Below are 144,179 nucleotides of genomic sequence, written 5' to 3'. Positions count from 1 at the left end.
CCTAGGAATTATTAGAATAACACTCACCTTCATAGAAACAAGAAATTTATTTATAAAATAAGACATTTCTATTAGTGAATTTCTCTTTTACTATTTGTATGTAAGAACATTAGTTCTTATAAATAACTGTGCTATGGACTGGTGTTTAAAAATGTGGAACGTGTGTTTATCAATTCAATGATAGAAGAAATTAAGTAGACTTAATTAAGAAGTGAGGTTTTCTATGGATCTCTCACCTAGAACTAGCAGTATTGCATTTATGCTAATATTATATTTCTTATATAATTGTTTATCTCAAACATAATTATTTTTATCTGAAATCATGCAAATATAATAGTACAGAGACATAAAATAAAATTTCATAATTTAGATCATCACCCCACTAATTTTTCTTAATTTTTATAAAAATCAAAACTAAAGATATTTTAGAAAATTAAAGGGTTTTTTTTTCTATTTTTCTTTCTTTTTTTTTCCTTCTTTTTATAAAGTTTTTTCTTTTCCCTTTATCTGAAGTGTGGAATTAAACATATTTGTAAATTTTACTTATTTTAGGATGGCAGTATAACACATCAGATTTCTAGGCCTAATCCTCCAAATTTTGGTCCAGGCTTTGTCAGTAAGTATAAATCTAATAAGTCACATGTTTTCTGGGGTTGCTTGTTTGACTGTGTTTGTGCTGTTCTGAGCAGTTGGAGTTAGTTTAGGAGTGCTGCCTTCACCTGAGGTTCTCCTTTTTTTAACAGGCATCCCTCCCTATTAGGGTTATCTTCTGCAAGGCATGTATTTTCGTTGCTTTTTTTCACCGTGCATGAAGAATTAGAAATACGTATTTTAATACAGAAAAGTCATCTTCCCCATTCTCTTCAAAACTGTTGTTGCTGTTTTTGTTTGTAGATTGGGCACTTTACAGTCTGTAGAATTAGAACACCATTTGCTCTCATGACAGTCTACCTAAGTGACAGGGATGCTAACTGGGAAAGACAAAGGGCGTATGCTCAGAGAGAAGCTAGTTTGCAGCATGGTGTGAAGGTCAAGTAAGCAGGATGCCCCTGAGTCCTTTCTAGTTAACCTCAGGGGTCCCAAGGTGGTTCAGGATAGTATTTAAAAGTTCTGCCCAAACTGAACCTTTTGAAATCTTCAGACTGTTTAGCTAACTTTTTTCACCATTATCTTTCATTTTGCTCACCTCTGCTCTCCTGGTTCCAGAAACCAGAAAGGCTTTCCTTGCGGTAGGTCTCATTCTACCAGAAGCAGAACTTCTGAAACCTTGTGAAAAAGCCTGTTCTTGAAAAATGCCCTTCAAATTTTATAGACTAGATTTCAAGTTCATACATGTGCTGGAACTTCTGGGTTTAGGAACAAACCCAAAGTTTGACCTTTTGGAATTCCCCTGCACTAATTATGATTATAATTTGAATACATATTTGCATTAAAAACAACTCTGTAACCAACTGGCTTTTTCTGGCTTTATTGTGCCCATTGGCTTTGGTTGGATTCTTAATGTATGATGATATTGTTATCATTGATGTTATTTTCAGATGTCCTTCTAGGATTGTATTTCTTTCTTTGTCTTGCTGTGAGTCAAAGAGGTATACTCACAATTTTTCACTACATGAGATGACCCCCTACACTTTTTTGGGGGTGGGGTGGGGTTGGCATCAATGGAGTAAAGTGCCCTTAGAAAGTGAGGAGGGGAGTGTTGGTGCAAGAGGAAGAGAGAAGTGACTGGGGAGATACAGCTACAATCCTAGGAATAGAAAAGATTTTACTTGCTTAACTGTTCCCTCTCCTTATTTATAAAGATGTAAGTTACAAAATCAATAAAACAAATTACCAGTGTTTTCAATTTATGGATGTCCTTTATAAAAAGTAGGTTTCACATTGGTCCTTCACATTGGATCCAATATTATGAATCCCCCCGCCACCCCGGTTTTGTGTATTTTTTTCACTAGTAAGGAAGAGGGCAAGCTTTATAAATTAAGGGAAATTCAATGGGAAATGATTACCTGGTCCATTCTCTGGACCTTAATAGGACAGACTTACTTTGTCTCTTCAAAATTGGTAAAGTTGAATTCATAAACATATAACTTATTGTTTGACTTTTGGGTTAGATCATTTGATAGTCTTGTAGGTAGAAAGCATTTCATTTCTACGATTGTGTTTTGTAGTATTTATAAGTATTAACTTAACCAGTGTCCTAAGTATGTATAACTCTTCTACTTTATAATTACATAATAGTCTAATATTTAGAATACTGTTTTCAAATTTTCTATTAAATGATTATGATGAAACTGTATTTCCTTACAAAATAGATTTGTGTAACTCTTGATGATAATCTCGGGCCCTTTAGAAAATAAACACAGATGAATTTTTTATTTTTCCCTCAGATGACTCACAACGTAAACAGTATGAAGAATGGCTTCAGGAGACCCAGCAGCTTCTTCAGATGCAGCAGAAGTATCTTGAAGAACAAATTGGTGCACATAGAAAATCTAAGAAGGCCCTTTCAGCTAAACAGCGCACTGCCAAGAAGGCAGGGCGAGAATTCCCAGAAGAGGATGCAGAGCAGCTCAAGCACGTTACTGAGCAGCAAAGCATGGTTCAGAAGCAGCTGGAGCAGGTAACAGATAGGTTGTTGGATGGAAGCCCTCAGCACCAGAGTGATGTGTGATGTGTGGCTCACTGGGAGCACAGGGTCCTGGTTGGTATTAAATGTCATGTGTAAGTACATTGCCTGGGCATTGATTATTAACCACAGCCATAACAACCCCAGTCCTCTCCTGAGAGTGGCCATCCGAGCACATAGGTACCAACTGCCATGGAGAGATCAGTTTTCATAGTTCTGATTTAGAAGAACTATTTTTATATTTTTAGCAACCCTAGGATCTTCAAAGAAATTCCATTATTTCCTCTGCACTAAGAAATCACTCTACGCTCCTGTGTCATCTAAGAGTCTTTGGTGTGTGTGTTTGGTGGGGTTGTTGGTAGATATTTAACTCAAGGGTGCTTTACTACTGAGCTATACCTGCAGCCTTTCTTTATTTTTATTTTGAGACAGGTTCATGATAAGTTGCTGAGGCTGGCCTTGAACTTGGGATCCTCCTGCCTTGACTTCTCAGTTTCTGGGATCACAGGCTATGCCCTATTCCTGCTACAGCATGTGACTTTTTTGAGAACATGGTTCACAGGGAGATTCTAGATGGAAGTAGAATTAGGGATGAGAAGTATGCTTTCTGTAGGCGTTGACCTTTTTTTACTACCTGGGGTTCCTTGGTTTCCAGTGGAATTTCAGATACAACATTTGAATCGTTCTGGTGGTTCTTATGCTTTTTAAATTATTTTTTCTTAGTGTTTTGGTTTTAAAATACATTGGTATATCTTATGTAAATGACTCAGTTTTGAAAAATGAATCCTTTTTGCTGTTATCTTGCATTATACACCAGAAATTTCTTAAGATGTTAAAACTGAATAATTATACTGAAAAGGAAAATTCTCTTTAAAACAAAGTATTCACAGTGATTTTAGAGCACACACCTAGGTATTTACCCCAACCCCCCCATCCCCAAAAGAAAAACACCCTTAGGTTTGCGCAAAAACCTCTACATGAATATTTATATTCATTGAAAACTGGAATGATTGGCTGGTCACATTGGTACCTGTTTAGCTCCCACCACTCAGGTGGCTGAGGTAGGAGCATCTCTTGAGCCTATGAGTTCAAGACCAGTGTGGGCAACATAGAAAGACCCACATCTCAAAAAAATGACCCCCACCCCAAAGATGAAAGGTTAAAGTGTGGTACCCCCATACAGTGGAATCCACACAATGTTAACAGTTGAGCTTCTGATAGATGTAGTCAACTTGAATCTCAAGAGCATTATGCTGAGGAAATCCCAAAAGGTTTATGTACTGGTTCTAATTGCATTACTTTCTTGAAATTATAGAATTATAAAGATGAATAATAGCCGAACGATGGCCATGGGTGAGGGATGGAAGAGTATATGAATAAATAAGTGGCATAATGGAGTTTTCAGGAGTCATGGATTGCGTCTCCATCTTGATTGTGATGATGGTGATATTAATTCCATATGTGTTAAAGTTCTTAGATTTATACATCAAAGATTAAACTCTGCCTCTAATTTGTCAATCATAATGTTTACATTACAATTTTAAAGAAAGCCAGGTGTGTTAGTGCTAGAAGGGGGCAGAGTATACTGACTCAGCAGAGTTGGAATGCTGCTGTGTTAGGAGCACTTGGGAAATACCCTGCATCTAATCACGTTCAGCCCTGTTTTCTACTTCTGGAAATAATACTGGCACATTTTTCTGATGAGAACTGCTGAGTCAGTCCAGTTTCCGGTGATGTGTTACAGGTAGCTAACTATTTTTTTTTTTATGGCTTTGGACTCCAGTCTCCCCTGCAAGCCATAGCTACCAAAATAATATACCAGTGGCAGGTGATTATAATATTGCTATAGTTTAAAACTAGAACCATTATAAAATGAGAAGCTTCTTTTCTTTTTACATTTTAAACTTAAATATTTAGTGTGGGTAAATGTTCTTTTAAAAGTAGATAATTCCATAATTAAGTATATTTAGCACTTTTACTGACTTTGCTGTATCTGTATGAGATGTTTTTGTCAAGGGCCTAGTTTTTGCACATATCCCCATAGATCAGATCCTCTATAGAAGCTAATACTGCACTTAATTTGAAAAGTGAGACACATTGTTACAACATAGTTGCCTATGACCCAGCCTGATCTCAGAAACAAAGGTAACAAAGGTGGTTGATAGTAAAGTTTTTAAAGTAGTCAGAAATGCCAGAGGAAAGACATGTGTTTATGTGCATAGAAATCATCCTAGGGTAGATGCTGTTTCAGGTTCTGTGTACCTCACTGCCATCAGTGCAGTGCAGTGCCTCAGTTCTCACTGGTAAACTGGGTAGAAAAGACAAGGACAAGAAAGGAGAAGTCACACAGCTACTAGAGAAGAGACCAAACACCCTTACTTATAGAAGATGTTGGTCTGGCTGGGAAACATAAGAAATTAAAAGTTGAAAAACGACTGTTAGGGGCACTTGGGAAGCACCCTGGCATCTCATCCTGTTCAGCCTTGTTCAGTATATCAGTATAATATTTATTGAAAATCGAGTGATTTTGAAAGATACATGACAATATTTTGCATTCCTTCTTTCCCCACCTTCCTCATGGCAAGGTCCACAGAAAGATGGACTACTATTTGACTGATGTTTTGTCCTAGTACTTGGCTCATTGAGGCACAGACATTTTTGGAATGATTGAATTGACATTAGTCATTACTTAGAGCCTGATTAGAAACAATTGACAATATTATCTCAGAGCTTGTATAGGTTTCAAAAATTATGATTTTGAGTATGGTATCCATCAAATACAAAGAATGTTATAAATCTAGTTTCTGGATAGGGTATTGTTTGGAGGTTTTTTTAAAATTTTGTTTTATGTACAAAGAGCTAGCATGGTCTCTTTCATTGAGTGGCTGCTTTGAGCAGTCCACTCAAGGAAGATCACTTAGTCCAACTTAACGAGGCCTGTGCCCTTCATGTACAGACGGGAACATTGGTGCGCAGGTTGAGGCTGCATTTCTGGTGAGCAAACATGGCAATTGCAAGAACCCTGTCTGAATTTTCATATTATAATAGAACGTATTGATGACCTATTTTGCATTCAAGGGTCGAGGTAAAAGTAGAGAGCTAGGGCATGCCTACAGTCTTCCTACATCTCAGGGAGGAGCGTGGCATTTACATGCTAGTAGTTCATTTTGTTTAAAATGTACTATTTTGCATATTTAAGAAGCAAAATTTTAATGTTTAAAAAGTTAAAATTCGAGGTGCTGGGGTTGTGGCTCAGTGGTAGAGCACTCGCCTAGCACATGAAAGGCACTGAGTTTGATCCTCAGCACCACATAAAAATAAATAAATTAAAAGTATTATGTCCAACTACAACTAAAAAAATGTTTTAAAAATTTAAATTTGAGTTAAATCTCAGTTATTCTGACCTTATATATTTGTGTAATTTCTAAGGCCTTATAAATTAGCTGCTTCCTGTATAACTGTGTGCATTGTTTTATCTTTTCAATGGGTAGCTTAAATGATATATAACTTACTTAATACTTATTTCAGATTCGTAAACAACAGAAAGAGCATGCTGAGTTGATTGAAGATTATCGGATCAAACAGCAGCAGCAGCAGCAGTGTGCACTGGGACCCCCCATTCTAATGCCTGGTGTCCAGCCCCAACCACCCCTGGTTCCAGGTGCCACTCCACCCACCATGAGCCAACCTAACTTCCCCATAGTGCCGCAGCAGCTGCAGCACCAGCAGCACACAGCGGTCATCCCTGGCCATGTTAGCCCTGCTCGAATGCCCAGTCTACCTGGCTGGCAACCTACCAATGCTCCTGCTCACCTGCCCCTCAATCCTCCTCGGATTCAGCCCCCAATTGCCCAAATACCAATGAAACCTTGCACATCAGCCCCAGGTACAGTGTCCAATGCAAACCCACAGAGTGGGCCACCACCACGAGTCGAATTTGATGATAACAACCCTTTCAGTGAAAGTTTTCAAGAACGGGAGCGGAAGGAACGTTTACGAGAACAGCAGGAAAGACAAAGAATCCAGTTGATGCAAGAAGTAGACAGACAGAGAGCTTTGCAGCAGAGGATGGAAATGGAGCAGCATGGCCTGATGGGCTCTGAGCTGGCCTGCAGGACATCTGTGAACCAAGTTCCATTCTATGGTTCTGACCGTCCTTGCGATTTTATGCAGCCTCCACGACCCCTGCAGCAGTCTCCACAACACCAACAGCAGATGGGGCAGGTTTTACAGCAGCAGAATGTACAACACAGATCTGTTAATTCACCCCCCACCCAAAATTTTACTCAAACTAATGAACGAAGACAGGTGGTACCTCCCTCATTTGTTCCTGATTCACCATCTGTTCCTAGTGGAAGCCCCAGCTTCCATTCTGTTAAGCAGGGGCATGGAAGTCTTTCTGGAACCACCTTGCAGCAGTCCCCATTGAGGCCCCCATTCACCCCTGCTTTACCAGTAACACCTCCAGTAGCAAACAGCGGCCTCCCCTGTGGCCCAGACCCTACCATAACCCATGGACAGAGTTATCCGGGATCAACTCAGTCTCTCATTCAGTTGTACTCTGATATAATCCCAGAAGAAAAAGGGAAGAAGCGCAGAACAAGGAAGAAGAAGAAAGACGATGATGCAGAATCCACCAAAGCACCATCAACTCCTCACTCAGATACGACTGCTCCCCCAACACCAGGCATCTCAGAAACTGCCTCCACTCCCTCGGCAAGCACACCTGGTGAGCGTCCTCAGCAGGGAGAGGAGACAGGGCAGCCAGGTGGCCCTTCACCTGCCAGTGTGGCAGCAGCCCAGCCATGTGCAGAGTTGGAAAACAGACTTCCCAGTAATGATTTCTCACAAGGAGCTCCAAACCCACAGACTTATGCAAATTCAGAGGTGGATGAGCCCTCCATAGAAACCCCTGCCAAAAGTGAAGAAGTGAAACTGGAAAAAGCTGAATCAGAGCCATGCCCGGGTCAAGAGGACACTAAATTAGAGGAGCAAACTGGTAGCAAGGAAGCAGACACTGCAGCTGGTCCTGTCTCCTTGGTGCAGAGTCCTCCCCATTTGGCTGGAGTCCATGTTACCAAAGGAGAGTCAGGGAATGAACTTCTAAAACACTTGTTGAAAAATAAAAAATCTTCTTCCCTTTTAAGTCAGAGATCAGAGAGCAGTTTCTGTTCAGAAGACAACAGTGCAAAAGATAACAAACTGGTAGACACACAGAACCCAGTGGAAGGATTGGTAAGTGTGAATCATGAAAACTACTACTTTTTCTTTTGTTTTGTTTTAAATTATACCTATCCCAGATTCCAATGGCTTATCATTTTCAATATGGTTCTGCAACCTTTTAACTCTAAAGACCCACTGTGTATTTTGTTGTTTCTATCTCCATGGAATCTGTGTTTTTACTTAACCTATAAACAATAATAAGTAATATTTTGTTTACTATTTAAAAAAAAAAAAAAGACATGGCTTGCAGTTTCATGCATAACATGTCTTTCTGCTGGTTACCACACTGAGCTCATCTAACTAAAGAAAGGAGATAAATGTGCCTGGATTTTAAATAAGCATGTGATTTCCATTAACCTCTTTAAAATGTGGAAGATGGCTCTTGGAACCCTGTTAATGTCCTCAAATGCTCAGGGATCACCCACTCTGGAAACCATGTTGTCATCACTAATTAATATTGTACAGCTATAATCTTACATGTCGACAGTGTTTCATTGTGGTTTTCTCACTATCAGTATTCTACTTATTTGAAGTTATCAACATTGGATTTGCTTTTGTTTCTCATTTGTAAGAAAAGCTTAATTGCAAATATGACATGAAGCTCTGCAACTGGTTGTTTTCACCTTTGAGAATAATGCCTGAAAAAGAGGGAATTATATTTTCAGAAAACAGTCAAAACCTTTGGCACCACTATATGTCTTCCCTCCCTAGATTTTGGTACTGTGTTAGGAATAAGATCCATAGATTTGAACAGGTCGGGCATAAACTAAGACTCAAACGTGTTGATAGTTCACTTACTTTTAACTTTCCAATTACATTAGCAAACTTTGGGGGCTCAAATGCAAGGTGATTTTGGATGCGGCAACAACCAGTTGCCAAAAACAGATGGAGGAAGTGAAATCAAGAAACAGCGAAGCAAACGGACTCAGAGGACTGGGGAGAAGGCGGCACCTCGCTCAAAGAAAAGGAAAAAGGATGAAGAGGAGAAGCAGACCATGTACTCCAACTCCGACTCCTTCACCCACCTGAAACAGGTGAGTCTTTCAGAGCAGCCACCTTAAAACTTTCAGGAAGTGAGAGCGCAAGTGCTTTTCAGCCTGTGAAATCCAGCTTTCTCTTTATTTTGACGATTTCCAAATTAAAGTAGAGAGCTACAAGGATAAAGGACACCTGGACTAGAAACCCAGGAGATTTCCTCTTTCCAAGCAATATTGTACCTTATCGTCTTGGCCCCTGAAATTCACAGCACAGTAGACAGATCAGTTAAGCGATGGTCAGGAGCAGCCTTGGCACCAGGAAAAACTATCCTCACTTCTTGTGACTGCAGCCACAGGACTCTGCTCATCTAAACTCTACTCTTCCGCATCTATGGTGGTTACAGAGCAGGGAGATGGCTCCTGACTGCTGCTGGTGGTGCCTAGCCTCAGCTCAGGCCTGATTTCTTGCTGAGCAAAGGGGAGGAACCTGTATTTCTTGAGACACCTTGGTAACATCCTTTTAGGACAGATGAGAACAGAGCTTATTTTGGAGCTCATTATTTCTCTCTCCAACATTTTGATACTTCAAAATTTTAAGCCTCATTTTTCTCACGTCTTATTTGCCTAAATTGCTTCGGGTCTTAGGAAGTTGAGGAACACTCAGTTTTGCTTATCGTGTACATTACTCTTAAATGTGTTTTTTAATAGCAGCTCTCTCTGCTCCCTCTAATGGAACCGATCATTGGAGTGAACTTTGCGCACTTTCTTCCTTATGGCAGTGGCCAATTTAATAGTGGGAATCGACTTCTAGGAACTTTTGGCAGTGCCACCCTTGAAGGGGTTTCGGACTACTATTCTCAGTTGATCTACAAGGTATGTTTCTTCACCAGGGTGTTGCCTTGCTTCATCTTTGGATGCCTTATCACAGTTGGTGGAGTGTGTCTTGGTTTTGCACCTAGTTTACATCTAAGCTTCCAGGTATCCCAAAAACTTAAAAACAGCCAACAGATAAGAATTTTACCTGGTGAGGTAGTTCTCACACGAATACTTGAAAGTTTCTCCAGGGCTCACTGCCTCCTGTACCTTCCCATAAGAGACCTCTGAATCCCCTGAAGTTAGAGCTCTTGGAGCTAACTCCTTGGTCTTCTTTGGGGCCAGCTTTGAATGAACCAGATTCCTTCCCATCCCCAGCCCCCCAAAAAAGATATTTTCTGTAGGTAAGAATACAAATTTTAAAAGTTTCCATGGTAAGGGAAATACAGGTTCCTTATAACCTTTATTATATTATAAAATGAATTCAAATTCCTAGCAAATACTGGGATTTTTAAAAAGTGGTTAAGGTCAGGTTTGGTGGTACACACCTGCAATGCCAGCAACTCAGGAGGCTGAGGCGGGAGAATCACAAATTCAAGGCCAGCCTCAGCAGCTTAGTGAGACCCTAAGCACTTAGTAAAGCCCAGTCTCAAAAATAAAAAGGATTGGGGATATAGCTCAGTGGTAAAGCACCTATGGTTTCAATCCCTAGTACTTAATAAAAGGAAAAAAAAAAAAGGTTAGCCTTTTACCTTGAAAAATGAAATTAAAAAGTTCTAAATACATTTTATCTGATAATTTTGACACTAGTTGCTAGGCTATTAAAATACTATAAAACCAAATCAGTTTACCTTTTGGTATTACTTTTCTAACAGTTTCATAATGGCATCTCACACACACCTTCAATTCACATCTGACTTATTTAAAAAGATCATTTTTGCAAAGTGTTTGAGAGTATTTTCCTGAGGTCTTCTCTTCTGACTTTAATATTTGAAAACTTCTCTCATGCTCCCTCTTCTGTCCATGTGGGCTGTTCTTCAGTTACAAACCCTCTCAGTGCAAGATGTTTATCACCATTACTTCATGAACGTAATGAAATCCCATATCTTTGCAAGATTTATAATTCCACTCTACTTTTGATTTGCATGGCATTATGGTAGATTCCAACGTTCCTTGAGATGATAAACAATAAGTGGCAAGTTGGTGGAAAATATTAAACTGGGAGAGATGTTTGAAAAACCTGTTAATATATTTGGTCCTTATAGCACTTTGTTACTCCTTTTGCCTTTTTTTTTTTTACGAGATCTTGAACAATCAGATCTTAAGTTGCAATTAAAGTTTAGGATTACAAATTCTTCAGTTTTTCATAGAACTAGGGCGTATCTTTATGATAATTTAATAAAATAAATTTTTAGAACTTATTACAATTTAATAGAGTTTTAAAGCTGTCTTTTACTAATTGTTATAACCATGAAATCTGAAAAGGAGTAGCATATAATAGTCTCAGACCTAATGGAAATTTGCTTCTTCATTGCAAAGCTAAGTACTCAAGCTCCAGGTCCAATAAGCAAATGGATCATAATGTATCCACAAAATCATAAGTGGTAGTTCTGAAAAACCCCTTCTAGCTTTATATGTATATTTTTCTTCCTGGTGTGCATTTGGAAATGAAGATGCAACTTGAGTATATTTTTGTAGCCTTGCTTCTATTTGCTAAAAATTCACAGAACTAGGTATTAGCAAGCTCGTTGCATATTTGCTCAGTAGCATATAATTTAAAATTTTTTGGTCTCCTGCAGCAGAATAATTTAAGTAATCCTCCAACACCCCCTGCCTCTCTTCCTCCTACACCACCTCCTATGGCTTGTCAGAAGATGGCAAATGGTTTTGCAACAACTGAAGAACTTGCTGGAAAAGCTGGAGTGTTGGTGAGCCATGAAGGTACGATTGTGCCTCAACGTTTTATACCTATGATAAGTGAACCTTTACCAGCTGTGTCTGGTACAGTGACAGTAGTGCTGTCCAGTGCTGTCTGCTTATCAACTTTGACTAGATGTACTTATGGTTTTATATGTTGGCTTTTGCAGTTACCAAAGCTCTAGGACCGAAGCCGTTTCCACTGCCCTTCCGGCCCCAGGACGACTTGCTGGCCAGAGCTCTTGCTCAAGGCCCAAAGACAGTCGATGTTCCAGCATCTCTCCCAACACCACCTCACAATAATCAGGAAGAATTAAGGTACAAGTGAATTTTTTTTCTTAAATTGTTGATATTTCTTTTTCTTATGTATTTAGTATAATGTGTAAAGAAATAGTATATAAAAACATTGGATGGGTAAAATTTGAATATTATTCTTGAGCTTATTAATTTTATAAGACATTGTTACTACCAGATATATTATGTATTTTTAAAATCTTGCATAATTTAGAGAATTCAACAAATGATAATTGAACAGACATTAAAGCAATAAAGACCTTCATGGGAAGGATTTCAAAGATCCCCGTCATCCGCAGGCTGTGAGGGTCATGTGCTGGGTGCACTGATGCTCATGGATGTCTGAAGGAAAGATAAGCACCTGCAGATACTAGAGTGCTGCTGTGCAGAGAGCTTGTCACCAGTTTGTGTTAATTCTTTGGCTCCAGGATTGTGATTGGGGAGAATCAGGTTCCCATAGTAGTTAATCAGCACCCAGCTAGTTAGTTCCAAGGAGTTGAGATATACTTCAAGTTTTTATCTTTTCCTTGGAAAATCTGGCATAATAACTTCTATTTGATGAGACATCCACTGACTCTCAGTCTCTTACTTTACTAATGAGAAAACTGGACCAAAGAAAAGAGCAACTTGTCTGTTCAGAGTCCAGGTCTTCTTTCTCTTGTACCTCACTGCCGAGAGTAGGCATCATTGCTCTTTTCAGGGGCTGTGAACAGCGGCTTGCTGGGCATGGTGTTTGGTGACCCAGTATAGTGTCTGCTCCAACCCTGGACTTCATAGGATGCTGTCCAGAAGCCTTTCTCAGGTCTCCGTCAGCATGAGCGGGAGGCAGACAGCAGTCCCAGGAATAGTCCTCAGCTGTTAGTCTGGGACTTCACCATTTCCCTGGTGGACCCAGGTCCTGGACTAGACAGGAGGGACCACTTTCTTCTTTTTTCACCTTACTTTGTCAGTTAAGAAAAAGAAGTATCTGTGAAGCCACAGCACCCAGGTTTTCTCCCCTCTTGCCACGGTAAGCAACAGCAGCAAGATGGCTGTTTTCACAGCCCCTGGCTGTTGGCTTGCAGCTGTGATGCTGAATGTGTGCATGGACTGATCCTTCCTGTTCAAGTAACAGGAGGCTTCCTTAGTCTCAGTGACCTGGAGTTTTGCAGAGGTGTTAGTATTCATCTTCCTCTTTGGCAAGTCTTTAAACTTTGATACTGAAGCTTTGGTCAGAAGGAAACACAGCTATTTACACTATTTCATAGCTAAACCTGTTTATATTTTTCCCAAGAGAGTCCTTGTTTGACCTTGAGCTGATTGATTTGCTGCTTATGTTATTGCCATTGATCACTCAGAGAGCATCCTTGTTGTGGGATACATGGAGTTGGTTTGAGAAGGCCCTGTGGTGGGTTTGCACGCTATGATGTGTGTGTGCTCCTCTTCCAGGATACAGGATCACTGTGGTGATCGGGACACTCCTGAGAGCTTCGTTCCCTCGTCCTCTCCTGAGAGTGTGGTTGGAGTGGAAGTGAGCAGGTATCCAGATCTGTCACTGGTCAAGGAGGAGCCTCCAGAGCCAGTGCCATCCCCCATCATTCCGATTCTTCCTAGCACAACTGTGAAAAGTAAGACCACTTAGCCTCATTACCTCTTCATTTCCCGCTGGTTTACTATTATAATATTTTGACCTTGAAGAGTCATTAACGTGTCTTTCTCTCCCCTACCTCCACTCCTTTCAAGGTTCAGAATCAAGAAGGAATGACATCAAAACTGAGCCAGGCACTTTATTTTTTACATCACCTTTTGGTTCATCTCCAAATGGTCCCAGATCTGGTCTCATATCTGTAGCAATTACCCTGCATCCTACAGCTGCTGAGGTAAAGATGAAATGACTTCTTAATGCCATGGAGTATGTCCCATTATTGAAGATATTGGTGGCTGACATAAATTGCCGTCACCGAGAACAAAAGATAAAGTTGAGGGTAGGGTGAATGGGCATTTAGACCTCTAGGCTGCTTTTGAGCACTGGCATTAGCAGGAGATTGATCTTAACCAAAGACAAGGCAGAAAGGGATGTTGGAGTCCACATGTTCCTATTAAAAGATACGTACATTTAGAGAGGCACCTTTTTAAAACTTAAGGCTGCAGAAAATTAACCATCAATAAAGAATGTTATCAGCAATAAAAGTTTTGCAGAAGTAGTAGAAAAGTCTTTTTTAGGTAGCAGCTGCTATGTCAAATACTAGTGAGTTGCTGAGGATTTTTAAATCTTTATAAACTGAATTCTGCAGAGACATTTTATTGGAGACCAAGCTCATAATGCTGTATCACAATATTTTGGTCGTTAACAGAATAGCATTCTTGTGGACTGTTTCACACTTTTGGCCAGAGCTGACTGGTTACCCTGTGATGTGAGCTTGCTCTGAAAACTTTTGGAAAAGGTCAGCTTATCCCTTATGCTCAGGTCTTTATACCTTTCAGGTATTAAGAGAGCTAAATGGCTTAATGTGCTCCCAAGTTGCTCGTGTTAGTTGAAATCTCCTCCTGAGGGTCTTTGTTGATGAAGACTTCACTTGTATATTGGTCCATTAAAACATGTCCCATCACCTCCCCAAGACTCTCAAGTCTAAATAAAAAATGTTGGATTTCCTTGCCCTTTACGCACCAGGCAGACAGCATCCACCCTAAGTGTGTTTCTCTTCAGAGTGGTGGTGCGCTGTGGCCTTCTGGGTGACTAACACAGGCTTTGCGTTTTGTTTTAGAACATTAGCAGTGTTGTGGCTGCATTTTCCGACCTTCTTCACGTCCGAATTCCTAACAGCTATGAGGTTAGTAATGCTCCAGATGTTCCATCCATGGGTTTGGTCAATAGCCACAGAATAAACCCAGGTTTGGAGTATCGACAGCATTTACTTCTTCGTGGGCCTCCACCAGGATCTGCACACCCTCCCAGATTAGCCAGCTCTTACCGGCTGAAGCAGCCTAATGTACCATTTCCTCCAACAAGCAATGGTGAGCTAGTGAGCTTTTTGTTAATCCCAAATCCATTCTTGACTCAAAATTAAGCTTATTCTTTTTAAAGTCTCAATTTAATTTTCAACAAGTAACAGGCACCGTGCTGGTGTGAGTCCTTGGTTAATTAGCCTTGCTGGGCGGTCAGTTTTCTGTAGTGTGGTGCAGCCACTTGTGCTGTGGTGTGTGGTGTCTTGCTGTCAACCAGGGAGTGTTGAGTGTAGCTGTCTGCAGGCTGTTGGAAGAAGCCTCTGACTTGCTCACCCTTAAGCAGCTTCTGTTCTTCATGTCCCTGAAACCTGTGCCACTGACGGCCTTCTCCAAGTGGTGCTGATAAGGCTGCCGGTCTGACATGTGTTGCTTGTCTTCTCCACCTTCCTTCTCTCTTCCCCTTGTCTGCATCTACACTGCCCTTGCAGGGCCACCCTCTTCCCAGAGGGACATCCCTGCCCATCACTGAAAAACCACACTCCTGCCTCAGGCCATGCTGGGACCAGCCTACTTTGTCATGTCTCCCTGCTCGCCAGTTTCCTTGGGATCTTTTTTCTGTCGTTACCCTTCTAGAATCTAGTAGCTCCTCAGTTCTCATCTTTAAAGTCTTTTTGAGAGCATCCATGCTGCAGTTTGGAACTCTTAGCTGGGAGCTGCTTCTGTCACCCGTGTTTTTCCTGGTTCTTTCTGTCATCTCCCATCCACCTCCCCCATCCCAGAGATGTTCTGAATAGACTCCAAATCCTGAACTTATATTTTAACTTGGTCTTGGGTCTTTGCTTTCTTTCTTTCTGATGCTCCAAGTCATGCTTATTTAAATTTCCTCTGCACATTTCTCTTTATTGTTCATGAAATGTTTTAGTGGCACCTTAACCTCAAACGACAGAAATCTCTCTTCCTCCTCCACTCACTGAGTGCCTTGATTGAATACTAATATATCTTGGTGACTTAGTTTTGTTATTGTTTCATGCTAGCGTTGTTTCCCCAGTTGTTTGAGAATAAACATGTTTCTTTATTTGTACTCCAGTCACATTATTTTTTATCAAAGAATATAAAGTAAGTTGAACCAAGGTCAGTACAGTGTAATCTGATGTCTTATGTCACCGGTCAGTTTTAATTACTAACAAAAGTTGATTGCCTCTAGGTCTGTCTGGATATAAAGACTCTGGTCGTGGTATTGCAGAAAGCACGGCACTCAGACCACAGTGGTGCTGTCACTGCAAAGTGGTTATCCTTGGAAGTGGTGTGCGGAAATCTTTCAAAGACGCAGCCTTCCTGAACAAGGTACTGTGCCTTCTATTCCACCCCCAACCCCCACCCCTGGAGGTGTCAGTGGCACTGACTGCTCTTCCACCTGGGAGGGGCCCCGTCCCACTGTACGGTGGGACACGTTCCTGGGGTGACATGAGTATGTTGTCCTCAGGGCTTCAAGCCAGGCAGCTCCAGCAAACTGCCAAGTTGTTTGTGATAAGGACCACAGTTCTGAATAGTGAAATAGGGACGATATAGTTTGCACATTTCTAGGAGAATATAATTATATGCTAAAGATTGGGAGATGGTCACCTTATTTTTAAGATCAAGAAACTTTTTAACATAATGTAAAAATCACAGTCAACATATAGAGCCTCTTTTATATGTATATTTTTAGTTGTAGATGGACACAACAACTTTATTTTATTTTTATGTGGTGCTGAGGATCTAAGCCACTACCTCTCACATGTGAGGCGAGCGCTCTACCACTGAGTTATGCCCCAGCCCTATGTCCTCTTTTTATTAAGAGGATTTTATTAAGTTTTGACTTGTTAAGACGCCCCCCCACACACACACACACACATTTCTCTCTACTTTTCAGGACTCTCGAGATAGCACCAAGAGAATGGAGAAGGACATCGTCTTTTGTAGTAATAATTGCTTTGTTCTTTATTCATCAACTGCACAAGCAAAAAACTCAGAAAACAAGGTAATGTTAGTGCAATCTCTGCTAAACAATATGTAGTGAGTGGTTTTGTGTGTTCCAAGTATATAATAGTGAGTAGAACAGATGTGTCCCTGCCTTGCAGAGCTCTGAGGGAGGGTCCTGGTGGCCGCTCACTGACTTGATGAGGGAAAGCGGCAGCCTTGCCTTTTTTCCTCTTCCATGTGCAGTGAGGGAGTGGGCAGATGAGTCTACGTTCTCAAAGTTCAGAACTAAGTAGAACACTAATACGGAAATCTTGATCCTTACAAATTATGAATCTCTGCAAATTACAGATTTTTAAGTCTTAATTAACATTTAAAAATACTTTTATTAATATTACTTCAATAGGAAAATTTGTTCAAAAATAAAACTTAAGTCTATTCATGTACTGTGAGAGAAAGCATTTGGCTCATGCCAAGTTGTTTTACTTGATGTAAGTAGTCTGGGTATGTAGTTGATGCAAGTGATATTGTTAATTATATGTTTTGAAAGAAATTTTATCCCGTAAGCAAGACTGCTAGTCATGGCTTTCACAGGAGAACGTGCTGAAGAGGCTTCTTGCTAACAGGCAATAGCCCTCACTGTAATAAAATCCAAGCCATCTGACAAGTAAATTTGGACTTTAAATTTAAATACCCCAGCCTAGGTGAGGAGGTTGTCACCAGGTAGTTTCTTAGGCTGGTGTGCAGTAGCTGCCCACTTTGGGATCCTGGATGAGGCCTGGCTCTTTTCAGTTACCGTTTAGGATGTGGCATGTGAGCAGAAGGACTGTGTGGTTTTGGTGTTCATTACTTTGTGGCAGCCTGGCCCAGCTCTGAGCAGCTGGTCCAAGTGAGGAGCCTAGACACCTGGGCAGGATCTGCTCTTTGGCAGAGAGCCTCTTCCCCGTTAATTCCACCTGAGGATAGTGGACAGGAATGGAGTTAAACTCTTGCCAAATGACGTTGCCACATGACACTGTTCTGTTGTACAAATTAAATTAGCTAGAACTTCTGATGGCACTGATTTGTCCAGCTTTTTATAACAGGGAAGGGGAATGTCCAAGAGGGCTTAAGGGGTGAGCATTCTATAAATGACAACTGTGAAAAAGGCATAGATAGAACCACCCTGGCTGGCCTGCCCTTCTCCATTTCTCCAGTAGGACTCGGCCAGCTTCCACTAAGCCCGAAACCTCATGTACCCCACCTTCTCATCAAGTCAGACCCCTGTTAAACCAGCTGCTTGGCTTCTTGCTGAAGTAGAACTACTTTTAGGGCATGTGAGTCACTCTCTTCTTTTTCCTCCATGGCTGCTGCTTACGGCCAGGAATCCACTCCTTCGTTGCCACAGTCACCCACGAGAACGATGCCATCCAGAGTGTTTCACCAGTACAGCAACAACATCTCCACACTGGGTGTGCACTGCCTCCCTCAGCTCCAAGAAGAAACTTCCCCCCCTCCCTCACCGCCCATCACCTTCCCTCCGGCCTTTGAAGCAGCCAAAGTAGAAGCCAAACCCGATGAGCTTAAGGTGACAGTCAAGCTGAAACCTCGGCTCAGGACTGTTCATGGTGGGTTTGAAGACTGTAGGCCACTGAACAAAAAGTGGAGAGGAATGAAATGGAAGAAATGGAGCATTCATATTGTCATCCCCAAGGGGACATTTAAACCACCATGTGAGGATGAGATAGATGAGTTTCTGAAGGAATTAGGCACTTCTCTTAAACCTGACCCTGTGCCCAGAGACTGTCGGAAGTGTTGCTTCTGCCACGGAGAAGGGGATGGGCTGACAGACGGGCCTGCGAGGCTGCTCAACCTTGACTTGGACCTGTGGGTCCACTTGAATTGTGCCCTGTGGTCCACAGAGGTCTATGAGACGCAGGCTGGTGCCTTAATAAATGTGGAGCTAGCTCTGAGGAGAGGCCTACAGATGAAATGTGTCTTCTGTCACAAGACAGGCGCCACCAGTGGATGTCACAGATTTCGATGCACCAACATTTATCACTTCACATGCGCCATTAAAGCACAATGCATGTTTTTTAAGGACAAAACTATGCTTTGCCCCATGCACAAACCAAAGGGAATCCATGAGCAAGAATTAAGTTACTTTGCAGTCTTCAGGAGGGTCTACGTTCAACGCGACGAGGTGCGGCAGATTGCCAGCATCGTGCAGCGGGGAGAGCGGGACCACACCTTTCGTGTTGGGAGCCTCATCTTCCACACGATTGGTCAGCTGCTTCCCCAGCAGATGCAGGCGTTCCACTCGGCTAAGGCTCTCTTCCCCGTGGGCTACGAGGCCAGCCGCTTGTACTGGAGCACGCGCTATGCCAACAGGCGCTGCCGCTACCTCTGCTCCATTGAGGAGAAGGACGGGCGCCCAGAGTTCGTCATCAGGATTGTGGAGCAAGGCCATGAGGACCTCGTCCTGAGTGACACATCACCGAAAGGTCAGGCCTGCCACCTACATGCTCTGCAGAGCCAGGGGCTCGATGTTAGGCTGATGAATGCTTTTTACATCAACATTTTTTGTGGGGTGGGGTGGGGTGGGATACCAGGGATTGAACTCAGGCACTCAACCACTGGGCCACATCCCCTGCCCTATTTTGTATCCTCACGTTCAGTTCATGTAACGGCAGATGAGTAGTTTTCATTTACAGATGCGGATCTTGGCCTCCTTGTATTATACCTTGCTAGTTGCTATACAGTTTTCTAAGCACTTTTGTAGTCAACATGTATTTGAGCATGAAAGTTGGTAAAATAAATCTGAGAATAATTTGTAGGTAAAGGTTACCTGCCATTTACCTTGGGGTGCGGGGGGTCCTCTTCCTTCTTTCTTTTAAGTACTGGGTATTTTTAAAGTCCTGGTGCTCACTGAGCCACATCCCCAGTCCTTTTTATGTTTTATTTTGAGACAGGGTCTCATTAAGTTGCTTAGGCTGACCTTGAACTTGCAATCCTCCTGCCTTGGCCTCCTAAGTTGCTGGGATTGCAGGTGTGTACCGCTGTGTCCCATTGGGGACCTTCTTAGTGTCAGTTTCTAAAAGGCAGCAACCATATATGAAGTGAACTGTGTATGTTTTCTCAACATCACAGAAGCATCAGATATCATACAAGTTCAGAGGTGGGAACTAGACACTTAATTTTGACTCCAGGGTAAGTCTGATAAGTCATTGTTATTGATGCAGAAAGCACTGGACAGCTGCATTTTAAAAATTGACCATTTTATTAAAAATGTATGAAATGCTCTAAAGATATTCCTAAGAAAATTGTCAATTTCACATTTTAATTTAGATTTGAGGGGAAAGGAACATATATCTACAGATATTATGTATTGGACTAATCATTTTGAAACTAGTATGTTGTTTAATCAGTAAGAAAGTGGATTAGCTAGTTGCATGAATCTCAGTTATCTTAAAGTAACCTTTTTACTTTTACTCTTTATCCATAATGTAACGTTATTTTCCCCCCAATTTCATAAAGTCTTTAAATTGCTGTCACTTAGTAAACAGGTCTGTTAGATTGCTGTGTGTGAGGGGCTGGGCTTCATTCTCTGGGTTTGTGCTTCCCTTGCTTTTCTCCCTGCTTAGCTAAGAGTGGGGTTGTCATAGAAATCGCCTTCCTGTCTGCATGTAGGTGTCTGGGATAAGATCTTGGAGCCTGTGGCCAGTGTGAGGAAGACCTCTGAGATGCTCCAGCTCTTCCCTGCCTACTTGAAAGGAGAAGACCTGTTTGGCCTGACTGTCTCCGCAGTGGCACGGATAGCAGAATCAGTGAGTACCTAACTCACGGTCCAGAACAGGAACTGCCTTCTAATTCAGTGGAGCCAGCTGACCACACCATGGCAGGATTTGTGCTTTGCAGAGCAGGATTTTGCCTGTGGGTTGACCCCTGTATCTGGAGGAAAACAGGCCCTCAGTGCAGTATTTCCCTTTTCTCAAAGAAGCTCTGGTCAGTCCTCAGGGTCTCTTCCAGCCAGAGGCTAGCCAGGGTGGAGGACGCCAGCTGTCATGTCTTCGCTGTCTACATGGATGGGGAGACCCTCTTCCCTGGCCTTCCGAGGTTCTGCACTTGAGAATGTTGGGTTCCCTTTTCCTGGCTCTGCATATTTGTGGCCACTCTCCTGGCCTCTTCCTGGGGTCAGTCTCCAGAGGGCAGCAGGCTGTAGCAGCGCTTGGTAGAAGGCTCCTCTGACTCTGTTCAAAAGATAACAAGTGAGTTTGGCAGTGACACTGTCTGAACCATGGGTACATAATACTTCTGGAAAATCACATGTTGATAAGGCATTGTATATTTTGGGGGGTATCAGGGATTAAACACAGGGGTGCTTAACCACTGGACTACATCCCAGCCTTTTTTATTTTGAGACAGGACCTTGCTAAGTTGCTCAGGGCATTGCTAAGTTGCTGAGACTGGCTTTGAACTTAAATCTTTCTACCTCAGCCTCCTGAGCTGCTGGGGTTATAGGTGTGCACCACCACACCCAGCTAAGGCATTGTTTTCAAGAATAAAAATTCACTGGTGTGTTACCTTAGTTGCAGGCCTGATTGCCTCCTTTGGAATACCCCTGCCTATGATGTCTGTCTTCTATGACTACAGAGAAAAATGTTTCACAAGAAATATGTTCTAGAAAAGACCCTTAATGAATACACCTTTAGTTAGTTGCCACTACACTCCTAGGACATCGCGGATGATACCATGTCATATAGTCATGTTTTAAAGAAGAAATATATGATCAAGAAAGCAAGTCATGTAAAAAAAAATCTTAGCAGCTCTTAGTTTTAAAATTCAGATGGAAGAACTGTGTTTTGGTTGTTGGTCTTGGAACCTGCGGCACGCACATGTGTGCTTGGTTGTATGGGGTTCTGTGGCTTTGACCTTTCTCTTCAGAGAGCACTTGTCAGGGTTTGCTGAGTTCTGCTTTGAAACTGAGCCGACAAGCTCATGCTCAAATAGATCTGAGTGCAGGCTGATTATGTTTAATAGGTCAAAAGACCATTTTGTTACCTGGAAAAATGTTTGAGTGGTTTTTGTGGTCCCAGTCACATGGTTATCTTTTTGTGTATTTTGCTTCTTTTCAGCTACCTGGGGTTGAGGCTTGTGAAAACTACACCTTCCGCTATGGCCGGAATCCACTCATGGAACTCCCCCTTGCCGTTAACCCCACAGGTTGTGCCCGTTCTGAACCTAAAATGAGTGCCCATGTCAAGAGGTTTGTGTTAAGGTATTTTGTTTTAACTTCACATAGTACAGCCCAGGGTTTCTAGGCATATTAGCGGTTTTTGTGCTTTATTTGTCTGCTGCTTACAAACCCTGCTGTCTCTGGCTGTGTATGTGCCTGATTACCTCAGAGGACGCCGTGTGTCTCTGCTAGGCAGCTTTCCGTGTGTTTCTGTTAGTAAGACTTTGAATCAGTCTGGCTTTGGGCATCATTCAGAGGCGTCTTCAGTTTTTCTTTTGTTTCCTGTTGGTACGCCATCATCTGCAGGCCGCACACCCTGAACAGCACCAGCACCTCAAAGTCCTTTCAGAGCACAGTTACTGGGGAGCTGAATGCGCCTTACAGTAAGCAGTTTGTCCACTCCAAGTCATCGCAGTACCGGAGAATGAAGACTGAGTGGAAATCCAATGTGTATCTGGCCCGGTCTCGCATCCAGGTGAGGACTGTGTTCAGAGTCACAGGTGGTGTCTGGCAATAGGAGACATAATAGGATGTGGAAAGCTGTTTGACGTGACTGTAGGGACGATAGAGTCTGGTGCGCTAGGGCCTCAGGCTTGCTCTAGTAAGCATTCTACCACTGAGCCACAGCTGCATCCCAAGAATCATATTTTGAAGTCCTATTCAGTTTTGTCAGTTTATAACACTAGTAATTTCAAACAGAAGCTGACGTTGGGGATGCACATCTTTGCATCTCAGTGCATGCTCTTTGGAACTCTTGGGAAAAAAATATTGCTATATTTCTGCACACACTAGATTTTTTTGGAAAGCTCAGTAGGGCTGTTGTTTTTTTTTTGTTTTTGTTTTTTTTTTTAATGTACCAGGGATTGAACCCAGGGGTCTTAACCACCTATACATATTCCCAGCCCTTTTTTTTTTTTTTAATATATACCTTTATTTTGTTTCCTTATTTTTATGTGGTGCTAAGAATCGAACCCAGGGCCTCGCACAAGTAGGTGACCATGCCACCACTGAGCCACAACCCAGCCCCACCAGCCCTTTTTAATTCATTTTTATTTTAAGACATGGTCTCACTAAGTTGCTGAGGCTGGCTTTGAATTCGCGATCATCCTGCCTCAGCCTCCTGAACCACTGGGATTACAAGCGTAATGACAGCCACCCACATGGCTCAGTTGGGCTGTTTTAAGCATCTTATGAAAAATGAAAATGTTTTCAAAAGGTGCTCCAATTTTGGAAGTCACCTTATTTTTTGTATGCCGTCTTTCTATGAAGTCACCACACATGTCTAGGTCGTGAGATGTCTTTAGGTAAGGCCATTTAGGCTGAGCAATCAGAATCCTAGTTCGGCTCCTCCCTGAAGACCTCAGTGTTGCAGTCAGTGTCCAGCATCTCTCCTCTGTGTCCCAGGGGCAGCTGCAGAGCTCCTCTTGCCAGGCTTGGCCTTCCTGACGGTGCTGTGGGCCCTAGTGCTGCTGGGCAGCACTGCCGCTTCCACTGGCATCGGTGCGGCCTCTGTTCACCCCCTCCCCCATCCCGTGTCGGGCCCAGCCCCTTCATGGCCACCCTGTCATGGCTCCAGGGAGTCCATGGGCTTCATTGAGAACGTGAACGGGAGCCCTGATCTGTGTGGACGCTCTCAGGTTCTTTTTTGGGGGGCATCTTTTTCCTCCTCACTGCAAGGTTCCGGATCCTCTCTTTCTTCTTGACATTTGTACCCAGACTGAGGCCTTTCTTGATGGACTACTTTTCTCACTTGATGAGCCCTTCCACCCTGGAGGACTGTGGCCTCAATCTGGGAAACGCTTGCTGCACACTGTTTTGCAAGTCCCTCTTCTGCTTTATCTCTGTAGACCAGCACCGCACCCCTGAGGTCTCAGATCTCAAAGCATGGCCCCCAGACTCGTGGAGGAACTTGTTAGGACTGACAGTCCAGTGACCCAGAGGAGGGGCTGTCTCCTCCCCAGCTCTGTTTTCCCAGCTCTCTGCCCGAGACTAGCTCTGCCTATTCTGCTGCTCTTCCTCGTGTGTCAGCTGAGAGCCCAGGTCCTCCTGACACTTCCACCCCTGTGTGTAGGTCATGGATGGACCTTCTTCCTACTGCTGAGCCCCCAGACTCTACAGGAGTGAGCACCCTGTCCCTGCCCCTTGTAGTGGGGCTTTATTCACGCTCTGGATGTCTCGGGACCGTGCCTTTGTGCTGGAGGAGGGTTTCAGTGGTGTCTTTGCTGTGTGCTCCACGGGTCGCCATCAGCCTGAAGCGTTCTTGAGCTCTCGTAGTTTCCTCCTCCTCCCATCGGTCCGCCTCTCTCCCTCTCCCTCCCAGTCCTCGTGGCACTGACAGCAGGCTCCTGTGATTTCGTGCACCTGCCATGGAAATACATGCACGTGTGTGCACTCAGGTGAACCCGGAGTCACTAGCCTCTCCCACTCCCTCTCTCACTGACCCCAGCCCCCAGATGGCACGGTGCTGTGGCGAGCTGCCCTCAGCCACTCCCTAGGGAGTGTGCCATCCCATCCTGAACACAGTCTCCTGGGTGTAGCCCCCCGCATGGAGGCTGAGCCCACAGTAAGGCATTTGTTCACTGTGCTTGCTTTTCCTCGCAGCCGATGGTGCTGGGTTCTGAGCAGGCAGCGCTGCGCATTCCTCCCTGTGGGGTAGGAGACTGTTCTTCTTCTTGTCCCATTTTTGGTAGGTGTTACCATTCCTCATGCTTTTGCCACTCTTTCAGTGTGGAGTGGCATTGTGACCTTTGTGACCTTAATTGAAGTTCCCACCCATTGACAAATGGGTGCCTTTCTTGTCTCCTGCTTGGATTCACCTTGGGGAATCGAGTGTTCACGTCTTTTGACCACTTTTCAGTTTCTAACAACTGTTAGTTCTCCTGTGAAACATTCTCTGTCTATGAGGAAATATGGTCTCTCTTTCTTCTTATGAAGGTTTAAACAGTTAAGTTTCTGTGACTCTAGCCTTGGTCAAGTCCATATTCTTCATATGCACTCTCAGGTACTTTCCTCTTGTGATACGAGACAGCTTTACTTACTCCCTTTGGGCGACCAGTTGTGACTCATTCACGTCCAGCTGAGTTTTCACACTCCTGTAATCACTGCACAGGAAGTTGCCGTAGGCAGAGAAAGGTCTGGATGCTGTTTCCCTTGTCTTCCTGTCTGTTCTGAACTGCTGGGCTCCCCAGGGTTCTCCGTTGCTGCCTTCTGCTCAGAACTGAAGGCAGAGACCTAAATCAGGTTTAGGAAATGCAGATACTGATGAGATTTTGACATATTTTTCAGTATGTTGTTTTTCTACAATTTGTAGTGATACAAACTTGATTTTATTTATTTGTTTGTTGATTTCTGTGCTGGGGATTGAACCCAGAGGTGGTTAACCACTGAGCCCCATCCCCAGCCCTTTTTATATTGTATTTTGAAACAGAGTCTTGCAGAGTTGGTTAGGGCCTTGCTGAGTTGCTGAGGCTTTAAACTTGCGATCCTCCTGCCTCAACCTCTGAGCCACTGATATCACAGGTGTGGGTCACTACACCCAGCATGATGAAGACTTCACAGCACTGCATGTAGTATGTAATTTCAGGGCTCTCACAGATATCCTAAGCTGCCCCGGGAGAGATGGGCTGCCGCGGTTCAGCCTGTTCAAGTTGCAGTACATTCTTGCCCAGAATTTTTTATTAGAGCAAAGATAATGCCTTCCTTAAGAGTTTCGTTTGTGGGCTGGGGATGTGGCTCAAGCGGTAGCGCGCTCGCCTGGCATGCGTGCGGCCCGGGTTCGATCCTCAGCACCACATACAAAGAAAGATGTTGTGTCCACTGAAAACTAAAATATATATATATAAAAAAAAGAGTTTTGTTTGTTTTCAACTTTCCTGATAATTACAGCAGAGTCATGTTTTTGCTTCTTCTCTTTGCCTTCTAGGAAATTCAGCCAAACCTAAAACCTGTTCATAGTAATAATTCCTCATAGTTATCTGTTTCTGTTTTACTAAATTGATTGTCATGTCAAGTCCTTCTTGAAACAGTAGCAGGAGAACATACCCACCAGAAGCTGTTCCTGCCTTGGTGGGTGGAGCTCACCCAGTGCTCTGTGAGAACAGGGCCTGCTGGGTGGTGTGTACACAGTCTGCAGCGTTCCTTTACAGATGGCCTTGGTCTGCTATGTGCTGCCATGACAGGACATCATACGGTAGCAGCTCCCAGATCACAGAACTTGACTTGGCTCACCATTTTGGAGTGTGGGAAGGCCAAGATGCACCACTTGGTGAGGGTCAGATGCACCACTTGGTGAGGGCCTTCTTGCCATATCTTCCTGGGTAGAAGGCCAAACAGCAAGTGCAGCAGGGAAGTAGACCTAGTCCACCTGTCAAGACCAGTCACTCCCAGGATGACTAGCCCATTTTCAAAATATCAGCACCAACCATGCACAGGAGCAAAGAGAGCCCCCCGGCCCGAACCCCTGAAGCCCCACCTGTCAACCCTATTGCACAGGCAGCGAGTTTCCCACTGTGGACTTGGGGCACATTCACAACAATACAGCTGTGCTCTTAAGAATTTAGTATAAAGACATAGGAACCAAGTAGCAATGGCACAGCCCTAGGTGGCAAGCTTTTCAGAAACTAAGATATTCAGTGAAAAAGATCGCTTGGGTCAAGGTGAAAACCTTAAGTGTGGCTTTTGATAGCTCCAGGATAGCACCGTTGTGTCTGTTAACCAGAGTGTGATGTGTGCTCCTGCTTTCTCCCAGGGCCTCGGCCTGTATGCTGCCCGGGACATAGAGAAGCACACCATGGTCATCGAGTACATCGGGACTATCATTCGAAATGAAGTGGCCAACAGGAAAGAGAAGCTGTACGAGTCCCAGGTAGGCTCTGGTCCCTGTGATGCATAGACTGGACACAATCCCTCATCTCTGTCCCTGTGCCTTCCAAACACCTGACAGGCTGGGCCACATCCGTGTACTGTGTTTGGTCTCGAACCAACACTGTGTCTGCATACCTTTGCATTGTTCTGTGGTCTCGTGCCTTCGGTTTTGTTTATCGGTGGTGGTATTGTGAAGGTGTAGCTGTAGATTATTGGGCCTGGCTGCGTTGGACCCATGGCTCCATGCTTGCTGTTGGTCCCATGCAGATGCACCTGCTGCAGTTGGCCCAGTGGCCCTAGGGAGTGCGGTCAGGGTGCATTCGATGGGGCAGCTGGGCCTGCTGCTGAGGGTCTAGGTGGAAGAGTTTGGGTTGTGCACTGAGTCGCCTGCTTTCTCTGTAGAACCGCGGTGTGTACATGTTCCGTATGGACAGTGACCACGTGATCGACGCAACACTCACTGGAGGGCCTGCAAGGTGAGGCGAAAAGGACCCAGGGAACAGGGTTCTGCAGGGGCTTGGTGCAGAGGGGAGGCGGCCAAAGCAGGGGAAGAGCTCTCACTGCGGCCAGCACAGATTACAGACGTGGGCTACTGAGTTTTAAGAAGCATTTTTATTTAGAAATTTGTCTTGTTAACGGGTTAATAGAAATATAATGATTTAAAAGTTTGCCCTGTGAATGGAAGTTGTAAAGAGTTCCTCCAGTTGTGTTACAATCAAAAGTTTCTGACATGGTGGCTTGCAGATACATCAACCATTCGTGTGCGCCTAATTGTGTGGCCGAAGTGGTGACTTTTGAGAGAGGACACAAAATCATCATCAGCTCCAATCGGCGAATCCAGAAAGGAGAAGAGGTGAGGGCAGGGGTGTGCCGCTGTCTGTGCCTGGTGGGAGCACGCCCTCCTGCCCACAGCGCCTGCTCGGATGTTTCCTGACTGGGAGGAAAGTCCTGGGGAGGTGACCTTGCCCCCGCGGGTCACCCACAGCCAGCGCCCCCTCCCACCACACAGCAGCCTCCCGCTCCCTGCCCTTCCCTTCCACACAGCGGCACCCTCAGGTGTCTCAGGGTCCTTCCTGTCCTCTGACCCTGTGCCGTCTGGCAGATCCTCTCTGGAGGTGGACGTCACTGATCGCTGTGTGCAGAACACAGACTTGGTGCTCTTTGTCTCTGGGCACGCGATGGTGTGGGCACTGGTGTTAGGAGGGCCATAGGTGCAAATCTGGGGAGCCATGTGCTCCAGATAGCTCGTCTTCACACTCAGTCAATATAAGCTTGCAGATTTTTCACATCAACAGATTTTCCAATAATTTTAGGTATTTTGTGGGTTTTGTCTTCAAAATGCTGAATGCTACACTTGACATGAGTCCCCTTGGTCTCATAAGATCACTTGGCCTAGGGTTTCACCTTGTAAGATTGTTGAGTTGACTGCCTCGTTTTGATTTCTCCACTTTGTCTGTCACATGTGATCAGCATCTTGCTCTCGGTGCCCTGGGTCGAGAGCTGTGTTTCTTGGGAAGCGAGGAGCCCGAGGGGCTGTGGTGGACCCAGCCTTTCTGAGCACAGTTGGGATCCCACCTGTGTGTCTGGTCATGCTTTTGGAATCCACTTTTCTAATCAAGAATAAGGGAATGACTAGACCCAAGGCCCTTTGACATCTCAGAGTGACCTGAGGGAAGGGGACAGGACATAGAGCACCAGTAGGGCGCTGTGAAGGCTGGGCGGAGCCTGCTGAGCCTGGCTCAGCTGTCCTTCTGTTGAGTCTTGAGTAAGTCCTTTAGCCTCTCTAATCCTCTATTATGTTCTGTAAAGTAGTGAAAATAATTTCCTTATGAAGCTCCTATAAAAACCTAATAGAAGGCAGTAGTGTGTTTACTAAGAGTAGCTGCTCAGTAAACACTTCCTTTCTATGTAGTAAGTCTTGCAAATAACGTTCTAGGACGTTGGAGTTGAAAGAGACCCAGGAAGTTACTGGCCCCTTTGATTTGGCTGTGGGATTACCCAGGGTTAGAGGTAGAGGGGACAGCTGGAGGCTGAGGGTGTGGCTTGTCCCGCCATCTCCCACCACCTCCCACCACCTCCCACCACCTCGCCAGCTGCTGGGTCTGAGATGGTGGTAATATTTGGCGAGCCCTAAAGAACAGCACCCTTAGTTTCTTCTCTTCAAGGTCCCCACCTGGAGGACCGGGGAGCCTCAGCTGATCAGGTCCTCCTGGAGAGTGTGCCTGTTGGGCGGCTGGTTGGCGGAGCCCGTGAGGGAGGCAGAGCCTCGCTTCCTCGCCTGGGTTTTGGCTGACGCTGTGTCTTTGCTCCGGGCAGCTCTGCTATGACTACAAGTTTGACTTTGAAGATGACCAGCACAAGATCCCGTGTCACTGTGGAGCGGTAAACTGCCGGAAGTGGATGAACTGAATGCATTCCTTGCCATCTCAGCGGGCGGCTTGTCCCTAGGAAGAGGCGACTCAACACACCATTGGAATTTTGCAGACAGAAAGATATTTTTGTTTTCTGTTTTTTATGACTTTTGAAAAATAGCTTCTGGGATTCTGGTTTCCTCGGTCCTTGAGGTTAAGGAGGTGCAGGAGGAAGGGTGAGGGTTGAACAGAGGCACAGATGGTCCAGCACTTTTGCTTGTTTTTCTTTTTTCCTTTCTTTTCCTTCCTCTTTGTTTCCCTGTGGGTGGGTTTTGTTTTGTTTTGTTTTGTTTTTTGTTGTGTTTCCTTAATCTCACTAAGGAGAAACTTACTGGGGCAAAGAGCCGATGGCCACCCTGCCCCAGGGCAGGGGCCTCCTATGAATGTAAGACTGCAATCACCAGCCAGGGCGTCCAGAGTGCTGGCCACGCCCCCTGCGGCAGGCCTCTGGTCGAGTGAAGTGGACACCACTGAACAGGAATGTACTGAGATGACTTCCTTAGGGATAGAGCTAAGGGATAATAACTTGCACTAAATACATTTAAATACTTGATTCCATGAGTCAGTTTATTGTAGTTTTTGATTTCTGTAAAATAAGAGAAACTTTTTGTATTTATTATTGAATAAGTGAATGAAGCTATTTTTAAATAAAAGTTAGAAGAAAGCCAAGCTGCTGCTGTTCCCTGCAGACTAACGGACCCTGTCACTTTGTACAAACATGTAAATATTTTGAGAAAAAAATACAGTATAAAAATAGTTATTGACCAAATGCTACCAGGCTCTGCAGCAGCTCGGTGCTTATAAAATGTCATAGGGATGTCACAATATAATTTTGTCTTATTAAATATGCCATTATAATTACATAACAACCAAAATTTCAACCTGGAGTGTTTGGGCTTTTTTTGAAACTGCGGTCTATTAGTACTTGTTTTATACACCTAACTTCTGACTGAACAGAGTGTATGCTATGACTACAACTTTTATAGCGGTTTTGGTAATTTTAACTTTTTTTCACATTATATTGTTGCATCCCTACTTCTTCAGTCAGGTTTTTTGTGCTTACGATTTGTGATAACTGTGAATAACTGCTCACAAATACATCCAAATGGAGGCTGGACTTTTTCTTCAGCAAAAGTAGTTTTGATTAGAAGTTTGTTTCAGATCACAGAGAATCATGTACACATAATAGAATCATGTAGCAGGAACTTAACCTAACTTTAGCTTTCTATTTAACACAAAAATTTGAAAAAGAAAAAAAAAAGAGAGAGATGATCATGCTCGCATCTGCAGGACTCCGGCAATAGGGTTTTTCGAAGATGTAATTTTAAAATGTGTTTGTATGAACTGTTTACATTTCTTTAATAAAAACACACACTGTTTTGTGTTTGCTTGTAGAACCTTAATCAGCATTTTGACCCAGGTAGCTTCTTGCTGTGTACCTCGGGTTCTGGTACTGACACTTCACAGCGTGGAGGATGACGTCTGTGCACAGTTGCGTGGGCTGAGCTGTGCGCGCCAGTGCTGCGGGCCTCACCTGTCATGTATATGGCATGATGTATTTTTATCTTACAGAATAAATCAATTGTATATATTTTTCTCTTGATAAATAGCTGTATGAAATTTGTTTCTTGAATATTTTTCTTCTATTGTACAAAATTCTGACATCCTACCAGTATTTGTCCTACCGGGTTTTTGTTGTTTTCTGTTATGTATAATAGTATCTGATGTTGGCAAAAATTGAATTTTTTGAAGTATACAGAGTGTTATGGGTTTTGGAATTTGTGGACACAGATTTAGAAGATCACCATTTACAAATAAAATATTTTACATCTATAACAGCAGCCTGTGTTCTCTGCTCATCCCTCTCACTCTGGGCTGAGGCTCTTCTGCTGATGGCTGTTGGAATGCGTGGACCTCTGACTCGTCCGTCAGTCTCTAGCCTTGATGCCGTCACCTCGCTTCTCCTCCTTCACCAGTGACTTGACCCTCAAGCCCACTGTCGTAGCTGGTGTGCTCCTCGTGCAACGGAGGCGGATGGTGCTGGTGCCTCCTGTGTTTGCAGTCACGCTTATGATCCCAGCTCGGGAGGCTGAGGCAGGAGGACTGCAAGTTCAAAGCCAGCCTTGGCAACTTAATGAGGCCCTAACTAATTTAGTGAGACCCTGTCTCAAAACAATATAAAGCGCTGGGGATGTGGCTCAGTGTTTGGTAGCCCCTGGGTTCAATCCCTGATTTAGCATCTGTGCTGCCCAGACTGGCATCATTTTCTCGGGCTGCTCCTGCCTCAGCCTCCCACGTATCAGCACTGCCGCGCCTGGCTGGAATTTTTTCTCCTAATGGCTTTCCAGGCTTAGCCTGCGCGACAGGGCCTTTGTTTCTATCATCAGCCTATTTAATGCAATTGATTTAAAGGGCTGCTAAAAATTGAAAATACCCAAGATCTATTTTTACGTGTTGCTGAGGATTGAACCCAGGGCCTTGCACGTGCGAGGTGAGCACCCCAGCCCTTTTTAAATGTTTTTATGGGGGGTTGTTGATGAACCTTATTTTATTCATTTATTTTATGTGTTGTTAGCTCCTGCTTCCTATACACGGAAGTGGTAAATTCTTGTGTTGCCTTTACTGTGAACTCGGAGTACCTGAAAACAGTGTTTAAATGTTCTCCATGGGAGGCATCTGCTGGCTGGGGGGTGGTACCAGCAGTTTCAGTGTTTTGTTTTGTTTTTTAAACCTGCGCGCTGTACCCCAGAGCTGCACCCCTAGCCCTGAGCTGATGTCTCTGAGCTCTGGCTTGGTGCAGTCCTCCCCCTCTGCTTTCAGACTTGACCACCAGTGATCGCACAGAGAAGGGGACACCTTGGGCTGTTTGAGTGGATGCCTTTCCCTGTCTTCCTATGGTGGCCAGGAAAGACAAGAAAGATGGTTCTGGTCATCAGCTTCACTCCCCTAATTACAGTCTCACGGGAAGCAGGGAGGGGAGCAGGAATACAGGAGGTTATAACCCTGTGGAGAGAAACCCCACAGGGCTAAGGGTCAGATTCGGTGACCAGTGCCACCTGGGTCCAGCCAACCCAGAGTCCCCTGCAGTGAGTCCTGGGCATATGTGTGGGGACTGTAAGAAGACCTTGCCTCCCCCGGGCAGACTTTACTAATTTGGCCACCTCCACTGGTGGCCTGAATTGAGCGGTGTGCAGAACACATGTCCTAAGTGCCCGAAGGCCCAAGCACACAGTAATGTGGCACCTGTGGGAAATGGAGACATTGAGGTTGCAGAGGTCGCCAGAGCCAGACCCGCCTTCCCTGGGGCAGGACCCTTCAGTCCTCCCCAGTGCTCTTGACCGGTCTTTAGAATTCTCTCTGTCCATGGAAATTAAAATTAGGGTTCTCATCCTTGAGGACAGCTTTCTGGGACCCCAGGGGTTCTTGTAACCCAGTCTCTATTCCAGCTATGGAAACAGGTGTCTCGTGCTTTCCTTGATGGCAACCTCTGCGCGCTGTGCTTCCTCCAGAGACCAGGTAAGCAGGGAGCGCACAGGACAGGCTGTGGACTGCTCTTAGGATCTGCACCCAGGTCCCTTCCTCCCTCCCACCCAGCCTGCCACCTGCCCAGGCCTGGCACAACCTCTTCTGCCTTTCAAGTGTCAGCACACCCCGAGCTTCTTTCCTGACCTTATCCAAATGGTGACAATTTTCCCAGCCCCCCCCCCACCCGTTTCTGCAACAGATGCACCTGGGAGTCCCGTTGTCTCCACCGTACTTCCCACCTCAGGGTGGAAATCTGGGGCTCACCTTTTGTCTCTGGAGCACTGAGGACACTCATTGTGACCGGGAGTCTGAACAACTGCCGCCTGCGTGTGAGGCCTGGCCTGCTGCCAGGAGGTGGTGGAAACTGCAGAGGTGGGGCCTGGTGGCAGTCTGGGGTCCCTGGGGAAGTGCCCTTGAGGGGACCCAGCCTTTCACTTGCCGGCCATGAGGTAAGTGGTCGGTTCCACCCTGTGCTTCCACCGTGCGCCAACTGTGCAGACACCTCACTCTCCCCAAGTGGTCGTCTCCAGTGTCCCCAGGAGGAGCGGGAGCACATTCTCCCAGGGGAGCCGCCCAGACCCTCCTGCTCATCTGTGCAGAAGCAGATTTTTTGTTGTTGTTTAAAAACATTTCCTCTTTGCCGGATTGTTTCCTTAAAGGCACTATTTGTCGTTTCTTCACCCCACGTCCTTGCTCTCCTTCCGCGTGCGTGGCAGGGGTGCTCAGGACTGAACCCCACCGCTGAGCCACCTCCCCAGCCCTGTTGGTTTTTGAGATGGGTCTTTCTAATTGGCCAACTTGCCCTTGGACTTGCGCCTCCTGAGGTTCTGAGGTCACGGCGTGTGCCACCACACCTGGCATTTTATATTATACTTGTATTAGGTATCTCATCCATTTTTAAGTTTAGGGTTTTTGTTGAATTTTAAGCACTGTTTATGAACCAGATACAGGTTTACAGCTGACTTCATTCCCTCATGGTCATGTCTTGATAAACAATCCCATTAATCCCAATCCCATTAATGTTTTATGGCTAGTTCAAGACTCCCCTACGTTTTCCTCTGAAGCTAACAGTGTTGTGTTTGGCTCTATGATGCGCCTGGAAATGGTCTGAGCCTAAGATGGGGTGTGAGGCCTCCAGCAAACGTGGCCTGGTTCCTCTCCCCTCGGGGTGGGCCAGCTCCTTGCTGATGGTTGGCTGGCCGGGCACGTGTGGGTCTTCCTGTTCTAATCAGCTCCTTGTCCTTCAGTCAGTAGCATGGTCTTGAGTTGGAACATTCCTACAAATTTTTTTTAAATACTTATTTTTTAATTGTAGGTGGACATAATGTCCTTATTTTACTTTCCGAGGTGCTGAGGATTGAACCCAGGGCCTTACCCATGCTAGGCCAGCGCGCTACCACTGAGCCCCAGCCCCAGCCCCAGCCCCTCCAAAATTCTTTTCAAATGACTCTGGCCACTCTCTGGTGTATACACTTCCATCTATTTTTAAATCACATACACTACCGTCTCTACAGGAGCTACTGACTCTGACCCAAGGTATGTCACCTGACACCGCCTCCCACCCACGGCCGCAGTAGCTGCGTCCCAATAAATCCCAAGCTGAAAGTGCTTTTGATACGCCTGGCCTGCCAAAATGCCCTCGCTTAGCCTCGCTTCTGTTAAATGTGCCAAGGCACTTAAATTAGCCCAAGTTCAGCAAAACCATCTAACAGTCTGTTTAACAGTAATGTGCTCAATGTGTCTGGCTGGCTGTCCTCCTGCGCCCACCACCGTGGGGTTGAAAAATGAGTCAGGGACCGTCCATGGTGGTATTTCTGTTTTTGTTTTTTTTTTTGGTGTGTGTGTGTGGGGGGGTGTTGGCACCAGGGATTGAACCCAGGACTTAGGTATTTCTGAACACTCCTGATTTTCTGTAAATTGGCAATGTCCTGCGGTGAGGACGCTCTAGCCCTTCCTTTCTCCTGTGTCCTGCTGGCCTTCAGCAGGGGCAGAGGAGAGAACAGGCAGCCTAGTCTTGCCCCATCACTTATTTTTTGGTATGGGAGATTGAACCCAGGGGAGCTTGACTACTGAGCCACATCCTCAGCCCTTTTTTTTTTTCTCAATACTTTTTTAAGGCTGGCTTTGAATTCATGATCCTCCTGCCTCACCTCCCGAGCTGCTGGGATTACAGGTGTGTGCCACCGCACCCAGCCCTGGTCACTTTTTACCTGAAACATGGTTGCCTGGAGTTTCCAGAGGCCAGTTATCTGGTTAAGGATTTTCCTTCCATCTGCGCCCCCTCCGTCCATGGGGGTATGTTGAGGTAAGCACTGGTGTTGCCGTCACCTGAACTCACACGTGGTCAGGTCAGTCCCATCCACAGCTACGCGCCAAGAGTGCGAGCACAGCACTGCCCTGGAACACTGGGCTCAGAGCGGGACTGGCACACACCAAGCTGGGGGGAGCCTCGGGGCCGTGGAGGTTCTGCGTCTTGGCTGCCTTCACCATGGGCACTGGTTGACCCTCCTGACGGCCAGTGGACCTGAAGAGACTGTGCTCTGCTCCTGGTGGGCCGGTGTCCAGTAGGGCTGCTCTTCAGTTTGAGGTCACTGTGTGATGCTCCTGGGGGTGCTGCTGGGAGCCAAGTCCTCATCTTGCCTCCTTGCCTTTCAATGTACACCCTGCATCAAATGTGGCCCTGAGGCGGCTTTGTGGCTTGGCACTGAATTCTGTGTCTCCTCTGGGATGTGAGGGAAATGTCACCTTTTATCTTGGCCTTACAGTATAATTGAGAAGACCCTTCTGTACCCAGCTGCCTGTTTAAGGACTTCACAGGCAAATGGATTAAAAGTACCCAAACTCATAGCTAAAAAACCATGAAGCTTCCCCTCGAGTTGGGGTGCTCCCCAGCTGACAGCTCATCTGAATCCAAAAGTACTTCGTATCACACCCGAGGCCTCACAAGACCAAAACAAAACAAAAAACAAAATCTGCATTAAATAACCAAAAAGATCCTTTATTTTAAATGTGGATAGTGTCATAAGTCATCAAAATAATTTATAATAGTTGACTGCCTCTTAAATATTATAAATGCCTTCCAAAGTTAAAAATCATTGTGGATTCAACCAACTTCTTCAAATGATTTAAAACATATTAAATGATAACAGAATGAGGTCCTGTAAGACAGGAAATCATAAGTTCCATCACCAAGGGGCGAGAGAAGCACAAACCAACAGGAACAGAATGTCACCTGCCGGGCTCAGCCCTGTGTGCCCTCCATGTGCAACAAATTCCTTGAGAGCGGCTCAGAGGGGCCGCGACGTCTCAGTGGAGACTCCTGGTTGCCTGCAGATGGCCGCCCTCTCCAGGATCCCCACCAGCCGGACCCCAGGGCTGGGCTGGCAGACTGGGTGGCACCCCTCACCCTTCCAGGTGCCACTGCTGTGAGGAGGAGCCATCACAGATGGCCATGGCTACGGAGCCCTTGGGACCCAGGGTGTCCACCACACTCAGGCACTGTCCGACGGACACCTGGTACAGCCAGTTATTTTTCTGAAAAAGGCAACGGGGATTGTTTGTTTTACTGAACACAGTAAAGATAGGAGAGCCCAACGGAGCCGTGGAACATGCACGAATGATTAAAAGCATCCCCGGGTCGAGTGCTCATTGGCCACCCTTCTCACACACTCACCCCAAAGGTCCACTGCTGGGATCCACCCGACCCGTGGCACTTCATGAGCCGAGGCGGGTCTGAGGAGCGGGTCTCGGACATGTCTAGACAAAGGAGGTTATTTAAAACCAACTCGTGCTCTTCATTGTAAATCCAGATCTAGAGGAAATCGGGAACACTGGGAATCAGAGCTGGAAAACGCTTCTCGTGTTCGTGGAAGAAAACAGACTTATTCGTGTGCTAGACCCACATGGAAGCAGAGCGTGAGGGACCGGCCGTGCTCACCAGAGGCCCGTGTGGTGAATGGGCGGTCCTCAGCTTGGTGCTAATAGGACTCGGTGGAAACTGTACCCAGGGCACCTGCTGTGAGGCGAGGGCTTGTCTCTTAACGACCCTTGTCACCACTCAGGGACAGGAACCTCCAACACTGAGCCAACTAGACCACTCCTTTCTCAGGCGCTGTGTTCCAGCAACGCAGAGCTGACGGTGCCATGCTGGGAGGACCCTGCGTGGTGCTTGAATTTGGTTGACTTGATCACACAATCATAAATCTCACAATTATCTAATTCTCTTAACTCACAGACTATGTAGGGCTTAAGAGGGGCCAAGGATGGCTGGGGCTGTAGCGGAGAGGTAGAGCACTTGCCTGGCATGCGTGAGGCACTGGGCTCGATCCTCAGCACCACATATAAATAAAACTAAGATATTGTGTCCGCCTAAAACTAGAAAAAAAAAGAGGGGCCAAGGAGCTGCCAGTGTGCCCTGTGTGGGTAGAACCATGGACACCTATTGTCAACCGTCTCATCTGCTGGGGCAGGGGCTGGAACGGGAAGTGCAGGGAGGAGCCTTCCCCGCAGGCACCAGCAGGACCTTCAGAAGGTGAGCACCTTCCTCCATTCAGCCTGTTTTACTCATGGCTGCTTCTACCTGTAAAAAGGGACGTGTGAAGCCTCCATCTGAAGGGGAGACTCTGTGGAAAAACAGAACATTCCAGAAAGCTATAATGTTTCACAGCCTCTTTGTCCCCTGACCTCCTGAAATGTGACGGAGGGACCAGACATTCGTTTTATTTAACAGCCACGTGGCTACAGGATTAGGATAGTAAACTCCTTCTCCACCTAGAATAACTTCAGCATCTAAGCCCACGGGACCTGTCCCCATTCTAGCAGTGTCTACAATACTGCCACCTCTCCTACCAGGAATAGTCCAAAAGTGCTCATCACCTTAGGTAAGAGTACATTCACCATGTACCAGAAAGGCCGAGTGGTCTATTTTTCATTCTTGCATGACACCAAGGCACCACGAGACATGGAAATGGAAATTCCGTAGGCCTGGTCTTGACCACACATCGGAGTGCCAAACCGAACGCCCATGTGGCCAGAACAGTGCGGAGGGACAGAAGGGCGACAGCAGGGGTGTCTGCGGTGCTCTCTAGGGCCACTCCCAGTGGAAAGTGTGACTGAGATCAGAACCTCAGGCACCGCGGTCCTGGGCCCAAGCCCACCTCCCAGCACTGCCTTCCTTGGAGGCCTCACTCACCTGCGTCGGGTCCCGGTAGTCGCAGGCCTTCAGCACGACCAGGCTGCCCTTCTGGCTGGGGCGGCCCTGGGCCACCAGACATTTATTGGTCTGGAAGTGGTAGAGCTGTAAGAGAGGAGAGCGCTGTGACAACTCGGCATACAGGACAGACGTCGTCAAGGTGCCTGCTCAGGAGGTTGGGGAACTGAGTCCCAAGCATGAGTGTCCAGGGACTGCAAGGCCATTAGCAGTCTCAGCATGGACAGGCAGTGGCACGGGGGAATCTCTCTGTGGACGAGCTCACCTCTGTGGGGGCAGGGAAGTACACACTATCTCCACCCTGAAGTTCCAAAATGAGACCAAGGAAATAAGCACCAAGGCACAAAAAGACCCCATTAACTGGACCGTCCCTGCTGACTGCGGGTGAGCACCGGAGGCTGCCCAAGGAGATGTACTTCAAGCAGCGGTGCTGGCAGGGCCTGCGGTCAGGGGCACTCGTCGTCCTCCCACCTCATGAGCTTCTGACGGGGTTCATCAAATAGAACCCAAAGGGGGACAGTGCTAGGCCTGGCCCTGAAGGACGCTGGCCTGGCAGCACACGTCAGCAGTGTCAAAGGGAAAAATGGGAAATGGCAGCGTCCACCCATCACTCTCAAAATGCCAGGTTTGGTTTTATTGTTGTTTTGTTTGGCAGGACTGGGGATCAAACCCAGGGCTACTGAGCTATGTCCCCAGCCTTGAGACAGGGCCTTGCTGTGCTGCCCAGGATGGCCCTCCCAAGGAGCTTGGATTCTATGTGTACACCACGGTGCTAGCCAGAAAGCCAGTTCTAAGAAACGATTCAGAAATGGGGTTAATCCCATTTCTTCTGTAATCCCAGCGGCTCACGAGGCTGAGACAAGAGGGTTGCAAGTTCAAAGTCAGCCTCATCAACTGAGCGAGACCTGGTCTCAAAATAAAAAGGGCTGGGGATGTAGCTCAGAAATTAAGGGGGAATGTTGATGGAGGACTGCGTGGGACATCGGGTGTGAAAAGCCCACTCTGTGCCACCTTCACTCCATCCAAGGCGGTCTCCAGAGCCACTCTGCTCCTGTTTTCTTCAAGCATCTACTGACCCACAGTGCCTTTCCCCACAGCTGTGGGCACCGCAGGGCGCAGCACAGGTCTGCCTGGAAGTGAGCCTCCCTCAGGCAGCAGGGAAGGACCTGGCGACAGCTAGGCTCTCACGAGGAAGCTGGGAAGGGGTCACACCTCTAGTGAAGCACCTGCCAAAGACGGCCGCCTCACCCTGCCACGCTGCAGGACCCGGGGCCGCTTGGGTCCTCTGTTGATGAAAATGGGCTGCTGGGGCCTGGCGTTGGGCCCAGGTATCTGCATCTCTGGGTAGACATGATCCAAGTACCACCTGAACGACTGACAGCCCAGCCTCTTCCTCAGCTCAACCCGCTCACTGATATTTCCATAGCTTTTGGTCTTCAGATCAGGCCTCAAGGAGAAATACTGCTCCTGAATTAGAAAAAGAATGGAACTTTGTTTGTGAAAATAAGTATCAGACAATTATATTTGAAGTTTGAATTTTTCATTCCAGTGTTTTCTTGATGTTGCCAGATGTTACCAATGGAAATTTTCACACCATTTGAAAAAAAAAGGACATACCTTAAACTGTAAGACATGCTGTCCCAATTTCAGAAATGGCGAAACATGTAAATGGTACATCTCTGCATCCATGAAACAGGTTAAGCCTGAGAATAGTTCTCAAGTTCTGTGGTCTTAGGACTCAATATTTTTAAAAGCTACTGAAGACCCTTTGTTTGCATGGGCTATACTATTGATTATTTAAAGCAAATATAAAAATATTTATTCATTAAAATAAACCATTTTCAAATCAAACTTTAGTGAGAACCATGGCATTTGCTTTGTTTTTTGTAAAAATTTTTGAAAAATTTTTGAAAAATACAACTTCATGAAAATATTGTTGAAAACAAGGGAAAAATGGGTACCGAGTAGTTGTTAAGATAATTACTACACCAAACTCAGTAACTTTCTAAAGTGTAATTATAGCTGGGTATGGTACATATGCTCCCAGCTACTGGCAGGCTGAGGCAGAAGGATCTCAAGTTCAAGGCCAGCCATGTATGCAATTTAGCAAGATTACAGGCATGTGCCATCCACCCAGCTTATTTTTCATTTTAAAACGGTGCGGTGGCACATGCCTGGAATCTCAGCAATTCAGGAGGCTGAGTTAGGAGGATGGTAAGTTGAAAGCCAGCCTCAGCAACTGGCAAGGACCTAACTCCAAATAATACTAAAATAAAAAGGACTGGAGAAACAGTTCAGTAATAGTTCCTGAGTTCAATTCCTAGTACAAAAAAAGGAAAAAGTTTAATTATAATGTAGAACAAAATACTGTTGAGATTTTTCATACTTTTGCATTAAAATCTTCTTGCTCTTTTACTCATGAAAGATTTTATACCATGATGCCTTTAGTCAATTGGAAAATACTGACTGGCCCACTGAGTTATGCAGTTCTTCCAAAATTTAACTATACAATATTTAAATTCATAAATATCACTGATCTGGTTCATTTTTGAGAAAGTGTCTTGTCAAACACCAGAGGTCTGAACCACCACACGGTCAGGCGTCCTGGGAACAGGGGACGACGCGGATCAGGGCAGCATGCTCCCTCCCACAAGCTGCACTGTCCAGCCTGCAGTGGGAGTGCTTTCCACACAGGCACGCACACTTACTAGGGTGTGTTGAGATTTTTACTATTTCATGAATGACATTCTTAAATTAAACTGGCTTTTTCTGTGAAATGCTTTATAGGTATACAAGTTTGTGTGTCAGTAACACATGCCTTGAATATAATCTGCACCATGTCCAGTCCAGAGCCGCCTCCTTCCTTCTCCTCCTTCCCTCCCAGGTTCCTTCTCTTTAATTGGTGGTCCTTCTGCTTTTTTAAAATTGGTACTTTATAGAATACTTTATAGAATATCTCAGGAGGCTGAGGCAGGAGGACTGCAAGTTCAGTGCTAGCCCGGCAAATTAGTGAAGCCCTGTCTCTGAATAAAATATATTTTTTAAAAAGCGCTAGGGATGTGGCTCAGTTGATCACCCCTAGGTTCAGTCCCCAGTACCAATTAAAAAAAAAAAAAAATTCACTGTGGCATAGTCACATAGGTTCCTATTGTAATTTTACCAAGTTAATTCTGCATTTCCTCCCTTTTCCCATCCCTCCTCCCTCCCCAAATCCACTCATCTTCCCTTTTTGTGGGATCTGCCCTCTCCCTTTCCTCCTTAATTTTACCTTGCACATATGAGAGAAAATGTGGCTTATTTCACTTAGCACAACAGTCTCCAGTTCCATCCACTTATCGGCAAATACCATCATCTTATTCCTCTTTATGGCTGAGTGACACACTTGTGTACATGTGCCAGATTTTTTGATCTACTCATCTGTTCATGGGCACTAAGCTATAGTGAACTGCCCCATGTATCACCGTGGTGTGCCGATTGAGTTCTTTAGGAATGGCACCACTACATGTATTTATCCTAGTCTTTTGAGGACTCACCATTCTGCTTTCCAAAGTGGTCGTACTAATGTGCAGTCCCACCAACGATGCAGGAATGTACCTCTTCTCCCACGTCCCTGGATTTTGGTTTTCACTTCTGAGTATGAGTTGGTGCCAACATCTGATTGATTCTCGGGCACCTGCCATTTTACCCCTGTGCTTCTGGCCATCAGTGCCACGCCAACATGGCAAGCATGACAAAGGCTGTACCAATCTGACCAGGCAAACAGCTTTGACCCGGCAGATCACACTGTGGGATGTGTCAGGTAAAGATGGCTCCAAATGAGCACAAAGTTGAATCTCAAGGAGCTCACAGTCTGGCAGAGGAGAGGAGAGGAGCAAGCAATACTGAGGAGCTGCTCAGGGTCCCTGCTTCTGCTCCCAAACACTGCCTCCACCTGCATTCATCTCCTGTTGGAAATCACTCACACTCCCTTATTCACCTTTTATCCCTGTGCCTGAGAAAGTCTGGCACACAGTAGGTGCTCAATAAAAGAGTAAAAATGTACACATTCACAGCAGCATTTTTCATAATTGTCAAAAATAGAAACAACCTCAATGTCTTTCAGCTGAATGAATGGAAAAGTACTATGTGGTATATTTACACAACAGAATATTAGTATTTTGTCCCTTATTATTCAATAAAAAGGGACAAAAGAGACAAAATACTAATACGTGGTACAACATGGATGAATCTGAAAACATTAAGGCCCAGTAAAAGGCAGAGAGAAAACAAATCACGGACAGCTTCATTTGTGTGAAATGTCCGAGACAGACGGGTTAACTACAAAGTCATGCCTGGTGACAAAGGGAGTGACAGATGAGGGGCAGGGTGCTAGCTTCTGAGGAGATAAAAAATGCTCCAAAATTGATATGTGAACACATTCAAAAATATCACAAAGAAAATACCAAAAGTAGGGCTGGGGATGTGGCTCAAGCGGTAGCGCGCTTGCCTGGCATGCGTGCGGCCCGGGTTCGACCCTCAGCACCACATACAAACAACGATGTTGTGTCCGCCCAGAACTAAAAAAAATAAAATATTAAAAAAAAAAAAAAAAAAAAAAGAAAGAAAATACCAAAAGTTGGGTGAGACAGAAGAAAAGTCGGAAAGGAATCCCGGGGGGTGGAGCCTAACAAGGGAACATGAGGCCCAAAGCCAACTCGGGCAGTCCAGGGGGCAGAACTAACCCAGGCAGGCCGGCACTGCCTCTGACAGCACAGCCACTGTCCAACTCAGAGGGGCGAGATCCGACGCTGAGTAAGAGACTCAAGAGAAGACTTGGGGACGAGGCGGTGCTGGGCGAGGAGAGAAGCCCCTGCCCACGCAGTGCCTCTGCCCTGGGCTCCCACTGTGCCCTCAGGCCTCACCTTGTACTCGTCCAGCCAGACGTGTGCCAGCCGCAGAGAGTTGTGTGTCATGGTGTCCTGGCCTTCAGGAGACCCGTAGGGCCGCCTTTTTCGGAAAATGTGTCCTACTCTGGAGCAAGGGATGATGAAGAGCTTACCGCCACACATCCAGATCTGGCCAGAAGCAAATTGTGCGTTAAACGCTGCTCAGTGCTGCAGAACCACTGTACGAGTGTTCATACAATACATCTTCATTAAATAGGTCTATAACTTTGCAAGCTGCTTCATCTTAATAGAAATATTCAAAGAAAACAATCAGAGGGACATTTTAAAAAAAATCACACCTTTCTAAAATGCACTAAAAGTGTACTAAAAATGCTAAAGCAATGTAATAATATTTTTGCTGTATATGAAAGATGCTCACCAGACTTTGCTGCTTTTACCAGGTCAAAGAACTTGATCTCAGAAACTTAGGGACCAGGAATGCTGATTAACTGGTCTTCCAACTTCTTAGGTACTTTATTATAAACATATATGTTTTAAAAGAAATCCTATGGATTAAGAGTCAAAAGACCTTAGTTCTGGTCTAAATTTTGCCCCTGATTATGTGAATTATTTAGTTACTATTTAAAAAAAAATAAGTTGCTACTAATGATAACCTATATGCCTTTGCCTTTAATCTTAAAATTTTAAAATTATGGAGGAAAAAACTCTAAAAAAAACATGCAGTCAATATATCTGCAAAAATACAAAATGATGCACTCATCCATACAGTGAGTGGTTTATCCTCCAGGGCTCTGCTGACTGCACCAGGAGATGGGAGGCCTCAGTTCTCCCTCCATCCCCCTTCCTGTCCCCACAACAGTCTTACCACAAGGTCCCCCAGGCCATAGACCCAGCCACACCGTGCCCTTTCAGAAGAGAATGTGGAATTTCCCCTCAGGTGGGAGGACTCCAGCTAGAGGTGATGGCAGGTCCAGCTATGGACACAGTGAGATGGGAGCCTCGAACCTTCAGAAGGGACGGGACCCCCCCACCACATGTGCCTGGCAGCAACAGTGACATGCAAGCTGATGAAGAGTGGAACTCCAGTCCCCAGGAGGCTCACTCGGGCCACACCCAGCCCTCCAGGGCCACACCTGCCACACTCTGAGGACAAAGGCCTTCCGAGCGCTTCTCCATCTCTGAACAGATCCTGTCCATATCACAGGCTCTGGTAAAGCAGCCCTAACTCGGGACTGTGTCCGTGAAGAAAGCCAAGGAGCACTTACAGAAAACAGATGTACAACAACAACAACGTTTCACGCCACAGTTAGTAATTGAACACAAAATCAAAATTACCCGAAATGATATTTCCAAATTTTCTCCTCCCCAGATATCCATGCCACTGTCGTACTGTCCAAGCTCATTGAAGTACTGTCTGTTCATGGCAAACAGTCCCCCCGCCATGGTAGGTGACCTAGGAGGAAAAGAGAATTCCTGTACCAACTCTGTAAGTTACACAGGGACATGCCATTACCTCACCTGCCATTTCTGTTTTTAAAAATTCAGTGTAGCTCTGAAACAAACAGGGAATGAAATGAGCTGGGCCACAAAAGAGGATTTTCTAGATTGCTAGTGAGTGCTGAGTGTTGCACATGAAAGCTATTTTTATAAGTGTCAAGAGTCCCTTCTCATTATCCCATGTCTGACAGGATTCTATCTGGAATCAATCATGATTTCCTCCACCAGACAGAGCCACTGGGATAAAAATGACTCGAAGGTCCACCAGAGACTTCCCAAGCCTTGGTCCCTTGAGCAGGACCAAATGTGTCACCAGTGGCTCTCAACTGGGACAACTTCGTTGCCTCAATGGACAATTAACAATAGGAGCATTCTTAGCTGTCATGACTTGGCATATGGGTGGTGTGGAGGGGCTGCTACTGGCATTCTACTACCTATCCTAACACACAGCAAAGGACCCTGGGGTCCTATGGAGGGCAAGAGGCTGAGAAGCCTGTGCTGGAATGAGGAAGCAGAAGCAGGCAGCCTCTGTAAGGCTCAGGCCCAACTTCCAGCCATCTCACTCCTCAAACTGGATCCAGGGGATCATGGGTTTTAGTGACCCAATGTCTGGCCCTAAGCAAAAACAAAACAACAAATAACCAGGCAATGAGGAAGATAAAAACAACATGAAGGAAAATAAGAGAAACAACCTACCATAGAAACAGACAAGCAGGGTTTTTCAAAGACGAAGTTATCAAGTAGAGACTTCAAAGTAACTGCTCAATATGTTCAAGGACAAAAGAATGAAAGTCTGGCAGAGAACTGGTTACAATCAAAGAGGAAGTCATAGTTATCCTAATCTAAAAACCAATTCTTGGGCTTGAGATGTGGCTCAAGTGGTTGCATGCTCGCCTGGCATGTGTGAAGCACTGGGTTCAATCCTCAGCACCACATAAAAATAAAATAAAGAAATTGTGTCCATCTAAAAAACTAAAAAATAAGTATTAAAAAATAAATAAATAAAATAAAAACCACTTCTGAAAACTAAGACAAATTTAATTGGCCAATGAAAATGAGAGATTATTTCAAGGAAAGCAAAGTAAGACTGACGCTGATTTCTCGTCTGAAATAAAGCCAAAAGGTTCTTGCATCCTGAAAAAAAAAAAAAAAAAAAAAAACAGCCAAACTACATCTGTATATTGAGTACCAATATTTTTTAAAGGAACACACCTGTAATCTAGGTGGCTAGGGAGGCTGAGGCAGATGAATAATTAAGTTCAAGGTCAACCTCAGCAACTTAGCAAGACCCTGTCTCAAAATTTTAAAAGGTTGGGGAAATATCTCAGGGGTGAAAGTGCCCCGGGTTATAAATCCCCAGTACCCAAAAAATAAAAAACAACAGTGAAACTGGACATTTTCAGAAAAGTAAAAACTGAGAAATAATAAGGAAATAACTGAATACCACTCTTTAGCATGCAGATGCTGAAGGAGCAGGTAACATAAAGGGGGAAATAATGTGCACAAAAAAACATAAATGCTGATTACACAAAAACATCCTGTGGAGCTTGAAGTACATGCATCTCATCAACAGCATATACCTCAGGAGGGAGGAACTAGAGTATGAACATTCTAAGACCCTGGCAATGTTTGAGGAAAGTGCCAATTTATATTAAACTTTGACAAATCAAAAATATACACTGGCTAGGTGAGGTGGTGCACACCTATAATCCCAGCTATTTGGGAGGCTGAGGCAGGAAGTTTCAAGCCAGCCTCAGCAATTAATAAGACCCTGTCTCAAAAAATAAAAAGGGTAGGAGATGTAGTTCATTGTCAAGTGTCCCTGGGTTCAATCTACGGTCAACCCTCCCCATACACACACACACACAAAATGTCCAGGGTGACCACTAAAAAACAGTAAGAATATGTGCCTTCTAGTAATGGGTGGCAGCTGGAAACAGAACACGAACATCTGAACTCAGTCCAAATAAAGGCAAGTAAGAGACAGAAACAGACAAAGCGAACGGCGCAACTAGGGTCTTAAAAGACAGAGCTTTCACACTGGTCTAAAAACAAAGTGTGAACAAGATCCACTGTATGTCCTTGCATAGGGCCAATCTAGACACAAGACCATGGTGGCACTGACAGAGCAACCAGGCTTGACCATACTGCAGCCCAGGGGACCGAGGACAGGGACCAATGTCCTGAGCAGTCTTCATGCTTCATGTCCACAGAGTCTAAAGTTTAAAGTTGCTTAATCCTGAGAAGAGGATGGTACCTATCATCTGGCGTCCAAGAAATAAGAAACAAGGCCAGGAGCAGAGATGGCCTACAACCTGCCTCGGAGAGGAAGAACAGGAAGAAAGGGCAGAAGACAGCCTGACCCTCCCCCAAAGATCTCCACTTCCTCATCTAGGAACAAATGCGTGTTTCTGATTAAAAATACAAAAATTTAAGCAATAAAAATATCCCCAAAGTTGGTGAAACAGGTGAAGAGATTTAACTAGCTACTAAGAATGAGAATACATGCAACAAAGTCTAGGGTACTTCTTGGCAATGAAAAAGTTTAGGGAAAAAAAAGATGACTTTACTCAACTGCATGTTGAGTAAAGCTTCTGAAGAGGACCAGGTCCAGAGGAGGGAGGAGAAACAAAGGCGTCCACCCCCTGGGAGCCTCGCTGTGCCCCGGGGTGAGTGCACAGAACGACCAGCACTTGGAGACCAGAGCTGTGCTCTCCTCAGGGACGCCCCTCCCTCTAGGAGGAGCAGCAGCAGGCCCACCAGAAAGCGCAGCAGAGACAGGACCCACTCTGCTGGGAGATCACATCTGAACTTGGAACCAGGCACAGACCTATCGATGTCCCCTCAGTGGTTCAGATGCACACTAACCAGGGCTGCAAGACCATCGGGGGCACTCTGGACACCTGATATGCTGAGAAAGGATCTGCTACATCTTCAGTAGATCATCTACCAAAGTTGAGGACAGGCGTGCAAACTCACCTCACTAGACATCATAAATGAGAAGGCTAACAGCTCTGCTTATAAAGCTAAGAACACCACAAACAGAAAACAACCAAGTGTCCCACCAACACACAGTGAGCTGCATAAATGTCGTGCTGGACTCCCAGAACTGACCACTACCCAGTAGTGAAAATGAGTCACCTGCAGCCGTGTACCACACGTGGAAAGATTTCAAAACAATGTTCAACAAACAAAGTGAAATTAAATAATGAAGCGAGTGGGCATTTATATAAAGAGCAAGAGCAGGCAAAACTATTCTGTGTAAAGACTCCTCCCTGAAGTGCCACTAATGCCGGAGAGCAAGCACATGTCACAGCAGGGGAACAATACCTGTGTTGTCAGGGGACCAGGCTGGGACCAGGGCGGCCTGGAGGGGCCTCTGGGTCCTGTTCAGAAGTGGCACTTACTTACAGAGTGTCATGACATAACCACTGTCAAAGTGAGTGAACTGCAGCTTGTAAAGTATGCTAATTTTTGCAATATATGTTTTTTTAAAAGACAATGACCAAGGACTTTAAAGTTCTATAAAATCTACATAAAAATTTTAAATAAAAATAGGACAGGAAAAATAACATGAGAACAAATTTATAACACATACTATGGATGACACTGAAATAATTAATACACTAGGATCAGTATTTGTACCAGTTAAGAATCCATCTTTTGAAAGCCTGATTAAAGAAAAGGCTGGTATACTAATGCACAGCATTATTCTTATTGTAAGTTGCACATCCCTAATCCAAAAACAGAAATGCTCCAAAATCAAACATTTTGAGCACCAACATGAAGCCACAAGTGGAAAATTCCACACCTGACTTTGTGCGACAGGTTAGGTATACTAAGACCACTCCAGGCAATATGTATAAAGTATATGTATATGAAACATAAATTTCATGTTTACACTTGGGTCCCATCCCCAAGATAACTCATCATGTATATGCAAATATTCCAAAATCCAACAAAAATCCAAAATACTTCTGGTCCCAGCATTTTAGAGAAGGGATACTCAACATGTAGCAAAGAACTGAAGACAAGTTAGTGACTGATGCAATAAATTATGTACTTTGACAACATGATACAGGACACCAAGTATTCCAAGGTGCCTCGTGCAACAGTGACCAAAGGATTCTGCCGCATCCATCTGCTCTCTCATAAAGCCTTAAAGCTTTAACTATAAAGTTATTTGCAAATCTCTCTTTAAGATTTGGCAGGGCACAAAAAATTGAAAGAAATGTTTAGTGGACAAATGAAGTCAACACTTCCCCCTACAAATGAGCAGGAATTATCTTTAACGTATTTTTCTTTTCCAAGGAAGTAGAGACTTTTTTAAACATGAAAGCAAAGTCTTACCTTATTGGTGCAGTGGCTCCGTCTGCCCCACCCAGCTCAGCAAGGGGGACCAGGTCCCACTTGAAATGCAGGCCCCAGTTGAACCCTCCGCGCACCACTGGAGACGAGCTGTAGGCAAGCGTGTCGGCGCTGATGATGTCAATCACTGGGCACACCACGGTATGCGGGTCCCCATGGATGACTGCCAGCAAGGGCTGCAGCCACATCACATTCACTTCACAGTGGCTGTCCAGGAACACAAGCACTTCTCCTGAGGGGGCAAAGGGCAGAGTTCAGAAGAACTGCTTCCCACCTTGCTGCACGGTTGCCACCAGCCAGTACAGGGGACGAACAAGAAGCTGGTACTCTTTACTTTGCCAGCTGGGAACAAGAGAGCCCTCTGCCCAGAGCATTCTGCTGCCATCTGCACAACCCGAGAAGCTTCTAGACAATGAGGTATCTACTCGGGAAAAGGACAAAGTCTCACAGGGACAATTAAATTCTTCCAAGGGTCAGACCGAGTGAGTCAAGATGTTTTGGTACACAGTGGCCTGCTGTGTGGGGCTTTTTTCATTACAACTACTTTAATCAAAATAATTCTAAATTTAGTAACATACTCAAATAGATTGCCTGCATAGGTATAGGGAACAGTATAGGGAACACACCGCTTCTCAGCTGGGGACTTGGAAGCATCACTAACTGTTATGAGTGTGGCGATTCTCTCCCTAATGAGAGCAGCACTGCTCCTGGCCAGATGCCACCAGCTAAGGCGCACCCTCTGTGCCTCCCATGGCCCTGCCTTTCCCACATTCCTCTCTTCCATTTCCTACATTTCTAACTTCCCCCACTCTCTCAGCTTTAGTGGCTCTTCATCAGCCAACACAATACATCTTCCTTCTAGTTTGCAAAATATTATTCATAAAAATTTTATCTTGCATTTTTAATTCCTCTGATAAATGTGAGCAAGAATGAGGACTTCTGTTCTTGATAATTCCAAATTTCTTTGACATCATCATAGTTACTCTGAGCACTTGGGAAAATAAACTCTCATCAGGGAGCATTATTACTCTAAGTGTACATCTATGAAACCTCTGATACAGATTTTACATGAGTTACCTAAAAGCACGAGGTGAATCCAATTTCAATGATAAAAGAAATACCTCAGGCAAGAAAGTTTTCAAAGATGACAGTGAATCAGTCACGTAGATCAATGTTTGCTAACAACCTTAACGAGAATTCAAGATGGCACACGGCTCTTGGCTGCTGCTGAGTGCAGAAAGGCAAATGCTCAGCGTGTGCATTAAATGTTAAATGAGACCAATTCAATCAAGGTTTCTTTGAGCAGAAGTGTATTCATAGCTTTTCTTAATTCTGGAAGTGTTACTTCTTCCAATTAACTCCATTTAACTAGAGGAAGTAAAATTACCCCAGATCACAATGAACCTGCCACAATAACTTCCTCCAAACTAGCTTCCATATCTGAAAACTATATATGACCACCAGATCATAATGGGGAAAAAAGAAATCCTGAAATCCCAGTGAAAGTGGCGCTCACCTGTAATTCCAGAGACTCAGGAGACTGAGGCAGGAGGATCCTGAGCTCAAAACCAGCCTCACCACTTAGCAAGACCTTAGCAAGACTCAGCAAGACCACCCTGTCTCTAATAAAATATAAAAAAGGGGCTGGGCATATGCTCAGTGGTTAAGTGCCCCTGGGTTCAATCCCTAGTACCACCAAAAAAAAAAAAAAAAAAAAAAAACACCTAAATAACTTTTTTTATATACCTTTGTTTCTTTTTACGTGGTGCTGAGTGCCTCACACACGCAAGGCAAGTGCTCTACCACTGAGCCACAGCCCCAACCCCGTAAATAACTTTTCATCTGAAAAAAATACACAACAGTAAACGTGTGTAACTTAAGGAGTTCAGACAGCAGGGCCTGACAACACCCAGCCACTGCTGTACCTTGCTGCCTTCAGTAACTGTGCAGACAGAACAGCAGTCCTCAACTAGAAATCCAGGGGACATGAGCAGGATCTCTGTCCGCTAACTGCCTCGAGTCACCGTGGGTTGTAGAGCAGGAATGGCAGTGGCTGCAGCTGGAGCAGGTAGGGCAGGTGCCAGCGGCTGGGTGTGCGGAGCAGAGCCTTCAGCGAGCTCACACCACTTCCGAGTCCCCTCTCCATGTCCACAAACTCTCTGCAACATCACATCTCTAATTCTTTAATCAGGACCACAAAGGAACATCAGGCACACCAGCCCCACACACTTTTTGGTGACCACAGGAAGCAAAGCACAACCCTGGCACAGGGGAGCCCGAGCTCAACCCAGCACAGCAAAGACACCGCAAGGGTTGGGGCAGCTGAGCTGGACTCCTGTAGATGCCTTCTCTACAGGAGTCCCCAGTTGACATCTGCCCTTTCTTTTTAGAGTGGACAGCTAGAGATGGTGAATGAGAATTTAAAGAGCTATTAGAAACAATGGAGATATCCCCCTCAACGGAATCAGAATGATTAACAGGGAGGGTTTAACCCCTTTAACAGCCGTGAAGCCCAATCCTAACCTACCAACTGAGATCCGAGATCCCCACTCATGGCTTCAAAGGCACGCACCCCACTCTAAGAGCTAGGAGCCTAATGCAAGTGAAACAGCTGGGTTTGTGTGCTCTAAGTTTTGTATTAGTTACATTTTGGTTTGGACATTTTTGCTTACATAGTAAAACCTAGCTGAGGGACAGTAATGAGCAAGAAGGCCAATGTAACACCATCCCAACAAGTATTCTAGAGCTTCCTCTCCGCCCTCTGTGCTCTGGAAAAGCAGAGTCAGAGCTACGAAAAGGCCTTTCCAAGCTGTCAGCCTTGCCTCCAGCCAGCAGCACTCACTCAAACCGTGGGGAGGCTCTGAGGACCCGCCCTCAGCATCAGCACCGGACACCAGGGAGAAAACACAGGGGCAGCTGTACCTGTGGCCTGCGCTGCACCAATCATCCGTCCTCGAATCAATCCCTCACGCTTTGTATTTCTTATGATTTTAATTTTTCCAGGGAGGTATTTTTGTACATACTCATCTAATTCTCCTTTTAAATCATCTGAAAATAAAGAGTTCCATAATTATTCAAACTGTATGAGACACACACAAAAGCATTTTATAGCTTTTCTAAAATTGGAGCTGGTATGTGCCAAAATCCACAACAACAAATTTTTGAGCAAAACTACAGAATCTTCTATTTTGAAAGAATACCTAGCTTCTCCTATAGGAAGAAAAGAAAATGAAGGGCAGGAGGAGTCACTCCCTGCAGGCCCTGTTGTCCATGGGAGAGCAGTCTCTGTAAGAGCAAGGTCTGGAGTCCAGCAGCCACAGTGAAAAAAGAACCAGGCTGGGGTCTGCTCTGGGCGACCGAATCCGACTTCTCTTAGAAAGTTAAGAAGCCACTTCCATTTCCCCTACCAATAACATGAAATCACACATACAAATATGACCTTGGTTATATAATTTAGTGTCTTCCTTCGAAGGGCACTATTGAATTTCAGGGTGTGCACATCTTCAATTTCATAATAATATCAAAAATCAGAAAAGATAATAAGCAGTAATACTTTTCACAGATGGTTAGTACACAAATAACTGTAAATTATCACGAAATTTTTTAAAGATAAAACTACCACAAAATAAAAATAAAAAATACTTAAAAAAAAAAAAAAGACAAATCAAACTGGCATGGTGTTTAAGTGCCAGTCCTGCTACCTGGGAGGCTGAAGCCAAGAGGACTACTTGACCCAGGAGTTCCAGGTCAGCCTGGGCAGCATAGCAAACCCCAACTCAGAAACAAACAAACCAAACCAAACAAAAACATCAACTATAAATTCCAGCAATTAGTCTTTAGCAAATCCCCTTGGTCCAGACTTAGAATCACTCATTTATTAAAGTAAATTTTTATTTCCTTCCTTCCTGGAACTGGGGATTAAACCCAGAGGTGCTTAACCACTGAGCCACATCCCTAGCTCTTTATAATGTTTTTATTTTGAGGCAGGGTCTCACTAAGCTGCTTAGGGCCTAAGTAGCTGAGGTTGGCTTTGAACTTGTGATCCTCTTGCCTCAGCCTCCCGAGTTGCTGGAATTACAGGCAAGTGCCACTAAAGTTTTGATTTCCAATAACCTTTCCAAATTTTCTACTGTGAAGTTCCAATATTTTCCAAGGTTTGAGAATGTTGGTCCTTTGGGTATCAGTGTTGGTATATGGAAGTCACATGGTGCCGAGTCCTTGGTGGTTATCAGAGTAGCTGGGCGCTGCATGAGTCGACAGCCTTCTACCTACTGGTGCACAGTGAATTAAAGACAGGTGTGGGCAGTGCGCAGGGCACCATAATGTACTGGCAGGCAGAGGTCATCGCAGAGCTCTCAGCGCAATCCACCTGGGTCCGGGACAACTGACCAGTCAAAGCACTATGCCCAGTGAAAAATGACAATCTCACAAGGACTGAATGATTCCTTTTACTAACATGTTCAAAATGACAAAATCAGAGAAGAATGGTTGCCAGGGGGCAGCACAAGCGAGGCCACCTGCGGAGGGAACAGTACAGACCTCCACTGCAGCAGGGGTCACAGGAGTCTGCATGTGGCTAAAATACACACATTTTATCATTCCTGCTTTCCTCATCTTACTAAAATTTTGTACAATGTAACCAGTAAAGAAACTGATGAGGGATAAACAAAACTTAAATCTACAAATATTTCTTTAAAAATCAGCCAAGGGAAAAATTTCAAGGGCCAAATTCAGGTCACAGTTTATAAACAGATTACAAAAATAAGGCATATCTTCAGAATGATCCTACAGCAATGGACAGGCATCTCGGCTCAGCTGCGACTGCATGTGTAGAAGCTGTACCCAGCGTGTGTTCAGTGACCTGCGTGAGTCACAGCCTCGGTGCCCAGGGCCTGGCACAGTGGCACCTACCGAAGTCGCTGTTGTCGTCCACAAGGATGACCTCATGCAGAAGGTGTGCGGGTGTGCGGTCCACCACGCTGTGCACTGTCCGCAGCAGGGCAGAGAAAGCTTCATTGTAGAAACAGATGACAACACTAGCAACTGGCAGGTCCAATGGGTAAGATTTTTTTTTACATCTGTAAACATAAAGAAGAGAAAACCGGACATTTATTTAAAAACCCCAGGTCATTATTCACTAAACAGGGATAATTCCCTAGGTCATTATCCCCTTGTTTGGCCTTTTTCTTACATTATTATAATTTTTCAAAAGCACAAAAGGAAACACTATGCTCTTCCCTTCAAATGTTTTATATTTTGTTAATAATTTCTCCCTGATACCTAGTATCTTCATTACTGTTAAATAGTTGTAAAACTTCAAGGTTTTTTTTTGTGTGTGTGTGATAGAGAAATTACATAATATGAGTTATTTCTGCTAAAATCAATGTTTAATGAACACTTGAGCTATGTTCAGCTTCTCCTCAGTGAGCTTTCAAAAGGAAATAGAAACATCAGAGGAAAACATTTGAAACTGGTTATTTTTTGCTCAATATTACCAAAAGGGTTGATGATAAGCCCACAATGTCTCAAAACAACAGAAGAGCTTGTAAGTGAGCACTACTGGTAAGAGTGATGTGGCTGTAAGTGACAACAGATTAGGAAGCCTGCAATCCAGAGTGCTGATTCCCTCCACGGCATCCACATGGCAGTCCTGCGGGTCAGCCCGGCCTCTGCTCTTCTCCCGCAGAGCCCAAGGGCTTTGGGTCAGTCCTGGCAACCTTGTAAGACTTGAGCATCCTGAGCATCTCCACCAGCTGTTCCTTCACGTGGAAAGGCCTCTGACCTCCATGAGGCCTGACCTGCCCAGGCACCGGGTCCCCACTTCCCTGCTTCCCACCTCAGCCCTTCCCCATGTGCTGTTGTGTTGCCCTGCTCACTCCTCTCCCTCCCCTGCTGGACCCCCGAGCCCTGGGAATCCAGAGATTACGTCTTAATACTTCTGATTTCCAGGGCCTAATAGTACTTAGCAAACAGAAAGCCTCAACAAATGTCTGACAGTGGAATGAAAAAGCCTTTCAAAGAAAAAAATGAAACTGTAAAGATTATAAGTGAAAAATTCCTTACCGACAAATAAACATTTAAAACGAGCTTAGGTTCAGGTTATTTAATCTGCAGCCCCCTCCTCCTTCCCATGCAAGGAAATTTCAGGACACAGAAAGCTCCAGGACCTTGTCAGCAAACCTCAGACCACAGGGCTTCCAGGAAACAGAAGTGGAAAGCCCAAGCCCACCACCCTTCTGACTCAGACCAGCACTAAAAGCACCATCACCAAACTCCACGAGCAGAAAGGAAGAGGGACGGACGTACGCGGCATCCCTGGTGTCTGGCACATCTCTGCGGTAGCCCAGGCGGTTGCTAATGAGCATATTAAAGGCATGTTTCTGATAGCCCAAGTCTCTCAGCTCCTGATCACGTTCATTGAAAATCATGCCTACAAAAGAGTGAAGTTACCATCAGCGCACATGGTGTGGAGAGGCTTTCAGGTTACTGCCATGATGTCCAAGTTTCCCAAGTCTCAACTGGACCCTATAATTTACCAGATAAGAGTCATGTTTCTCAAATCAAGTCTCCAGCTACAAATAAATAAACTGAGATCAAGGTCAAATTATTATTATCAGTCTGGTAAAAAAATTAAGTTTGTCCTAACCATAAGCAACACCTGCTCACAGGTCAAATCTTAAGAGCATATTATATTCAACAGACAAATTGACCTCTGATCAAGAAAAATTTTCTTCTGATAATTTTCCTCACAATAATGAATTATTAAATCCCAATGGACAACTGCCAATCTTGGCCAATTTTTATATGAACGCTGCCCCAAAGGACTACTGACACACTGTTAGAAGGCTGCTCCATCAAGAAACTCCTGCACAGACCTCATCAGGACTTCTGTGCTTCTCCCTGCGTCCTCTCATGTTTGTCAGAACTCTCATCTGCTTAGAAAGAAAGCCGCTCCTTCTGTGCCTCTTTCCCATGCAGACCCCTCAGCTCTCCTTGCAGAATAACTCGCTGTGAAACAGCATTTCCCAGGTCTGTTCACGGAAAGCTAATCCCATGGACACCAACATATGTTGAAAAAAATAAAAGATTTCATGATCAAAGGAAATGGAGAAATGCAGGATTCTGAAAGTAAAGGGACAGCTCTGTTCTTTAACATGAGCTCCTGTCATTCAGGTGTGGGCGGCTGGTCCTGGGGTGTCTCCCAGTGCTCCTGACCACAGGACACCTGGTGCCTGTGGCAGCATGAGCTCTGTCCCTGCCTCTGGCCAGAGCCTTTCCCGGCACATGACAACACATCACTATTTACACTTCACCAAGGAAACTCTAACAGAGAAGAGGCTTTGAAACGCTCCATACCCGGCACCCAGGTTGGCACCTGGCAGTCTCAGTCCTTCTCCATTCAAGCATCACCACACAGACCTCCTGCCCAGGACACAGAGAACCTTTTCCTAATAGAGATCTCTTGATGAAAAATTATTTTAAATTAAAAGATTGCTTCTACACACTTTTCTCCCTTCCCTGCTCAAATACAATGACAGCCAAACCTCATTAATTAGCACCTAAGGAGTTATTTCAATCAACTTTATAATTACCTGCAGATTAAATGAGAAAACATTTGTAATTTTAAATTTACTGCTGATATCTTTCTAAAATGTACTTTTCCACTTTTTTTCCATAATTGTTTACTGATAACTTCATAAATCAGCATACTTTTAGTTATTACTATACTGATTCATACTAATTCCTTCTGAATTGTTTCCTTTGTAGAATTTAAATAGGCTTTTTCATTTTTTAATTGCAGTAATTAATTATCCTAAAATGTACCATTACTGACATTTAGCACATTTACAGTACTGTTCGCTGTAACAATTATCTAGCTGCATAACATTTTCCCCACTCCACAGGAACCCTGCACCCACCCATGCAGTGCCCAATACCCTGCCCTGCCCGGGCCACCACTAGACTCTTCTGTCTCTATCCACATGCCTCTTCTGGACATCTCAACACGAATGGACCCCACAGCATGCGCCCTGGGTCTGGCGTTTCACTTGGCATTCTTTCAAGATTCCCCTGTGTTAGATCATGTGTGATAACTTCGTCCCTGTCTATGTCTGAATTATACTCTAACATATGGGTAGACCACATTTTTTCTTCATCCCTTCATCAGCTGATGGATGCCTGAGCTGTTTCCACCTTGTCTAGTATTAAGAACAGTGTTGCTATGAACATCTGTATACAAGTTTTTACACCCATTTGCAGTTCTTTTGCATGTGTGGGTGTGCAGTGCTGGGGATGAAACCCAGGGCCTCACACGTGCTAGGCAAGCTTTCTATCTCTGGGGCTGGTGTTGGCAATTCTTTCAACTATACACCCGGGGGTAAAACTACTGGGTATGTGGCAACCCTTCATCCCTTACTGGGGAACCACCAACTCCTCCACAGCGGTGTGCCACCTGACACCCACCAGCAACACGTGAGGTTTCAGCTCCGCTGTGTCCACTAACACTCGTTGATCACTTGTATCTTCGTTAGTGCCATCCAGGTGGGTGTGAAATGGTTTTAATTTGTACTTCCATAATAACAAATTCTGTTAAGATCTTTTTGTGTCTGTTGGTCACTGGAATGTCTTTCATGAGAGATCTAACAAATCTTTTACCCATTTTTAAATCAAGCTATTTGTCTTTTTATTGTTGAGTTGGAAGAATTCTTTATATATTTAGGACACTGGGCTCTTCTTAGAGATATGATTTGCAAATATTTTCTCCCATTCTGTGCACTATCTTTTTTTTTAGTGTCCTCAATGCCCAAGTTTTTATTTTGATGTAGTTCAAATTATCTATTTTTTTCTTTATTACTTGTATTTTTGATGTCATATCTAAGAAATCACTGCCAAGTCCAAGATCATGAAGATTTATCCTTGTAGGTGTTTTAAGGTTTCTCACTCTTACATTTAGATCTGTGATCCATTTTGAGTTAATTTTTGCACGTGGTATGAAGAAAGGACCCAAAAACATTCTTTGCACGTGGATAACCAGTTGTCTCAACACTGTGTGATGAAAAAGCTATTCTTTCCCCATTAAATGGTCTTAGCCCACCTCCTTTTTTTAAAAAAAAAAAAGTTTGTTTGTTTTTCTCAATTTGTTCATGACAGTGAAGTGTATTTTGACATATTATACATACATGGAGTATAACTTATTCTAATTAATTAGGATCCCATTCTTTCTTTCTTTCTTTCTTTACTTCTTTTATTTACTTAGTTGTTCGTGGACATAATATCTTTGTTTATTTATTTATTTTTTTTATATAGTACTGAGGATCAAACCCAGTGCCACAAGCATGTGAGGCAAGTGCTCAAACACTGAGCTACAACCCAGTCTAGGATCCCATTCTGATGGCTGTATGTGATGTGGAGTTTCACTATGGCCTATTTATATATAAACATAGGAAAGGTATGTCTGATTCATTGTATCTTTCCAATTCCTATCTCCCTTCCCTTCCCTTCATTCCCCTGTGTCTAATCCACTGAACTTCTATATTCCTTGTTCGTGTTAGCATCCACATATCAGACAGAACATTCGGCCTTTGGTTTTTGGGGATTGGCTTATTTCACTTAGCATGAGAGTCTCCAATTCCATCCATTTACCAGCAAATGCCATAATTTCATTCTTCTTTATGGCCAAGTAATAATCCATTCATGAGTATATACCACATTTTCTTTATCCATTCATCTGCTGAAGGGCACCTTGGTTGGTTCTACAGCTTAGCTATTGTGAATTGAGCTGCTATAAACATTGATGTGGCTACACCACTGCAGTATGCTGGTTTTAATTTCTTTGGGTAGAGACGAAAGAGTGGATAACTGGGTCAAATCTTGGTTCCATTCCTACTTTTCTGAGAAATCTCCATACTGCTTTCCAGAGTGGTTGCACCAATTTGCAGTCCCACCAGCAATGTATGGGTGTACCCTTTCCCCACATCCTCATCAACATTTATTGTTACTTGTATTCTTGATAATTGCCATTCTGGTGGGAGTGAGTGAAATCTCAGTGTAGTTTTAATCTGCATTTCTCTAATTGCTAGAGATAATATTTTTTCATGTATTTGTTGGCCAATCAAATTTCTTCTGTGAAGTGCCTGTTCAAGTTCCTTTGCCCATTTATTATTATTTGGGGGTTTTCTGGTGTTAAATATTTTGAGTTCTTTATATGTCCTGGAGATTAATGCTCTATCTGAGGTGTAGGTCTTAGCCCCGTTTTTTACGAACCAGTTGACTGTGCATTCACTGGGTTTATTTTTGGACTCATGTCTATCCATATGTCAGATAACTGTTTTAATCACTGTAGCTGTAAGTTTTAAAACTTCTGAGTCCTCCAACTTTGTTCTTTTTTTTTTTTTTTTTTTAGTTGTTGACAGACTTTTATTTTATTTATTTATATGTAGTGCTGAAAATTAAACCCAGTGCCTCACACATGCCAGGCAAGTGTGCTACTACTGAGCCACAGTACCAGCCCCAACTTTTTTCTTTTCTACAAGTTTTCTGGCTATTCAGGGACCCTACAATTCCATATTAATTTTAGAAAAAACTTTTCCCATCATTTTAATCAAAATCACTAGAATTTTGATAGAAACTGCACTGAGTTTTATAGGTTGTTTGGTGTAATACTGACATCTTAATAATATTTAGTATTTCATTTAATAAAATAGACTGTCTTTCTACTTACCTAGCATTGTTTTGCAGTTTTTAGCACACAGGACTTAACCTCATTGGATAGATTAATGTCTAAGTATTCTAATCTTCTTGACACCACTACAAATGGAAATGTTCTTATAACATCATTTTTGGACCATTCATTGCTGATATATAGAAATCCAACTGATTTTTACACATCTAGTACTCTCTTTACTACTCTAACAGTATGTTTGTAGATTCTTAATAATTTTTTGGAAGGAATTTAATTTTCACTTAGGTAATCTGGGTTTGTCACTTTGAATATCTACAATTCTCTCCCTACTTCTTTCAAAGGCAAATACAGTGGGCTGGGACTGTGGCTCAGTGGTAGTATACTTGCCTAGTATGTGTGTGAGACACTGGGTTCAATTCTCAGCACCATAAACAAATAAAATAAAGGTTCACTAACAACTGAAAAACATTTTTTTAAATGGCAAACCAAATGCTACTTTTCTATTAACGTTTCACCAAAATAAACATAAATAAATTAGAGCCAGAAAAATTTTCACTCATGCTTTTAGTGGCTATTTGAAAAAGATCAGGAATGTATGTGACAAAAACTGAACTAGATATTAGTTTCTGTTTACACACAGAATCTTAACTTTAATAGAGAATCATTAAGTACTCAAAACTGATTTTATTTCTTTGAAACTATTGTAAAATAAAAATAATGTTTTGATATTTCCTTTATATTCTATCAACCTCTCAAAATCACTTACTAAATGTAAATTGTTTTATTCTACAACAATATCAAAGTTAACTTTAAGTTTTAAAGATAATCAAAATGGCTCACTTATCCCTTAAATTAAAATTTGCTAACCAGGACTACAGGAGTTAAAGTATTCAAAGGCATTCCAGTAGATCCCCGTTTCCAGATTAAACAGAATATAATGGTGGGGGGACAGGGAGGGTCCTATTTTGTACTAAGATTTTGCAAATTATATTTAATGTATGGTTCCCATGGTCTTAATTCTCACAAGTGGAATCTTATTAGAATGAGTAACCCCAGCTTTTCTAAAACAACACCTTATGTTCCGTTTAGTTAATCTGCCTTTCAAATAAGTTATACAGTCATCTTTCAAATATTTCTTCCCCTCATTAAAAATCCTAGTAATTAAAACCTTCTCCCACAGTTCTGTTTTCTAACCCTTTTTCTTTATTTATTTCCTTTTGAACCTTATTAATTCCCCCAAGTCCTCATAAAATACTTAAGAGATGGAAAATTTAGAATATATTTTCCCCACTGATCTGGGGGGGAAAAAAAATCACAAAACCTCAGCTAGTTTTGAAACAAAATAAATCAGTGTGAGAAAAAAATGGCACATTTCTAGTCCTCTGAGCAATACAATTTAAAGAATAAACTCCCACTGACTAAATATTTTGACACAGCTGCTGGTACACTTACCCAACTCAGAAGAGAATTTCAGGTGGTCTTTTTCTGGATCTTCAATGTGATTACCCAGCACATCACCAATTCTATTTGCTTTGAACTGTGGCTCTAACACTCGGCTTGGACCTCGTGTGAAACGGGGGTAGAATTTTTTGGGAAATGGTCCGTGGGGACCAGACCCCTTGATGGGCACATTCTTAAGTGGCTGAGTCACTTCACTGAAGTTAAAGTAAACAAAGAGCAAAACTGTCCAGGTCGCAGATGTAAAAAGGCACCCATAACAGAAATATCGAAGTGTGACACTTCCCATTATAGACCTAGCATAGCTGAAGGGCCATTTTTCAGTTTCCTGGAAAAAAGGAGAGATACATTAGATGCAGTAATACACTTTAAATCACCCACCAAATACACACTCGCCATTTCCCAAACTATTGACTAAGACCCATGCACGTACTACTAGTGGATTCAGACACAGGGAGATCCGAGAAAAGCATGGAGTTGTTAAAAAGGGTCCAAGGATTAGAAGGGCAGGCCAAGGTGCTGAGGCCCAGAAAAAAACAGGCCCAGAGCCGACTTACACCTCCCTGCCACAGGCACTGTCCACCTTTGCCCCCAGGGCTGTCAGTCTGGCAATGTTTTCCAGATTTTAACTTTCTATGAGGACAATGCAAGCATCACAGATGCCACCACAGGACATTTACAGTTTTTTCCAACTGTAAAGGTACAACCCACTTTCTGTATGTTTATGGTGCAGGGGACAACCCCAGAGCCACAAGCATGGCAGGCAAGTGTTCTAGCACCAAGTGATATCCCCAGTCCACAGATCACTTTCTAATGCAAGGATCTTAAAATCTGTTGTTAAATATAGTAACTTAAAAAAAAATGATTCTCATCTCTAACTAAACATTACACCTGCCCCCAAACCTACTCTAGATCTAACAGTTATCTTCAAAAAAATTTGAGATAATTCTATTTTCCCTGTCCTTATGATGCCTTGTAAAACTGTACAAGAACAATACAGCATCACTCAGCAAGTTTTTCTACACCTTCTGCGAACATCTGCTCTTCATGAAGGCTCACACAGCTTCCTGAGCAATCCTTTCCAAAGGGCCGACTGAACAAACATAGGGCAGAGAAACTCTATGTAAGAAACATACACACAGAAAATATGTGCAGTGATACTTATAAATTTCTTATTTCTACAGAATGAAATAATCTTTTAAAATATTATCATCTCCAAATGATCAGGACAAAGCAATTTCTAGACCAGGCACCCACATCACATGAGCAGCTCAAAAGGAGATCCTTGGGGTGCAGTCTCCCAATGGGAACTGGAAGTGCTATACCCACCTCCAGTGGGTAAAAACATCAAACTTGTATAGACTATGCCATAAGCCTGGAAGGTAGGACACGTTTCAGTTTCTTAACTACTGACCAGTCAAAACAATTAGACATTCCACCAGGGACAGACAGCACAAGTGGTGGGAGCAAGGGTAAGGGGTGATTCTATTAAATGCACCCACAGTGCTGACCCCCACATGCTTTCTTTCCCAGAAGCAATTGACCCGCAGTCCTGCCTGGCGCAAGTTGATAGCATATGTCATATTCCTCAGCAACCTACCTGCCTGCTACCTGCAGGAGAAATGAGGGTCTGAAATAATGTTGGTAAGAGGAACCCAAGTTATCCTGAAGGGGGAGACTTCTGTGACTTCTCATAGAGCAGATCTCAGAACTCAGGGAGATAAGGTTACTTCTAAAATAGATTTTTATGGTTAAGAATCCAGTTAGAGGGATCCAAGATGACAGGCTAGAGGGAGGCTGCATTCCTTGTCACTCCAGGACCTAGGACTCAAGCACTCAACAGTAGTTTCTGAGAGTTTAATATTAGGGCAACCCTGACAGCTGCTCCAGCCCAGCAATACTGACTGCTGAGTCTGCATAGGTCCCCCGGTTCCTGGCCTACACAGGACCCCTGGCTGCAGCTCCTGTGTGGACCCCTACCAGCAGGGGGCTCCCCCGGTTGCTACCATCTCGGGACACTGCAACCACTGCCATAGTCACCGGCTCCTGGTGACACCACAACACTGCATGCCACAGAGCTGCATCTCCAAACACAATGCCCAATGCCCCCACCTGGGCTGACCCAACACCCCATCTCTGAAAGCAGCCGCCTCCATCTTGGGACACTTTTGTCTCCATCTTTAGTTGGGGCAACTCCCAGCTTGGGACACCGGCTGGGACCTAGAAACAATATCAAGGTACCTCTAGTCCCCCCAATTTCTCCCTCTCCCCTGCAGCAACTAATCTGGCACAGTGCTTGCAGCTATGCAGCTCGTCCCTAATTCACAAAGACTGGTCATGACCTGCCCAATACAAAACAGCTCTCTGCTGCAGGCCCCAGAGTGCAGCCCACAAAACCTTAGAGAGAGAGGTTCCCGAATGGGAAGTAGAAAGGAAGGGGTGAGTGAGATATAGTTTAGATACTAAAGTAGAGACCAGGAGGTCTACAGGCGATATAAGTATATAAGACCAGGCACCCACATCACATGAGCAGGCCCAAAAGGAGATTCCTGAGGTGCAGTCTCCCAATGAGGACTGGCAAGTGCTATACCCCACCTCCAGAAGCTCTGCCCCCAAACCAACCCTCCCACCCTAATAACCTTCCCCACCCTGAGGGTGGAGACATCAGCAAACAACAGACAACCCCACCTATAGGATGAGAAGGGAGCTGGAAAGATACTGACCTCCAACAGAAACAATCCTTTAATTTTCCTTTGAGATTTTTTCTTTTCTTTTTCCCCTTCTTTTACCTCTCCCTTTTTCTGCCCTCACATCCCCAACATTTGTGAAACAAAGTACTTTTCTTGCATTAGGCTACTGAGGACTGGGACATATGAATAGTATATTACAGTGGTGTTGTATATTATTTTATCTCCCGTCTTTACATTTTTTAATTCTTCTTACTTTTTTATGTTTGTTTGTTTTACTCTCTCTATTGTCTTCAATACCCATAAATCAAATGCATTTGTGTACATCAGTAATGAATCCTCTGAAAGAGAAACTAGGAAACTACCCCATTTACAACAGCCTCAAAAAAAAAAAAAAAAAAAAAAAACCACCTGGAAATCAATGAAAGGGGTGAAAGACCTCTACAATGAAAATTACAAAACTCTGAAGAAAGAAATTAAAGACCTTAGAAGATGGAAAGATCTCCCTTGTTCTTGAATAGGCAGAATTAACATTGTCAAAATGACCATACTACCAAAAGCACTATACAGATTCAATGAAATTCCAATCAAAAATCCTAAAGCCACTCCTCATAGAAACAGAAAAAGTAATCATGAAATTCATCTAGAAAAATAAGAGACCCAGAATAGCCAAAGCAATCCTGAGCAAGTAGCATCACAGTACCAAACCTTAAACTATACTACAGAGCAATAGTAACAAAAACAGCATGGCATTGGCACCAAAATAGACTTGTAGACCAATGGTACAGAATAGAGGACACAGAGACAAACCCACATAAATAGTTATACTAGACAAGGGTGCCAGAAACATATATTGGAGAAAAGATAGCCTCTTCAACAAATGGTGCTGGGAAAATTGGAAATCCATATGTAGCATGCACAAGACTGAACTCAAAGTGGATCAAGGAGCTAGGAGTTAGATCAGAGACCCTGCGCCTAATGAAGAAAAAGTAGGCCCAAATCTTCATCATGTCAGGTTAGGCCCCTACTTCCTTATCAAGACTCCTAAAGCACAAGAAATAAAATAGAGAATCAATAAATGGGATGATTTCAAACTGAAAAGCTTATTCTCAGCAAAAGATACAATCGGTGAGGTGAATAGAGAGCCTACAGAATGGGAGCAAATTTTTACCACACACACATCAGATGGAGAGCTAATCTCCAGGATATATAAAGAACTTAAAAAACTTAACATTAAAAATAATAATAATAATAACTCAATCAATAAATGGGCTAAGGAACTGAACAGACACTTCTCAGAAGATATAAATCAATCAACAAATGTATAAAAAAATGTTCATCATCTCTAGCAATTACAGAAATGCAAATCAAAACAACTCTAAGATTCCATCTCACTCAGAATGGTAGTTATCAAAAATGCAAGCAACAATAAGTGTTGGCAAGGATATGGGGAAAAGACACACTCACACATTGCTGGTGACACTGCAAATTGGTACAGCCAATCTGGAAACCAGTAAGAAGATTCCTTTAAAAACTGGGAATGGAACCACCAATTGATCCAGCTTCCCACTCCTTGGTCTATACCCAAAGGACTTAAAAAACAGCATACTACAGGGACCCAGCCACATCAATGTTTACAGCAGCACAATTCATAATGGCTAAATTGTGGAACCAACCTAGATGCCCTTCAGGTTGGTTAATGGATAAAGAATGGATAAAGAAACTGTGGCATATATACACAATGGAATATTACTCAGCACTAAAAGAAAATAAAATCACGGCATTTGCCAGCAAATAGATAGAGTTGGAGAATATCATGCTAAGTGAAGTTAGCCAATCCCAAAAAACCAAAGGCTGAATGTTTTCTCTGATAAGTGGATGCTGATCCTTAGTGGGAGTGGGGGAGGAGCATGGGAGGAATGGAGGAACTTTAGATAGGACAAAGGGAGGGAAAGGCAGAGGAGGCAGGGGATGGGGGTAGGAAAGACGATGGAAGGAGATGGATATCATTACCCTGGATACATGTATGAAGACACAAATGGTGTGACTCTACTTTGTGCACAACCAAAGAAATAAAAAAATTGTGCTCCATTTGTGTACTATGAACTGAAATGCATTCTGCTCTCATGTGTAACAAATTAGAACAAATACATTAATTAATTAGTTTAAAAAATAATCCAGTTACAACCAGTCAGCATAGGCCAAAGTAACCTCGAGTTGTCATGGCAATGGGGACTTGAAAGTCTGATGCCATACTGCTGTCAGTCAGAAGTCAAGAGGTGAACCTGGGCTGGACTCTCTGGAAACTTCCCTGGAACCCCAATAAAACTGGAAGGCAGGAGAAGCACACCTCTCCTCTCTCCTGAGAGGACCCACTCTCTCCCTCAAGAGTGTGCCCTTTCCCTTTTCCTATCCCTTCAATAAACTCATGCCTGTTACTCTGGGTGCCATGTCTGAAATCTTCCTGACTCGATCGCCAGGAAGGGGGGGGGGGCCTTTGGCCTGCCTCAGTTTCCTGGGAGGAGCCAGCACTGTAACAACTACGAGTCAATATAAAAACAAAAGTGATTCCAACACCAACCAAACAAAAATCCCCACTAGTGGTAACACCAGCAAGGAAGCTAAACTATGGTGCACAGGAGCCAAGCCCCAAGGAAAGGACTGCCAGGACAGGTGTACTCTGCTGCTCACTGGACAAAGGACATCTCCAAAAGGACTGTGGCTGGCTTTTGTCATCTGCTTCTTCATTGAATTCCCTTTATTTGGCACTATGAATATCCCATAAAAGATGCTAGAAAATATCTACATAATGAATGTAGCAGAAATTCAACAAATGGTAATTTTTTCTCAAATATTAATCTTTCCTCATTAGATCTAAATTTAACATTTATTATATAATATAAATGGTACCCATCTGTTATTATGACTACAAGTTCCTACATAACCTGACATTTTACCACTTTGACTGTATCTCCCACTTCTTCACTGAGCCCTAGGTACAGGGCTCCTTGTGGGTGAGCAAACACACCAACCATATTCAATTAGGGTCTACACTTTGGCTCTGCCTCAAGCCCTTCACCTAGCAGGTAATTTCACAACTGCTCACATAGCGCCTTCTCAATGAAGTGTGAGAAGGCATCACACCTAGACTACCTTATTTAATTAAAATGCAACCCAAACCCTAGCTATCAAACCTTGTCTTCCTCAGTCCATGGATCTCACTCCCTTCTTGCACACACAGCAACTCGCTGTTGGGCTTAGCAGTTGCTGTCTAACCTCTTCTGTGCCAGAAAGGCAGGTCCACTAGAGCAAGAGCTTTTGACTGCCCTATTCCATGCAGTATTCCCTTGAGCTTGTAACAGCTGAATGAAAAACTCCTGAAAATGTTGGTCATCAACATCCTGCAAAATGCGGGGAATTTCTACAAAAACATATTACTCTTCTGCAATACCTTAATGCTATGCATGGAGATCATGACTACCTCAGTCAACAACAGTATGAGAATCAGGTCAGAACAGCCACCACACTGTATATTTGGAAAAGATATTCAAAACAACTCAAGAAACTGATTGTCCGATTTCAAAAGTAAAGTTTCTGTGACAGAAATGGGAAATGCCTTTCCCATTTTGTTCACTGTATGATCATTGGTTTTTCCCTTTTGGTTGCCTATGAGAATCTAAGGGTAAAATGAAGAAGTTTTTTGTTCAAAGACTTCTCCCACAGGAAGTATCCAATCTTGATTCTTCACCCAATAACTCCCTAGCTCCTCAAATCCAAAATAGCACAAATCAAGATTCAGTTTCCAGAACAGTAAAACGTACTAACTCTCAACAACTCTATTAGACAACTATTATTTTTCCCACACCATGTTATAATTCTTTAGAGAATATTTCTTATGTAGCATATCATTAGACTAAATTAAAGAACATAAAGTGAGACATTCATAAAATCAAGTCATTTATGTAATTAACCATAACAGTATTCAGAAATACGTTTTTAGAGAGCAAGTCATTTCAAATACAAAGAAAGTACAAAGCAAAACAATCAGATGCCTGTAACATAATAAAGTCTTACTGCTTAAAGATTTTAAAACAGTCAAACAAAAATCAAAAGCTGAAATTTTAATTCAATCTAGACTGATAGACAACGCACCTGGCACCCACACGCCACTGTCTCTGCTTTGTACTGTTGCCTCTGTCTTCTACAGACAACTACCCCTGGCTTCAGTACCTACAGCTAAATGCTTTTGGAAGGAAGGTCAAAGCACATAGTTAATGCAAAACAACTAGTGAGCGAACTCTTTCAAACATAAACCAAATAGTTAATAGAGTCAAAAATTGAGCAGTTAGAAATCAATGGAATATATTTTCAGAATTAAATGATCAAAAGGCTAACCAGGTGGAATTTAAAGTCAGTTTGGTTTTCTGTAGTCATGGTCTGGTAGCTGCTCAGGGACAGGTGTCTTTGAGGTGTAAGGATTTTCCAGGGAGGTACTAAAGAAAAGAATGGGGCAGAGTACATACACCAGGATGATCATAATAACAGACCACAAATTTAAGCTAGGCAAGGAGAGGCATGAAGGAGAGGAAGAATTTCTGAGAATGAAAATGTGGATGGGCCAATGCATGAGAGTTGATGGTGTAGCTGAGTAACAGCTGTTGCCAGACAGTGAGCTGAGGAGTGGTCAGAAAGCCCTGGGCCTGCAGATGGGCACAGCTGATGACAGTAGAACCATGCTCCAGATGTGTGAACTGTAGATGTCTCAACCAACAGTATGCAAAGCCGGGCACCGAGGTATGCACCTATAATCCCAACAACTTGGGGAGCTGAGGCAGTAGGATGGCAAGTTCAAGGCAGGCCTGGGCAGCTTAGCAAGACCCTGTTTCAAAAATAAAAAGCCTGGGGATACAATTCTGTGGTACAGCCCCTGGGTTCAATCCCCAGTATCAAAAACAACAGTATGTTTACAGCGTGAGCATGGCTCTACCTGCTGCAAGCAAACCCTTCAAAAAGACAGGGATCATCTGCACTTTATGAAGCCAACTATTTAGCACAGTGCCTAGGTTAATAGGCACTGTTTGCCTCATTTTTAAAAGCATATTTGTTCCAGAAAAAGTTACAGGACATTATTGTTCAGCATCTATGCAATGTGAAGTCTTAGGAAGGAGTGTAATCCGGGGTACACAGGCTCCCTGTGAGGAGGGAGAGGTTGGAAGGCAGCTGGCTCACCAGTCTGAACTGCCTCCTGGCATTTCCATCAAGCAAAACATCTAGCATGCCAGCAAGCTTCAAGTCCCCCTTGGTAGGCCCAGGGCCTCCTAAAGCTGATCCTGAAAACCACTGCAGGAAGAACTTTTAAAGGCCAAGATGACTATACAATTCTACCCAAACCAATCTGAAAACTTAGAAAAATAACCTTTGTCCCCCACCCACCCCAACACTTAACCCTGACTGCAAGGCAAGCGTTCTCTCTACCACTGGGCTATACCCAGCAGCCCTGAAAAATAATTTTCAATGAAAATAGAGCTTACACAAATTGATAACAGTCTCAAAAGAAACGCCCCATCACTGTAGAGGAAATATCAAGTCGCAAAAAGCGTTCCTTAAAAAAAACCAAACAGGGCTGGGGATGTGGCTCAAGTGGTAGCGCGCTGGCCTGGCACGTGCGGGGCGCTGGGTTCGATCCTCAGCAACACATACAAATAAAATAAAGATGTTGTGTCCACCGAAAACTAAAAAATAAATATTAAAAAATTCTCTCTCTCTTAAAAAAAAAACAAAAAACAAAACCCAAACACCACCAAAGACAGGAGGGATAAAAAAGCAACAACAAAAACAAGCAGGCAGAATGTCACAGGGGACTCTTCCAATCCATTCAAGACCTAACATCACTAATAAGATACATATTTAGGCTAGATAACTTTTTTAAAAAGGAAATCTTCCAAATTTGTTTTATTGAAATGGGTATAACATTGCTATGAAAATCTGGCAAAGATTAAACCTCTCTCCTAAACATCTCATTTATGAATATGAATCCAAAAATCTTAAGATAAAATGAAATATTAAGTACACACTTAACACTGTCAGATTTTTTTCTGGAGCTAGACACGTTGATTATTAAATTCATCTGGAAAAGGGTGAACATGGAAAGGACACCAGGGAAACCTGGAAGAACCAGGAGTGGGTTGAGCCCTACTGGATAAGAAATGGCAGAGCTTTGTATCTGAACCATGAGGCACGACTCACCAGAGACTTAAGAACCAATGGGAAAAGGAGTGAAAACAGACCCAACTACACACATGAATTTAGAGAGCAAGCATAAACACAAATAAATTTAGTGCAGCCTTAGTATGAAGAAAGGCAACACCACAAACCAGAGGACACGTGTGACTATTTACCAAATGATGTCGAGATGATTGTTTAACTACATGGAAAATATCACCAGAGAATGGGCAAAATTTTGACTAAGGTGACTAAAAAATTTCAAAAACAATACAGGAAAAATAATGTAGTTTATATTAAGACACATAAAGATAACCTCTGGATAGCAAAAGACACTAAAAGCAAAAAGACAAATGATAAAGTATGAAAAATATTTGCAACTAGTATCAAATAGTGTCAAATGCAAAAGCATATGAGCTCAGTACTAGTTTTTCATTGCTGTGTAACTACAAACTCAGAGGCTTAAAACAACACATATTTATTAGCTCACAATTTCCATGGATCAAGGGAGCAACAGCTTGGCTGGGCCCTCTTCCAAGGTCCCCAAACCTGCTGTCCAGTTGTCAGCTAAGCTATGTCTTACCAGAGGCCTGGTTGAAGAAGAAACTGCTCTGAACTCAGTTCCCTGTGGCTTTTTAGTGGCTGTATGCTGACAAGCCACACTCAGGTCCTGGAGATGCCTGCAGTTTCTTGCCACAGTGGCTTGCAAACATGGTCCCTATGCTCATCAAGCTGACAATAAGGTGCAGCCTAACTACAGTCTGCTTATGACAGCCACACAATGTGAAGCAGTCACAACCCCATCAAGGGGCTGATGGTGCATCTCCTCCACTAGTCTATGACTATAAGCAAGTCCTTGGTCCTGGGGGAATGTATTACTCAAACCAAAAGCATCAGGTGGCAGGAAATCACTGGGGTCACCCCAGGTCTCTTGGTCACACTCTCAAAAAAAGAAACCCTAAGCCGGGTGTGATGGCGCATACCTGTAATCTCAGCTGCTTAGCTTGGGAGGCTGAGGCAGGAAGATCATAATAAGTTCAAGTCTCAACAACTTAGCAAGGTCCTGAGCAACTCAGTGAGCCCTGTCTGTAAATAAAATATAAAAAGGGCTGGGGATGTGGCTCAGTGTTTAAGTGCCCCTGGGTTCATCCCTGATACCAAGGAAAGGGGGGAAAAAACACCCTAAATGTGAAGGACCAACAACTCCAAAGACTGTTTAAAGAAAGAGAAATACAAATGGTTCTTAACCATGTGAAAAACCACTCCACCCTGCTTATATAAGAGAAAGGAAAACTACAGTTACACTGAGATATCATTTCCCAACTTAGAAAACCGTGAGAGATGACCACATGGTGGTGGGCCTGCAGGTACTCGTGTAGGATAGTGTCTGTGCAGCGTAATCCGGCAACATCCAGTGAAATCAGACGCAGTTTCCCTCTGACTCAGCAGTGTGACTCCTAGTAATCCAGCCCTCGTGTAAAAGTAGGAGAAATGCACACTGAAGGCTGTTCACTATAGGATCACCTGTAACAGCAAAAGGCTGAAACCAACACCATCATCCATTAGTACCAGGCTGGCTGAACAAATTCAGAAGACCTACAAAGCAGAGCAAGATGCAGCTGTAAATAAGAAATAAATATTGCTGTGTACAGATGAATCTCTGTTACATTACCTGGTGAAAAGATGAGAAAAGCTTATGCAGAATGCTACATATAAACACATGCAAACACTTGCTTATGTTAGAAAGCTGAGGAAGGAAAAAGAAAACATGAAGCATGATACTTAGTTTCTAGCACCTTCCACAAACCACTTGAACAAATAAGTCACATGGGGCTGGGTGTGGCTGGATTAGAAGCCACAGTTGGTGAGGTGAGCACAATCCAACCTCTCAGAAGACAACCTACTGTTCCTGCCAGCAGCTGCTATTGCTGGATCAAGGCTAAATGGCACTCAGTTTAACTCCCAGCATCATCAGATCGGGGCAGAGGATAGATGTCAATGCTCAACACAGATGCTCCTCAACTTGCAGGGAGCTGAGTCCCAATTACACCTATTGTCAGCTGGAATCATCAGGCACAAAGTGCCCCTAATCACTGCTGTCGCCCCCGCCCAGTCCACAGCGACTGCACCCCTGCTGAGCCAGCCTCACAACCTCAAGACCAACAAGCCACGCAGATCAGGGGACAGAGGATCCAAATTCAAACTGTGAAGCAGCTTCTACCAAAAGTGCACAGCTTCTGAACCACAATAAAATTGAGGAATCCCAAGTCAAACCAGAGTCAAAGACCATCTGCACTGTGCTTTGAGCTGAGAAGAGCCACTCCTGATGATCCCACAACCATCCTGTTGGCAAGGACACATCCAGCTACTGAACTGTGCATGGTACCTCATGTAAGTTCACTGGGGCTCCACCAACCTTCCAGGGACAGCCTCACACCTAATCAATGTACTGAATAATACTTTTTTTTTTTTCCTGAAAATCAATGTAATCCTAAAGAAAAGGCGAGGCCATGGCAGGAGTACTGTATACCAGCCACCACTCAGGATATTGCTAACTCACATTTGAAGCTCTCACTATTGCACTAAAAATTGAAAAATGTACATATTAGCAAAAAAGGAAAATATTTTAAAACCACCTGAAATCTCACCACTATTAATGTTTACTACATAATCTACTATTTTTTAATTTCTCTACACCATTTAAAAAATGTCACTGCTTTTGGCAACCACCAAAAAATAAGTTTATCAGACTCAGGTTTGGTAGCATTATGGCTAATTTTTTGTATTTTTATTTAAAACATTTTCTGCAAAGAATATGCAATTATTTAATAAGTGAGGTTAAAAAAATCTTAAGAAAAAACTTTATAACATAAAAATAAGAACTTTAGAGAGAGCTAAGTAGCTTAAGGCTTCCAAGGAAGTACGAAGGCCTTTTAATCCCAGAGGCACCAGGATTTCCATACCAAAATGCACAAAGGAAAAAGAATGGGTTTTAAGCACCCTAAAAGGAAAGAATATTTTAATTTCATTAACTTGTCAAATATCTGAACAAGGAACAAATGTTCTAAAAACAAGATTCAAAGAATAATTTGTCCTCTATGAACCACTGTCCAGTCGGAATTCTTACACACGCTCGATCAGACAAATCTTTTCACAGGACAACTTTCATTTTCTACCAATACAAAAATCACTTGACAATGACTGATGAGGCTTAAGATGTCTGTCTTTAAATGCTAAATGTTACCTTTCAGTGGTTTCCAGCTACTTTCTTCCTAAGTCGATCTGTATTCCAGACTGTCAACAGCAAGCATCTGTCAGCCTTCCCATAGACCCAGGCACATCTAACTCAGCCAAGATCATGTGGACACCAATATTAATTTACAGCAGTGCTGTTCTCATTGACCCCTGTGAAATTGCCAGGTGATGACAACACAAAACACCCATTATTCCTTCTTGTTTTTCATCTTCCCTGGACAACCATAGGTGAGCACTGCCACCAGTCGTACCACCCATCGCCCACAGGTGGCTGATGGGCTCAGAGCAAATCCCAGGAGCACGTTCCCTAGGAGGGAGCCCCTGCGGCCCTCTGGTTCAGGAAGCTCTTCCCCATGAGGAAACCAAAAGAACTACCTGCATCTGACATTATATGCCACCAGCAAAAACCCACAAGGCAGTGCTAATGGGAGAAAGAAACGAATTTAAGGAAACCAACACCAAAGAAAAAGAACCTGAGAGGACAGGCATCGTAGCTCAGTGCTAACAGCGACTGAGGACCTTGGGGAGCAGCTGGTAGGGCGACCCTGGCCTTTGCCACACTCTTGAACAAATGCCCACCTCACGGCAGCAGCCCTTGCTCACCACAGCCTGCCGAAGACAATGACGCCACAGCCTCATGGGGCAAGCAGGAGGTCAGCAGTCGACAGGCACACCTGTTTCAATGGATCCTCTGAATGCATGTGACACTCTATAAGTCAGCCCTCCCACTGTGCCAATGCCTTTATTTCATTCTACTGTTTTAGTTTTCATTTCTGACCCTTTTTGTCCATTCAAGACTGCCAGGACTCATCCAAAAGCTGCTGTCTTGTTGCCAGTCCCAACAGAAACAGTGGACAGCATGCTCACACAGGGACACAAAAGCCCAGCAGATGAATGTATGAATCACCTGGAAAGGAGTATAAGCATGGTGGGAAGTGGCATGGCGTGTGACCCACCCACACAAGTTCAAACTCCAAACTTGCACTGTGCAGCCCGAGAAGGACTTCGAGACAGCATTACCACTTCCAGCCCAGAACAATAAAAACTCAGTTACATCTGCCGCCTTCCTTCCAGTAAGGAGGATTAAACCCATTACACATGAGGTGAAGATGAAATAAGTGAATGAGAACAAATGGTCACTAGAACCCTTCTAAGGTATCCTGTAGGAGGCCATCACATCATGTGACCAGCGTTTTCCTCTCCTGATCAGTTGAGGCACTGTCAGTCACTCCCCGTGATCTGGCTGCTTTTAACTAGCCGAAGACGGTATAGCCCCCCGATCTTGACAGTAGTAAAAATGCAACCAAATGTGTCTTCATGCGTAGGCGTGCCTTCCTGCAGCCCCATGGGTCGAACTACACTCACCTGTTCCTTGGTGATATTACCCCCTTGCCCTGTGTGGGATAAAATGTTCCAAGGAAACGCCCTTTGAGTGTCCCCTTCTCTTGCTCTGCCCTTGGATGTGGCCTTCCTAGATGTCAGTCAACCTGCTGACAGCAGACATCATGAAGCTAGACTCAGCCCCTTGAAACCTGACCCCTTGCCTATTTGAATTGCTTCTCCTCAATAAAAGGGGATTTGCAGGAGCTACTCTCTCTTTCTGCAGACCCTTAAGATCAGAGGACCCGTCAAAGCACCCCCAAAGAAAAAGATATTTCTGTCCCTTTTGTGGTTATTTCACGCAGCCCAGTTCCCCTGGAGTGACCCTGAGTGTTTCAGTTGTGAGGAACTCAGCAGTATCCAAACAACTGAGCAACTAAAATGGCTTTCAGCACAGCCAACTGAAGCAAGCACAAGTACAGCCACCAGCACAGCCTTCCACACCCAGCCTGCCCAGGGCCAGAAGAATCTAGCAAGTCAATAGCCTTAACCATGTGACCCAAGTTCTCTTCTGCTGGCATGTCCTCAGTTTCTTGGAGTCTGCAGCACTCACAAAGTGAACTAGGTACATTAGTCAGTATAAAACTAAGACCAAGGAAAAACTCAAAAAGCTAGTCCAGAGTGTAAAACAGAAAGAACAAGGATTATATCCTCTTGCTCTTACAGAAATGGAGCGACCTTCCCTAAGAACAGAAGGAAGCAGAGAAACAGGGATTTGAATCCGGTCGTCTGACATCAGACCTTAATCACTCTGCTGGGCCACCTCCCAGGAAACAGACCAACAATTTTTTATTTGTCATTCTCTAAAATGTATGCCATAAAAAAAATGTAAATTTATGTCTCTCACAAAATTAAAGATAACTCTCCCCTCAAGTTAGCTATAATGATCACATGTCCAAGTCTTCAAATTATTATACAAAATTATTCAGAGATCATCATTGCACTCTACAAAGACTCCTAGTCTTAATCCTTAGACACATAGCCTTTACTCTCAAGTATGCCAATACCTATGAGAGGCTGACTGTCCTCTAGGGGAGCTAGAAGGACAATACACCCAGGGACACCAGAGAGGGGCTCTGCCTTGGAGGAGCCCATTCTGTCTGAAACTCCTACACTACTGAATATTCCTTTAGATTTGGAAGGCTTGTTCTTTCTTTGTTTTGTTTTGTTTTGCAGTTTTTTGCAGTTTTGGAGACTAAAACCAAGACCTCACACATTCTTGGGAAGCACTCTCCTACTGAACTCTTATCTTTAAGAGATCCTTAACTCATGAACTTCATACAGCAGTTATATCCTTTCTTTCCATTCAAAATCTTTGAAACCCCTGCATATAAACTCAAAAATGTGATAAAATACCATGTAATTGTTTGTTTGTTAGAAAAACTCTTATTCTCAGTGGAATACTGAAATCCACTGCTAAAATTAGGAAGAAAGAAAGAGAAGGGAGGAGGAAACTTACACTCACTCAAGATAAGGAAAATTAGTCACACTTCACCTACCAACAGGGAGGTGCTGAGAAATGTGTCCTTGAGCAGTACAATCATAATATGAACAACAGAGTATGCCTACTGTACATGTAAGCTACATGGTGTGCACATGAGTAATGTAGCCGACCACTCCCAGGGCCATGATGAACAGACCGTGGGAGTCAACCAAGCACAGAAGAAAATGACTCAATCAAGAGATGCAGCACAGGCTGGGGATGCGGCTCAAGTGGTAGCGCGCTCGCCTGGCATTCGTGCGGCCCGGGTTCGACCCTCAGCACCACATACAAACAAAGATGTTGTATACGCCAATAACTAAAAAATAAATATTAAAAAATTCTCTCTCTCTCTTTAAAAAAAAAAAAGAGAGAGAGAGAGATGCAGCACACCTGACGTGTGAGGCCGCTGCCTGCCCAAGAATGCAGTTTTAGAGTAAACTTGTTTTTCAATAAGAGAACATTCTACAGCAATGAAAGCAAAGCAAACACATCAGTGAGACAGTCATTTATTACGGAGTATTACACATAATTGCCACGGGCAGCACAGCAGGCGTGTCTGCACTAGTGTCACCAACACAAGCCAGCATTGCATTATGACATCATGACAGCCACCAGTCACTAGGCAATAGGGGTTTTCCAGATCCAGTATAATCTTAGGGGCAGCTATTGTACACGTGCTCCTTGTTAGTCAAAAGGTGACTATGCAAAGGATAACTGTATTTAGAAGGGGAAAATTAACTCATTTTATCCTTCTTAGTATTTATTATTCTGTGATTGTTACTTTTCAACAGCTTTAAAAATTCTCAGCCCTAATCTCTTCAAATATTCGTTCTACCTTTCTGTCTTTCCAAGGATTCCAACCAAAAGTTAGATCTTCTCATTTCATCCTCTTTTTCTCATGCTCTTCAGAGTTTCCCATCCTTTCCCCTCTGACACTTAATTCAGGGAGGTTTCTTCTGATCATTCAGTTCATCAGATTTTCTTCTTCAGCAGCGTCTAATCTGCTATGAATCTGATTCCTAAATTTTGGCTACCACATTTTTAGATATAGTATTTAGTTGTTTAATTATCAGATTTGCTGCATCCCTGTATGGAATGTCCAGTTCCTTGCTGATATACTTAAATTCAATTTTTATTTATCTAAATATAGTCAACAATGTCAGTTAGTCTGGTGATTCCTTTGTGTGAAAAGCTTGTTCCGTTGTCTGTAAGACAACCTAAAGCCAGGCATGGTGGTGGGTCTTTGATGCTGAAAATAAACTTGTTCTGCATGCAAAAGAGCTACCTGTTGTCTATAAGCAAATCTATATTAGGAAGAAAACCCTAGGAACAGTGTAGAAAATGGTTTGGGACAGAAGAGGGATGTTTGGAATCAGGGAGTCCATTGAGAAAAATTCCAGTAAGAGGCTATTGTGGCTTGATGTCAGGCTGTGTAAGCCTGTGGGAAAGGAAGACCAGAGGCAGAACTGTGTGTGATACTCAGCCTAACAGGAAACGGGTTCTAAGGGAAAAGGGGAAACAAAACACCCCGCTCTCAAGTATTCACAGGCAGCACACAGAGAGAACAGGGATGGAGGAGTACAGATAGGGATTTTGTTTTAGACATGTTACAGTCAAGAGTCACTGGCAGGGAGACAGAGGTAAGCTTCAAGTTCAAATCCAGGTCTCAGAAGTTGAAAAGAAACATCAAAATTATAGCTTAAATTACATGGAAACAATAGCAGAGGAGGGTTTAAGTAATGAAGATAGCAAAAGGGATACAGGGAGCAATCCCTGAATGTCTGGGGTGCACAGTGAAGGACTGCATAAGGGGCAAGAGCCTATGAAGGACCACAGGGAGAACACACAATGAACAACAGGAGGTGTTGCTAAGATTTACAGAGGTCAAGCAGGTAAGTGCTGAGGGGAGCCAACAGATCTAGCAATCCATTCAGAAGAAGGTCTTTTAATGGCAGGCATGGTGGTGCATGCCTGTAATCCCAGTGGCTTGGAGATGAGGCAAGGGGATCAAAGCCAGTCTTAGTAAAACAAGACAGTCTTAGTAAAAGCAAGACAATAAGCAACTGTCTCTAAATAAAATGCAAAATAGGGCTGGGGATGTGGCTCTGTAGTGGAGGACCCCGAACTCCCCCCCAAAAAGGGGGGGGGAGAGGGGGAGAGGGAGGAGAACCCGCGCCCACGCGAAGGTCTTTAAGAAGGGAGCTTTTAATATGAAACGTTTGTAAGTTACACAAAAAGTTAAACGGAATTATCACGTGACCCAGTAATTCCACCGCTGAAATATACTCCAAACAGAAAACAGACTCAGACAGACACATGTAAGTAAGTCTATGTCCACAGGAGCACGAGTCGCAAAAGCAAAAAGGCGGGTAACCCAGTGTCCGTGGAGGGACAGATAAGCAGATAAACAAATGGTGGCTCACACGTGCGTGAAAAAAAGGACTGAGGTATGGTGCATGCTGCCACACGGACCTTCACCCGTGGACAGGACCGACACAACAGGATGAGTGCTTACAATCCCACTTAGGAGGGGCCTGAGGAGGCAAACGCACCGAGAACGGCGGAAGGGGGAGTCACCGCTGACCCGCACTGTTGGTCAGGAATGATGAAAAGGTTTTCAGGTAGCAGATGGTGACACAAATGGCCAATGTACTCACTGCCGTAGGACAGCGGAAACCGCGACCTTCCCGCGGCGTCTTAGCACCGCAGCCCCCAGTCCCAGCACACGTTCCGCACCGGCGGCACCGAGACCGAGGGGTGCAGAGCGCGGACCGGGTCCCGTTCTCCCCGAGGCAGGGGAGGCTGCCACCTTCGGGACTTCCGGATAGTCACGAGGGACAAAGCGCAAACCGCAGCCGGGGGCCGTTCAGCCCGGGGCCGCGGAGGGGCGCGGGACCCGAGAAGAGCGGTGGAGGCCGGGTACGGGCCCCCGGCGGCGCCATCCCGCAGCCGGCCGCTGCTTCCGCGGTCCGGCCGTTCACGGCGGAAAGCCGGACACACTTCCTCCCGCGGTAGAAGCGGAGCCGTCGCCGGAGCGGCGCTGCTCCCGGGGCCCGCGGGCGGGCTCGGCGCCCCCGTCACCGCAGCGCGCACGTGCGGCGCCGCGGGGTTCCCGGGACGGCCGCATTCCCGGGCCGAGCACACCGCCGAGGGGACGCGCGGGGCCTGCCCCGCAGGGAGCCGCGCGCACCGGAGTCGCCAAGAGCCCGCCCGAGCCCGCCGGGACGCCGACGGAGGCCGCGCGGGGCCAGGCGCCGCCGCCCGCAGCTACTCACCGCGATGCGCGCAGCCCAGGGCCGCGGCCTTCCGACGCTCGGGCTGCGGCATCTTCCCTCCCGCCACAGCCCAGGGCCACGGGGCCCAGGAGGGCGGCCGAGCGGGACGCGGAGGCTGACGCGGGTTCGTGCGGTCCCCGCGCCGCAGCCTCGGCCCAGAGACCGCCGGCGCCACGTCACGGGCGGCCCCGCCCCGCGCCGCGTCTGACGTCACCGCCCGCCGCCCTGACGTCACCGCGCGGGGGCCGCGGCCCAAAGCTGCTTATCCTTACCCAGGACAGGTGCCAAACTCAGGACGAGAAGTGCTGTGTATTTTCTCTCAGGTGTGGAAGCTAGTCGGGGTAAAAAGAAAAAGCAAGGACATCTCCAAAGTAGAGGGGACCAGAAGGACAGAAGAACGGGGCCCGCAGGGAGGTGGGAGCGCGGGGAGGTCCGGGGGGCCGCGCATGCTCCAGCGCGGCGCGGCGACCCGCGTGTTCCGCGAAGCTAGTGGGCACCGACACGGGAGAAAGGCGCCCGCGGTTGAGGATTCCGAGCGGTCCGCAGGGCGCCGTGGCGCGCGCCTGAAATCCCAGGCACTGCGGGGCTGGGGCAGGGGGATCCCCGGTTCCCCGCAGCCTGAGCAACCTGGGAGACGCCGGCAAAGGTGGAAAGGGCTCGGGGGTAGCGCAGTGGCTTGCAAGGTCCTGGGTTCCATCCCCAGTACCACCATTAAATAAAGAAGAAAAAGACAAAATGTGTAGTATTATGATGAGACGTATAGGTCAAAATGTAGAGAGCGGCGGTGAAAACGACTCCTACTGCTGGCCATGGTGCGAGAGGGCACAACTCTGGTCGAAATCGGCCAGAATAGTGTGGATGCTCCTCTTTGGCCCAGTCATGCCAGATTACGTTGGTGAATATCCCCTCCTCTGAAATAAAAAAGTTCTTGGTCAAGAACTTTTAAAATTACTTGTAAAAAACGCATTGCTTTTACAATTAACAGGGGAACTGAATATCGTGTAGGAAAAGGAGGAAAATCTGCATCCCTTATAAGTTAAAAATTAAAAAGCAGTATCTGAACTAAAAGCATTGAACTTCTTGAGAGGAATGACACTAACCTCATCCAGCCATTCTTCTGGATTAACAAGCAGTGCCAAATACTTACTAGGGTCCTCAGGGTGTCAGGTGCCACCAAGGTCTCCGCGCGGGACTCAGGACTCTTTTCCCCAGTTACTGAGTGTGTAAGCAGGTGACGGCCATCCCCCAAGTCCTTCTGGGACGTTTGCCTCAAGAACTGCTGCTCAGTGCCTGGTGGAACACCTTTGACTTCCTCCACCCTAGTCCGCGCAGTAGTTCACTATGGCCGGAGGCAACATCTGTTTCAGGAGAGGGTTTCTCATGCAGAGAGTACGGGATAACAGTCTCCCCTAGTGGTTGCAGTTCACATAAAATACAGTATACTATCAAATTAGCCCCACAGGGCTCAATACCCATGATAAGCAACATTAATTGGCCTGAGCACTTGTTAAAAGCAATGAGGTTTAGGCTTCACCCCAAACCTACTTACAATCCTGGTTTACCCGGATCCTCAGGTATTGTATGTGCAAATAGAAGTTTGAAATCATGCCTGCAAGACAGTTGCTTCATGTACTCACGAACCTTGAAACTCTCAGATACTTAAATATTTGCCAGTCTGATAAGTATGAAATGGATTTTTGTTTATAGCTGCTATTTTGAATACTATTCTACCAAATTAATGCACATTGGTTACTTAACCATTATTCTAGTAACTGAAGATTTGGATTAGCTCTGGTTTTTCACCACTATAATGCTCTATGCATTCTCTCACTGTGGTTAAACAGTCTTTGAGGCCAGGATGATTACACAAGTATTTAGCTGTGGTTTTTGTTATTTTGTTTTTGTTTTGTCCCTGGATGCCGTTGACAAATGAAATACAGGATGGCCTAAAATGTCAATTTCAGACAAAGAATACTTTGTCCTATGCAATATTTAGGATATACCTGTCTTGTTGTTAAAGCATTACATATGTGTGCAGCTGCTGAATTTGGCAGGTCAGATCCGGTAACAAAAAAGACACTCTCCATATGAGATAGTGTTTATTGTTGTAATAACAAGAAAGCAGTAGCCAAGTGAAAGGCACGTGAGAAAGAGAAGAAAATACATCACCAGATTGGGTAAACACCAACACCTGAAGTCGTGTAGCTGGGAGTCCCTGGGCAGCTTGTCAGGGTCCCCATTGGGAAGTCCCGGGCTGAGCATCTTCTCCACCAGTGGAACTCCAGTCTTACTCCTTAATCATCCTTAAACATAAGTAATAATCCTTAAATATGAGTTAGAACAAAGGAAAAAAGTCTAACAACCTGGGTGACCTGGCAGTCTCCTCAAGGACACTTCATCCCTCTCCCCAAGGACTGGCCAGATCCCCATAAGGAGGGAGAGTTTGCCCTGAGATAAGCGAAGGTCTGAGTTCCTGTAAACCAGCCACACCTAAACTCAAACCCTAGAAGCCTACATAGTTGAGATGTTCTATCAAGGACATGCAAAGGTCACAGCAGGCATAGGGACAGAGGAAATCTCTGGAATTTTCCTTAGCCCTTCATTTATAGTGCTAAAATAAAATGCTGAGACTTGGTAGTTTAACAGAAATCAATTTTCTCACAGTTCCAGAGGCTGGAAATTCCAAGATTAAGGGCCTAGCAGGCTCAGTGGTCTCCTGAGGGTTGCTCTTGGCTGGCACCTCAGATGTGCTTCCTCCAGAGGGAGGAGCACTGGGACTCTAGCAGGGGTCAGAATGGTAAAGTGGGTGAACACCTTTGTCCAGACTTGTTATAAGGACACTTGATCCTATTCACAGGGGCTCTGCCCTGACCTAATCACTTTCCCAAAGCCCCTACTCTTAATATTATTATGCCACATAAATTTTGGAGGAGACACATTCAAACTATAGGTATACCTATGCTAAAATAATGTTCTTTATTTGTCTGAAATTCAAATTTAACCAAGTATCTTGCATTTTTGCTAGCTAAATCTGCTAACCTTCACCCTGGGCAAAATATAATCTTAATTTTCTCATCTATGAAATAGGAATAATAGGACTTATAAAGTAGTGAAGTTGTATAGTTGAAATAAGATAGTCCATGCAGAGTACTTACTATAGGGTCTGAAACACAGGAGAAGCCTAGGGTTAGCTTTTATTAATTATGACTTCAAACAGGTGTGTTTTAGAGTCAATTCCCAAAGAATTCTTTAATTACTAAACTCCTGAGTTTATTAATTTAAACCTTGTTTGAGCATTTGATCAAACCAAAAACTGTGTTTTGTGAAAATCTTTTACTAGGTCAGCAGATACTTCCTCAATTAGCTCTAGAATACAAGTCAGATATTTTAAATGTCCATACAGCTGAGCCTCAATAACTCAGTGAGACCCAGACTCAAAGTAAAAAAATAAAAGAACTGGGGATGTAGTTTAGTGGCAGAGCATCCCTGGATTCAACCCCCAGTACCAAAAAAAAAAAAAAAAAAACATCATACAAGAACAAAATTATCACCTATAAACAAGTATGAATTCCCTTTCAGTAACAGCAAATGCTTGGATGCTAATTTGATTTGTTTACTTTTCCAGAGCCAACTGAAAACAATATTCAAGAAGAGATTATCTAAGAGTCATACTGAACTATTTCTAGGACTTATTTGGATTATCTAGTACCTGAACTAGATTGTATTACAAAACTAAAAATTAACATTAGGTCTATGGCTTTAAAAAGAGAAAGTGTACATTTTTTTTCTTTTGGCAAAGCTGATATTTCTACCAAAATTTTTTTCTTTAATTTCAAAACTAAGCCAAGTATAGTAGCACATATCTGTAATCCCAGAGCTTGGGAGGCTAAGGCAGGAGGAATGAGAGTTCAAAGCCAGCCTTAGCAATTTAGCAAGGCCCTAAGCAATTCACCTGTCTCTAAATAATTTAAAATACAAAACAGGGCTGGGGGTGTGGCTTAGTGGTCGAGTGCCCCTGAGTTCAATCCTTGGTACACACACAAAAAAATTCAAAACTAGGGGGAAAATATCATTACTTTAAGACAATTCTCCACATTTATACAATATAGTTCTCTTTTTCCTTCAGGTACAGAATATTTTGTATTTTATCCTAATTTCAATAGACTCATGGGTTTATTGCAATCAATTTTTAATGATTTTCCAGAAGCAGCTAGGGCATAATCTATGGGTAAAGTATATGATCATAATGAGGCACTTTGATGCTGCCAGGTCAACCCTTTAAAGGCTCAGTCAAGTTCCCTAACCATCTGTCATATACTAGCCCCAGTTTCCCCCATGTGTTTCTAGCAAAGGTTTCTAATATATTTTATTTTGCTAAATAGGTAATAAAGAGATCATAAACTGATTCTTTGCTATTTACATGTACACATTATCTGAAGAACAGAAGTTCCAGTAGGGAGGGATGTTGTCTGCCATGCTCCCTGTGGCATCCTGCACCTAGAAGTCTTCCTGGTCCACAGTAAACCCTTGGCCATTGACCAAGTGGCCATAATACGTGAATGAAGCTGTTGCTCTGTAGTGGCTTCTTTAGCTTTCCTCCAGCATATGCTGCGTTCCTACCCTCATTTTCTCTCTTTACTGTCTGTGTGAATCAAATCTCTTTCACCTTCCTAGCACTATCACCATGGTGAATCTCACAGCAATTCCTGTAGCCCCAGAGAACTTTAGGCATTGGGGTGTTCACACAGATTGGGACACCAGCTACTTCCTCCTCCCCAACCCCAGCTGAAGAGTCAAGTCAGGTGGTGCATGGAGTCACCACAAGACACCCAGTGTGAGCAGTGTCAGGAGAGAGGTGGGCCAGAGCCACAGGTGGGCACAGACATGATAGAGCAAACTCATGTACAAGAGGAGTGTCTCAAAGGACTCGAAGGCTGGCAGAAACAAGCAGGCAAGCCAACTCGGAGAACTGAACTGAGACGCCCAGGCAAGTAGACTGGACATCAGAAGTGCAGGAACCCAACCAAGCTGTCAGCCCCAGAACCTGTGCTGGAGGCAAAGGAAGGAGCTTGGCCCAGCTCAGTCCCAGTTGGTATGGACCAGGCACAGCTCTCTATGAATGTCTCTCTGAGGCAACCACATTAGCTCATCTGTTTGGAGTAACAATCAGGTTGGCAAAGGCTCCAAAAGCAGGCAAGGTCCCTGGAGGCCACCAGGACTAAGTGAGTTTACCAAATAATTGACAACACTGTACTTTATCCCAGCAAGGTACACTGGAGTCCTAACTCTGTGATAGCTTACACCACTAATGCTCAAGGTCCTGCCAACCTGGAAATTCAGCAGCAGATGTACAATGAAGGCTTAGGAATTGTCATTAAAGGGGGGAAACAGCCGGGCATGGTGGCACACACCTATAACCCCAGCAGCCCAGAAGGCTGATCGCAAGTTCAAAGCTAGCCTCAGCAACCTAGTGAGGCCCTAAGCAACTTAGAGACCCCTTGTCTCAAAATAAACCACAAAAGGGGGGAATGTGGTAGGGATATGGCTCAGTGGTTAAGCACCCTGGGTTCAATCCTTGGTACAAAAAAAGCGGGGTTGGGGGGGTGGGGGATATAAATAATAGCTCTTGATGGAGGCAACTCTGGCTGTGAATCTTATTACACCTTTTTCCATGAGCTTCCAGACTTGTCCTCCAATGTCACTATGTGGTAAGGCAAGGGATCTTTTTAATTCTTAGTTAAGGAAAATGATTAGATTATCTTTCACCAGAAGTTTACAGATACCTCCAACTCTGGGAAGATGGTATCCAAATACCACTGGAATGACTTGCACTTCAATTGTTTTCTTAATTTCACACGTTCACTAACGTTTCCATAGGACTTAAATTTCAAAGCAGGTCTCTGGTTTAAAAAATGTGCCTAAATAAACAGAAAGAATAATTTCATTAAGCCAAACAAACCTTTGGTAATCAGATCATATCAAATCGAGCAGCATATATTTTCAACATCTGAACTAAACAAAGCAAACCAACCAACCTTCCCTCTGTCTAGGGAACAAAGCAGAGATACAGCATGGGACCTTAGATGACTCACCAGCTCAGAGGCTCAGGACATGCCATGGTTCAGGATTCAGGAAACTGGGCCTACTTCTCAGGAGCCAAAGATCCCCAGCTGCCCACTGCAGTGCCCCCTTTCTCCTTCCAGGACAAAACCTGTCACTTCCGGGTCTCAATGGATACTTTTATTTCTCTTCAGGATGGGGATGGTGGTTATTAAGGGAGAATGGACTCTTGGGGGAGCCAGCCTGGGTTCCAATCCTGACTCTGCCATTAATTACCTGTGATCTTGGGTGAGTTTTTTGCACGCCTGTGAGGTTGTTGGGAGGACTCAGAGCTTCATACATGCAAAACCCCTGGGAGAGGAGGCTGGCACATAGCAAATGTACGTCTGTATTGGTCTTCAATATCACAACTGGTCACTATTTTGTATTTTAGGGTGAATGCCTAATGGACATCATCAGTCCCATATTGAAGGATGCGTCCTAAGTAGACCCAAGCCTCTTTGGAAGCAGAACTGCTGCATTTTCATTTATGTTATGCTAATGCCTGGAACTAGTGTTGAGAGGGTCCCACTCATCCATGTTGGTGAGCCATGTGTACCATGTTGGATGCTCCTCTGCATTTCTTGACCACACCCAATGATGGTCGAGTCCTGGCCATCATAGTCTGCAGCCTATTTCCCCAGGGTGAAAATAATCTCAGAATCTTTCATAACTAAGTGAATGCAATTTAACATGATGGAACATCATTTTTTAACCTCTCATATTAAAAAAGTATGCAGTTGGGCTGGGGATGTGGCTCAAGCGGTAGCGCGCTCGCCTGGCATGCGTGCGGCCCAGGTTCGATCCTCTGCACCACATACAAAGATGTTGTGTCCGCCGAGAACTAAAAAATAAATATTAAAAAATTCTCTCTCTCTCTCTCTCTCTCTTAAAAAAAAGAATTTCTTATGTATGTTGGTTGATTTACTTCTGAAAAACTCTAGTGTCCCTAGAAATTAAATTTTTTAAAAATGAGGTACAAATCTAGCAGCATAGAATTAACTGAGAACGGGACTGGAGATGGGTGGAAGAGTGTTGAAGGGGCACCGCTAAGTTATGGAAAACAGAAAAGGAGAACATTCGGATCTGGGAGCAACAGAAGGCTTCTTCCCAAGAAGCCCTGCCCTGGGCCTGCTGTGTCCCTCCCTGTGGCAGGTGCTCCTCACCTTGTGCTCATCCATCCAAACGTGCACCACTCGGAGGTAGTTCTCTATCACAGCTCTCTCCAAGTCAGGATCTCTTTTTAAATGGTTCCTAACAACGTGTCCAACTCGAGAGCAGGGAATTATATACAGTTGGCCTCCACACATCCAGATCTAGACAAAAGAAAAACAAAAACCATATTCAGATATTTTTGCTAGGAATAGGCCACTGCTGAAGTTTTTGTTGTTGTTGTTGTTTTACAAACATAAATCATAATACTTATTGTTCCTTATTTCACTTAATTCTTTCAACAGCCTTATAATGAAGATACTCTAATTATCCCCATTCTATAGGTGAGGAAACGCACATACGGATTGTTTAGCAGTTTTTACAACGTGGAACCGTTAAGGGGCACAGACAGTATTCAAATTTATGAAGTCTGGCTAAGAGCCAGCACTCTGGATGCCAAGCAGCCCTCCTTTCTCATCCTAAATATTATTAGATACAAGCAAGAGACAAGAGAAATGCCAGTCCTGACTGAAAAGTTAATAATCCATCCTTTTTTGTATCTATCACCTATGACATTTATTTTTAATGATTCACTACATGAAAGTAAGATAAAGTCATTGAAAATGAATATAAAAAGCACACATAAGAAAACAAAATTCACTTCTCATCCTGACATTCTGAGCTAGACAACAGACTGAGGCCCTGTCTTAAAACTAAAATAGGAAGAAAAGAATGAAAAGGCTGGAGTGTGGCTTAGTGGTTAAGCGCTCCTGGGTTTAAACGCTGTCACCAAACCAAACCAAACCAAACAAAAAAACATAACCCAGGACGTGTACTGAAACAAACACACACACAACATGAAGATAACTGGCTTTTTTCATTTGATGTTATGCAAAATTATTTGAAAAGTCATACTATTTGAGCATTTGGGTTGTTCCCAATTTCATTATTAAAAAAATAGACCACAAAGAATGGGCTTCTGATATAAATTTTGTGCATATCATTTGTACATCTGGCAGAGTATCTGCCATGGCAATTCTGCTGACTGGAATTTAATGGCTCTCACGTGGTCCTCAGGTCACCAGTATCAGCATCACTTGGAAACTTGGTAGAAATGCCAATCACTGGGCCCACAGAGACCTCCTGAGCCAATTCCCAGCGTAGAATCGCAGCCATCCCAGCCAACCCAGCACTGGCTGAGCCTCCAGGTGGCCACAGAAGTGGAAGCAACACCAACAGAAACCAGCCATTTGGCTAATACCAGAACTACTCTAGCAGATGAGCTAGGAGGGAAAAAGCAATTGATTGTTGTTTCAAGCCACTGTGCTTTGGGATATTTGTTACGCAGCAAAACCACTGATACACAATACAGCATTTTTCTACTAATGCCAGCTTTATTTGTTTACTTATTTCTCTTTCCATTTAGCTGTTCATTCTAGAAACAGTGGCAGATGGAAATCTCATTCAGCAAACATCGGCGGCTCACTCCCCTCCCTCACCTCTGGACCGGCCATTTCCCTGACACAGTGATGCTGGACTCCTTTGTTTGACATGCTTCAGCCAGGGAAATGCAGGCCCAGGTAGCTCATGGGGAAGCTTGGTTATTCCATGTGGTTTGGTTCCATCCATTCAGTAGGACAAGAACATGCCCTGAACCCCTGTTACTCCCAGAACAATGATCAGATCTCACAGACCCAGAAACCAGCGCCCAGTACAGCCAGCAGTTGCTGTTCCTTTAGTTACTGGACTGTGGCAGGGGCCATAGTGCCTGGCCTAGAGACTGGGATTCAGATGGGAGGTTTAGGTGGCTCAGAGTGGAGGTTCTTTCATCCAGATGAAGAGAGTGCACTAGGCTGACCACCAGCATGACTTTCCAGGTGCAGAGTGGCTGAATGCCAGCCAAGTCTCAAAGGGCACCTGGGATGAGAAGTCTGAAGATTTAGGAAAGAAACCTCAGGACCCCTGCTCACAAGCAGCAGCAGGAGTTCCTGTGAAGGAAACGGAGAGCCACTGAGCAGTGGAGGGGACCTGGATCCTGGCTCTAAAATCCAAAAAGGCTTCTGAAAAAGACTGGTCTCTGGGATCAATGCTGCTGTGACATCCACTGGATGGAAGACCAAAGCAAACCACCAGGGACCAGTGACAGTTCCTGGAATGATGTCACAGGATGTTGTCTAATTAGACTGAAGAGCAAATGAGAGATGAAGATGTTTGTGCAAATGCACAGATGATTCCCAGGACAGACAAGGTCAGAGGCAGCTGCTAGTGTTGAGTTCTACAGCTATTTATTAACTTACATTTTGTTTTTGACAAGAGACCCCCAGCATGCTTAAAAGATACAGAGGGGCCATTGAGAATGGAGTGGTTGAAAGTATTGGAACAGGGATAATTAATACCTTTGAATAGTATATCAGCTGTCGTTTGCTACCTGCAGGGAGTGGAATACTCTTACTTTTCAAATATGCTTGTGTCATTCACAAAAATGATTTTATTCTGAGACCCAGGATGAGCTTATACATTATTAGGTGCTGAAAGGGGGAAATTCCTTCTACAGTATTCTAGGAGAGCAATATAGTAATATGAGGAATAGTTGTCCAAACAGAATAAAAGGTGCCAAAGGTTTGGGTCTTATAAAATCCTGCCAGGACCAGCAGGAAACACAAGGGGAGGTTGGGGGAGGAGCAATAAAAACAACAAACACGAGATTCCGCTAAGCAGAGGCTTGGAGGAAAAGAAACTGCTGTACAGATTCCTAGGTGCACAATCAGGGACCTGAAGATTTAGGAAAGAAATCTGTGCTTGAAAGAAATAAAAAAAAAAAAAATGAAATGACCAGCCGAAAGAACGAAGGAAAGGGGGTGATGAGATATAATCTAAACAGAAAAAGAATTGGAAAAAGAATACAACTCCAAGACAATGGAAAGAGAACCTGCAGATTAAAAGTAGATTAACTTGCTGTACTATCCATTCAGAATAACAAAACGAATGGGGAGAGAATTTAATATTGAATGTTTTCAATTTTTGCAAGGAGCCCCATTCATTGTTGTTTGCATGTGACGCTGGAGGGGGCCTGGATGCTCAGGGAGGAAAATTGAACATAATTACCACATCATTTACATGACTAAAAGTCAAATTTTGCTCTCTCTATAAAAAGGTAACTATTTTTTTTAAAAAGTTCAAATTACCCTTAGTGAAATCTCCACATTTTCTCCTCCCCAAAAATTCATGCCCTTGTCATACTGTCCAATTTCGTAAAAATAATGCCGATTTATAGCAAAAAGCCCTCCAGCCATGGCAGGTGACCTGGGAAGAATAAAAAAGATAGTAATCATGAGTTTTCCTAAAAATTATATTGAATATTAGTGTAACTTAGTTAGAAACTAGGAAGCAACTGTATCAATACTAACATTATCTTAACATCCAGCTAAGTGTGTGAAATTACTAAGTTAAAACTACAGTTACTTAAAAGTAGTCAATGACATTTACTTAGCTCTCACCAAATTATGTGAACATCATATTCTTCGTATGTGTTTCATTTGTAGTTGAGCTGTAGGAACTGTCTACAATTTTGGGGCACACTAGTGTGTTCTGCATGTATGAACTGTGCAAGTATCACAAGCAGTATCATGACTTTATGGCGAGACATTTGGAATTCTTTCTTCTAGCTTTTCTGGAACATGCTGTACATTATTCTGAACTATAGTTCCCTGCCTTTCCCTACAATAGAACCCCAAACTTACTCCTCCTAACTGTGGCTCTGCCCTGTTGGCTGACCCCCCCTTCTCCTGCCTTCCCCATTCCCTCCCTGGCTTCTGGGGTTCACTGTTGGACTCTTCACTTCCTTGAGATCTGTGTTTTTTAGGTCCCTGTGAGGTCCTATGGCACTTGTCTTTCCGCATCTAGCTCATTTCCCTTGGTACAATATCCTCGGGGTCTATCCACATGGTTGCAAATGAGCATTTCACCTTTTTATGGCTGAATAATATTCCATTGTACCACCTTTTCTTTATCCACCCATCTATCAATGGCCATTTAGATTGATTCTTGGCTGTTGGGAGTAGTGCAGATGTCTCTTCAGTGTACCCATATGATTTCCTTTGAGTCTATAGCCAGTAGAGGGGTCTATTTTTGAGGGATCACCATACTGTTTTACATAACCTATCTCAGGTTTCTTCACATCCTCAGCAGCACTCTGCAGACAGGGCCTGGTCAAATTGCTGAGGCTGGCTTCAAAGTTGCCATCCTCTTGCCTTAGCCTTCCAAGTCGCTGGGATTACAAAGGTGAGCCAGTGCACCTGGCTCCTTTCAGTTTTTTTTAGTCTTGGTTTCATCTTTTAAGTCAGAGGTAAAGTTGCTCATCAAGGGTAGGGTGTTCAGGTTGGCAGGTAGGTGGACTAAGGAAAGAAATCAAGATTTTTTTTCTAGCCACTGGGGAAAAATGAGTGAATGAGGCTTTCCAGAGCAGCAGGGCGGACATCAGCATGGGTTAGGGTGGGGGCACATCTTTTAAGTTTTTGGCAGAATATGTCAGGTCACACAGAAGAACAAAGGGAACAGAGGACGGGGTTGGTGCTGTGTCGGAGATGGGCAGAGCTTGTGGCAGAAGTAAAGTGGCTCAGCCACCGTGGTGCAGGCAAGAGAAGCAAATGCATAGATCAGAAAATCCAGGACCCATGAGAAGGAAGAAAATGCTGAGGGGATAAAGGAGAGATCAAAAGGCTGGTGTTCTGGATGGTGCCCAAGAAGCAGAGCAGAGAAGCCAGGCCAGGAAGACGATGGGTGGTCCAAGAGAAGGATACCGTGTCCTGTAGTCAGAGATGGGAGCCCGAGAGATACCAAGGTTGCCATCATAGCTGACAACGTAACATAGCTAACTTTTGTATACACACCTACGTCTCCTAATAACCCCGTGAAGTATTAGTCTCCAGATGTTCCAGGGAAGGAATCCGATGTGGAGAGGCTTGGTGACTTGCTGTAACTGAATTAGAAGAGAGGTGCAGGTAAGGACTTGCTGGCCTACAGAGTTGGAACTTTCATGTGATTTGTGATGAGGGATGAGTCTGGCACCAAGGTATCAGTAAGGAAGCTCTTCAGGAATGACCTCGTAAACGCAGCCAGAAGTCCCAGCATTCAAAACAACCAAGTGAGAATTAATAGCAAATTCAGCTGCTCTTCCATTTTAAAATATATTTTCCACAGTGAACAAGCTAGGAAAACCAGGTTCATCTCAGCCAATGAAATCACATGTGAAAACACTTGGATAATGTTTTATATGTGCATTTTCCTCTGGGCTAACTTGGCCTTTTGTTCCTGGATCAGCACCCAGGTTGCTCCTGACGACGAAGCCCGCATTCTAAAGAGGGGAAATCAGGGATCAGAGGCATACTTACTAACCGTGGTGGTTTTCCAAACTGGGATTCACATTTTCAATTGTAGAAACTTAACATCTACCAAAATCTGGCACTAAGGAGTTTAAGAAACAAGCAACAAAGCAGACCTTCATTAAGTCCCAGAAATCTAGGGAATATTGGAAAGTTTCTTTCTCAGATCCCAATATACATATGCCGTTTCCCCTTAACCATAAGAAATCTCACCGGATTGGTTTACTTGGTCCGTCTGGTCCTTCTACCTCATAAGGGAAAACTTTATCCCATTTAAATTGCAGGTTCCAGTCAAAAATGCCCCTTACAAGAGGAGAGGCCTTATATTCAAAGGTCATCTCGTCAATGACGTCTATCAGAGGGCACACTACCATCTTGGGGTTCTTGGAGATGGCCTGCAGCAGGGGCTCCAGCCAGACTCTGTTGACCTCGCAGTGGCTATCCAAGAACACCAGAACGTCCCCTGGGGAGGCAAGAACAGACTGACACTAATCCACCTGGGAACCCAAACAGGATGCAGAGAGGACCTGCAGAGCATTCCCCCGTGTTGGCCCTGGAGGAAACAGGAAACACGTACTTTATCATGTCCCAAAAGGTGGGACACCATGAGCTGGGGTGTTCAGAGGAAGCTGGCGAACTGGGCTAGAGACTGGTTTGGGAAAAGTCCTAAAGAAGCAGGTGGAACTGAGCTGGGCTTCAATTTTTAAAAGTCATTTTTAGTTTGGCCTTCACTGACCCACTTAATTTAGCTAATTCTTACTGAGATGATACCTTCTCAGGCCTCGGTTTGGTGATTGCGATGCAAAGGTGCATAAAGCTTTTTACTCTGAGGTCAAGTTTTGTTTTGTCTTAACTCGGAGCCTCACCGTGGTGTTATTTATTGTGGTGCGGGGGATGGAACCCGGAGTCTGATACCTCCTAGGCCAGCACTCTGCTTCTGAGCCACACATCACAGGCCTGAGTGCAAGTTTTAATGAGGGTCTGTTCTGCTTAGACAACATGGGAGTGGCCGGGCCGAAGCCAGCTCTGTGTCATAAAATACATTCTACGCATTCCAGGCAGGAGGGACTTCCAATTTCAGCTACTTATTTCCCCAGGTTTTTCTTCCTATGGACAGCCCTCTTTTCCTTTCCACATTGATTTTTATCAAATTCCCTTACAATCTTGTTTTGGGTGAAGACCATCTCTGTAGAAGCTACTGCTCCCCAGGCATGCTAGCCATAGAAAGTTCTTCCCTCTCCTTCCTTGGTTAAGCCCACACCTAGGGGCAATGTCAGCTGCTGTGGCCCAACACTGTGCTTTTGGGAAGGAGGTGCTGACTGCTAGCAGTCCTTCCAGTTGTCCTGCAGATAAGGCCCTCCAGAGAAAGCCACAGGGATCAACTTAAACCAGACAGAACTGCCTGGCTTCCCTTCTAGGTGACCTAGAGTGAACTCTGCCCATTATTACCTCCATGTAATGCCAAATTCCCCACCTCAGAGGCAATCCCATCTGCCCTGCGCTGTGCCCTTGGCAATCCCTGCTTACACCTGGGGCGCCACTCCAGGGTGAGTAAAATTCCCTTGCTTCCTTTGTTTGAGGAAGCACTGTTGTCTGGCTTTGCACTCACCCAAGTGTGAACACATTGCATTTGGTTACTGGCATTTCCTAGTTACCCACAGCTACTTCCAAACCACAGAGTCTCTGTTCCCATGGGTGGTGGTGTATGTGTGGGGTGAGGGGGGGGAGACAACATAACCTTTCCTTTAGATATATTACAATCCATCTGATCATAACATTCCTTTTCTTACTTCTTCTTCACTTTGCAAAATCCATGCAAAGCTTCCTATTCTCCTTGGTGGAGTAAGCTACCTGCATTTCTGAAATGCAATGTCCATCCTGTAATCTATGGGCAACTGGACAGCAAACTGACCTCCACAAAGGGACAGATAGCAATAAACAGTATGAAGAAAAAGAAACTGGAGTAAGGAGGACAGAGAGGAATGGGGGTTTGCTCTTTCAGACAGTGTTCCCCTCTGATCTGAGGTTCAGTTTGTGTTTTTGTTACCTGTTGTCAACTACAGTGTGAAAATACTAACTGGAAAATTTCAGAAATAAACAATTCATAAGTTTTCAATGGCACACTACTCCCAGGAGGGTGAAGAAATCTCACCTACCCCTTTCTGCCCACCCAGCACATAAATCATCCCTTTGGGCAGTGTATTCATGCTGTACATGACATCTGCAAGTTAGTCACTGAGTAGCTTTCTTGGGTTTCAGATGATAGTTGTGATGTCACAGAACTTGTGTTCAGGGAACCCTTGTTAATCATAGCCTCAGAACACAAAGGTAGCGAAAGGCAGATGAACCCTGGAAACACAGTCCTTATGAATGCATACGGTTCAGTACTATATGTAGATTCAGGTCACTGGGAGTCTTGAACTGTCTTGTGGATTAAGGGTGACAACTGTATAAAGTTGGTTTTGACACTCAAACGGACTACATTGTGTTGGTGGTTTGTATTGAGTTTTGAATAATGAGTATGTATTATCTTTGTAGTTAAGAGAACATCTCCACTATCAGTCCAACTTAGAAAAAGAGTATAAAAAAAGATAATCAAAATTTACTTTTATTTGGCCTTTCATTCAACAAGAAGGTACTTCCTGCTAGGGAGCAGGGACATCCAGTTGCAGTGTGGACTGATAAAATGTCCTTAAAAGGGACCTCTCTTCTTTTCTCGATTCATGCTCTACAAACACCCTGTGATCAGGCAGGTTTGGCGGGAAGCTTGAGGAGGAGGCCCTCTGGGGAGGTGCTCAGATCTCGCCAGGCTCAGCTGCCCAGCAGTGTTGGTGGCTGATGCCCACCTGCTGCGGGTGAGGGGCTCATCTCTGATCACTGGTCCATGTCTGGTTCCCCTACCTGGATCTGGAACCTCTCTCATTGGCCCTGGGACTGTGCTGCTCACATCACCCTTCAGGAGAACCTGTTGGACGCGTAGATTGGACACCTCCATGTTGCCCAAGCTTTGGGATCTACGGCGGTTCAGTCAAGGTCACATTCCCCTCAGGGCATTCCCAGAGAGTGACTGAGCACAGTGTGTGTGTGTGTGTGTGTGTGTGTGTGTGTGTGTGTGTGTACGCATGTGTGCGTTTATAGGAAGGGGACCCAGAGACGGGTCATTCCGGCCATTCAGGATCCTTCAAGGCCACCAGCCCATTAGCCTCTCTGAGAGCCACGCTGCAATCCCAAGCTCTTCAGTGCCAACCTCCCTCCATCCCTCTCTTCCTGCACATGTGCCAGGCCAGAAACCTGAACCCTGTACAGGTGTTTTCCCACTGGATGGCCCACACCAAAAGACTCAGAATTTGTACCCAGGGGAACTGGGTCGGTAACAGGGGCTGGCATTCAGGCTTTTTTAAAAGAATATCTTCCATTTGAAATAACATAACATTTGGAAGCAGAACACTTTCAGAGCCAACAGAGGGTCTAAGGCTGACAGAGGGAGGGAGCTGCAAGGCATACTGTGGCTTGTGTCCTGAGGGATGTCCATACCTGAAGCGTGTCCTGCTCCAATCATTCTGGATCGAATCAGCCCCTCTCTCTCCTTGTTTCTAATTAGTTTGATCTTCCCCCGAAAAATTTCCAGGTAGCTGTCTAGTTTTTCTTTCAAATCATCTAGAAAAATATCCAACACCTGACAATTTATAAACGGCAACTGTAGAAATTAAAGCAACTTATCATCATTAGGGATTGGTTCCTAAAAACAGTACTATTCCACAAAAGTTTTGACTTTAAAATTTTGTCTTCTGTAAGAGAGAGAAAGACAAGTGATTCATCATCAAAATCACCAATAAAACACCTCTACTTTAATCGATCACTATTAAAATTTTAACAGAAAAAGTATGAGTCATGGCACTTTGCTACTCATCGACCAGATTGTACCGTGATCAGCTAGGCTTCTAACCCTGTGGTGACTCTTGGGCAAGTTGCCCACACACTCCAGTCGCAGTTTGCTCATCTGTGAGAAGGGATGCCCACCACATTCCTCTAGTGAGAGGAGGAGATCGCCCCACACAGAACCTGGCACCTAGAAGTCACTCAATGTTAGAGGCTAGCATGGTGACGTGAGCGGCAGCTCCGGATGGAGGGTGGACACAGGTGTGGTAGAGGACTAGATTCCTCAGTCCGGAGCTTGGATGTGGAGCTGGGATCAGTGGGAGCAGGTTCAGTGACCGTGGCGAAGGCAGTGTGTCCCTCCTCTCTTTAAAGATGGCCAGGGCCCTGTCAGAGGCATCTCAGTTTAGCTCTCTGCAAAACTCTCTAGCATCCAGGGCACAGGGGGCTCTGCAAGCCCAGACTTGGGGCAGAAAAGCACAAAACTGGCAGCATAATCACTGACCCAAAGTGGCTGGGACTTGGACATTTCAGAAGATAGTCATGTTGTTGGTTGGACAGGGTGGTACGAAAGGTGGAGGGTATCCATTGGCAGCGTCCATGGGAATCAGACAGGCTTTAGTTCAGCACACTGCCCAACTATCTGTGACGCAGCCATTGTGAAGTCAAGGCAGGGTGTATCAGTCCTGAGCTCCATCGGGACCCAGGCCCTGGGCCCTGTGTTTGAGGTTCTACTGGGGTCCAAAGCCCAGGTTGAGGAGGAGTAAAGGTGTCTGGTCTGGCAGCACCCCCAGGTCTTGGCCCTCAGCAGTGACCCCTCTAGTTTCTTATGAAGGGGACGGAGAGCACCATAGCAGGTCAGACTCAGTGGGGCGGGTGGACTTCCCGCCTAGCCTGTTTCATGTTGGCAGTGTTGCTTCAGCATGCCTGGCTCACCGACGGTTTGTTCTCAGTTGTAAGCAGACACCTCATTTCAGATTCTAAGGGGTTTTAACCAGATTTGGTCCTTAAAAACCAGTACGCATGGAAAACAAGCACTTAGCTGAGCTGGTCCAATTGAAATGCTCCACATGAAGGGCTTGGGCCAGGTCCTTTCCCTGCACTGAAGCCTCAATCGCTCCCCATATTTTGGAGTGACATTTGCTTAGAGGCCATTTCATCCTGAAGTGATCTCCAAGGACGAGGCTGGTGCTCCCAGGCAGGCTCTGCGGAAGCCCATCAGGACAGGGGCCAGGTCCTCCAGATCCACCATATGCACTGATGGCACCCCGCACAGTGCCTGCCTAGGCACCCGCCAAGAGCATTGCTGGGTGAATCACTCAAGTGTCCCGAGGGAGGCTGCACCTTCACGGCAGGTCAGACAACCCATGTCCATCTTACCATACTCGCTATGGTCGTCCACCAAAATAATCTCCTCCAGGAGGTGCGATGGGGTGAGATATATGACACTGGACACTGTCCGGAACAAGACGTGAAACTCCTCATTATAGAAGCAAATGACGACGCTGGCAGTGGGCAGGTTCATTGGGTATTGTTTCCCCAGACATCTGCAGGAATAAATAATAGGGAGAAAGTGACTCATCCAAAAGCCTCGAATGCTTTGGGGCCTCCTTCAGACACCCTTCCCCATTTCCAACCACCACCCTTTACTCCTTTATTGATGATTATGACAATAGGACGACAGTAATCTCCAAGTGCAAAAATTAAGATCCAAACCTTTCCTTGACTTCTTACATCGTGCTAAATTTTGGGGATCATTTCCCCATGATTGCTCTGACACTGTTTTGATGATCTTAGTTCTACTCTAAATATAAGCACAAATTATATCCTCATTTTAGCTTTAATTGTAAAAATGAATCATTGAACTCATACGCATGTTGAAAGGGTCCCACTAAGTTTATTTATACTATCTTCAAAGAAAACTCATTCAACATTGTTGTCTGGTGTAGCAAAAAGTGCAATAGATTATGGTGTAACTGAATTTCTTCTAAGTATTTGACAAAAAGGTTTTATTTTATCTTGTGCAAATGAGGGGAAAACAGAACTCGAGTAAATGTGCGTTATTGACTATTTTTGTTTGGATGGTTATATTACTATTTGGTTATATTTTGAAATATTTTGGTTGTAAATTACAGAAATCCAGTGGAGCTTAAGTTAGCTAAGGAGGTACGTTGTACGGGACCCAGTCATAGGAAGGCAGCTGGAGCCTCAAAGAACTAACGCTAGAAGCCTGTCTGGACAGGCCTTCCCTCTCCACTCTTGTCTTTACATCTGAGACTAATAATGATAAGGAAAAGCAACATACTCTCCATCAAAGGGAGGTTCAGTAACTGACAGATGTGCTTGTGCAATGTTCCTTCTGTGACTGTGATTCTCCTCTGCAGTGGGGTGTGTTTCCACCTGTTCAACTCCACAGAGTGAGAGATGTGCTTGGCACCAGCTCATAGGCCAGCACCGAGGGTAAATAAGAGACTTTTCTTTAGCAAGATCCAACTTTACAGGACAAGGGGTCACGGGCTCCGCCTGGCTCAGGGGCCAGCCCTGAGCTGATCAACTGGGGCAGCCAGTGGGATCAAATAGAAAATCGTCGTCCTCCCTGCAACCTTGTGAAGAGGTCCATGCTTCCTGGGGACAATCGGGAAAGGAGGCCGTGAGGAGCAAAGCTCCTGGAGCCCTGGATGGTGCCTCCAGGACAGTCAAGCCCTGAAGGCACCACGGGAAGAGAGGCCTCATCTGGACCAGGTGGAGATGGGCAAGGTGTGCTTGCTGAAGGGTGGCTGGAGACGAGCTCAGGGGATGGAGACTCCATGAGACGACAGAGGCCAGGAAAGGCCCCGCAGAGAGGAAGAGCCAACAAGTCCTCCCCACACTCGGCTGAAGCATTGAGGAGACGTGGCTTTGGGGAGCATGCAGAAGAACTCAAAGGCCTAAGCTGCAGTCGGGTTACTGAGTGATGAGAAGAAGAAGCGGGAGGGCGGGAGGGAGAGAGGATGAGGCCGTGAAGCTAGGCTGAATTCATGGGAGGTTCTTACCAAGAATCAGGGTGGTTCAGGGTGAACTGCATCTGCAGTCTCATGTTCAGTCCAGGGTGTGTCAGTTTAAGCAAAGCTGAGCTCTGTCCCTCCGGTGGGATGATGGTGAAGGAGCCTGAATCCTATCATATGAGGACAGGTGACAGACCTCCAGGAGAGCCTGGTGTGTGTGTGTGTGTGTGTGTGTGTGTGTGTGTGTGTGCGTGCGCGCGTGTGCACGCTTCTCTAAAATTAATCAACAAACTTTGCTGTGATATTTCTTTCCAGAAAACTTTTTTGATCTGAATAAATTAAGGGTAAAGTAATTTGGACAAAGCCTGTGTTTGGTCATCCTGGTGGGCCGATCTGCTGTTAGCCTATCACTGAGATCCACACAGTGTACTTACAGCAGGACCCTATGGTTGAAGTGAGTCCCTGCCCCTAGCCCTGTTGAAGTCCCCATCCCTAGGTCATCAGAATATGGCCTGACTGGGAAGTAATTAGTAAGATGGGGCACTGGGTGGGTAGGCCCCAGTGCAAGGTGGCCATGTCCTTATACAGAGCAGAGATTTGTATACAGTGACTCACATGCGGAGGAGAGACACTGTGAGTAGACAGAGGCCAAAGATGACCATCTGCAAGCCGAGGAGAGAGGCCCTCCATCTGGAATCCATAAAGAACTCCCCAAACCCAAGAATAAGAAAGCAAATGACACAATTTAAAAATGGACAAAGATACTTGAACTTCAACAAAGGAGACACACAGATGGCAAGTGAACAGATGAAAAGATGCTCAACACCATTCCTCGGGAGGCAGACACTGGAACTTCCAGTGCTCTGAGGAGAAGGCACAGGATATGCCTGCGCTGGGACCAGGTCAAGCACACACCATAAGATCCAGCCTTTGCATTTCCAAGTACTTATCCAAGAGGAAAAAAATCATCTCGCTACACCAAACTTGTCTAAGAATGTTCAAACCAGCATTGTTTCTAACAGACGAAAACTGGCAACAATCCAATGGCTTATCAACAGGAAAGTAGAGCAATAAGCAAATCGTAGTGCACCCCTATGTGAATACTTCTCACAGTGAAGAAGAATGACCCCAGGGATGAGCAATTCCCGAAGTCTTTCCTCCATAAATGTTAACGCAAGCATATATATATATATATATGTACACACACGTGCACAAAGTGATTATTACCTAATAATGAAAAGGAAGAAAGATTCTGAATGAACAGTGTCATGTTAAATCCCAAGAATCTAAGAAAAGAAGAGAAAATGAAGTTCAATTAGTAAAAGGAAGGAAATGATAAAGACCAGAGCATGCATACTTCAAATAGAGATTGGGAGAGAATAGAAAAGATGAACAAAACAAAGAGGTGTTTTGTTGTTTTTGTGGTGCTGGGGATGGAATCCAGGGCCCCATGCATGCTAGGCAAGCGCTATACCACAGAGCCACATCCTCAGCCCATGAGCTGTTTTTTTTTTGAAAAAAAAAAAACAAAATTGACAAATTTTTAGGTACACTAATAAAAAGACAGAGTAGACTCGAATAAGTGGAATCAAGAAACAAAAAGGAGACCTTCAAGTTGACAACACAGTACAAAAAGAATCATGAAACTACCATGAACACTACAGTCAACAAATTAGATAGTCTAAAAGAAATGGGTGAATTCCAAGACACAGACAAGCTACCAAGATTAAGTCAAGAAGAAAGAAAATCTGAATAGACCAATAACGAGGACATTGAATCAGTAATAAAATTCTGCAGTTGAAGAAAATCCCAGGACCAGATGGCTTAATACTCAAATGTTTTATGTTCTACCAAACATTTGAAGAGCATGACCTTTCTCAAATTCTTAAAAAAAAAGAAAGAAAGAAAGAAAAGGAGGGAACACTTCCAAACTAATTTTAAAAGGCCAGCATTACCCTGATATCAAAGCCAGACAAGGACACTACAATAAAAGAAAATTATTGGCTAATATTCCAGATGAACACAGTTGCAAAAGTTTGTAAAGATCATCAATAAAATACTAACAAAACAAATTCAATGGCCCACTTGCCACGCTCAAGTGGAATTTATTTCTGGGAAACAAAGACGGTCAAACATATACAAATTCATAAGTGTGAAATACCTATCTACAGAATGAGGGACAAAGGTGATGTGATCATCTGAGAGGGGCAGAAGCTGCACTGGACAGAATCCTACATCCCTTTCTGACTAAAGAGCCTCTCAGCAGGTTAGATATGTGGAAAGCATGTACATCCATCCTCCACAAGCCCTCAGCACACGTCCTACCCGACAGCAAGAAGTTGAGAGCTTTTTCTCTAAGATCCGGAACAAGATAAGGATGCCCATTCCTGTTACTTTTATTGAACATAATAATAATAACAATACAAGATAAATTAACAAAAGGTATTAGAAGCAGAAAGGAAGAAATTACATGGTTTCTGTTTGTAGACAGTATGATCTTATATGTAGAAAATTCTAAATACTCCACCAAAAAATTGTTAGAACTAATAAATTCAGTAAAGTTGTAGGATATAAAACCAACATACAGAAATCAAGTCGCTTCTCTATACACTGACGATGAACCATTCAAAAAAGAAATTAAGAAAACAGTTCTATTTACAACGGACACAAACAAAAAACAACCACCAAGGAAAAAATTTAACCAAGGACATGAAAAATCTATGCATTGAAAATTACAAGACATTTATAAAAGAAATTGAAGACACAAATGAAAAGATACCCCATGTTCATGGCTTAGAAGTATCATCATCTATGCTACTGAAATGACTATAGAGTTAACACAATTTCTTTAAGTATTTCAGAGACATTTTTCACAGAAACAGAAAAAAAAATTGTAAATGTTATGTGCAAACACAAAAGATCTCAAACAGCCAAAACAATCTTGAGTTTAAGGAATAAAGTCAAGACATCACATCACCTGATTTCCAAATCTGCTATGAAGCCAAAATAATCAAAATAGCACCACAGGGTCATGAAAACAGACACACAGGCCAATGGACCAGAAGAGAGATACCAAAGTAAATCAATGCATTTATGCTCAATGAACTTTCAAGAAAGATGCCAAGAATGTGTCAGAGGAAGTAGTCTCTCGAATAATAATTCGTACTGGGAAATCTGATATCCACACATGAATGGAATTAGACCCTTATCTCAAACCATACACAAAAATAACTCAAAATGATCAAACACTTAAACATAAGACCTAAACTACAAAATGACTAGGAGACAACATTGGCATGGGCTTTTCTTTAGCTACGACCCTGCAAGAACAGCAACAAAAACAAAAATAAACAGATGGGGTGGTATCAGACTAAAAAATCTTCTGTACAGCAAAGAAATTAATCAACAGGGTGGAGAGATGACCTACAGGTTAGGAGAAAATATTTTCAAATCACATGTCCGGTAAGGAATTAAAATCCAAATCATGCAAGGAGCTCAAACAACTCAATAAGAAAACAAGTGATATAATTAAATAACTGACAAAAAATCTGAATGGACATTTTTAAAAGAGGGCAAACAAATGTCAATGGGCATATAAAAAATGCTCAACATCTCTAATTGTCAGGGAAAATCAAATTAAAAGTACAGTGAGGCCGGGTGTGGTGGCACACACACCTGTAATCCCAGGGAGGCTGACGCAAAAGGATCGAAAATTCAAAACCAGCCTCAGCAAAAGCCAGGTGGTAAGCAACTCAGTGAGACCCTGTCTCTAAATAAAATACAAAATAGGGCTGGGGATGTGGCTTAGTGGTCAAGTGTCCCTGAGTTCAGTCCCCGGTATCCACCCCCCACAATAAAAGTACAGTGAGAAATCACCTCATATATGTTAAAATGGTCGTTATCAGAAAGATGAACGTTAACAAGTCTGACAAGATTTGGAGAGAGAGAAACTTGCCCACCCTTGGGAGAGGGCACGGTCACTGTGGAGAACAGCAGGACCTGGCTATCCCACTTTGGGAGATATATCCAAGGAAGTCAGTGTACTGAGAAGACAGCTGCACTCCCAAGTTCACCATCAAGATGTGGAATCAACCAAGTGCCCATCGATGAAGGAATGGCGAAAATGTGGCATATGCCTGCAGCAGAATCCTATTCAGCTCCAGTGAAGAAGGAAACCTGGTCGAGGACCTTATGTTAAGTGAAAAGAAGCCAGGAACAGAAAGACAGATGCCACATGACCTCACTCCTGTGTGACACGATTGAACTTACAGGGGCAGAGAGTGAGGGGGAGGCTGGGGAGGGGTAAAGGAGGGAGGTGGGAAAATGTTGGTCAAGTTTACAAATTGTCAGGAAGAATAAGTTCAAGAGAGCTTTTGAATAGTATGGTGACTACAGTTAATGTAATGTGGACCTGAAAACTGCTAAAAGAGTAGAATTGAAGTGTTTGTTTACCCATTAAAAAAAAAAGTGTATGAGATAGTACCTGTGTCAAATAGCTTGATTTAGCCTTTCCACAATATGTGTGTGTGCATATTTCAAAGCATCATAGATGTATGCAATTTTAATTTTCAATGTAAAAAATTTAGATTAAATTTTTAAAAGGCAAAACTGAAATACAAGTTCTATTTAATGGAATAATAATGTGGTTACTACAATAAGGGCTGGAAATTAGCTTCGACTTTGGGTAGGGTAGTCATTCCTAGTGTTAAAGGGTTTCTTCTCCAACAGAGTGGGGTTCTTTGTTAGAACTGAATTTCCTACTAAATAGGTTAACATTTTAAATACCAAATCTGCCAAGTTTACTTCTCTTTTAGACAAATCTCTCTAAACTTTCAGCTTTTTCTTAATAAATAATAAGTGGTAGTAGAAGGGTAGCAAAGACATTTGTACTATTTCAGATGAGTGGCTATCCCACTTTGGGAGATATATCCAAAGAGTAGGAAGTCAGTATATTGAGAAGACAGCTGCACTCCCAAGTTCACGATCAAGATGTGGAATCAACCAAGTTCCCATCTCCCCATAAAGAAATTATGGGGAGAAAATCATAACTCAATGGCATTCAAAAGTATTGACCATCCTTTGTGGATAGTTAAATATTCAGTTGATTTAAAAAATTGTCCTCTAAATTCAGACCATGTTCTATGGCTTATGATGACCCAGATAGGCTATGTCTTCTGTGCAAAGGCTATATCTCTTGGGTATGTCATATCACCAGGGCCATTTATATGTGGTTTCAAACATCTGTGGTGCATACAGGTCACAACAAGACAACGTGGCCCCCCATTCCCCTGTTTCCTGGGACTTGGAGTTTATCTCTGTGTTACTGGTAGAAGTCTGTATTCCTTAACTCAGGGACTCTTCTTTTGATTAAAGGAGAATATCAGACCCCTTTGCTGGAAACCATTAGAATCTAAATGATATGAAAGAGGTGTTAATGTATAGATGCTACAATGTGGAGTTTCAGTTTGGAATGATGGAAAAGTTGTTGATACTACTGAATTCTACATTTAAAAATGGCTAGAAGTTAAATTTTATATGGATGTTACCACCAATTTTATATTGAGGATGAACACACCTTTGGCCAGAAGCCCTTACTGGTGACTGAATAAAAAGAACCATGAGCATCTTAATGTTCAGAAACCTCTAGAATGCATGCTGTGCCAATGGGGACCATACTCCATACACTTTGGACTCTTGAAATAGGATCTTGACACTGTCTAGCTCCTCATCCTAAAAATAAGAATCTGCACTACTAGACTTCTATTATGCTGGAATTAAAATCTGGTTAATTAGTATTAAAAAAAAATGGAGAAGGAACATACATGGCATTTCTGCTATCCGGCACATCTCTCTGGTAGCCCAAACTTTTGCTGACTATAATATTAAGTCCATATTTTAAAAGTCCACTAGTAAGTTCTGGGTCTGAAAAGTTAAAATTGTTATCTGCAAGAAAAGATAATTAGAGACACGTAAGTAAAGACTCACAACTGTCATGCTGAAGCAGGGTAAAAGCAACTCTCTCCTGGACTCCTTTTATAACGAGGCAGAGTCATTTTCTTGGAACCTGATTTCCCAGATGACGAGGCCACAGTGGGGAGCACAGGGATTATAAAAATCAAAGTGGATTCTTTAGTCATTTAGTTTTCTGTGGAAGGAAGCTGTTCAGGTTCCAGGTGCTATGATGATTCTCAACTACAGTGCAAAATTACAGTAAAGGAGGGATTTGGGGAAGGTGGGAGGATGAAACCCCAAATCCCTTGCCCAAAATCCCATTAGAGAGAATGAAGCTTGGTAACAGAGGACAATTCCAACATGCCAAACATAACAGTAAATGAAGTTGGGTCAATTTTCCTATCAAAAGATAAAAACTCAGTGGGAATAAAAACCAAAATTCAGTAATAAAAGATAAACAAAATGAACTAACATGGTTAAAAGCAAAAGCATGAGCAAATAACATAGAGGGTCAAAATCTCATTTAAAAAATCATACAGTTCACTGGAAGGAGCATGGAGAGAGTCATTTTATACTAAGCTCTAAGTTGCATTAGAGATTCAATAGTAATGAGCTTGTATTAATCATATCAAATAGTACTGCAACAGAACACTTCAAAAATAGAAATATCATCATGCATTTTCACAAATAATGGTAGCAGGATATTTTAAGAACACTTGGAATCAGAGAATAAAATCTTGAAAAATATAATTGTTTCCTTGGTGGAACTATGTTGTGCTTTGTCTTCAATAGTATCTCCCTACCCTGTGCCCAGAGAGTATTTTCCAAAATCGGAATAAAAAGCTACATACAAAGGGGGTTCTGGTCAAGAGTATCCCCATTCCTCCCAGATGCTCTTGCTAAAAAAAAAAAAAAAATCTTGTACCCAACAGAACAGATAAGCACAGGAGGACTTTGAGAGACCAGCTGGATTGCCTCTGGGCTTGATGAAGGACACCCAGAGCTCTTTGGAATTCTTTGCTGCTTTCCGTGCCTCTCCAACAGGCCACTGTGGAAGCCTCTATCTGAAACCACCAACAGGCACAGATAAAAACAGCTTCAAATAACCTTTCTCCAGTCAGCAACTAGGGAAAGGGTGGCCTGATTACAGAAAGCCTTCAGGAATATCCTCTTCAACAGAGAACTTTCATTCTACTGCCTGCTCCACAGAAGCTGACAGTGTGGCTGGGCAGAAACCAATGGCCCACTGAGAAGTAGGTGGTATACTGATTCCCTCCCGGGTGATCACGAGAAACTGATATGACTCCATTTTTGGGAAACCAGCTTCTACCCTCAAGGCTTGTCCAGAGGGAGGGGACATGACCCCTGTCCTTAGAAAGACCCACAGAGCCTCCTAGGCACATACCTACCCTGCTGAGTTGTTTGTCTGTAAATAACAGGAGAGATCTGTGGCGCCAGGTGTCCCTGACTCAGTTACTCTAGGTGAGGACCCATAGCAACCCCCTAGCAACCCCCCATCAGCATGAGACAGGGAAAATATCTGAAATGCCAGGTGACCCTCCCAGTAGTTTCAGTGATTGATAAGATGATTAGGTAACCCTGCAAGTTTAACCAATCAGTTCAAATGTATCCACCTCTTGTACTAACCAATCACCCTTACCCAACTTGTTCCCCACCAGTGAATGTGCTAATCAATGTTAAGAGTTGTTTGATTTTCCCACCATGTGAAATGGTTTGCTGTGTGATGTTCTGATGCTGAGAGTATCCCCCCAAAAAACCTATGAATCCTCACTGAACTAAGGGTCAGGACTCACTCCCTGGGACTGCTGCGTTAGAAACAGTGGTGAGTCCAGGCTCGAGCTTGCAATAAAGACTCTTGTGTGATTGCATCAGATTCGGCTCCTGGAGGTCTACCCACGAATCTGGCATTACAATCAGGGAGCTGGTCTTCTACAACCTCACCAAGTGAAACAGGGGCTGAGTGTACAAGGTAGTGCCAGGGCCATGTTGAGCCTTCAATCTCAGCTGGCAGCAACAAGAATTATCTGGTGGTACTGTTACTAAAACTTGCCCAGAGACACTACTTGGATCCTGGGCTTGCTGGATTCATCTGTCCATACACATAAGAAATGGGCAAATGGTAGAAAAAGGAATTTTATGCAATTTGATCAAACTAGGAAGAAGCGGCTTGATTCCTGGTCCCGCAGAAGCACGGCTAGTTTATAGATACAAAAGGCTAGTGATATACATACGTAGATTTAGTTAGGCTGTGCTAATCAGAAAATATGTCAGTTTTAATTTCCTTGGTGTTTGTCTTCAGCATGAGGAAGATTTCTCAGTGGGAGGCAGTTCAGAAGTTAGAACAATTTGGAGCTTTTCATTTCAAAGGGGGGCTGTTTCAAATTCCCCATTTACTTGATCTCTCAATCTTGAGGTAATTGGGGCTCCATGTCATCTGACTGGAAGTCCATTACTGAATCGGTGTGCAGATCCCATCAAGGAACTTGAACATAAGGAATTAGAAATTTATTTCTGAAGGAGGCAAAGTCTGAAATATTTTAACAGCTCCACCTAGGAGATGAGCCTTAGTGTTAATTTGCGTAAAAATGCTCCTTCCATAGCCTCCAGGATGGTTCACCAGAAACTGTTATGAGTAGGGGCTCAGCAGCATTCCCCATTCCCCAGCTGAACCTCCATCACACCTGGGAGCCACGAGAGAGAAACAGATGGTGTGAGTCCAAACAACTGACGCTCCGCTTCTTCCCCATGCCAGCAAGGCCTGGTGGGGAGCTGCGTCTCTCCCACCCGGTGTCAGTGGGGCAGAAGAATAAGGGAAGGCAGGCAGGATAACAGACCCACTGCTACCCCAGTTACTGGTAAGGTGTAAGTGGGCTCTGAGAGAGAGCTGGACTTCACCCCACCCATCTGCAGTGAGACCACATACAGGCCAAGTAGCCTGGGTGGTGCCCCTGGGCCCAGTAGGAAGTCACACAGACACACACACACACACACACACTCATCTGGCCTTGTGCTACACCTCAACAGGGGTACTGCTGCCTGCAAAAGGAGCTCACGATATCTATGAAGTCTCACAATATCAACAATTCTAGGATCCAGTACAAAAATCACTAGTCATGCCAAGAATAAGGGAGATCTCAAATTGAATGAAAGAAGACAACCCAGAGAGACCAACCGGAGACGAACCAGGCTGAATTATCAGATGAGATGTTCAAGCAGTCATCGTAACAGTGCTAGAAACAAACAGAAAAAAGGGAGAATCTCAGCAAAGAAACGGAAGTTACAATCAAAAACCAAACGGAAAGGAGAGGACTAAAGATGATCTAAGTAAACTCTCTGAACGGGCTAGATAGCCTGGTGATGACAAAGGACAGGATCCACCAGGACAGATCAGTGGGATTTGCCTGATCTGAACAATAGAGAGAAAATGAACTGGAAAAGAATTGGAGTGAGGGTCAGGGATCTGCCAGATGAAAGGGGAGCTCACTTTGCATCGAGGGAGCTACAGAGGAAAGGGGGCAAAATAGGATTGGAAAGTGCTCAAAGGAATAATGACTGAAAAGTCCCCCAATTTGGTGAAATATGGAAATCTACAGATTGAAGAAGCGGAGCAACGCCTCAAAGAGGACAAACCAAGGAAATCCTATTGAGATGCAGCACAATTAAATGGGTGAGAACTGAAGACAAGGAAAACCCTGACAACCAAGGGGGAGGTGATGTGATACTTAGAGAGAGACATGAATTTGTACTCGTTTGTTTGCTCTTTGAGACAGGGTCTTGCAATGCTGTCCAGGCTCGTCTTGAACTTGTGGGCTCAGGTGATCCTCCAGCCTTGCCCTCCCAAGTGCTGGGGAGTACAGGTGTGCACCCACCGCCCAGCTGACAAACACCAATTTGAATGGAATTCTCTTCGGAGAACCCCAGGGAACAGACAGAAATGGCAAAACACTTCCAAATGTTGAAAGAAAAGAACTGACCACAGCAAATTCCATATCCACCAAAAAATATCCTTCAGTAATTATGGAAGAATACAGGCATTCTCAGATGAAGAAAAAGTAAGAATTCGGCTATAGAAACACACCTTTAAGAAATAGCAAAGGTAAAATCGTGCAAAGGCACCTGTCCCTCAATTTAGTGGTGTTCCCCCTAAGGCTGGAGGGTAGGGAAGGAACGGGGGCAAGTTTTGACTGTATTGTTGAAATTTACTCCTTTGAAGAACAGAAGGCTACCTGAGGTGGATACAGCAAACTATAAAAAGAAGTTAAGTTTAGGTAATAAATGCATGCATGCTTATTTTGTTATTTTCTGTGATAAGTATATAGGCATATTAAATATTTTATAATTCAAAAATTAAGTTGCCTTTAAAAAGACATTCTCTTACTCTTTCAAATATTAAAATTTAAGTTTTTTATTAATTCCTTATAATTAGGCATAATCACACATGCATGGAATATAATTTGCTCCCCTTCAGTCCCCAGTACTTCCTATTCCCGCCCCCTCATTTCCCTTCCTCCACTCTACTGGTCTTCCTCCTATTAATTGTGTGTTTTTTTTTAAATTGGTGTTTTATTGGTATACATAAAGGTGGAATTCATTCTGGAATATTCAAACACGTACATGGCATAATGTGGTCGAATTCAAGGAGTCTGGCTTATTTCACTCAGCACGATGTTCTCTGCTCCCATCATTTTATTATTCTCCTTTATGGCCCAGTTAAACTCCACTGTGTATTTATTTATTTTCTTAATTCACTCATCTGTTGACAGGCACCTGGGTTTCATAAATTGGCTATTGTGAATTGTGCTGATACAAACACTGATGTGCCTGAACACTATTGCATGCTGATTTTAGTTCTTTTGGATAAATACCAAGGAGGAGGACAGCTGGGCCATATGGGGTTCCATTCCTAGTCTTTTGAGGAATCTCCATACTGTTTTCCAAAGTGGTGGTGCTAATTTGTAGTTCCACCAACAACGTATGAGTCACCTTTACTTCCACATTCTCTCCAGCATTTATAGTCTTGATGGTTGCCATTCCAACTGGAGGGAGATGAAATCTCAATGTAGTTTTGATTTGCATTTCCCTGTTTACAAGGAATGTTAAATATTTTTTCAAGTATTTGTTGGCCATTTGTATTTCTTCATTTGTATTTCTTCTTTGGAGAAATGTCTGTTCATGTTTTTTTCCCCATTTACTGATTGCATTATTTATTTGTGCCAAGTTTTTTGAGTTCTTTACATATTCTGGATATTAATCCCTTATCAGAGGAGTAACTGGCAAAGATTTTGCCCGCTTCTGTAGACTTCACATATTATTGTTTCCTTTGCTATGAAGAGCTTTTTAATTGAATGCTGTCCCACTTATTGATTCTTGGTTTTATTTCTTGAGCTTTAGGGGTCTTATTAAGGAAGGCGGTGCGGTGCCTGCACCAATTTGATGGTGCTGACCCTGTGTTTTCTTCTAGCGGTTGATTCTCTGGTCTAATTCCTAGGTCTTTGAGTCACTTTGATTTGATTTTTGTGCAGGGTGAGAGATCAGGATCCAATTTCATTTTTCTGTATATGGACATTCAGTTTTCCCAGCACCATTTGTTTGAAAGGCTATCTCTTCTCCAACATGTATTTTTGGCACCTTTGTCAAATATCAGATGACTCTAAGTATGTGGGTTTGTCTCTGTGCCTTCTATTCTATTCCATGGTCTTTATATCTATTTTGATGCTAACACCATGCTGTTTTGGTCATTATAGCTTTGTACTATAATTTGAGATCAGATCTTGGTGATGTCTCCCGCCAAGATCTGATCTTGCTCAGAATGGCTTTGGCTATTGGGTATTTTATTCTTCCAGATGAATTTTAGGACTGTTTTTTTTTCTAGGACTGTGAAGAACATCATTGATATTTTGATGGGGATTTCACTGAATCTGTATAATGGTTTTGGTAATATGCCCTTTTGACAATATTAATTCTGCCTATCTAAGAACATGGGAGGTCTTTCTATCTTCTAAGGCCTTCTTCAATTTCTTTTCCTTTGGTGCTCTATAGTTTTCATTGTGGAGGTCTGAGTGTTTTATTTTATTTGAAGATATTGTGGACAAGATGCCTTTCTTGATTTCTTTCTCAGTAGATTCATTGTTGGAGTATAGAAAAACTGTTGATTTACGAATGTTGATCTTGTTTCCTCCTACTCTATTGAATTTATCAGCTCTAAAAGCATTCTGGTGAGATTTTGGGGGTATTTTATATATAGGGTCATGTCATCAGCAAACAGTTTGAATTATTTTTATCCTATTTTCATCCCTTTAATTTCCTTCTCTTGACTCTGGCTAGAGTTTTAAGAACTACATCAAATAAGAGTGGTGAGAGTGGAAATCTTGTCTTGTTCCTGACTGTAGAGGAAATGCGTTTAGTTTTTGTCCAGTCAGTACGATGTTGGCTTGGGTTTGTCATATATAGCCTTTATAATGTTGAAGTTCATTCTGTCCCTAGATTCTCCAGCATTTTAAACCTGAATTGGTGACAGATTTTGTCAAAGGCCTTTTCTGCATCTATTGATATGATCATATGATTCTTGTTTTTATTCACATTTATGTGCATTACATTTATTGATCTGTGTATTTTGAACCAACCTCACAACCCTAGGGTGACGCCCATTTGGTCATGGTGAACTGTCTCCTTGATGTGTTTTTTTAATGTGATTTGCTAAGATTTTATTGAGTATTTTTGCATCTATGTTCATCAGGGATATTGGTCTGTAGTTTTCTTTCCTTGATGTGTCTGTTTTTTGTTTTTGTTTTTTTTTTGTTTTTGGTGGGGGGGTTGTACCATGGGTTGAACTCAGGGGCGCTCACCACTGAGCCACATCCCTGGCCCTTTGATGTATTTTATTTAGAGACAGGGCCTCACTGAGTTGCTTAATATGCCTCGCTGTTGCTGAACCTGGCTTTGAACTCATGATCTTCCTGCCTTAGCCTCCCTAGCTGCTGGGATTACAGGTGTGTGCCACTGCGCCTGGCTTTGTCTGATTTTGGTATTAGGGTGATACTGACTCCATACAATGAATTTGGCAGTGTTCTCTCCCTTTCTATTTCATGGAATAATTTGAGTAAGTTTGGTGTTAGTTTTTCTTTAAAGATCTGCTAGAACTTGACTGAGAATCTATATGGTTCTTGGTCTTTTTTGGAGAAGGCTTTTAATCACTGCCTCAATATCATTGCTTGATATTGGTCCATTTAGGTTTTCTACATCTTCAATTTGATCTGTTTTTTATATGCATAGAAATTTGTCAATATCTTCTAAACTTTTCAATTTTTTTGAAGTACAAATTTTCAAAATACGTTCTAATGATCCTCTGTATTTTAGAAGTGTCTAAGGTGATATCACCTTGTTCATCTGTAATTTTTTTGATTTGGGTATTTCTTTTGGTTAGTTTGGCTAAGGGTTCATCAATCTTGTTTGTTTTTGCAATGAACCAACTGTTTTTCATATTGGCCCTTTTTTTTATTCTCAATTTCATTAATTTTGGATCTAATCTTACTTCCTGTCTTCTACTGATTTTGAAATTACTTTGTTCTTCCTTTTCTAGAGGTTTGAGAGGTACCATAAAATTGTTTATTTGGGATCTTTTTGTTGGTTTAAAAAAATTCTAATTAGTTATATAGGACAATAGACTGGCATCTGCATTTTGACATATTGTACACAAATGGAGCACAACTTCTCATTCCTCTGGTGTACATGTGTAGTCATACCAGTAGTTTTTCTTGTCTAATGTATGCATTCAATGCTATAAACTTTCCTTTTAGAACTATCTTTGTACTGTACCAGAGATTTTGATATGTTGTATCTGTTCTCATTTGTTTCTAAGAATTTCTTGATTTCTTATTTCTTCTATGATCCATTCCTCATTTAAGAGAGTATTGTTCATGGGGTGCCTGTAATCCTAGTGACCTGACAGGCTGAGGCAGGAGGATTTCAAGTTTGAGGCCAGCCTTAGCAACTTGGTGAGGTTCTAAGCAACTTAGCACAACACTGTCTCAAATTTAAAAATAATATAAAAAGACTGGGATGTAGTTCAATTGTAAAGTGCCCCTGGGTTTAATCCCTACTATATCAAAAAAGTATTCTTTGTTCAATCTCCATGTGTTTATGTAGTTTCTATAGCTTTTCTTGCTGTTGATTTCTAATTTCATTCCATTATGGTCTAATAAGATGCATGGGATTATATTGAGTTTTTTGTATTTGCTAAGATTTATATTGTGACCTAGAATACGGTCTATTTTGGAAAAGGTTCCATGAGCTGCTGAGAAGAAAGTGAATTCAATTTGATGTGAAATATTCTGTAGATGTCCATTGGACAAAATATTATGTGGATATCCATTTGACTTATAATATTATTTAGATATAATATATAATATTATTTAGATTAGAAGTCTCTTTATTAGATGAACTGTCTCTTGGTGAAAGTGCTGTGTTGAAATCACCCGATATTATTGTATTCAGGTCTATCTGGGATCAATTGTCAGGAAGAGTGTGTTTGTGTGTTTGTGTTTGTGTGTGTGTGTGTAATTATGTACACCAACATTTGGGGCATAATTATTTACTGTCATTATATCTTCTCTTTGGATTGTTCTCTTTACCACTATATAGCAGCCCTCTTTGTGCCTTCTGATTATTTTGTTGACATCTGCTTTGTCAGATATGAGAGTAGCTACTCCTGCTTGATTTTGAACTCCATTTTTATAGAATATCCTTTTCCATCCTTATACTTTCAGTTGGTGGATGTCTTTGCATGTAGTTGGATCTTGTTTTTTAATCCATTCTGTGAATCTATGTCTTTTAATTGGGGGGTTGAAGCCATTTACATTCAGTGTTATGGGTAGATGCTTATTTTTTCCTGTCATTTTTGTTTGTTTGCTTTAAATAAAGCAAATTAAATAATTAGGTCTTAATTTTCACTTAGCTAATTGCTCTTTTAGAAAGCTTCATCAATTTGGGAGTTTTGGGATTTATTTTTGAGTTCTGTGTGTAGCATATCTTCAAGTATTTTTTTAATGCTGGTTTAGTGATCATGAGTTTTTTTAGTTTATCCTTATCATCATGGAACAGTTTTATTTCTTCTTCAAATCTGAAAGATAGCTTTGCTGGATTATAGCAATCTTGACTGACCATTGTGGTCTTTTATGGCTTGGAATATCTTATTTTAGGGTCCAATTTGAGAAGACAGAAGTGAGCCTTATTGGCTCACTTAAAGAAGTGTGAGCCAAAATTTTTTCTCTTTAGATTTTAATATTCTTCCATTATTTTCTATGGTTGGCTTTTTATTTTTATTTTTTTTATTGGTTGTTCACAACATTACAAAGCTCTTGACATATCATATTTCATACATTAGATTGAAGTGGGTTATGAACCCCCAATTTTACCCCAAATGCAGATTGCAGAATCACGTCGGTTACACATCCACAATTTTACATAATGCCCTATTAGTAATTGTTGTATTCTGCTACCTTTCCTATCCCCTACTATCCCCCCTCCCCTCCCCTCCCAACTTCTCTCTCTACCCCATCTACTGTAATTCATTTCTCTCCTTGTTTATTTTCCCATTCCCCTCACAACCTCTTATATGTAATTTTGTATAGCAAATTTGTATGCAATTTCCCTTTTCTCTCCCTTTCCCTCCCATCTCATGTCTCTGTTTAATGTTAATCTTTTCTTCCTGCTCTTCCTCCCTGCTCTGTTCATAGTTGCTCTCATTATATCAAAGAAGATATTTGGTATTTGTTTTTTAGGGATTGGCTAGCTTCACTAAGCATAATCTGCTCTAGTGCCATCCATTTCCCTGCAAATTCTATGATTTTGTCATTTCTTATTGCTGCATAGTACTCCATTGTGTATAGATGCCACATTTTTTTTATCCATTCATCTATTGAAGGGCATCTGGGTTGGTTCCACAGTCTAGCTATTGTGAATTGTGCTGCTATGAACATCGATGTGGCAGTATCCCTGTAGCATGCTCTTTTAAGGTCTTCAGGGAATAGTCCGAGAAGGGCAATAGCAGGGTCAAATGGTGGTTCCATTCCCATCTTTCCCAGGAATCTCCAAACTGCTTTCCAAATTGGCCGCACCAATTTGCAGTCCCACCAGCAATGTATAAGTGTACCCTTTTCTCCACATCCTCGCCAGCACTTGTTGTTGTTTGACTTCATAGTGGCTGCCAATCTTACTGGAGTGAGATGGTATCTTAGGGTGGTTTTGATTTGCATTTCTCTGACTGCTAGAGATGGTGAGCATTTTTTCATGTACTTGTTGATTGATTGTATGTCCTCCTCTGAGAAGTGTCTGTTCAGGTCCTTGGCCCATTTGTTGATTGGGTTATTTGTTATCTTATTGTCTAATTTTTTGAGTTCTTTGTATACTCTGGATATTAGGGCTCTATCTGAAGTGTGAGGAGTAAAAATTTGTTCCCAGGATGTAGGCTCCCTATATACCTCTCTTATTGTTTCTCTTGCTGAGAAAAAACTTTTTAGTTTAATTAAGTCCCATTTGTTGATTCTTGTTATTAACTCTTGTGCTATGGGTGTCCTATTAAGGAATTTGGAGCCCGACCCCACAATATGTAGATTGGAGCCAACTTTTTCTTCTATCAGACGCAGAGTCTCTGATTTGATATCAAGCTCCTTGATCCATTTTGAGTTAACTTTTGTGCATGGCAAGAGAAAGGGATTCAGTTTCATTTTGTTGCATATGGATTTCCAGTTTTCCCAACACCATTTGTTGAAGATGCTATCCTTCCTCCATTGCATGCTTTTAGCCACTTTATCAAATATAAGATACTTGTAACTTTGTGGATTAGTCTCTGTGTCCTCTATTCTATACCATTGGTCCACCCGCCTGTTTTGGTACCAGTACCATGCTGTTTTTGTCACTATTGCTCTGTAATATAGTTTGAAATCTGGTATCGCTATACCGCCTGATTCACACTTCCTGTTTAGAATTGCTTTTGCTATTCTGGGTCTTTTATTTTTCCATATGAATTTCATGATTGCTTTATCTATTTCTACAAGAAATGCTGTTGGGATTTTGATTGGCATTGCATTAAACCTATAGAGAACTTTTGGTAATGTCGCCATTTTGATGATGTCAGTTCTGCCTATCCATGAACAGGGTATATTTTTCCATCTTCTAAGATCTTCTTCTACTTCTCTCTTTAGGGTTCTGTAGTTTTCATTGTATAAATCTTTCACCTCTTTTGTTAGGTTGATTCCCAAGTATTTTATTTTTTTTGAGGATATTGTGAATGGAGTGTTTTTCCTCATTTCCGTTTCAGAAGTTTTGTCGCTGACATACAGAAATGCCTTTGATTTATGCGTGTTGATTTTATATCCTGCCACTTTGCTGAATTCATTTATTAGTTCTAGTAGTTTCTTTGTAGACCCTTTTGGGTCTTCTAGGTATAGAATCATGTCATCTGCAAATAGTGATAATTTAAGTTCTTCTTTTCCTATTTTTATGCCTTTAATTTCTTTCATCTGTCTAATTGCTCTGGCCAGTGTTTTGAGAACTATATTGAATAGAAGTGGTGATAGAGGGCATCCCTGTCTTGTTCCAGATTTTAGAGGGAATGCCTTTAACTTTTGTCCATTCAGAATGATGCTAGCCTGAGGCTTAGCATAGATAGCTTTTACAATGTCAAGGTAAGTTCCTGTTATCCCTAGTTTTTCTAATGTTTTGAACATAAAGGGATGCTGTACTTTGTCGAATGCTTTCTCTGCGTCTATCGAGATGATCATATGGTTCTTATCTTTAAGTCTATTGATGTGGTGAATAACATTTATTGATTTCCGTATATTGAACCATCCTTGCATCCCAGGGATGAATCCTACTTGATCATGGTGCACAATTTTTTTGATGTGTTTTTGTATTCGATTCACCAGAATTTTATTGAGGATTTTTGCATCTATGTTCATTAGAGATATTGGTCTGTAGTTTTCTTTCTTTGAGGTGTCTTTGTCTGGTTTCGGAATCAGGGTGATGTTGGCCTCATAGAATGAATTTGGAAGAGCTCCCTCTTTTTCTATTTCCTGAAATAACTTGAAAAATGTTGGTATTAATTCTTCTTTAAAGGTTTTGTAAAACTCCGCTGTATACCCATCTGGTCCTGGGCTTTTCTTGGTTGGTAGTCTTTTGATGGCTTCTTCAATTTTATCCATTGATATTGGTCTGTTCAAATTGTGTGTATCCTCCTGACTCAGTCTGGGCAAATCATATGACTTAAGAAATTTATCGATGTCTTCACTATCTTCTATTTTATTGGAATATAGGTTTTCAAAATAATTTCTAATTGTCTTCTGTATTTCTGTAGCATCTGTTGTGATATTGCCTTTTTCATCCTGTATGTTAGTAATTTGAGTTCTCTCTCTTCTTCTCTTCATTAGCATGGCTAAAGGTCTGTCGATCTTATTTATTTTTTTGAAGAACCAACTTTTAGTTTTGTTAATTTTTTCAATAGTTTCTTTTGTTTCAATTTCATTGATTTCCACTCTGATTTTAATTATTTCTTGCCTTCTGCTACATTTGCTGTTGTTTTGCTCTTCCTTTTCTAGGGCTTTGAGATGAAGTGTGAGCTCATTTATTTGTTGGTTTTTTCTTTTTTTGAGGAATGACCACCAGGCGATGAATTTTCCTCTTAAAACTGCTTTCATTGTGTCCCATAGATTCCGATATGTTGTGTCTGTATTTTCATTTATCTCTAAGAATTTTTTGATTTCCTCCTTTATGTCTTCTGTAACCCATTGATCATTCAGTAACATATTGTTCATTTTCCATGTGATGTAGGATTTTTCCTTCCTTCTTTTATCATTGATTTCCAGTTTCATTCCATTATGATCAGATAAAATGCAAGGTATTATCTCCACCCCTTTATATTTACTGAGGGTTGCCCTATGGCATAATATATGGTCTATTTTTGAGAAGGATCCATGTGCTGCTGAGAAAAAAGTATATCCATTTGATGATGGTTGATATATTCTATATATGTCAGTTAAGTCTAGGTTATTGATTGTGATATTGAGTTCTATAGTTTCTTTATTCAACTTTTGTTTGGAGGATCTGTCCTATGGTGAGAGAGGTGTGTTGAAGTCACCCATAATTATTGTGTTGTAGTCTATTTGATTCTTGAACTTGAGGAGAATTTGTTTTATGTCGCAGCACCATTATTTGGTGCATAAATATTGATAATTGTTATGTCTTGTTGGTGAATGGTTCCTTTTAACAGTATATAATGTCCTTCTTTATCCCTTTTGATTAACTTAGTCTTGAAGTCGATTTTATTCGATATGAGGATGGCCACCCCTGCTTGCTTACGAGGACCATGTGCATGGTATATTTTTTCCCATCCTTTCACCTTCAGCCTGTGTATGTCTTTTCCAATCAGATGTGTCTCCTGGAGGCAGCATATTGTTGGATTTGTTTTTTTAATCCATGATACCAGCCTATGTCGCTTTATTGGAAAGTTTAAGCCATTAACTAATTCAGAGTTACTATTGATATATGGTTTGTACTTCCATCCATGTTTGATTATTTATCCTTTTTTTTAAAAAATTTAGTTTGTTTCTCCATGATTATCTTTCCCCTCGCCCTCTGTCTTTACCGAGGCACTTCCTACTGATGGTTTTGGTTATTGTTTTTCATTTCTTCCTCGTGTAGTGTTTTGCTCAAAATGCTTTGCAATGCTGGTTTTCTGGCTGCAAATTCTTTTAACTTTTGTTTATCGTGAAAGATTTTTATTTCATTGTCATACCTGAAGCTTAATTTTGCTGGATACAGAATTCTTGGTTGGCATCCATTGTCTTTCAGTGTTTGAAATACATTGTTCCATGACCTTCTTGCTTTCGGTGTCTGTGATGAAAAATCCATTGTTAACCTTATTGGTTTACCCCTGAATGTAATCTGTCTCCTTTCTCTTGTAGCTTTTAATATTTTCTCTTTGTTCTGTATATTGGATATCTTCATAACAATGTGTCTTGGCGTTGGTCTACTGTGATTTTGTGTGCTCGGTGTCCTGTATGCATCTTCAATTTGTATATCTGTTTCCTTTTTTATTTCTGGAAAGTTTTCTGTAATTATTTCATTCAGCAGGTTACTCATTCCCTTGGTTTGAATCTCTGTACCTTCTTCTATCCCGATGACTCATAAGTTTGGTTTTTTTATGTTATCCCATAACTCTTGGATGTTTTTCTCGTGATTTTTTACCAGCCTTTCTGAGTTGGCTAGACTCTTTTCAAGATGATATATTTTGTCTTCATTATCTGACATTATGGCTTCTACTTGCTCCACTCTGTTAGTGATACTCTCAATTGAGTTTTTAATTTGGTTTATCGTTTCCTTCATTTCTAGAATTATTGTTTGATTATTTTTTATAATCTCTATCTCCTGATAGAGATGCTTAACTTCTTCTTTTATCTGTTTATGTAATTCATTCTCAATGTGTTCTTTCGCTGCTTGAATTTGCTGTCTTGTATCCTCTTTAAGGTTCCATTCCATCTGTCTAAGGTGTTCCTTGAGTTCTTTATATGACCATTTTTCTGATGACTCTAGGTCCTCCTGAATATTTAGGCTGTCCTGCATTGTTTGTACTCCTTTTCTTCCTTGCTTTTTGAAGCTGCTCATGTTACTTCTTGTTCTGTTTGACTGATGAATTACTGCTTACTCCTATAAATTTATTAGATGCTTGGGAGTAAAGGTATTAGAAGGGAAGGGAAGAAGTCACTAAAGAGAATGAGAGTAAGCAGGTAGAATTCAAGGAAGGGGGGATAAGATAATTGAAAAGAAATGAAAAGACAAAAGAAGAAAAAAATAGGAAATAAAAGAAAAAAATTTTTTTAAAAAATAATAAAAAAATTAAAATTAAAATTAGAAGAAAAAAAATTTTAAAAAATTGTAAAAAAATTTAAAAAAACAACAAGAAAAATGAAAATGAAAGAAAAACCCAAATCAAAAAAAAAGAGAAAAGAAAAAAAGAAAAAAAAATAAATGCAGTCTTAGAGTTTGATTAACTTCTCTTCCAGTAGGTGGCGCTGTGCCCACCAGGCCAAGTTTCTCCTGTCAATATGCGGGAACCAATCACTGTGCAGCAGCTCCTCCCAGACTGGGCGAGTCTCCAATCCTGAGTGCCTAGGGCCTCCTCTTGTGTCTAGTCACTTCCCATATTTCCTCTAGCCAGGCCCCTCTCACGGGTGCCGCTCACCACAATACTGGCTACACACCAGGTCTGCTGCTCCCGGGAGCCCTGTTTTCATGAACGACTGGGCACACTCTTCCAGTTTGCTATTCCCTCAGACCCTAAGTTTGTAGAGCTTAGGGCTGAGAATCCTCAGTGAATTTTACTTGCCCTCTGGTAGCCACGCCTCCGGTAGCTGGTGCAAGAGACCTCAGCTGTCAGCACTGGTGGGAGCGGTAGTTCCGCGCCGTAGGTCCCGCACCACCTCTGATTCCCTTGGTCTGGCTATCGTGCTCACGGGAGAGCTGGGAGGGGCCCTTAAGGTTTCCCCGATGTGTGGAGAGGGAAGGCTAGGGAATTACACACCTGTAGCCGCAGGTTTCAATGAAGTTATCTCCTCCGCCGCAGTCTGATGACGTCAGTTCTCTGCCATGGTGGTATCTCTTGCAAATGGCGACAGTTCGTTTCCCTTTGCCGGGCAACCAATGCAACGGGTGGGTCCTTACTTTCTCTCCCAAGCCCCGTTTCAAACCTGTGGCCACTACCTATGAAGGCTCGGTAGGCATTTACCTCCGTAGGATGAGAAGGGCTGACCAGTTGTTTCAGCCGGATGGATTAGTGCTGAGTCACAGCAGGCGAACGGGAGCTTGAATTCAGCCGATCCGGTCTCAGTGTGTGTTCTGAGAGGCCCAGACTGTTCGCCCCAGATCCACGTCAGCTCAGCATTGCCTAGTGATCTGGCTCGCCATGCGGCCAATTCTTTGCCGGAAAGGCCGGTCTGAAACCAAGTCACCGGGAGTCGGGTCCCCAAAGCCCACCGCATTCGAGCCCTACCACCAGGTTGCAGTTGCCGGAAACCCTGGCTTTTTAATTATGATATGTCTTAGAGACCTTTTTTTTTTTTTTTTTAAATCTTGTCTATTTGAGGTTCTATATACATCCTGTATGTGCATGTCCATCTCATTTCTAAGGTTAGGAAAATTTTCTGCTGTTGTTTCACTGAAAAGCTTCTTAATGCCTTTGGTCATTATATCCATATGTTCCCTTGACTCCATGTTCCCATATATCTCAATGACTCTTAGATTTGGTCTCCTGATGTTGTCCCAGAGTTCTTGTATATTCTGATTGTGGTCTTTTATTTTTTTCTTTATTTCATACTGAGTAGTCAAGTTTATATACACTGTCTTCAAGGTCTGAAGTTCTATTTGCTATATAATACAATCTTTGTTGACAATTTTAAGTGCATTTTAAACTTCATTCAGTAGTCTTTCATTCAGGAATTCTGATTGGTTTCTTTATTGAAATTGTCTTTCAGTTTCTGTATTTGCTCTCTTAATTCATTCCTTAGATCTTGTTTTAGCTCACTGAACATTTTATTAACATAATTTTTATAGCAATTCTCTGGAATTTCATCCATTTCCCTATCTATGGGTTACTTTGTTGGGGGATTGTAAAGCTGGGGGAAGACTTGTTTGCCTGTTTCCTCATGTTCTCAGAGGTCTTGGACTAGCACACCTATTGAGATGGATTAAGATAAATGTCCATTGTCTACTATGAAATCTGTAAGACTAGTTGCCATAAAAAGAGAAATGGTGGGGTCAGCATTTAACATCAGCACCAACAATAAACAATTGTGAATCAGATCTAATATTAAACAGCAATTGTCAACTACATCATCCACTGTGTTAATAACCACACCAACACTGATGGTGGGGAGTAGGAATTATATCAAACAAATTGTTCTAAAAGGTAGCATAATTACATTTCCTTAGGTGGAATGAAGTAGGAAGGTAAGTGAAGAGGGGGTGCAGGAGAGAGGTAGCAGATGACAACCATAGAGAAGGAGGAGTAATAAATAAATAAAAGTCTAAGAGGAAAAAAGAGAGGGGAAGAAGGAACAAGGAAATTTGACAATCTACCCACATGTCAGATTTGTGGTGTATTTTCTCCTTAAAGAAGAAGGAGTGATTAAGAGAAACAAAAACAAAGATACAGGGCTGGGATGTAGCTCAGTTGGTAGAGTGCTTGCCTTGCATGCACAAGGACCTGGGTTCAATCCCCAGCACCACCAAAAAAAAAAAAAAAACCCACAAACCCAAGAACCCCATATAAAATCTACCCTTCAAATTCAAAACAGGCTACATCACAAATGGGTGAATAAAAAGCAATTAAAATGAAAGAAAAATTATATGAAAACATCTGTATCCTTGAATCTATCAGCATGACCAGAACCTACACACACAGAATGGAAAAATTTTTTTTAAATATATTCTTTTTTTTAAAAAAAGGGGGGAAATTTAATAAAAAGTGAAGGGATTATGGTGTTTTAAAGTGGTGGCAGGGATGGATATTTATTTCTTACACTCTTGGGCCATTCTTTGCATTTCTTTTTGGGGCTGTGTACCCATTGGACCACAGACCAGGGCTTGTTAAACCCGACTTCTTTGTGTTTCTCACCAAGCTGCCAGCCATTGGGGTCTGAACCAAAGCTGGTGGTAATACCTTCCAGCTTCCTAGCTCACAGCGTAAGATAGGATAGACTGAGGAGGACTGAAAATCGGAGTTTTGTCTGGATAGTCTAGCCCCAGAGTGGGCCTGATGGGGAGATCTAAATGGGAAGCTCCAGTGGCTGGGGCTTGGTTCCGGCTGTCTTAGGAACTTTGTTGGAAGGATCTGAGGTTAAACATACATGCCGTGTTGCTGAGTAGATGCTCATCTCTGCTGGATGTCTGGATCTCAGGAACCTCCCCAACCCATTCTAAGAGCAGGAAATCTAATTCTCTGCAGGTCTTACATACTCCACCATCATGGGTGTGAGTTTCCCAGAGTCAGACCTGGAGTGCAGAAGTGCCTTCTGACCAGTTTCTGGCCTCTTCCAAGCTGTGGGTGACCAGCAACAAAGGGGACTCGGGCCTCTCTCCCCTCAGTTTCCCAGCCTCAGTCACCACAGGCACAATCCTCCCTGCACCTGTTTCAGCCACACGGGTCTGAACTCCACAACAGGTATGGGACCGGGGCTTGTTAAATCTGACTTCTCTGTGTTTCTCACCAAGCTGCCAACCACTGTGGAGACGCCTGTTATAAGCTCCTGGTCTCTCACCTCTGCATGCTGCCCTGCGGCCACCTGCAGTTGGTTCCCACCCTGACCGGGCTGGCAGGCTGAGATTCTGACCAGTTTCAATCCTCAACCTGCCCCACCATCTCTGGGTCAGGTTCTACTCCACAGGTTCTCCTCCTGTGCTCCCTGCAGTGGACTGGCAGGGACAGTGCTACCAACATCAGCCAAGTCGGTGTGTCTCTATCATATTGTTTCTTGTTTTGTGTTTAGAGCTTCTGAATTTCTGTGTCTGTGATTACTTTACTGTCCAGTGTTGAATGACAGTGAATTCCCTCAGTCACCACCTCATCGAGGAGCAGTACTGCTACTTGGATCTGAGCAGAGGAACACCTGGGGGCATGCCGTCCTCTAACCTGCTGTCTTCCCCCTGGACCCACATGTTAGATGTGTGGTGTATTTCTCCCTTAAAGGCCTAACAGAAAAAAAATCAAAATACTTACCTTTTAGAGAAAGTAGTCTGGGGCTTTTAGGCTCCTCTTTGTCGGAAGGGTTAGTGACTACCTGGGGTCTTGGTGTTTGTCCTGGGTTGTGGAGGATTTGTTGATGCCCATATTTTTCAAGGGACAAGAGTGATTCAGACTCCTGGGTATTATTCTGGTAGCTCTCACGGTGATGGTGGAAATATATGAATAACGGAGGTATCCAGATCCCAAACAACAGGATCGCACAGAACAAACACTGGATTAAGATATTTCTCAGTGTAAACCTAGCATTTTTGAATGTCCGCTCTTCAATTTCCTAAATCAGAAAATTTAAGAGAAACAGTGTTAGATATTTTAATGATTTCATCTACTTTAGTTAAATCCACTTTCCAGTGTTTTAAAACATAACCGTTTTGATATCAGTCCTTATCATATACATAAAGCATATTGTTTTTCTAATTAGCAAAAAAAATCTTAAAACAGATGTTTACATGATTATTTAACATTCAGATACAGCACATATTTAAAGTCCTCAGCCCCTACTCCTGAGTGAAATAATGTGAAAAATACCTCACTCATCTCTTATCTATGCCCAACCCATCTTGGAAAGATAGTGTACATCTGTAAAAAATCTGATATGTCACCAGTCAAAAAGTCAAAAATGTAAAGACATGCAGTGTCACATGCTACAGAGAATATGGATAATGAGAACTGTGGTCCACTCCCAAAGGGACTTCAGATTTGCATGACTCTTTTGGCAATATCTGGTTAAGTTGAAGATATCTACATAAGGTAAAGAAGCTGTCCATCATGAGACATGTACAAGAATGCTAATTGAAGTAATGTGGGTAGTGGTTTAAAATGAGATACAATTTAGGTCTTTCTCAATAGAAGTGACAAAGTGAGGCTATTCATTCGGTGATGGAATAAATCGACTGAAACTACATGTACTAATATTGTGAAACCTAAAAACCATAATGTGCAAGCAGAATTTGATGTGAATTTGGAAAACACAAGAAGCAGAGCCACTGTTTACAGACGCACCAGTGTGTAAAAAATGCATGCAAACGACATATACAAATTTAGTGTGTAGATGAAGGCACCTAACCACCAGCAAGAGTGGGCCTGGCCCTACCTCCAGTCAGTTGCTGTCCGCCTTTTTGGTGCAGGAGCTCTCCTCGGGCCCATTTTATGGGTAGGAAGACTAAGGTTCAGAGAGAGACACTTGTATGAAGCTACGTGGCTTCTTGGTTCTTGTGCGGCCAGGTCCCATGACAAGGGTTCAAGTGAAACGTATGTGGGTTGGGAAGGCGAGGCTGCTAATAAAGGGTGCCATAGCAAGCCAGTGGGAGGCCAGTGTCACCAGGCAGGAAGACTCTCAGGACAGGGGAGGATGTATATCTCAAAGTTATCTCTCCCAAAGGGTGAGGAATCTGGAGTATTTTTATTTATTTATTTTTAGACACAATACCTGTATTTATTTATTTTTATGTGGTGCTGAGGATCCAATTCAGTGCCTCACGCATGCCAGGCAAGCCCTCTACCACTGAGCCACAACCCCAGTTTTGACACCAACTTCTTCCACTACTTAAACAAAAGGGCGTGGCTATATTCCAATAAAACTTTATTTAAACAAACAAGTGGTGGGCCAGATTTGGCCTCTGGGCCATATTCTGCCAATCTTTGGGTTAGACCAAACTTCAACACACAGGGCTCTTCAGACAGTCAAGGCAGAAACTACAAGTCCTCCTGGGGCCTAGGCTGGGAAGTCAACAGAATCATTTTGGCTGTATTCTATTGGCCAACTCCAGTCACCAGCCAGTCTGGATCTATGGGTAAATGACTAGACTTCACTGCTGATGGGAAGTTCTGCAACATCATATGGCAAAGCCTATGAGGACAGGAGGAATTTTTGTATCCTTCTTTACCTATAGTCTACCCTCCAACCTAAGGCTGTTTGATTCCCGAGTTCTCTGTAATACCCTACCATACTCCCTCTTTTACCTTTTAGCTTGTACAACTGGTTGAGGGTGGAGCTCAGGATGACAGCCACATCCTGATAAGTTTGTATCATGTTCAGTTCAATGAAACTTTGTGTGTGTGTGTGTTTGTGTGTGAGACTTTATATTTGGCAGAATACATTTACATAAACAGCTAACTGATTTTTGAAATAATTTTTTTCACTCAATTTTTTTAAAAAGTGAAACATTTTAAAAATATAGAAAAATACAGTGAATTATTTATCAACTCATTTATCCACCACCTGGTTTAAGAAATGTTACAATTTTCCTTCCTATTTGATTCAGATTACTTTTATGAAGTAAAATATTACAGGCTCAACTGGGTGTGGTGGTGCACGTCTGTAATCCCAGCAACTTGGGAGGCTGAGGCAGAAGGTTTGCAAATTTGAGGCCAAACTCTGCAATTTAGTGAAACTATGTCTAAAAAAAAAAAAAAGATCAAAAAGATCTGAGGTTGTAGCTCAGTGGGAAAGCAACTCTGGGTTCAATTCCCAGTACCAAAAACAAACAAACAAACAAACAAAAACCCAAACCCCAAATCCTATTGGTTCACTGGGTGTGTGGTACATGCCTGTGATCTAAGCTACTTAGAAGGCTGAGGCAGGAGGATCACAGGTTTAAGGCCAGCTGGGACAACTTAACAGACCCACGTTGGCCAACAGAAAACAGCCAGAATGATTCTGTTGACTTCCTAGCCTAGGCCTAAAGTGGACTTGTAGCTTCTGCCTAGATTCTCTGAACAGCCCTCTGTGATGAAGTTTGGTTGAACCCAAGACCCCATGTCTCAAGAACCCAACAAACTACAAGTTCAGTTTAAGTGCCTTCTCTATCACTTTAGAATTTCCTTCCCATCTTCCCTCCCTGAAGTTGGTGAGTTTGTTTCATAACAATGTTTTTATACTTTCAGTACAAATATTGTTTTTATATTCAGTGCATGCACATGGATCCACTAAGCATGTGGAATTGTTCTATGTGTTTTAAAAATATATTCAAGTAGTGTTGGGCTGAGCACCTGTCATTCAGCAATTTCCCTTTACATCATGGTTTTGAGAATTCTCCTTGTGGATCTGTATACATCTAGGTCACTTCTTGTTAAGTGCTATGTGGTGTCTCACGGTACGAATGTGTCTCTATTTGTTTATCCATTTATCTACTGGTGGGCATTAAACTTCTGCTTGTTTGCAGAAAAAAAAAATTAGTGTGTTCTACCTATCACGTTCCTGTGCTGGGCAAACATTCCCACCTTCTGACCACCAGATCAGTACCTAGGGTCACAACATACCCCAGCTGGGAAGTGCTGGGCTGCTAAGAGAGGGAGGAGAACTCATATCCAGGGGCTGTAGATCAGTTATGGCCAACCAGCAGGGGTAGGGGCACCTGTGGGGGCTGAGTCCCTGAGGAGGCTGCATCAAGGTGGGAGAGTCTAAGGTTAGAATAGAGAGTGCTTCTCAGTACAGGAGTGTTCTCCCAGGACACAGGGTTAACACTTGGCAGAGATACTGGATTCACAATAAACATTCTTTGGCTGAATGAATAATACTTTACAAATGAAATATTTGATTATGCAAAGAAAGAATATCAAATGTATAACAGATGAGGAAAATTCTAACCCAGGGAAATGGTGGATTAAAACACAGAGAGCTGGAGGTAGAGCTCAGGGAGAGGGCACTTACTTAGCTGCGGTGAGGCCTGGGGCTCTAGCCTCAGAACCATCAATGAATCAAACAAATCAATAAATCAACCAAAAACTGAAAAAGGAAGGATGCTGTCTTAATTTATATTATTTCCACATTCCTATTAAATGTATACATTTTGAGAGAATTCTGTGTTAACGTTCTCCAAAACCCAAATGACAAAACAGACAAGATACGTAACCAGATCTTACAGTCAGAGTTAGTGTATTTATAGGCTCAGATTATTACAGAAAAACAAGTCCATGTTCTCAAGGATTCTAATTTTTAAGAAAACTTGGAGGGATTTCTCTTAAGGGGCAAACACTTGTGGAAACAGTCCCTCTCTGGTTTTCTTATTTTACCAAGATCAATCCTCGTGTTCCATTCTCATAAAGCAGAGCTCACCCTGTTCTCTGGAATGTTCATTTCTCCTCCCAACCCACCCTCCACCACTCATACCAAGGGATAGGTCTAAGAGGTCTGTGATTGGTTTTTTTGATTAACTTCACAAGAAAATCATGTTCAGTTATTTTCTTCACTAAAATATGCTGAATTTACATGATAGAAAGACACAGAATTGATTTTCAAAACATATTTCAACAATGATTTATATGTACAACAAATAAGGTTTTAGGTACACTAAAGAGGGCTGGGGATGTGGCTCAAGCGGTAACGCGCTTGTCTGGCATGCATGCGTCCTGGGTTCGATCCTCAGTACCACATACAAACAAAGATGTTGTGTCCGCCGAAAAACTAAAAAATAAACATTAAAAAATTCTCTCTCTCTCTCACTCTTTCTTTAAAAAAAAAAATTAAGTACACTAAAGAGAATCAGGAACTACCTAAAAGAATCCCGTAAAGAAAAAAAGAAGGCAATTAATTACCATCGACATGTGCGCGTGTGCACACACATACACACAGGCACAGATTCACACGTGGGGAATCTGGATTTATAGACATTGAGTTTGTTTTGAAATGTGAGATTTTAGAGTTAGGAAAAGATGACCTTGCTTTAAATAAGGCCATGACTGATCTTTAAGTAGATGATTAGTATTTTTTAACTCCTGGCCTTCCTGGGACAATGTTAACACTGATCTCCACGTAAGGGCTACACCTCTCTGATACGTTAAAGGCTTTTTCCCCTGACTGAATATTTTAAATAATAACACATCCATTTGATAGACACGTTAAGATCCCCGAGGAGTATAGAGAGAAGGCCGGCTGTTCTTCAAGGACTAAAGTCATGCCCACTCCCATTCCTCCCCCTAGGGTGGCACAACTAGCCTGGGTGCATGCTGCCCTTTTGGAGATTTGAAGTCATCTTCTTCCCGATTCCTCAGCATTAGGATAATGTCAGGGTTCCCTGGAAGGGGGACTCCCCCCCATCTTGGTCCTCCCCTTTCTTAGCACACCAGCTCCCTCCACCTACCATTGAGGTCACACTCCCTGCATCCTCTGCTTTGACAGTGTTGGATTTGCCAAGTGGAGTCATAGGCAAAATCAGGTGGGAGGCTGGGGGTCTGGACTGAAAGGTGGAACTTTCTGGATGGCAGATTGTAGAGTGCTGGATTATCCTAGGTGGTCCCGGCCATACACTGGTGCTTAAAATGCAGCATTAGGTCACCTCACAAAGCCTGGTGACATCACAGGGCATGGCCACCTCCCAGAGGCCCCTCCCCATGAGCTCCAACTAGCAGGTGGAGTCCAGGAGTTCACGAGGTCAAAGGAGGCTTCCAGAGAGACTGGCAGCCCTGGTACCTCCACTGGAGAAACAGGGAGAGCCTCGTGAGGGTCAAGGCCAAACCCTTCTCTAGATTAGGCCTCCTGTTTAGCTTTTCTGAAATAAACTCAAGAAAGATACAAGCTTTCAGAATACCTCACGAAACTTTGAGACAAGCTAAAGGGTTATCTGACTGCCTTTTAGTTTTTTACTTTCCAATATATTACTCTACATTTAGATTTTCGTACCTGAGTTCAGCCAAATGCTTGTGAAACTTTGTCCCTTATGAGTCTGAGTGGATTTATGCTTCCTGAGGAGGCTGACCCAGTGGTCTGCTTCAGGTTTGCTAGAGGAAGGGGGTGGCCAGGGCTCTTCTATTTTTTCCTGGGGCAGGCAGGATGGGCAGGGACTTCCAGGCCCCCACTCATGAGCCTCCTTCAGTCAGGCTGTAGGGAAAGGTGTGTCTTTGCGGGGAATGTCACTCAGGGGTAGAGCACATACCAAGCCCTGGGATGGATCTCCAGCACTGAGGAAATAAAAAGAAGTAAAAAAAGAAAGAAGGAAAGTGTAGGTTTTTATTCACAATAGACTCAAACAGGAAACAACTGAAGTGTCATTGATAGTAGAATGGATAAATTGTGGCATATTAGTATAATGGAATGCAAACAGCAACGAAGAATCCTGAACTACAGCAACTCGGATGCACCTCAGACAAAAGGTCCAGGGTTAGAAGCAAGACCCAGGCGTGCACGATGCTGTTTATATGACGTCAAGAAACGGCAAATCCATCTGGAGTGATATCAGACCTTTGAGGGCCTGGGGTGGCACTAGGTACAGAGAGGGGCCAGGGCTGAGCCTCTCAAGTGCCAGAATGTTCTGTGTATGCCTGATCTAGAAGAGGCATCGGGAACTGTTCACTGAAGGTCTACCTGCTTCAGTGGTGCTGTCATGTCTGACAAAGTTAAGGAGAAAAAAAGTCAACACAACTTGGGGTTGGGATTGTGGCTTATTTTGTTAATTTATTTATATGCAGTGCTGAGACTCAAACCCAGTGTGTCACACATGCTAGGCGAGTGCTCTACCGCTGAGCCACAGACACAGCCCCAGAAATGCTACATTTTGTTTAACTATTCATCAACTGGTAAACATTTTATGTCATTTCTACTTTTTTACTATTATGAATGGTGCTGCCCTGAATATTCATACAGAGGTTTTTGTGTGGACATGAGCTTTCAGTTCTCCTGAATACCTACCTGGGAGTGAAACTGTGTATGGTAACTCTATCCTTAATTTTTTGAATAATTTCCAGACTGTTTTCCAAAGTAGCTGCATCACAAGGTTTTTATTTCCAAGATTTTTCCCAAGAGAGAGGGAAATGATTTATTAACTGCCTTTCCTTGGGCTGCCTGTGGCATGTGGATTGCCTAGCTGGCCCCCACCATGTGTGCAGACCAACAACTGACAGTACGTTTTTAATAGATATATCTTATTGGTTCATTTCTCAGCTGGACCATTGCATACTTATGTAAACCCCAATGTGCCTGATGAATTAGATGCAAAAATATTTGACGAAATCTTAGCAAATTGTGCTCGACAACATATTAAGAAGATTGTACCCCACGACCAAGTTGGTTATTCCAGAGATGCATGGATGGTTTAATATAAACAAATCAATAAATGGGGACTGGGGTTGTGGCTCAGTGGTAGAGCACTTGCCTAGCATGCCTGAGGCACTGGGTTTGATCTCTGGCACCAATAAAAATAAGCAAATAAAATAAAGGTATTGTGTCCATCTACAACTAAAACAAAATATTTTTAAAAAATCAATAAATGTAATTTGTCACATAAATAGAATTAAGGACAAAATCACATGATCATCTCAGTAGATGCAGAGGAAGCCTTCAACAAAATTCAGCACCCATTCATGATAAAAACACTGAAGAAACTAGGGATAGAAGGAACCTACCTGAACATCATAAAGGCTGTACATGAAAAATCTAAAGCCAACCTCACAGTAAATGGGGAAACACTGAAAGCACTACCTGAGTACTACACTGAAAATTTCCTTCAAAATCTGGGACAAGACAAGGAAGTTCGCTCCTATTTAATATAGTGCTAGAAATCTCTAGGAGAGCAATTAAGGAAGAGAAGAAAATAAAAGGGATAAAAAATGGAAAGGAAGAAATCAAATTATCACTGTCTGGGCTGGGGATGTGGCTCAAGCGGTAGCGCGCTCGCCTGGCATGCGTGCGGCCCGGGTTCGATCCTCAGCACCACATACCAACAAAGATGTTGTGTCTGCCGAAAATTGAAAAATAAATATTTAAAAAAAAAAATTATCACTGTCTGCAGATAATATGATCCCATACCTAGAAGATCCAAAAACAAACAAACAAACAAACCTCTACTGAAAGATTTCTAGAGCTAATAAACAAATTTGGCAAAGTAGCAGTTTACAAAATAAACATACAAAAATCAGGAGCTTTCCTATGTACCAACAATAAATCTCCTGAAAAGAAATTGGCAAAACAAGTCTATTCGCAATAGACAGAAAATAAATAAAACTCAAGGAATAAATCTAACCAAGGAGATGAAAGACCTCTGTAATGAAAACTATAGAACACTGGAGAAATAAATAGAAGAAGACAAAAGAAGATAGAAAAACCTCCTACGTTCATGGATAGACAGAATATTGTTAAAGTGGCTATACTACCAAAAATAATATTCAGAATCAGTGCAGTTCCCATCAAAATACCAATTACATTCTTCACAGAATTAGGAAAAACAGTCCTAAAATTCATCTGGAAGAATAAAAGACCCAGAATAGCCAAAACAATTCTAAGCCAAAAGCAATATTGAAGGCATCACAATACCTGACTTCAAATTATGTTCCAGAGAGCTATAGTAACAAAAACTGCATGGTACTAGCATAAAACACATAGACCAATGGTACAGAATAGAAGACATAGAGACAAATCCTCACATCTACACTTATCTGATTGTTGACAAAGTTGCCAAAAACATACATTAGAGAAAAGACAACTTTTTAACAAATGGTGCTGGGACAACTGGTTCTCTATACTGTAGAGTGAGACGAGCTTTATCTCCCACCCTGCACAAAATCAACTCAAAATGGATCAAAAAACCTAGGAATTAGACCAGAGACTGTACAACTCCTAGAAGAAAACACAGGGTCAACACTCCAGCATACAGGCATGGGCAAGGACTTTCACAGCAGGACCTCTAAAGCTCAGGTAATAATGCTGAGAGATAATAAATGAGATGGTATTAAATCCAAAAGCTCCTGCACAGCAAAGCAAACAGTTAGGAACGTGAAGAGAGAACCTACAGAATGGGAGAAAATCTTTGCTAGCTACTCTTCTGTCAGAGGATCGATATCTAGAATATATACAGAGCTCAAAAACCTTTTTGAGGGCTGGGGATGTAGCTCAAGCGGTAGCGCGCTCGCCTGGCATGCGTGCGGCCCGGGTTTGATCCTCAGCACCACATACCAACAAAGATGTTGTGTCCGCCAAATACTAAAAAAAATAAACATTAAAATTCTCTCTCTCTCTCCCTCTCTCTCACTCTTAAAAAAAAAAAAAACAAAAAAAAAACCTTTTTGATAAAAGTCGAATAACCCAACTAATAAATGGGCAAATGAACTGAACAGATTCTTCTCCAAAGAAGAAATACAAATGGCCACAAATATATAAAAAATGCTCACTATCATTAGCATTAGGGAAATGCAAATCACAGCTACACTGAGATTTCACCTCACACCGGTCAGAATGGCAGTTATCAAGAATACAAATAGTAGTAAGTGCTGAAGAGAAGAAAAGGAACACCTCCGCTCTTGGTGGGATTGTAAACTAGTACAACCACTATGGAAATCAGGACGGAATCCCCCCAAAGATCAGACCTGGGAACACCAGATAGCCCAGCTCCACCACTCCTGGTGTCTATCCTGAAGAATTAGGGTCACCTCCCTCCACAGGTAAGTGATACAGAAACACCCATGTGTATAGCAGCCCAGTTCACAGCAGAACAGCCTGGGTGTCCATCGACGGTGAGGACAAAGAGAATCCTCCTCGGCCATAGAGAAAAATGAAATTATGTCATTGAGGGACAAGAGGAAGGCAGCAGGATGGGGTACAGCCAAGATGGCTGTGTCATTGAGCTGCTGTGGCCAAGCGAGACACATGAGAAGCGTGTCAGTGCCTGTGGGGATCGTCCACAGAGGAGGGGGACGTGCCACCAGCTCTTCTTTCTCCTGGACGAAGGACTGCCAGCTCCCCCAGGCTTCTGAGCTGGGGACTTGCCAGCACTAAGGGGAGCTCTCAGGGCAGGACACCAGAGGGACAAGAGGATAACACCCCGTGCTAGACCCAGTCATCTCCTTGGCAGCCAGCAGGAGGCTGGGTGGGGCCAAGAGGGTCGGAAGTGAGGGACCCCAAACAGAAGGCTGCTAGAGTAGTGACTTCCACACCGGCGTAGGTGGGAGTCACCCAGCCAACCTCCCCTCGTTCTCTGGCCTCCAGCGCCAGCCTCCTGTTTCTCCTGCCCTGTTCTCAGCTAGTTGCTGGGCATGCGGAAGCTCTCAGATGAGGAGAGCTTCTCAGTCCCCACCACAAACCCCACGACCATGCTCGCAGAGTTCCCTCTGCTGGACGAGGAGGGCCCTGCTGTAGCCCCTCCTCCTGCTTGGCATCCCGTCCTCTCCTCTTTCTCAGGGGCTGAGGTCAGTTCTCCGTTTGTCTTGAATTCCCGATCACCAGTTTCGCCTCTTCCGGATCTTTTGCACGAGCATCTTCAGAACACCCTTCCTTGACTCGGGGTCCCCTCGTTGCTCAGTCCTGGCCGCAGGGGGACTGCTCTTTGCAGTTCGGTGGGCCATGCTGCTACATCTGGGCAAAGGGCTGTGGCCCAGGGGGGCTCTTTTTCTGTGGGTGACCTGTTAAGTGGAGCACAAGGCAGAGCCACAAGATGCCAGGCCACAGCACGCTCATTTACCTAACGAGTTGTGTCTGCATAATCTGCACAACATCTGTTATATTGGGCCCCTGAGGCTTGGGGGACAATTTGTTACCCCAGAATAGCCTAAAATGCTCCGTAACTACTCCTGAAACCATTCACATCCTGTCCCATCCCCTCCACTCCACTAGACTATTGCCACCAAAGTCACTGCCGTACTGTCATCTGTGAGGTGATGGTTGTGGAGGTGAAGTCTTGGAGATCTCTTCAGGAGCGTTGTAGTTCTTACAAACCCACAAGAGGGGAACCACAGAACAATTCCAAGAGGGCTGGCTGTGGGATAAAACTGTCTTGAGGGGAAACCCTGGGAGAGGCCTGGTGTAATGTGGGTTCAGACATTATAATTTCCACGATCGCTGCCGACTGACTGCAAAACCAACTGAACATTTCTGGTGTCTTCCCGACTAACCTGTGAGGGAAGAGACTGTTGCTCATCTTGCACTCACAGCACTCTGGCAGACACCTGAGAGTCCTGAATGGAGTCATGGCAGTGTGGTGTGACGTCGAGGGCCTCCACTTCAGCCTGGAACTCCTGAAACTGTTAGTTAGCTTTCTGTTGCTATAACACAATATTTGAGACAATCAACTTAAAAAGAGAGAAGGTTCATTAGGCTTAAAGTTTTGGAGATTTCAGTCCATGGTAGGTTGGCCCATTGCTTTTGAGCCTGTGGTAAGGCAGCATGTCGTGATGTGAGCACAGGCCTGAGGAAATGGCTCAGCTCATGGCAGCTGGGGAGCAGGAAGGGACAGAGAGAGGGAGGGATGGAGAAAGAAAGAGATCAGGGCACTCCCCAGTGACCTACAGACCTCCTACCAGCCCCTCCCCCTTCCTAAAGCTGCCACCACTGGGTCCCAGTAGCGCCCCAGCTGGGGACATTCCCGATTCAAACTACAATACACCCCAAGCCTTTTTGAGGGTTGCTGGCTTTGGGCAGCAGGACCTCAGGCTCGTCTTCTCACCTGAAGGGACACACAGGCAGATGTCACGTGACGATGGAGACAGACAGGAGGGCTGTGCCTACCAGGCCTGGACACCAAGGACTGCCACACACCCGCAGCTGAGAGTGGCCAGGAAGGGTTCTGCCCAGACCTCAGAGGGAGGGCACAGCCCTGCTGACACCTTCGTCTCAACTTCTGGCCTCAAAACTATGAGAGAATGATTTCCTGGTATTTTACGCCACCCTTAAATAGAAATTATGGAGACCACTGTTTGGGACTAGCACCAGCACTGGGCCCCCAGAGTCAGAATGGAGTCTCTCCTGCTAAAGTTCCACACCCTCAAACCAAAACCAAGTCCTCGCCTGGCTTTCCCAGAAAGCAAGAGCGAGGCACCGGGCAGGGTTCCTGAGAGGCCCATTTCAACCGGCATGGTGGTGGGGTCCCCTGCTTCAGTCTTCACATCCCTAACCAGGCAAAGAGTGACCCAAAGAAACTGGATGTTAGCCATCAGTTATTTTCTTATTGGTCTCTCCCCCTCCCCTGTCTTATAAGTCAAGTGACTTTGAAATGACGCCCGCTGTTTTTCTTTGCTTCCACTTTTTCAGTCCTTCTCTGTAGAACCGGTCCCCTCGGCTCAGCCCACTGGAACACTTACTCGAATTCTGTGGGACAAAGTGTTGCCCAATTCTAGAATAGCAAAATTAAGATCTCTCAGTTAAATTATCCTAATTTTCTTTTGACACCGTGTTCCACGACACTACCCGATGTGTAATAGGTGCTAATAGGCGTTCGCTGAACATTAAATTCTCAAATAATTCTTACTCTTAGGAAAAGACCAAAGAAATCGGTAAGCAATGCCAAAATGCCAATGCCTTTGGGGAGAGAATGGAAACAAAAGTCAATAAAGTGACCTTGACTTTAGTCCTGGCTTCCTCTAACCAGCCGAATTTGGTTCATCTATGCAAAAATTCCAACTGGTTCTGTTGGATTCTTTGCTCCAGTGAGAAAAATCTGCAGACCTCTATGTTCCCATGCACACTTCTACCCAGGTTCCTCCCTATGGCAGCCAGCAACTTTGCCAACCTGTGCTCTTTCTCTTTCTCCCTTTGGGAGAATCCAGTCCCTGTCCTCTCTGGTTACACACCCACTCAAACTCGCAATGCCACCCATCATTTGGAATCTGATCATCTTGGAGTATAAGTAACTCCTCTCTTTCCCCCAGAACCAGGTGATAAGCTTTTCCCCTGGAGAAGGGTCTCGTCTCAGGAAACCAGCAGGACTACAGCTATCTTTGACTGTGGGCCTAGGGCTGAGTGTGGGGCTGGGGAGCAGGAGGATCTGGTGATAGATGTCAGGCAGAGGCCTTCCCTTTGCTACTGTGGAAATCAAAGCAGAACAGTATTAAAAGAGCTTTTCAAAACAGGCTGAGAGGCTTCTGGGAGGACCTACCGGGGATTCTGACTGCTGCCTGGGACGTGAACCTTGGTCACCTCCACCCTTTGCCTGGACCAACCAGAGCAACTGGACAGTTACTTTTGTCTGGACAGTCCGGATGCATTTCCAAAGGTTGTGGAACTCTTGCTTTATGGATGTTTCTGTTCTGTGTACATGTTCTTTCCTTTATCTTCCCTGGGCCACATCAGCCCTGCTCCTTTTCAACATCCATAGCCTAGAAAAACTCCTGCTTTTGCTGCCCTCCTTTGGGAGCTGATCCAGAGCTCTGCAAATGTGTGTCTCTGAATTGCAATTCCTGAGACACCCCCCCCACCCACCCATACAGTTATTTTTACTTTTGTCGTTTCTGAGTTTGGATTGGTCAACAATATCCAAGGAGGATGACCTCATGGTATACCAAGTGTTGATTACTTGTATTCTAAACTAGAGTTTTGTCTATTTGACATAAGGTTATAGCACTCAGGACAATAAAAAGGAGCTTGTAAGAAATGGGGGCAGGTGCTTTATTTTTTCGAATGCTACCTTCAATTAGGTTGAAGCAACTAATGGCACTGGTACTGATCTGGGTGCGAGGCTAAGCCAAGGATGCAGAGAGTCCAAGTCCCATGCTAGGGCTGCTTATGTCTTCAGCAGGGAAGAAGACATTTTTTTTTTCAAAGCAAACTTTTTGATTCAATTCCCATGAATGAATTGAGCCAAGTGAAGCAAGATAATTAGCATTAAATTTTGGGGGAAGGGGTAGATGTTAATCAGTAGCCCCTTGAGTGAATGATCAGTTTTGTCTTCAATTAATGAAAATCCAGAAAAACCTCTGTTCTGGGATGACAGGAGCATCAGCTGAATGAAGATGCTCTAAAGATACAAATCACATAAGCCCCGGGGCCTCAGTGCCTCAGAACATTTACGATTTAATGAGAAACTGTCTGTTTGAAGATTTTTTATGTTGGCAGCTTAGTTCACAAGCCAAATCGTAATCTTTTCAAGCAGCTTTTGAGAAATCAAACAAATGAAGGGAAATGATGGAATTGATACATAAGTTCTTGGGAATTGTCCCCAAGATGAAGTGTTTTAAAAGCTAACGTGAGCTCTTGGCCTGTGAGGGCTGGTCTGGGGGGAGGTGGCCAAATATCTTTCTAACGACCCCTAAACTCATCCCTGTCTTTGATCATTGCACTGCTTTTGCCTGATTTGATGAAATCTCAGTGAAAGCTGAAATGAATCTCCATCTTCCACTGACATTTTATTAAAGTGATCACATTTCCATCATATTTTTAAATCTTCTCTAGCTTTTAGTTAAAATAACTGTGCAAGCCAGAGGAGAACTCAGGAAGTCAGTTTGACCTTTGGAGGTCATTTTGCACATGGGGAGACTGAGGGCAAGTGTAAGGAGCATTCCTCAGCGAAGGAGCGTTCCCAAGGATGTTCTTCATTCTCTGAGTTTTCTAATATCTAAGCTTGAAGACTGACTATGTTCCCAGTGAGAAGGGCCCTTCTCAGTCTCACGGAGCCTCACTAACCTCTCAGGCCCAGCCCACCCCTGGAGAGACTAATTCCTTTCTGAGAACTGGGATCACAAGTCTGAAAGCATCTTCAATGACCTAGGTGCAAAAAGTCTTTGAGTCATTTTCTTCAGCATTTGAAGGCCTCAGGCCAGTGCCTCCAAGTCACGAGCTCTTGCTTCTGCTCAGCCTGGCCCCACACCCTGGGATTCTTGCCCTTCCTTCAGTTATAGACTCTGGGAGCTCAAGGTAAAGGCCCACCTGACTCCACCTCCAGCTAAGGGGAGTGGGTGTGTCCGGGTGGAGATGGGGAGAAGGATGTTCAGGACGTTCAGCAGATTTATACAAAGAATCCAAGAGCAGAGCTGAAGAGCGCTCAGGCAGCCCAGGACTGGGAAGCGGGAAGCAGCTCTCCCTCCCGGGCTGTGTGGCCCTTCTGTCAGTGTCCAGTTCCTCCTCACCCCCCAGCCCCTGTGGAAGCTTTGGCCTGCTCATGTGCCCAGTGCCCTCCTGGTGGCTCAGACTAACTCCACCTCCTTGTCTTTTCTGCCTTTAACTCACTTAGGTAATCTTCCATTTGCCAACTAGAGATTCTCAGGAAAGGAATCTTTGAGGCCGATGAGACACCTCCCATGTCACTCTGGGCTTCCACATCACGGACTCAGCAGGCAACACAAGCAAAGGAACGTGACTTCAACCTGCAGGCTCTGATTTCCAATGAGACTTCCCTTCATGCTTCTCCCGACCTTGCGCTTGATGCGGGGCTTGGAACCAGGGCTCTATGCCGGCCAGGCAAGCACTGCTCACTGAGCTGGTCCTAGCTGGAGTGGCCGTCTTTTGCTGGTTCCTTTGTGTGAGCTCTTGAAAGGTCTAGGCACTATTCCCGGGCAGTTTGGGATGCTGTGGGTGTGTTTGCTCATTCTGTTCTCCACCTGCTAACTGTGTCCTTGGGCCCTTGGTTGACCAGAAATCGAATTTTAATGTAAAAAAAAAAATCGTCATTAAATTTTTCTTCTTTGTCATGTGGTTTGTGCTTTTGAAGTTTTATTTAAGAGGTCCTTCCCCACCCTTGGATCAAAAGAAATTAGCCTACATTTAATTCTATCAACTTGATCTTTTTGCTACTCATATTCTTTATTGAATCCCTTTGAGCAATCCTTTGAATATGATGTTGAACTCTTCTCCCTCCACACACTGAAACAGCTTCCAAATATCTACAAACAATTCATCTCTTCTCCCTCTTCTGGGCTGTCTTTATTGTACAATGACTCCCATGTACAGTAGGTCTCTCTCTGAGCTCCCGTTCCTCTTGTTCAATCATCTGTACTTGGTTTTATGTTATCTTAATTCCTCCTATGGCAAGTGTGACTTAGCTATTCGTGGATCTTTCTTTACATGAACACACCACGGTGAATCCCATGGTCATATGCATCCATAGCATGGGGTCCTAATTAGAATGACATATATTCCATGCTTGTAAAATTATATCAGAATGGATTCTACTGTTATGTATGACTAAAAAGAAACAAAAAAACAGTTTGTGTCTTAGGATCCCTGGTAGGTAAAATTCTGAGGGGAAGGGCAATCAGCAAAGGGCATTCAAAGTGCGGAAATGACAGGTGCCAACATTGGGAAATGAGATGGGTCACCAGGTGGAGGTGCATGAGCCCCTCTGGATGAAGCGGAAGGAAAGGAGGCATGGATCACGCTGCTCCTTTCCCTTTCCCACTTCATCAAACTATCAAGCACATGTTCACGGTGCACACTGATATTTTCACCACATGAGAACACAGGAGATGACCCAGGCCCTTGAATCCGTGGAAGGAAGCTCCTCTCCGTCGGCTGTGCTCTTGTGTGCTTGTGCAAAGTGGTTTCGCTTCCACGTTGGCACTTCTCGCGTCCTCTGACTTCCTGTGGCACTGTTGATTTCTACTTCTTGTTTGTGGCAGCTGCTGTGTTTCGGAAGCCATTTCCTTTCCAAGTAAAGGACTGAGAGGTGGCCCGTGTAAGTCCAGCCGTACTTTACCCTTCAATTCCAACAGATGTGTCATGGGCAATGAGAGACGGGCTCTGCTGAGGCTCAGAATCCGAGACGCCAGACGCCTTCTTTTACTTAAAAACCAGGCGGGGACGTTTCATCAGGAAATGTGCAGAGCTCATGAGCCACAGAACCACACGAATGAACCTCAAAACTGTAACTTCAAAGAAGAAAGGCAGATTACAGAACAGTGCGTACAGCACAGTGATGTCCTCTGGTGAAGGTTAAAGCCATTGAAGTGACAGTTTGTGTCACATTGACACAGGTCATGTAGAGAAGTATGAAAGTTCCTCTGGGAGTACTAAATGCAGATCTGGAATCAAGATCACCGGGGAGGGGTGTCCTCAGGGAGGGGTCACAGGGACCCTCATCTGTATTTATGGGGGAAGTTTTAAAATTGGCTAAGGCTGGTTTGTGGATGCCTAGATTTTTTTATTATTTTCTTTGTAGTTGTAGATGGATAGAATGCCTTTATTTTATTTGTTTGTTTTTATTTATTTTTTTATTGCTAGGCAAGCGCTCTGCCACTGAGCTACAGCCCCAGCCCCCTAGATATTTTTATATTATGCTCTATGCACATTATATGTTCACAATTGAATTCACAGAAACGGATTCCTGATAACCTGTAAGATTCCTCATCTTATCTATTATAATTTTACTTTATTTCATTGATGGCCCACAAGAGGGAGACCTAGAATAATTCCCAGGTACAATCAGGACACTGAAGTCCAGGAAGCTCTGAGTGCTGTGGCAGGCAGGTGTGGGTAGCTGCTGGCATGGCTCTGGAGAGGGAGGCCGAGCCCTCTCCCCGCATCCTGGAATCCATCCCAGGTACACTAGCAAACTGAAGAGGGCTTTAAAAATACAATTTAACTGATTGTTTGCAGAGTAAATAATACACAGCTTCAAGAGGAAAGGAAGTCAGGCTTGGTAAACACACCAGGTGTGTCTGGTACCGCTGTGGGCACTGCGGTCCCCTCCCCCAAGGGAGGGCACAGGAAACCAGGAAGCCAGAAACTCCACCCTCATCCCGGGAACACAGTGAGCTGCTGCAGCTCACAGTCGCTGGAGCCAGAACCAGGTCGAACAGGGCGACGTGGCCACGTGAGATCTGCAGTTTAGATTACCATTAGCAGCGCCCCTCAAAGACTGAAGCTGTCCACGCTGCTTTCCAAGCTTTCCCACTAATATTTTTGCAATTTATTTTATTCATTTTCTTATTCTTATTATGAAAAATTGAGCAGGACACATGCATGAGAATCATCTGCTCAGCAGTGGTCCCTGAGGCAGGAGGAAGCTGCCTCACTTTGGGCCATTGCTACTTAGTGGCACCCAATGTCTGACAGAGCTTTCTCCTCTGGGTTAGTGACAATCATGTCACCACTGGCAATCACTGTGCTTGCTACACTGCTGGAGTGTGAAAAATATTTGCTAAATTAACGCCAAAGCCAAGTGAAAAAGCAATAAGTGGTGTGTGCATGTGAGGGCGACCTAAAGGGGACTAGAGGGGATGTTCGACCTGTGCTGCAACATGGCGGACCTTGAGGACGTTGTGCCAAGTCACAGAGAGAGGTGTTCTCTGTGTGCTTCCACTTCCGGGGCCCCCTGGTTGCCAGATTCACAGACACAGCAAGTGTGTGTGTTGGGGGGTGGTTTGCCAGGGACGGGGGAGGAAGGACGGGAGTTTTGTCAGACAGGGAGGTTTCAGAGAAGGGAGGCGTGGTGACGGCTGAACAGCACTGCACGTCACACCCGGAGCTGTATGTGGAAAGGGGTTAAAACGGCGACTTTTATGTTAAAACATCTTAATCTTACCACAGTCTGAAATAGGGAAAAAAGAGTGGAGACAGTCAACCCCCTGTGTGTCCCCATGGGGACTGCAGAGCAGAGTCCTGAGGCATCAGGGAAAGGCGGAGCCGTCTATGGCCCTCCCCAGGCGGGAGCCCTGTTTGGCCCAGGATGAATCACTTTGCTCCTTCCTCCCCAGTCTAGGCCCCCCAAGCGTAATCTGTTATGTGGATGCCAAGAGAAGCCGAGAACCAATACACGTCAGGACGAAGTGTGGGAAACTGCCTGGCAGGCCCAAGTGTCCCAGAAAAGTGGGTCACAGAGAGCGAGGGAAGAGTCAGAAAGGCCTCGTGCTGAGGTGCCCTCCTTCTCACCACCTGTGCTGATCTGCTGTTACAGTAATAAAATGCCTGAGAAAATCAACATGAAAAGAGGAAAGGTTTATTTTAGCTCACAGTGTCCAAGGCTCAGTCCAGAATCGTGCTGCTGCTTTTGTGCCTGTGGTGAGGCATTTCAGGGGTGGAGGGTATGGCATAGGAAACTGTCCACCTCATGGCGTCCGGAAAGTAAAGAGAGGGAGGAAGGGATCAGGGTCCCACTATGGCCTTCAAGGGCCTGTCCTGAATGACCTAAATCCTGCACGTTGTCATGCCTCCTAAGGTTTCCACCAGCACCCCAACAGCACAAGTCCCCATGCCTGGGCCTTGGGGAACATTCCAGATGCTAAGGATAGCAACACCCAAACCAGCAGGGCACAGCATACCTTCCCAGGTGACCAGAATCAGGTACACCTGAGGGGGGATGGGTGGGAAAGAGAGTGAGAAAGAGGGGTGAGAGCAGGGCATGGGGGGAGAGGGAAAGAGGGAGTGAGAGAGAAGCAGCAAGAGAGGGAGGGAGGGAGGGAGGGAAGGAAGGAGGGAAGGAAGGAAGGAAGCAAGGAAGACAGAAAGAGAGGGAGGGAAACAGAGAAAAGCCCTGGGCAGAAGGAACCCTATCCCATTCTAATTTTAACCATAGAGGCAGGTGGATTCTGCAGCCCAAGCCAGGTTCTGGATTCTAGGTTCTAGAACGCAGACTTCCTCAATGGATGTTTTATCACAGGAACGTCTCAGCCGGAAGAATTCTCGGTACCTCATTCTCGATGGGAGCATTTTGTTATAGGATCCTGATGAACACGACCTGGGAGTTGGCTCTCCTCCTCAGGTTGGCTGAGGCCATAGAGGGTGGTGTTCTTGAAGGCCTTTGCCCCAAGACCACAGAAACCAGGAGCAAGTCTCAGAAAGACCCAAGCAAGACCTAGGAGTGAGTCCTTCCAAAGATCCTAGACTGTCTGCTGTTTGGGGTGCTCTATGCTCAACCCCCTGTCCCAACCCTGTAATGTGGATCAGTGGACAGGAAGTGCAGAACTCCATCTAGGACAGGAGTGGGCATGTAGTCCAGGTCCACTGCCTACTCATTACATGGCCTTGGGCAAGCTCATTACCATCGTTAAGCCTCAGTTTCCTTCCTTGGCACAAAACTGGGATAGTATTACCTATGCACTAGTGCTTTAAGAATAAAATAAGCCCTAGTAGGCTGTCTCATTCATCGATTCATTTTTAAGACCTCCTGGTATATCAACTCAATAATTTGCAAGTTATTATAAGCTAGTATCATTTTCCCTTTCCCTAAGCAAGAGAGAAAGGTGATAGTTTCCTTGTCACTATCATGTATAAAGGGTGATAAGAGCCTTTTGCATTTATTTATATGGGTGTCAGATCATTAAGATTATTTGGAGAAAAAATTTGTATGTACATGTGTGTATACACATATTCATATGTAAAATACATGTATAGGTACCTGTATTGATATTTGTACTATTATATTAATCTTGTTTCTGAAAAGACTTATAACAGCTTAAGAAAACAATAACACAATAGTTTAAAACTGTATATTCATTTAAATACTTTGCTAATGGGTATGCTGATGTGATGTTTCTGAAACACATTTTATTGTATCAAGAGACTTAACATGTTTAAGTATTCTGACTCTTCTAGAAATCTACACTAAGTAAATATTAAAATTTAAATGAAGATTATGTTTTAAAAGAGTTTATTATAATCATTACTATAATAACAAAATTTGGAAACTACCCGTGTTTCACAGTGAAGAGAAGGTAAATACATATCTGGAAATGATACCATATTAAGTGAAAACTCAGGATGCATGTTGTGTGTATAACCGAACTATAAAGATATAAATTTATAGATGTGTAGAAAAAAAAAGCTTGGAAATAAATGCATCAAAATATTATCAGTAACGGTAAAATGATAGGGGACTGTTATTTTCTTTAAATTATGTTTTCAAAATTTTCAAGCTTACACTTATAAAATGTAATACAACATTAAAGCAATACAAAATCGTTCCTTTAAGAGACAGAAAAAACTGTCAACACCTTCCAAAATGTCAACCCACCAGTTTATTTCAGACTTGAATCTGTTTGATCTTCCTGCAATATTTAACCCTGTTGACCATCTCTACTTCTAGAAATCCTTTTCCTTTGACTTCTGCAGCACAGGTTTCTGAGAGAAAGTGCTGTGATTGATTAGCAATGCCTGGCAGGCAGAGAGGGGCCTGGGGGCATGTGGACTACAGAGTGCTACCTTTGTCC

The 144,179-nt window shown here is 43.5% G+C and overlaps 3 protein-coding genes across 9 annotated transcripts in view; 1 reads left to right on the top strand and 2 right to left on the bottom strand.

Annotated features, from left to right (window-relative positions):
• The window catches only part of KMT2C (lysine methyltransferase 2C), a 270,015-nt gene extending 238,962 nt beyond the window's left edge, over window positions 1-31,053 (top strand). Inside the window, 19 exon segments of the mRNA XM_081287862.1 lie at window positions 553-616; window positions 2,388-2,620; window positions 6,155-7,861; window positions 8,671-8,883; window positions 11,439-11,580; window positions 11,727-11,874; window positions 13,279-13,457; window positions 13,573-13,709; window positions 14,595-14,844; window positions 15,980-16,119; window positions 16,688-16,795; window positions 18,098-19,217; window positions 20,404-20,540; window positions 21,849-21,991; window positions 22,256-22,424; window positions 26,697-26,813; window positions 27,215-27,288; window positions 27,557-27,665; window positions 29,129-31,053. Coding sequence (XP_081143988.1) covers window positions 553-616; window positions 2,388-2,620; window positions 6,155-7,861; window positions 8,671-8,883; window positions 11,439-11,580; window positions 11,727-11,874; window positions 13,279-13,457; window positions 13,573-13,709; window positions 14,595-14,844; window positions 15,980-16,119; window positions 16,688-16,795; window positions 18,098-19,217; window positions 20,404-20,540; window positions 21,849-21,991; window positions 22,256-22,424; window positions 26,697-26,813; window positions 27,215-27,288; window positions 27,557-27,665; window positions 29,129-29,221 — 5,283 coding nt within the window. The 3' untranslated portion in view covers window positions 29,222-31,053.
• A 4,666-nt stretch (window positions 31,054-35,719) lies between these two features.
• Window positions 35,720-79,364, bottom strand: GALNT11 (polypeptide N-acetylgalactosaminyltransferase 11). Of its 7 annotated transcripts, none has more exons than XM_081287863.1 (11): window positions 60,842-61,182; window positions 55,015-55,138; window positions 53,620-53,786; window positions 51,631-51,756; window positions 48,691-48,940; window positions 44,179-44,296; window positions 42,859-43,011; window positions 39,170-39,424; window positions 37,940-38,044; window positions 36,422-36,559; window positions 35,721-36,282 (listed from the first exon to the last, which is right to left on the bottom strand). In XM_081287863.1, the coding sequence occupies exons 1-11, from the start codon at window positions 61,134-61,136 to the stop codon at window positions 36,151-36,153; spliced, it is 1,863 nt and encodes a 620-aa protein (XP_081143989.1). In that variant the 5' UTR covers window positions 61,137-61,182; the 3' UTR covers window positions 35,721-36,150. The 7 variants fall into 7 exon arrangements, 6 of the variants coding, with proteins under 6 accessions (XP_081143990.1, XP_081143989.1, XP_081143992.1 ...); XM_081287866.1 differs by having other exon boundaries at window positions 35,723-36,282; window positions 39,206-39,424; window positions 60,842-61,180; XM_081287868.1 differs by lacking the exon at window positions 60,842-61,182 and adding an exon at window positions 79,150-79,364 and having other exon boundaries at window positions 35,725-36,282; window positions 39,206-39,424.
• Window positions 79,365-84,911: 5,547 nt separating this feature from the next.
• GALNTL5 (polypeptide N-acetylgalactosaminyltransferase like 5) lies at window positions 84,912-125,436 on the bottom strand (the record flags this gene model as incomplete). Its single annotated transcript, XM_081283347.1, has 8 exons — window positions 84,912-85,067; window positions 86,415-86,564; window positions 89,586-89,703; window positions 91,995-92,244; window positions 95,316-95,438; window positions 97,038-97,204; window positions 104,464-104,584; window positions 125,367-125,436. The coding sequence occupies 8 exons, from the start codon at window positions 125,434-125,436 to the stop codon at window positions 84,912-84,914; spliced, it is 1,155 nt and encodes a 384-aa protein (XP_081139473.1).
• Between the last annotated feature and the right edge of the window lie 18,743 nt (window positions 125,437-144,179).

Source organism: Spermophilus citellus (assembly GCF_964194105.1).
Source record: "Spermophilus citellus genome assembly, chromosome: 3".
NCBI lineage: Eukaryota > Metazoa > Chordata > Mammalia > Rodentia > Sciuridae > Spermophilus > Spermophilus citellus.
This window is presented reverse-complemented; position numbering and strand designations above follow the sequence as displayed.

Coding starts and splice junctions, on each gene's coding strand:
- GALNT11 (XM_081287863.1), bottom strand. CDS start 61,136: ATGGGAAGTGTCACACTTCGATATTTCTGTTATGGGTGCCTTTTTACA. Junction 53,787..55,014: donor CCAGACACCAGGGATGCCGC/GTACGTCCGTCC, acceptor TTATGTTTACAG/ATGTAAAAAAAAATCTTACC. Junction 39,425..42,858: donor TCTGGCTGGACGAGTACAAG/GTGAGGCCTGAG, acceptor TTTCTAATTCAG/GAGCAGTATTTCTCCTTGAG.